Raw genomic sequence first — 143831 nt, 5'->3', positions numbered from 1 at the left:
GACATTCCTGGAGAGATCCTACACACAGATTAGGCAAGCAGAACACCCTGAGGGCCCCTGGGTGCCAAACACCCCAGGAAATGCTCTGAGGAAATACATAGTTTCTAGGAATGATGCCAGAGTAGAGAGGCAGCAGGAAAATTGTGTGTAAGCAACTCCTCCACCGACTGTGTGAGCTCTGGAGACAACGCCGTGGGGTTGCTACGAGGACTAAATAATTAATTCAGTAAAGCACTTAGAACAGTGTCTTGCACGTAGGAAGCACTCAGTAAGAGTTCCCTATTTATTAACAAGTGAACAAGTCAGTGGAGGCCACTGAACAAACTCACAAAAAACATAAAACTATTGCTAACTGATTGCAAATGGGAAGTGTGTTTGCATGTGCAGTCATAGATTTAGTGATTTTATGGCAGAGGCAGGGGACTGATTCATGGTGGGTTTACATGTATTGGGTTTTCTTCTGCACAGTTCCAGAAGTTTTCCTACAAAGGCAAGTTGCCTTTGAAAGGCTTGAGGGGACAAGATCCAGCGGTTATGCAAATCACCTCCGGAGTGTAAATCAAAGAGTTGATTTTGTGAATGGAAATGAATAAGCACAGATGTGGAATCCTTATTCAAAACAAAACAGCAGGTATGTGGGAAGGTCAACATCACTGTTTGGGTGGGGCCTGTGTCCTACCATTTTTGATACCCCAGAGAGTACCGATGTCAGTTTTTAAAAGAAAACCCTATTTTAAAACAACATTGCGCCTATCTTCAGGTACTCACTGTGAATAAACTGTCCAGCCACAAATATTTAAGAATTTTCACTGCAGTTTGATTAATTATAAAAAAAAAAAAAAAAGGTGAGTATTCTCTGGGAAGATCCATTTGGCACAGATTGGTGGCATTGCCTCGATGGGACCAGGGGTGCCCTGGCCTCATTCTCTGATGCGTCGGCTGAGAGAACCAACTTGGTCACTGAGTCAAGAGGTGACTGGACCCCAGAAGACTGACTCACACTCTCCAACTCATTAGAGAACGAGGTAGGAAACCTAGAATGACAATTTACAGCTTACTTTGACCGTGATGCCTCACTCCTGATCTTCACATGGGATTTTCCGTCTGTCTGGAATCACTTCTGTACAACCTCTCCTCCCACCTTTGACTGGCCAACCTTGGACCTGCACGTAATCAACCCCAGAAACGCTTCTCTAACCTTCCTGGGCCGCATCCGGGGAAGTTCCCAGAGCGGGACTCCCTCCCGCATGACAGTTGCGTGGTGCATCCCCACCAACAAGTTCTCCCATCACCAACCGGGTGTTCTTGAAGTCAGTTCCGTTCTGACACTAACCACGCAGGGGAAGTGTCAGGCTCCAGGGGGTAAGGGCTCAGTTTCACGAGACTGCTCCCACTTCAGGGACCAGTCGCAAGTCCCAGGTTGCCGCAACTGGCCGTCTCCAGCAGGCGTTCCCATGAGCCCCTCCTCAGGTTCAATAATTCACTAGAATGGCTCACAGAACTCAAGGAAGTGCTTTACTTACTACTACCGGTTTGTTATAAAGAATTCCAACTCAAGGACAGCCAAATGGAAGAGTGTGTAGGGCAGGGACGGGAAGGGGGGTGTGCAGAGCTTCCAGGCCCCCCCACCACATATATCACCTCCCAGGGCCTTCATATGCTCACCGACTCAGAAGCTCTCTGAACCCAGCTGTTGAGAGGATTTTATGGAGGTATTAAGTAGGCATGGTTGGTTTTATCATTGGCCGTTAGTAATCAGCTTAATCTCCAGCCTTCTCCCCTCCTTCCAGGTCATGGTTGGGGCTGAAAGTCATGTTGGTTTTTCTGTCAAGCAGCCCCCATCCTGAGGCTAGCTAAGGCTCCCCAGTGGGTCTTCTCATTAGCATTCGAAAGACAGTGTGCACTGCAGAGATTCCAAAGGTTTTAGGAGCTGGGTGCCAAGAACCAAATACGTATTTATTATATTCAATTATATTTATTATAATTTATATATATATATATATATATATATCACAATAGCATTTAATGTGTAAAATGTTAATCATTTATTTACTTATCTCTTTCCCTCTAGGAGCAGATAAGGAGAACATAGCTATTATACTCACGTTGGTATCCAGAATACGTGGTGCCAGGCCTGCCACATACCAGGCATTTCTGGGTTCTGAGCAAACATACATGGCAAACCACAGCAAAAAGCTTTCTCGTTGAGCCTAGACCCAGAGCTAAGTGACTCACCCAGGGGATATGTTGACCAGTAGCCCCTGGGCAGATGCATTGATTTCCATTACAAAGGTACACCTGACCCCTGGTCTCAGATCAGGTAACTGCACCTCAAGGAGGCCCTGAAACAACCGTCAAAGGGTTCTGCCCTTGAACTCCCTACTAGGACTGTATTGCCCTCCTTTCCCAGTGGCCCAGGGGACCTCACCTGTACACTGGGTGTTCCTGAAACCTCTCCATGCACACAAGCAAAGGCCAACTCCACTGTGTTTCCTTTCTACAGATAGTGTGTTTCATCCACAGTTCCTGGGTTCTTAACTGTAATCTCAGAGTGACTTCAATACAATTTTTGAGGGATGGTATTTAGCATCAAATCTCCACTCAGTATTTTTTCCCTGTAAAGTTTTTCTTATGTTTTTCTTTTTATTACAAAATAATTATCCCATTATTACATGCTCATTACAGAAGGTTAAAAAAAAAGGCAAAAGGAAAAAATAGCCACCACCTAGAAATAATTATTTTGTAACTTATTGCCTCTTAAAAACAGATGAGCATCTTCCCATATTAATAGGTTTCTAAAATGACAGTGTTCAGGCCTTCACCGTATGCTAATTAATAAGTGTTTTTTTTAAATTTCCAGATCTAATTCAAAGTGTGTTTTTCATGTAGTCATGAAACAATCTGGATATGAAAACTGTTGTGCAATGTGAAAAAATTGTTACAAAGTAATGGTAAGTGAAAAAAGAGTTTACCAAAATTGTACGTGTACTGGAATTGCAATTATTAAAAAAAATTCGTCCTAAGAAAAACATGATTGAAGAACATACATGAAAATGCAGTTTACTATGGCGATAAAATTATATGTGAATTTTTACTTGTCTCTACTGTCCATGGTTTTTGGCAGTGTGAAAAATCACTTTCTAATGAAAAAAAAAATGTGTTACATTCCCATGACAAAGCTGCTCATATCACATGCTCCCAAGGAGTGAGGACTTTCCAACCAAGAATTCTGATCTTGAACTTCACTAAAATGATAACAAAACATAGTAAAGATACTCTATCATTTCTTTCAAAGGAATTTTGTCAAATGAATTTGGAAAAGGTGGGGTGGGAGGAAATGAGTTGGATTAAATCTCTGGGAAGATGCGGCCCGCTTGCGGCCCCAGCGTGAACACAACAGCTGTGAGTTTCTCCTGAGCAGCTGCTCAGCCTGCCGTGGTGACCAAGCTGCCTGCTTTGTCCATGACAGAGTGGGTTCCTGGCACATGGAAAGACTCTTAAGGAAATAGAAGGTTATCCTGCCAATAGAAGTAGCCACTTCTGTCTTATTAATATGAAAAAAATATTTTATGTTTTGGCTTTCTTCCTCAAAAAGCATCTTTCCCAGCGTAAACTTGATCCATTTCAGGCAGCTGTAATAATCCAGCTACCACTTATGCAGTGTGTGAGAAAGATCAACTCAGTGAAATGCAAAGGGGGTGACTTACTTTGTCCACAGGTGATGGAAAATACACTTCTCTCTTTCGGGAAGTACATCGGATGCATTGAATAAAGATATTTTTAAATTCAAAAATTTTTTTGAAAACTGAGACCGTCTTGGGCAAAGAAGGAGGAGGTGGCCACCCTGCCCGTGGAGGAGCCAGGCCCCAAGCAGCCCTGAGCGGCCATGGAGCTGGCCCAGGACCGTCCGCTGATGTCGGCTCCCCGACGGCACCCCTGCTCATCCTTTTGCAGCCAGCCTGTGTGAAATTTCTCCTGATCCTCCGCCAAGCCAAACTAATCAAGAGGCTGACGTCTTCAAGACTGATGCCTCCCCAAGGAGCTTATCCCACTAAGAACAGGAGCAACAGAAACCAGCCCGTGTTTCTCCCAAAGAACCATCATGCGGGATTTGAGAATCCCTAAATTCTGAAGCATCTCTCTGCGTCAGCCCGGCTAAACGCCAGGTGGTGAGTGTGGACTCCCACTGGATCCATGCATAGGAAGAATTTTTAAAAAGCAGACAAGCAACCCTCAGGGGAATTACGTGTGTGGCACCTAAGGAAAAAAAATTAGGAGTTCAGGGAAGGGAGGTGAGAAGATGTTTGAGTGTTTCTCCCCTGGTTTTTCAAAGCAGTCAGATTGCCTAACACTGAAAACTGTGGCCAAAAGAACATAGTCTCGACCTCTCCGTGGTCATTGTAATTTCTTAACATTAGAAGCACCTTCTGAGAACTAATATGTCTTCTGAAGAAATGTTTTTATATCAGTTTAACAATCCATTCAGTTTCACTTCATTTTCTTTTTCTTCTGTTAACTTCACATGAAATGAACATTAATATTTCACACGAGAAGAAAGCACGTCTAGTATGATTCCCTTCTTATAAAATAAAACATGCTCATTTGTGTTTGTAGCTGCCACCCATCGACCCTCCCGTCTGAATGCTTGGCAGCTTGTCAGGAGTTATTCTTACCCAGAGCAATGCTGGCTTTTTGGCGGGGGTGAGATTTGGGCTGATTTTTCTTTTCTTCTTTGTGCTTTTCTTTACTACTTGAACTTTTTATAACAAGGAGGCATCGTTTTCATAAAAAAAAAAAAGCCATTCCTTCAAAGAGAGAAGGCCAACAGAAATCTGTAAACCAGAGACCAGCCTCACTTGTGCACACTTATCAGGGGACCTTAGTGACATTCATGAAAAGTGGGGCCACACCACGACGACCACTTGGGGAGAGCCTAAAGGTAGACTGTGTTCAAGGGTGTTCAAAGCGTTCTGTTAAAATTGAACCTCCATCTGTTGCCTTAATGTGTCCACTTGGGTCTGATTAGTGAATTAACTGTCACCAGGGCCTCACACCCCCAGATGGCGGTATGGAGGGCATCCAAGCAGACCAGGTAACAGTACCCGAGCATTTCCTGGGATCTCTTTGACTGGACAATTCTAGGTGGACTTTCAGGCCACAAAACCTTCTCCAAATGCTGAATTTCCCTTTCTGTCTGCCTTGCTACATGTCTGCATTAATATTCGTTGGTTGTACTTTTGAGTGGCTTATCCTAATTCTATGCACAAAAGCCCACGAGGATGATGGTGGTATCTGTCTGTGGGGTCCATGGAAATGAGACTATATAGTATATAATGTATTTTAGCACAATGTCTGCCCACAGTGTGCTAAACAAATCATTATTATTGTTAGTAATGGCAGTGGTTACGACCGATTTTCCCAGTCCAGTTTTAATTTAACCCCATCTTGCCTCAGTGTTTGCATCTGTAAAATGGGGACAATGTTAACTGCCACACCTTCCTCATTGTGTTCTAAAAATACAACTATTTTTTGCAAATACTCAAGACAGTTGTGAAAAGAAGTATGTTCCAGGGTCTTAAAACACATGAAAAGCCTGACACACCCTGACTAGTACATTCTAGAACCCCAGGGTCCCGGGGAGAGGAGCTCTGGTCTCAGTCCCACTCCTTTTGCCCCCACATTCAGATCTGTTCACAGGACTGGGGCCGCCAGGAAGCCTCCACCTGTCGGGCCTCCACCACTGTACGTCTCTCCCGGAAGAATCTCGGGGGCCTACCCCTGCTGCTTCACGTGGCACTACCCCCCTTTCTTACTTGCTCTGTGAGGTGAGAGTGGCACAGACTCCCTGCCTTTGGAACAGCTCTTTAAAGCCACTTGCCCACTCACAAATCAATTTTGCTGAAATACCCACGCAAACTCTTGCTGGGACATCCATCTCATGAACTGATGCTTACTTTGCTTTCTCTGATCTGGGATTTCTCAGCCTCAGCACATAGACATGTTGGGCTGGATAACTTTCTGCCATGGGGGGAGCCGTCCTGTGCTTACAGGATGATTAGCAGACTCCCTGGTCGCCACTCACTAGATGCCAGCAACACCTCTCCTTCTCCCTGTCACCTCCAGGCGTCCAGACATCGCCACGTGTCCTGAGGAGCAGATCGCTCCCCACTGAGAACCATGCCCCCCATGATTTCACAGTATTGTACGTTTCGATAATGTTATTTCATTGACACAGCTTCCTTTCAGATCCCCCATGTGTCTACACCAGGAGAGATGTTACCTAAATTCATGGCCGTAGACTGTTTTCCCATCTGGCTGAAATCACTGGTAACAGCAGTGTAATTCCTGTGGGAAGATGTGCTCTGGTGGGACCGTGTTTTGGAGGAAGCCCCAGGTTATTCTGGGAGTGAACTGTCAACGGCTCTCGACCACAGGAGAGATGGCCTCAGCGCAGAGGCAAACACACAATTAAGGCCATTCAGGAAAAGTCTTGGACTCCACACTCTGTACTGTTTCTGCTGAGAAATACTTGAGCAGCCACGATTCCTTTCTAGTACCTGTCAAGAATGCTCCAATTCACGGAAAATGAAAGCTCAGTTTCTCAGAAGCAACATAACCAAATCTGGGTCTCTGCTTCCTCCACCACAGTGTTCAGTTTCTCAACCCTGCCACAGCTCACTTGGGAATGTTGTAATTGCTCTGAATATTTTCTGCCAATGAGGAAAAGACCATGTGCATTACTTGTGTGATTAAAAATATGCGATCTGATACTTCAGTATTTCTATATCAAACCAGGTTCCCGGGTACAGAGTGATGTCTCAAGTGCAAAATCCATCCACGTGACCTTTTTCCTACATTGTTTTCACGACACAAACTGGACTACAGTTCCCATTACTTAAAAGTGCATTGCATTTTACATACTTGGCAAATACTTACAGAATTTAATTTCCTGTTCTGACTACCCCTTCTTAAAAGCTGTATCTTCCATTTGAAATGTTGAAATAAAACCTCAATTTGCTGGAGTGAGCAATGGTTCTTCTTTGGATGCAAGCCAAAATGTGGCTTACTGGGTTCTTTGGGTGGGTAATCAGAAGATTAATGCAGTGGAGTTCTACCGTTTGCACTTTTAACTGACTCAAAATCGACTGTTTACGCTTGGCTAAGAAACATAAGGAGAAAAGACCCCCCAAAAAAAGAAAAAAATGAACAGTACAGACAATTCCACGTGCTGCCACACTCAGAAGGTGTAGGCGTGTGCCGGACCGAGCCGGACGGGCTGTGGCTCGGCCATTCTCCGGGCATTCTGATTTCCGGCCTCCACGATGCTGAGTCTATAGTGTTATTTTTATACAGCGCAGCCCTAAAACCACAAATGAGCCACTTCAGCTGGTCCTCAGCCTGAGCAACAGTCATTTGTTTCAGCCCTGGAAGAAAAAGTGATTATATTGGATTTATTGAGGAATATATTGGTCTCCAAAATGGCCATCCATTTTTAGGAATTTTAAGGGTAACATTAATGAAACATTGCTTTTTGCCATGTCCTCTGGACTGGGATTTAACCAGGTGTAAGCAGCGATGCCTCGGTTATTCCCGTTGCAGGCCAGACAGTATCACCCATTGTCTTCCTGGGAGACCTAGAAGGTTTCCTGTGGGACAGTGTGCATGTTCACCCACCCCCTTCTGTGGGGGGGCATCTCTCAGCTGTATCTTTTGACTTCTTCTCCCGCTGGAATCCATGAATAGGACATACGGCCTCCACATACACTACGTGTTGTATTTCCTCTAATATAACAGTTTATTGTAATAGCCAACCGCATATGTAAAATACCCGTGCCCTTTCTTTCTCTCCTCTCCTTGTGACCCCCCATCTCTCAGTCCCCTTTTCACTGTCTCCTTTTTATTTCCTTAATTCAACTTTACTTCAACCCACTGTCTGCCAGGCACCTTGTACATAGGTATTGAGGATACAAGGAGAGCACGTTGCAGCCCATAGAGCAAGTGTGGAGGACAAGATGCAGAAATCCACACAATCCAAGCAAGACCAAAGGTAAACGTTCTAGAATTTTCCACTTTAAAAAAGAGGATTGCTCACAAGTGAAATGAGTTCCAGGATAAAATTTGCCACAGTATGAACTTTCTAAGGAAATCCACGTAAGTTGGATATTTTGTCATTGTGACGTTGGGTATTCTGTCACTGTGACTTGACATAAAGTTCGTGCAGCCACATAGACTTTGCTTTCAGAGATGAGGTGGGTTGTTCCAGCCAGAAGGTATCGTGGAAATTTATAAGACAGAAATAAACGTTATGAGAAAACCCTTTGATTAGAAATATAGGAAATACCTTTCTGAGACAAAAGTTATCTCACTGCTGGTATATTTATACTTGTCACTTACTGTGTGTTCAACGAATGTGTCTTGAATGAGTGAGTGCATATTTCCCTGAGTATGAAACTAAATAGCTGTGTATCTCGCCTTGTCCTTTGATCCTTGGGCCTCATTCTAGCTCAGGCAGGACAGGAATATTAGTAGAATAAAATGCATGAGCTGTCAGACCCAGCTCTCAGACTGCACAGAGAAAGCAGAATATAGACACCGGTCTGTGCTTCCCTCTGAGGAAGAGCCATTGAGACCCTCCCTTGTGTGTGTATATACACATACCTATATTTTTAATGAAAAGCTCTAACCATACCGTTGTGAGTTATCTCTTGTTTCACAACAATAGCAACGCCTGGTTAGAGTTAATAATACTAGTAGCAATCATTTATCAAGCACCTACGTGCCAGACACTGCTGGGAATTTGACACACGCGGCCTCATTGCACTGCCCTCTTCCAGCCCTCTGGAAAAGGTGACTGTACCTGAGCCAGGAAGAAGGACACCCTGGAAGAGCTGGCCTGCTCAGTGCCCCCCAGCTAGGAAGTGGCCCACCTGCTTCCTTGGAGGCTGAGCTCTGAGTTGCGGACCACCTCTCGGAGCCACTCCGTTCAGGAACAGGGACGGTCAACGCAGAGGTGAGTGTCATCTGCTTCTTCAGCCGCAAAATAAAGGCATCACACCCGATGGAGGACAGGTTATGCTGCGGCATGATTTACTCACCCAATTAGTCAGGTTCGGCCAGTTGGCTTTAATTCAGGTTTTTAAAAATACGTCTGAATCCAACGTCCTGACTTCCAATGGGTGCACTGAAGCAAACACGTGGTGTCATTGGAAGCCATCGGTGACAAAGTGAAATGTGATTCAGGACTGTGCTTCATAGAGACACAGGCTGAGCTGGTAGCAATTCCACTTCCTTGGTTCTCGCCTAAGCGCCGTAGTGCCCCTTCATGGTGGGAAGAATGTATAATAACACTTTTCATCCAAGGAGTTGGCAGTTTTATCGGTTTCCATTTTATTTATCCAATATTGTGATTGTTTTAACTAATGATTTATATCATTCTTGTAGGTGTTTTAACTAATGATTTATATCATTCTTGTAGGAAATCTATTACTGGATTTTAAAGATAAAGGACAGAGTAGTACAGTTTATAAAATAAGCAAAACACGTCCCGAATTCCACTGCTTTAACAGTAACCCTTCTACCTAAACAAACAATAGTGATAGCTATTCTGGTTGTCAGGGTCTTTTATATCCTGTCACATATGATTAACTAGTATAACAAGATAGAACTATTTAGTTTTTTTATGCCCTGCCCCCTGCTGTTTTGGTAATATTGGAAGGACCATTGTGCAAGAGAAAACACTGAAGTTAGACGAAGAGAAGCTATCCAGAAGATTCATGGGACAAAGGAAACACACAGTAAAGAAAAACTGTGGTTTGCCAAGCAAATAGACCTTGGTGCACATGACAGCCCATCTGCCCAAAGCTGTCAGGTTACTTCCCCTGATTTAAGGGACAGTGATCCTGTCATGTCAGATGTACTCTGGAATGTGTTTTTCAGGAAAGGAAAGCAGCCCCTGCCTAGACAATGGGTGACTGTCAAGCTGCCAGGGGCCAGCTTGTTCCTAGAATATACCATGGGACCGGCCCCTGAGTCTTGCACCAAGAGATTGGTCCAGATGTGACACAGTGAGGCTTTCATCAGGATGTGGACAGGTCACCTGGAAAGTGCTGGGTGGAATGCAAAGGACGGGAAATTGAGTGCTGGCGTTGGGGGAGGATTCAAAACCTCACCCTCCAACCTCAAGAGTCTCATTTCAGTATTTCAGACAAATTGGTTAGGAGAGAAAGAGGCCAGGATGAAAAACAGAAAGTTCATCGTAACTGTGTTGTGTTTCTAAAATGCAGTGCTACGTATTCATTTCAAGTCTGCAATGCAATTGGAACCAGCTCACTTTGTTTGGTGCCACGCGAGGGTAATTGCTTTGATGTGCCAGAAGGAGTTAACAATACACTGCTGAGATATTTATGCTAAAACTTGGGGTGCATACAGTCCTGAAAGGATGCATAGGGATTCTGAAGAAAAAAATGAAAATAATACACTGTCAGCATGGAGTAAGAGACTGAACTTCACTTTATGTGAAGTTCTAATAAAAAGTCGCCGTGATTATGAAATCTCCCATAGCCTAGCTTTTTAGATGTCCCACTACCATAGTTAGGACACCACTGCTGTAGGTGCCAGAAAGAGAGGGGAACCAGAGCTGCAAATGCCTGATGTGTGCAGTCTCTCATGTACAGGGGATCCTCTAAGTAGGCTTTTCTGCTTGGGCTATTCGGTACCAACTATGAGAGGAACGATTTCCTCTCAAATACGAGGGGGGAAAGTCTGCTTACTGAATGATGTGCCCCTGTGGCAGTGAACGTGCTGTCAGTTTCCACAAAAGCCTCTTTGTGACAGCTGATCACCGTGATGCAGTGAGGTCAATGACAGCAGAAGCTGTGCCCTTCTTTGTTGTCAGACACCATCCTACAACGCAGAGTGCCACCCTGCTCCTGCCTTCCTTTGTATAAGCCTGGTCTGTATTCATTCGCAGGAGTTTCAAGTCGTTTCGTAGCTTGGGAGCTTGGAAGATACATGAGGTATGATTAACAGTAACTCTGATACGTTTCACTTTGAACAGGTTTGCCAAGTTCCCCACCGTTCCCCTAACCATCAGTAACTTAAATATCACCTAACCAATGACAGAAAGCCACAGTTGCAAAAATATATATCCTGTCGGGTGTAAGATTTCTGCCAAGATCAATGAGAAGAGCTGGAAGGTCATATAATTCCCACATGGAGTTTATGAACTAACTGTATATAGTCACCCGCCTTTTCAAGTCTGAAGACACATCAAAAAGGATTCTTCAGTCATTCGTCTACCCTTTTATCCATTCAGCTGACATTGTTCGGGACTTCTGTATGTGTCATCTTGTGCTACCTTGAGTTGAGCAGGTTAAAGAGTGGGTTCAATGTTGAAAATTACATCACCTCTGAAAAAAGTAGCTAGAGTAACACTGTATCCAATCATAATATTGCAGCAATGTTAAATTCCTGAAGACTATCATTATATTGTAACGATGGAGGACAATGCCACGTTCTGAAGAGCTATATGAGCTCAGACAATTATGTCCGTGAACTCGTCCTAGAAAAAGTGCTGCATACCTCATTGCTGAATATCACTATGGTCACCTTTGAAGTTCTCCCCTTGGGAAGCTATGTACTGACTTCAGCGCCTAGTCCACCCTTCAAAGCAATTTTGGAACTCTTTTTCTGGAATGGCAATCAGAGCTGTCGTCGCATTAACCTTGATGTCCTGAATTGTTGGTGAAAAGTTCAAGTCGTCTAACTTTTTCACGCAGCCTTATCAGCACTTCCAAATAGTAAACTTGGTTAAATGTTTGTCCAGTTGGTACAAATTCTTAATGAATAATCCCTCTGATATCAAAAAAGGTTAGTAACATCGTTGCAACTAGTACACAAACTTAATTGTCAGACCCCGTATATTTAGGGATAAAGTGTCATGATGTGTACAATTATCAAATAGTTTGGCAAAATATATATGTATGTGTGTATATATTTATGTATAATGTATATATAATGTGTATATTATGTATGTGTATATATCTATATAAAGAGAGAGCAAATGTTGCAAATTAGTAACAATTGGTTAATCTAGGTGAAGAGAATGGGGTGTTCATTGTACTTATTTTTTACCTTTTCTATAGTTTTAAATTTTTTTACAGTACTAGATTAGAGGAAAATTATCATCTCTGACCTCAAGGAACTTACTATGTAGAGGTCAAATATTTTTTTTCTGATAAAAAGGCAGCGAGGGGAAGATTAGATTAAAGACACAGGGTCAGAAGTCACTCAAAGACTATTGAAACTGTGAAACCAAAGCAGGCAATCTGTGGCGAGGAGGTCCGGGCAGCTCGTGTCAGCCACACACACACATTCCGACTATAAAGGAGGGGTCAAGCTGAGCCCCAGCCTCTTCCCAGGGGTTCCAGCTAGGTTCCCTGTGGCCCCAGAATGGATACACTCAGGATACCAAACACTGTGGGGTGCCATGGAGGCCCCCCAGCCCAGCAGCTGGAGAGGTGGCCTTGCTATAGACTCGGCTCCTCAGGAGACAATAGTGACGCAGGTGTCTGGGGCCAGGCTTCGCCTTCACATTACAGGTGCCTCAGGTCACTGAGTGATAAGTATTTAGTGACACTTGAATGGGTATTTAGTCATGGGGAAAGTAGAGAGGACGTTTCTGAACACAAATCCGAAAGCAGATGGAGCAAACAGCCTGCTTTGTCTTGGGCCAGAAGGGCTTTCCGGAAGGCAATGGAAAATGCACAGACGGAGGCAGCCAGCAGCCAGGCCTGACTGGACAAGGGCTGCAGGGGCTCTTCCCGGCTGCTGTGGACGGCTCGGCCCTCCTGGGAGGCCTGGAGAAGCCTGAGCTTCTTCGATAATGAAGCTGACACAAGAGGAGGTGAGCAGAACAGAGGCGCTAGGGCCTATGGGGGTGGGAGAGGGCTGACAACTGCACGCTGGAGAGCAGGGCTCAGATTCAGGCTCTGAGGACCTTCGGGCCAGGTGTTGACTTGGCTGGGAACCTGAGGTGTAACCCCAGGTCATCCAGGATAGGATGAGAGTCAGGCCCTCTCCCCACGGGCCAAGGGTCACCCGGCAAAGCTATGCTCTTAACACTCCTTCCTGTCCACTACTTCTTGGCACTGTGGGGAGATGGCACAGTCAGCGGTAAATGCTAGCAGTCCCTCCGTCATAAACAAATAACGGCATCAGAAAAGTCAGGAACTGACTGGACAGGAGCAAGAGTGGGCCCTGGAGAAAATCTCAGCAGGAACAGTGGTTCTGTCCCCATCGCCAGCCAATTCCAGATCCAGGACTCAGCCTGAGGGCTGTTCAACCACAAGCCTGCGTCTTTCCTGTGTTGCTGTAAATGGCTCTCTCACCATCAGACCCGGAATGGAACATTTCCTCTCATGCCCCGACTTCATAGTTCTTTGAGTTTTTCGTGCCTTTGGTCTGTGGGTCATCTCAACCAGCAATCCTCGGCCCCCTCCCATCCCCTTTCCCCTCCCCCACCCGCTGCCCTGTTTGCCGTCTTGGCTCCCAATCCCACACTCTCTCTTTTGTGAGACTTGTTTCTCTGCACAGTCACGCTCTTATTTGACTCTATGCCTTGTTAACTCGTGCATCCTTAGGTAAATTGAGTCCCCCCAATTTACTTATTCCCATTTGCTCCTGTTTCTCAGAAAGAATTATTTTTTCTCCCTGACAGGGCTAACTCCTCCATCTGTGCTTTTGAATCCTTCCTGCATCCTCTGGGACTTTGTTCTTTTTATTCCTCTTTTCTCTGGGATTTTTTTTCTCTCTCTCAGGGCTCTTTGTGTCACATCCAGTCTCTCGCCCACACGGTCCTCGCAGAGTGTGAAACCCAAAGCACATGCCCCCTACACAGGAAAAGTGTCCACAGGATGTTGTGGGGACACTAAGATTCCAGGGCTTGTGCCACCTGCTTGCAGGGAAGCCAGCGTGAACCCTGGATATGACTGCCTGGACCAGCGACCAGTGTTCAAGCCAAAGCCAAATTCATGTGTGAGGTAGCGAGACCCAAACTGTGACTTAGGCAGGCATTCCAACCAAATCCTGTCCTGGAAGTGTGGCCCTGAAGTTCCGATGAAGAAGATGGTGGTTGACCTGCGGAATCCGGAACTAGGCTGGGCCAGTTTTCCAGTTCTTTGCCAACCCAGCTGTACATCCCAGTACAGAAGGTGTTAGACACAAATGGCTCGCGGTACTTCTCCAGGCCACCCCACCACTGGAGATAATCTGAGGTGTGTTGTTTCCTTACAACCACAGCAGCCTACAGCACCTTCCTCCAACACTTACCTGCGAGCGCACACTTCCCTCTCCTTGCTCCTGCACCGCCTCACCTTGCTGACCCACCTGGCTGGACGTGTGTTCCCCGCCCCTCCTGTGGGATGTCGGGGGCGTCACAGTCCAGGAGTCTGGCTGCACTCCAGCGCTCCACGTGGCCATGGCATTTCCTCAGCACTCAATATGTCGTCGGAGCTCAGCAAGAGTATTTGCTGTGAGAAGTCTCCTCTCATCTCTGAGTTTCTTTTAATGGCACCACCATTTCTTACCTTCACAACACCGTGTGATTACTTCTTTTCTCTCTAAGGGGGTTTTGATACTCCCATTTCCATTTCTGTGGTGGGTCTCGAATTTGTCACTGCCTTCCCATCCTCACTGTCATTATCATTAGGCTTCTAACTGGACTTTCTGACCTCACGCTCCCCCTTCCAATGTATCCTGTGTGATTCCTCACAGGCAGTTGTTCTTTGGAGTTCTCCCAGTAAAGATTCTTGGCTCGTGGAAGAACTGTTTCGTGGTTCTGAAACACATGGGGGATATTCTGTTTGGCTCTCCATTTCATGGGTCCTGTGCCCGGGTAGAGCAGGCGGGGGACAGGTGCTCCGTCTGTGTCCCCAATCTTCCTGCTGGAGCTCCAGATAAGAGCCCGTCGCCTTCCCAGTTCTCTGCCCTGTGCAGCCAGACGGGTAAATCAAAGCTCTTGGCAAGCACAACCCATTGTTCCTGTAAGGTAGACGGAGAAATGTCCCTGATGTGACAGGTGGGATCTTGGGTTCAAAGAGAATAAATGAATCAGAGATACACATGAGAACAGAACCTGGAGAACCAGCGCTGGGTTCCATAAGCACTGCCGCTGCCCATTTTCATCCTCCGCACCCTTTGTGAGATGTATGCCTTCCAGTGTCCACACACACAAGTACACAAGCACAGTCTGATCGACGGAACAGAATTCTGACGTATCTGTAATTATCTTCAATGATGAAAATAAATTCTTTTCCTTTTTTTCCTCTTTTTTTATACAAAGGTGCTGGTTTTCTTAAGGCCATTAAATGGCTTTTTGTGATGTAGACATTTTCAACATTTAAAAGCAACAATGGTTTTCCCAAAATGATAAACATAAAGCTCTTAGATTACTTCAGAAAGGATTTTAAATGATGTTCTTTTATCCTCCTCTCGGAGTGTGGATGGTGAGATGACAGCTGACATTCTCTGATGGGAACAAAAACCAAGTGAATAACCCATGCGTGGTGAGTCTCCTTGGCCGAGCAGCGAAGGGGGAGGTTGGCTGTTGCTGGTTGAAGTGGTTGGGTACAAGGATCAAGGACAGATTTTAAAACAGCAGAATTGGAAAGGCAAACTGAACTGGAGTGACCTGAAGGGCGGAGCAGCTTCTCACGGAAGAAAAACACAGATACAGAAAGTGAAGAGAGGAGGAAGCAAGGCGAGAGGGACAAACAGCTCTCCAAGCTGGAGTCTTAGAGTTTGGGGGCTGGGGAGGGAAGAGGGGGCGGAAGCAATGCCATGTGAGCTGTGTGAGATTTTGAGAGAAAGAATGGGGAAAGAGCATTTTAAGAAAAATTTGAGTATTATGAAGGTACCCAGTTAGAGAGGTAAAGGCTTCAGTTACTTTCAATTGCTATGTTTGTTCTGAATGGGATTCTGGCCAGAGACAGACCTCAAGACCCACAAGAACTGATGACTTTGTGCAGATTAAATGTACAAGATAAGAGTAAAATTAATTTAGGGAAACCTGCATAGGCCTTCTTCCTTCCCCAGGGAACTTTTAATGTCTAACTTCCAGAGGGAACTTTGTTCCTTGGGTGTGGATAGAAAGAGCCAATTTACCAGAAAATGGCTAGTGCGAAAATTCAGATTCACAGGTCCTTGTAAAAGACATTTTTCTGTGGACTTAAAAGATCATTCTAGCTTTGCAAAGCCTCCTTCTAACCCATACATGCCCAGGACCTTGTCTAGGGGGTCATTTAGATTTCTTAATTCATGCTTTCCTTGGTATCTCTTCCTCATGTGATTTCTAAAAATGTATTAATCGATTCTCCAAAACAACACCACCCCAGCTTTTTTCTGTTTAAGTCATATCTTTCTTAAGCAAGAAATAGTTCACCTATGCAAGAACCGAGAAAGACAGAAGACAGAGAAGCCGTCCCAGGGACCCGATCCGTTCTCTGAAATTTGGGCAGGTTAGTTACTCCGAGCTCAGCGACCACTTTTTAGACCTCAGTTTCCTCAGGTGGGCCGGGCCCCCAAGCTTCTCAAGTATTCATCTTCAGAAGATAAAAGGGTTTAAAGAAAGAAGAGAGGCCTTTCGTGCTCTGCTTGTGTCCGTCTTAAAAGGTACAGGTGGATGTTGGATGTTGGAATGAAGGAGGAATGGATAGAGAAGTGGGTGGACGTTGGCTGGACGTTGGGTGGACATTGGCTGGATGTTGGGTGGATGTTGGGTGGATGTTGGATAGAGTTAGTGGATGCATCTTTCTTTCCACAGCCAGCCCTGGGGTGAGCAGAGGGTGGGAGGTTGGGAAACACTTAGGGACGGAGAGTTCCCCTGGCATTACAGAGGGCGGGCGGGCAGGCGGGCTGAGTACTGGGGTCTGCATGGCAGTAGATCGTGGAGAGACAGTGTTGATGGTTTCTGGGCCGGGCTTGAGAAGCAGCTGTTGAGACTGAGCATTTAGTAGACTCTTGTGCCAGATTTCTAGTTCTGAGTTCTCTGTACCTACGGAGGATATTTGTTCTCGGCAGACACAGAATGTATCTCTTGCCCAGTTGGTTTTTAGTTGCTCCCCAGTGCCCAGGTGACGGATGTTTTTTTCCTGTGGACTTTTTTAGTCCATTGTCAGTGAAGGGGAAAGGCACAGGACTAAAAAGGATGTGTTGTGGCAGTGGTGACAACTGCCAGCCCCAGGAACCCCAGCTGCATACTAGCACCTGGAGCCACCATTTCCGATTGGCCTGGGCTCTGTCCCCTCCAGCCGTCTCTGTGGATGCCCTGCTCTGCAGCCCAGAGGCAGAGCACTGGCCTCTCCATTCCTCCTGCCCCTGCAGGGCCTGGAAAACAGTCTTCAGGGCTCCGGTCTGTGGTGTCGATCACTGCCTTGGCTGGAATGTTGTAGGAATAGATCCTTCTGGAATGAATGAATCTATCAATCCTTCTTCATTCCAGTTACCATCTTAGAAGTCTGGAACTATTATTGAAGGACTGTGACTATAAGAATTTTATAAAATTCATGACAAGTGTCTGTTTCCATAGAGTGATTCATTATAACTTTAAAAGTGAGAAGAGCCTGTGATGGTCTGAATTGTGCTTCCCCCCCCCGAATTCATATGTTGAAACCCTAACCCTCAGTACCTCAGAATGTGACTGTATTTGGAGAGAAGGGCTTTAAACAGGTGATTAAGTGAAGATGAGGTCATTAGGGTGGTTCCTGATCCACTATGATTGGTGACCGCATTAGGAGAGGAGATGAGGGCACAGTCCCACAGAGGGACAACCACGTGAAGACACACGGAGAACAAGGCCGTCTGCAAGCTGAAGAAAAACCAACCTTGATCTTGGGCTTCCAGCCTCCGGGACAGGGAGAAAATAACTTTCTGTTGTTTAATCCCCTTAGTCTGTGGTACTTTATCATGGCAGCCCCCGTATACAGGGCCCAGCACACATCTGCAGGGGCAACGAGGAAAGGGGAACCAGAGAAGTCTTTTGTCCACTCATCCTATGAGCAGTCAGGGATGGGAAGGAGCACACACATCACTAAGAGAAAAGGAAGCAGCTCCGCCCCAGGAAAGTGACCCCTGGGAGACCACCACCTCCGATATTTTGTAGCAGAGGACAAGCCCCCCATGAGGGGAGTAGAGCTGGGGTTAGAAGCCGACTCCACATTTACTCCACACACCACAGAGCTAAAGATAGGTGGGAGCAAAGATGGTAACATCACAAAAAGCAGATGCAAAAATGCAAAATGCTTAAGGATCTGAGCCCTTAAGGAGTTTGCAAAGAAGAAACCAGCCTCTGCAGGGTTTCTAGTGCCTGAGGAGCCCTCCCATTCACCAGTCTGCAAGCATGTGGCCCGGAGTGTGAGGGGCAGGACCCTGGACCCAGAATGGAGGCTGTGGCTTCTGGACCAGCTCCCTTCAAGCTAGCCACATGTTCCTGCTTTCCTCTCAACTCCTGTCATGCTCCGTTTGTGCACCTAGAGAAGGAAGCAATGGAGCTCGCTGATCTCTAAGGTCGCTTTTTGTACTAAAATTCTATGGTTTTGATTCATAATGATGATTCATAGTGAGTCAACAAAGAGAAGTTAAATTATGTTCTGAATATTCTCGTTTAAGAAAACAGGCAAGTCTGGACTCTATTGTATAAATGTTTCCATCGCAGTTACTAGAATTTGAAAACCATTTTGTTATTTAAAGCTGTAAGGTCCAGACACTGGGAATGAATTTTAGTGGGACTTCTCAGCCCCCCGTGATGGCAGCGCAGGGACAAGCTGCCCCTGTCTTGGTAGCATTACTTCCTCAGATTGTGCATTGTTCATTTTCAAGGTCAGAAAGTGCCACAGTCTGAAATAGCACATTATATTTGTGTGTATGATAGCCTTTCAAATTGCCTTTCCTATCTAATTGCAGTTTTCTTTCGGAAGTAGGATTATCCAAGCAAACAACAGTTGGGTATTTATAATGCAGTTCGCGTCTTCCTCCCTAAGGAGTCAGTGGTTTCCGAATGGCAATCATCGACAGCTAATTTTATATATTCCTCTTCACTTTACATTAAAATTGTAATTATTTCAAAATTAAAACAAAGGGACTTGAAGATTGTATCTCTGTCCTTTTCTCTTCACTAAAGATCCATGTGCTTCTTTCTGTTTAAATATTTACCCCTCCAAGGAGATAAGAACAACTGCCCGATGGCAGGAGCTGCCTCCACAGCAAGGACTTGTCTTGACTGAGGACATAGCCCGTCGTTACTCCATTCCACCCACTTTCCCCTCACTCCCCCCAACTTTCCTGGACTTGGGGTTCTTCTTCCATCTGTTTTGTTGGTTCCAGTTTCATATGTTTCATTGATTCCTTTTCATCCTAAGGTGAACATTCTAACTTAAAGGAAAAAGGTAATTTCCTCTCTGTGAACTGTTTGGAACACTTGCACCACTGATTTGGCCCTGCGGTTTCCTGTAGGAAGGTGACACTCTCAGACATCCTGTTGACGGAGGAGATGATGGCTGGAGCTGTCCATCCAGGTCCCCCACACGCTAAGACCCTTCCAGTTCTCTCCCAAGGGAACACCTACACTTATGCTTCCATTTACTCGTTTAGCAAACATTTGTCAGAGGCCTGGTATGTTTAGGTAGACTCCTAGAATGTTGGCGTTCCAAGGAATTTTAAAAATAATCTGGACCAATGCCTTCATTTTGCAGTAAGAAGACCAAAGCTCCTGCAAGGGCTTGGGAGCAGCCAGTGCCTTCCTCGGTGATGGAATGAGTCCCTGAGTCTGCTCAGAGCGGCAGTCACATGGGCCAGAAGGTGAGCAGCCGCGTGTGACACTCACAAGGATTTTCTCTGGGCTCAGCCGGGGCTTGGGGAGAGGACCTTCCCAGAACTCTGTGGGCATCGTGAGGTGTGGCTCTTCTAATGCAGGAAGAGAAGTAAGTTCAAAGTTTCAAGTCCAAAGACATATAACCAGAAATGTGAAGGTTCTTAGTGTTTACAACAGCTATTTCCTTCCTCTAGCTCCAATTCAAGTTCCTTTCCGCCTATCATCAAAAGGAGGAAAGAACTTGCATAATTTAAACATATTATAAAAGTAGGTTCCCTTTTGACTTAGAGAGACAGTACCTCTCTGTCCAGGACAGATAGGAGGGAAATGTCAGTGGGTGGAAATGACAGTGAGCCAGTCTGGAATTCTGGGAGACTGGACGTGCACCCCGGGCTCTGACCTTGGATCCACTGACATTTGCTCACCTTTGTCATGGTTTGTCATCTGTCAAATAAGGAGCTGGGATCGAACGTTCCTTATGGTCCCTGCATGGCTCACCCTGAACTTCTTTTTAGATAAGTTTTACAACCATCATATAATTCTCCAGAGGTGGTCTGGTCCCCCGAGCAGCAGCGTTTTCATCACCTGGGAACTTGTCAGAAAGGTATGTTCTCAGGCCCCACCCAAACCTACTGAATCCGAAACTCTGGGCTGGGGCCCAGAACTCTGAGACTTAACCAGCCCTACAGGTAATTCGGGGTGTACTCTGAAGTTTGAGAACCACTGCTCTAATATAAACCCAAGACGGCATTGGCAGACTGTGGAACAGGGCCCTACCGCTTCACTACTGGGAAGATGATAAAAAGTCAATAGCACTTATTCAAAAATTGCTAGATGCTAGAAAAAAATAGATTAGACACATTAGACTTGGTAAACATACTGCACCCAAATAAGTAGGTTTTTCACAAACAATACATAAATACATAGTTTTCCATTTATTTTAATGTAATTAATTTTTTTTAACCAGATGTCCCTATCTGTTTAAACTTATAATGTACAAAAATCTTTCATAGGTGCAAGCCATATAGTAAGTAACTTATGGAGATTTATGTAAATTTTTCAAAGCCAAGTCACTGAGCTTTTTAGGAGGAATAACTTGTAAAAAGAAACAAATTTAGATATGAACTAGATAGATTATATACTTAGTCACAATGTTGTGAGAGTAAATCCTTTGTATAGGTCTCCATAAGTTACTTGAAAGCTTTTTGTGTATTGTACAGCTAATCAGGCAGAGACCTGCGGTTAACAGTACCATTTTTATATCTCACTGTGATGAAGGGCAAGCTGTGTATTAATGTTTGTTTTCGTGTGTTTGTTTTATTTTTTTTTAACTCTAAGAAATAAGTTCTGCTCAGGGTATGTGACACGGGTCCTACTCTTCATTGCTTTCAGGTGAAAACAGAATGGTGGGTTTTCTTGAATTAAAGGACTTAATGGTAACAACCACATTTTAAAAGAATGAAAGGCGTCAAGTGGTACGACTGCTGCTTTAATTTTCCAGGGGGCAAGAAACGTGTTTGAAATTTGAGCTTTGGGAAGTGGCTGCCTGTGCTGTGGCAGGCGGGCACTCCTACTACATCTCGCCCTTGAAGAGTCATGGTGGTCACCAGGGTGCAGGAGCTTGCCCACGGTTCTCTGAGACGAGGCTCGGTGTGGCAGGTGACTCCAGTTCTCTCCATCAGCACACATTACTGTTCATCGTACCTCGAGTCTGCCTCTGTGCTCACGACTGCCGTTTCTGAGCGAGGGTCTAGTGAACTTCTAGCAAACCCCACTGATTGTGTTCCTCGGGCATCTTCGAGGCAGAAAGGGGTCTACCTGAGCACAAAGGTGAAAGTCACCATGACCACTGCCATCAATTCTGCACTGATGAATGAATGGCCTACATTCCCAGTTGTAGCAATAGCACTAAACTGTAAATGCTGGGATCCACTCAACATTGCAAAATGCTCACGCTCCCGGAGGCGACTGCTCTTGTCAGCGTCACCTGCAGCTTCCCTACTGCCAAATCCAGCGGTCTTCTTACTGGAGAGCAGCTGACCACTTCCTCCTCTGTGCTGAGGGTTCTTCCTTCAGGTTCCAGGACGCTGTGCTCTAGGACCGATTTCTTCCTGCCTCATTCATGTCTCCGTCCCCTTCGCTTGTTCCTCCTCTTGTCCCCCTCTTTGCTGCAGGCCCAGACCGTCCTCAGACCACTTCCCCCCATCTAGCATTGACAGATATGGCAAATAAGGATACAGGCCTCCCACTTGAATTTGAATTTCAGATTAAACAACCAATAATTTTGTAGAAAGAGTGTGTCCTGAATATTGCATGGTGCCAAATATTTACTTGGTTACTAAGTAAATATTGCAGGAAGCATACATATGCTAAAAGTTACTATTTATCTGAATTCAAATTTAATTAGGCGTCCTGTTTCATCTGCCAACCCTAAGATGATCTCATCCAGTTTCATGACTCTCAAGGCCATCTCTATGCTGACTCCTCCCAAAATATTTATCTCCAGTCTAGATCTCTCTCTCCTGAACTTCAGACTCCAGCTACCTACACCCCATTGCCACATGGATAATTAATAGATATCTCAACGATGCGAATCTTGATTCAAAATACTTGCTCCATCACAGGTAATTCTACCACCACCACCAACACACACACACACACACACACACACACACACACACTTGCTCAGCCGAAGCCCTGAGCTCAAACCTGGATCCTCTTTTTTCTCATGCCCCACATCCAATCTGCCAGGAAGTCCTTTGGTCCCAGCGGATCTGCCACCAACATCTCTGCTGGATCACTGCAAACACCTGCGACTCATGCCTCAGCTTCCTCTGGACCCGCATACCAGCCAAAGGGATTCTTTTGAAATATCTGTCATATCATGTCATGAACTTTTGTATAAAGATTTTTATAAAATATAGCTAACATAGAATATTATATTAATTTCAGGTGTGCACCATAGTTATTGAACATTTATATAACCAAAGAAGTGATCACCATGATAAATCCAGCAACCACATGACACCGCACACACTATCACAATATTATTGACTATATTCTCCATGCTGTACGTTACATTCCCATGACTTATTTGTTTTATACCTGAAAATTTGAACTTCTTATTCTCCTTCACCTTTTTTATCACTTTTTAAAAATGTTTTCAATTACAGTTGACATTCAATATTATTTTATATCAATTTCAGGTGTACAGTATAGGGGTTAGACATTTATACAATTTAAGAAGTGATGCCTCTGACTAGTCTAGTACCCACCTTGCACGATACATCGTTATTTCCATATTATTGACTGTATTCCCTATGCTGTACTTTACAGCCCCATGACTGTTTTGTAACTACCAATTTGTATTTCTTAATCCCTTCACCTTTTTCACCCTGCCCACCAATCCCTCTCCCCTCTATCACCCCAACAAATCTAGTACCCATCTGACACTATACATAGTTATTACAATATTATTGACTATATTCCTTATTCTATACCCTGCATCCCCATGACTACTGTGTAACAACCAATTTGTACTTCTTAATCTCTTCACCCACCTCTAACCCTCCTCCCATCTGGCAACCATCAAAATGTTCTCTGTATCTATGTGTTTGTTTCTGTTGCGTTTGTTTATTTTGTTCTTTAGATTCCACTTATAAATGAAATCAGAAGACATTTGTCTTTCTCTGTCTGACTTGCTCCACTCAGCACAGTACCCTCTAGGTCCATCCTTGTCACAGAAGGCAAGATTTCTTTCTTTTTTTAATGGCTGAGAAATATTCCATTGAATATATGTACCTCCTCATCTTTATCCATTCATCCATTCAGGTACATCCAGGTTGCCTTCATATCCTGGCTACTGTAAATAATGCTGCAATGAACATAGGATGCACATGTCGCCTCAATTAGAATTTTGGGTTTCTTCAGATAAACACTGAGAAGTGGAATTACTGGCTCCTTCTTTGTCTCTTGTTCTAGCCTTTGTTTTAAAGTATGTTTTGTCTGGTATAAGTATTGCTACCCCAGCTTTTTGTTTGTTTGTTTGTTTGTTTCCATTTTCATGAAATATCTTTTTCCATCACTTTACTTTCCATCTGTGTGTCTTTTGATCTGAAGTGAGTCTCTTGTAGGCAGCATGTATGGGTCTTGTTTTCTTATCCACTCAGCAACCTTTCTCTTTTGATTGGAGTGCTTAATCTATTTACATTGAAAGTATTTTTTGATAGATATGTTGTTATTGCCATTTTATTATTCCTAATTTTGATTTTTTTTTTCATCTTAAAGAAGTCCCTCTTACATTCCTTGTAATACTGATTTAGTGGTGATAAACTCCTTTAGCTTTTTCTTGTCTGGGAAGCTCGTTATCTGTCCTTTGACTCCCAATGATAGCCTTCCTGGGTAGAGTAATCTTGGTTGTAGGTCCTTGTTTTTCATCACTTTCGATATTTCTTGCCATTTCCTTCTGGCCTGCAAAGTTTCTGTTGAGAAATTAGCTAAGTCTTATGGGAGCTCCCTTGTAGGTAACTAACTGCTTTTCTCTTGATTCTTTTAAGATTCTCTCTTTGTCTTTCACTTTTGGCATTTTAATTATGATGTGTCTTGGCGTGGGCCTCTTTGGGTTCATCTTGTTTGGGACTCTGCGCATCCTGGACTTGTATGTGTATTTCCTTCACCAGGTTAGGGAAGTTTTCATTCATTACTTCTTCAAATAGGTTTTCAATTCCTTGCTCTCTCTCTTCTCCTTCTGGTAGCCCTATAATAAGAATGTTGGTACACTTGATATTGTCCCAGAGGCCCATTAAACTATCCTCATTTTTTTTTCCCTGCTGTTCTGATTGGATGTTTTCTGCTACCTTATCCTCTAAATTGCTAATTCGGTCCTCTGTTTCATCTAATCTGTTGATTCCCTCTAATGTGTTCTTTATTTCAATTATTGTAGTCTTTATTTCTGATGGGTTCTTTTTTATGTTATCTATCTCCATTTTTAGGTTTCCTATCTCCTTGTTGAAGTTCTCCCTGAGATCACTGAGCATCCTTACAACCAGTGTTTTGAATTCTGCATCTGGTAGATCGCTTGTCTCCTTTGTTTACTTCTTTTTCTGGAGCTTTGTTCTGTTCTTATATTTGGACATGTTTCTTTGTCTCCCCATTTTGGCTGCCTCCTTGTATTTGACTGTATGTATTCGGTAGGGTTGATATGTCTCCCAGTCTTGGTAGAGGGGACTTATGTTAGGTGTCCTGTGGGACCCAGTGGCATAGTCTTCCTGGCCACCTGAGGCATGCACTCCAAGTGTGTCCCTTGTGTGTGTCCTCCTGTTATAGTTGAGCCATGGTTGCTGTTTGCACATCAATGGGAGGGATTGACCTTCAGGTTAATAGGTTGTGAGGACTGGCTGTGACTGCAATGGAGGAGATATTGAGCAGGGCTGACTCTCTGGAGCAGGATTCACTTTAACAGGGCTCTGGTGCCTGCCCAGTCTGCCATTTGGGTGTGTTGTACCTGGAGATGGCCGGGTGATGCTCCAAAGCTGGCCACTGAGCACACCAGCCCCAGCACCTCCTGGGAGGGGACTCACTGCAGGCCAAGTTCAGCCATAGCCTGCACCCTGCCAAGGCCACCTGGAATGAGCCACAAAGTAATCTGCAGATGCCGCTGCCCACACTATACTTAGAGGTGCCTTGAGAGGCCAAGCCATGAACCAAGGCCAGCTGTCACCAGTGCTGGGCTCAGGGCTGCTCAGCCAGAGGTACAGCATGTACAAGTACAGGACATGCCGAAGCCAGGTGCCGCTTGTCTGGGTTTTGTGAACCTTGAAGAGATTTTAGGATGAGCCAAAGCAAGGTCATTTAGATGGAAAAGTCACTGGAAATGGCTTGGGTGTGCCCGAAAGTTGAGTGAGGTGGGGTCTCAGGGAATCCGCAGGATGGGGCAAACAAAAGGTGTTAGTCAGGTTGATGGAGACTCAGATATGGCATCTGCCTGCGTCTGCACACAGGGAGGAGGGAGGGCTCAACTAAGAAACCATGGCTCCCACAAGCTCCTCAGTCTGGTAGAAAGCTTCCCCTCTAGCCCTCGCCCTGAAGCTAGATAATTCAGTTTCTCTCCATATGTCCCTGGCATCTTTTGAGCTGCTGCCCCAGTGCTGGATGGAGCTCAGAGTGAGTGAGTCCATCACTGAGTGGGTCAGTGCTCGGGCCCCATAAGAGTATTGCTTGGGATGCCAGTCGCTTTTGTCTCACTCAGCCACGATCTCCACTGGTTTTCACAGCCAAAATTTATGGGGACTTCTCTCCCTGGCACTGAAACCCTGCTCTGGGGTGTCTGGGGTGGGGCTGGGGCCCCAAGCAGGGAAACCTCCACAGCTGAGATATCCCTCCCAATTTTTAATGGTCACATGCGAGTGTGGGACCAGCCCGTTACACATCTCCACCCCTCCTACCAGTCTCGAGGTGGTATCTTCTGCATGTCCTTAGTTACAAGGCTTCAGTTCAGCTAGACATCAGGTGATTCTCAATGATGGTTGTTCTCAATGATGTAGTTAAGTTGTAATTTTGATATGGTTATCAGAGGACACAAGCACAGCGTTTACCTACTTCGCCATCTTGACCGCAACTCCTCAGGCACTTTTCAGCCCACTGCCCTGCAAGGTTCCCCAAGCCACACAGCTTAACAGCCAACGGTCCTTAAACAATCTTGCAAAGCTCCCATGATGCAGCACCCCATGTCCTGTCAGATGCTGTCTCTTCAGGCTGCCCCTCCACCCACTCACTCCTGCAGCCTCTTTGCTCCTCCAATAAGCCAGCACGCCCCTTGGTCCTGGCATTCACTCCTTCCTCCTGGAATGACCTTCATTCAGATATATATCCACATAAATAACTCTGGCACCTCCCTGAAGCTTTGCTCAAATCTCACCCTATCAATGAACTTGCACTGACCACGTAATTCACATTCCAACCCTCTTTCCACCCCTGGTTCTCCAGATACTCCTTCCCAACTCTCCTTTTTGTTTTTCCATAAATATCAACTTCTATTTTATTTATTTATTTACTATTCTTATTTATTACGATTATCATTTGTTTTCAGGCTCTTACCACTAGAAAACTCCACAACCCCAGGAATCTTGGTTTGGTTCCCTGAGGTACCCCAGGTTCCAAGAAAGGAGCAGTACACACATGTTGAATGAATGCAGATTGGGCAAACGGAGATGATTGCAGGAAACACAAATTCTGGTTAAGTCGTGCTCCTCCAGGGCACTGTTCCCAAGTGGAACAGAAGAGAAGTCATTTGTGGAACTTCAGTTGGCATTTGACTCCTTCCTTCCCACCCCCTTGGTCTCTCACAGTTAAAGGCAATCAGGTTAAATGCAGTTAAGACGCAGGTGCCCTGTGCCTCCTGTTGGGTGGAGTCCCAGGGAGGTGTGACATCTCACCATAGAGCCACCTCAGCAGTTTCCAGAGATAAGCCTTCCTGAGGCCAATCATTAACTTCTTGGCCTGCAAAGAGCTATTTGTTCTTGGGTGTTTTGTCTCCACATCCATCTCTAAGGACCACTGAACCACAGGGGGCCACAGGACACTGATGGAATGTGCGTAAAGGGGTCTCACTGCAACTCGGGCTATAAGCAAAATCTCTTGGTTATCAATAGTTCTTTTCCTGTGTGAAGTTGTCAAGTTTAGTTCTGGAGGATCTTAACATTGCAAGTTTTGGGGGCTTAAGTTAGGATTAGTCCCTGAAACCTCCCATCTCCGGCCTTAGGACCCACTGTACTTAGCAAGCATTTGGTCCTAGGCAGGGTGACATGTGCCAAGGGCACAGGCTTTGGGCTAAATGATTGGACCAAGGCCCAGCTCTTCTTCCCTTGTGAGAAGTTCTCAACCTCTCTGAGCCTGTTTTTGCCTCTGTAAAATAGGGATGCTATGTCAAAAGGGTGTGGTGAAACACACATGAAATATGATGTAATGTACTTAACATAATGCCCTGAATATAGTGAGTACACAATAAATTGTAGATATTTCATTCTTTGGGAAGTGACAAGTTTGGCTGCTGGTTCCTCAGAAAACAACTAGTACCAATAATAAGGTTTCCCAAGAAAGGTGCAACTCATTTTCCATAGGGTATTGGTTCACTTTAATGAATGTTTAGAAGTCAGGCAGGAGTTTACATGTGAAACATCTCTGCCCTGGCCAGGAACTTGACTGTTCTGACAGTGGTAATGTAGGAACAGCCTGTAATCTTAAAGCAACACTAGCCAATGTACCTTTTTGTCCAAGTTATGTGCATGCAAGACACAACCTCTTCCCAGACACAAACTGGATTATGTAATTGGTGTGGGGCAATATTTATCTGTCTTCCAAGGATTGGTGTAAAGTAGTAGAGGCATGATCAAACATACTGGGTTTGTTATAAAGAATCCTAAGTTACAGGATCCATCCTTCTAATCAAGGAAGGAATCAAAACAGACCCATGTGGCGGCAAAAAAAACCCCACCAATAATTACAAAGAGTCAACAAATGCGAACTATTATAGTTTATACCGATCATGTTTGGCCATGCGGTTTTCCTCTGATATTTTTCCTGAAGCCCTTTTTATAAACCAAAGCTGGGTCTATTTCTGAGTACCCTGAACAAGGAAAAGTTTACTTTAAAATTAAGCTAGGGGAGCTTAAAACCTGTTGTTTCTGAGAGGAGAGCTAGCGTGTTGTCTTGGATGACAGAGTAATTGGGTGAATAGTGTTCCTTTTTTTACTTTTATTATTGAAATAGTATGCAAATCCTAAGTGTACATATCAGTGAATTTCCCCAAAGTGAATGCACCCATGTAATGACCACAAAAACAAGAATATTCCCAGTACCGTACTGAACCTTCCGACTCGCTGCATCCCCGCGTCTCCAAAGGTAACCACACAGACATATAACCTATCTTGACTTGTAACACATAGACTAGTTTTCTCAGGTTTTGAACTTATCAATGGGATGGTCGAGTAGTAATCTTATAGTGTCTGGCTTCTTTGTATCAAAATTATATTGGTGATATTTTTTTCATGTTGTTGCTTTGAGTTCCATTCATTTCTATTGCTGAATAGTATCTTATAGCATGAATATACCACAGTTTCTTTATGTGTTCTTTTGTTCGTGACCATCAGGTTGTTTGCAGTTGTGTGCTGTGACACATGATGCTGCCATCAAGATTATTGAATCCTGTGCATGCCTTCCTATTGGGCGTATGGTTACGTGTGGAGTTGCTGGGTCACAGGGTATGCCTGTTTTCAACATCATCAGAACACACTTTCCAGAGCAGTTGCATCTCTTTTCCCTCCCTCCAGGGGTGTTAGTGTCGCTGTGCTGTATTCTTGCCAACAGCTGGTGTATTTTCTCTTTTGTATGTTTGTCGTTATGATGAATGTGTACTAGTGAGTTTGGTCGTCTTTTCAAATGAGTCTCGGTGATTAGGACATTCTCTTTTGGGAAGTGTGTGTTAAAATTGTTCACATTTTTCTATAGGATTGACTTTTTCTTACTGATTCGAATGATATTTTAATACATTCTGGATAAGGGATCTTTGTCATTGGTGTAACAAATATCTTCTCACTCTCTGTAGCTTTCCTTTTGACTGTCTTAATGTTGTCTTTCAATGAACAGAACTTCATTTTAGGATAATTCAGTTTCTCAGTCTTTTCCTTTATGGTAAATGTTTTGTGACTCTTTCACTATTAAAGAAAACTTTTACTATTCCAAAGTCCAACTTTAGATGGTTTCCTATTTTGTCTTCAAGATGCCTTATTATTTTCTTTCACATTTAAATCTACAATGCACCTAAGGATGACTTCTATGTGTGGCATGAGGAATGAGTCAAGTTTTATTTTTTCTGTGTGACTCTCCATTTGACTCAGCACTATTTTAGCTTTTTTACTGATTATTCTTTTCTCAACTTCCCTATGGTGCCACCATCATCATAAATCAAGAACCCATAAATTCATAGATCTATTTTTGGACTTTACATTCTGTTTCATTGGTCTATTTTCTATTCTTGGGCTGTTTTAATCAATGTAGCTTTATAAAACATACCCATAGCTCTCAGATCTGAAAGAGTCGGTTCTCCCTCCTTGTACTTCTGGCTCTTTGCATTTCCATGTGAGTGTTAGAATCAGCTTACACATCTGATTTCATTAAAAGCTTAGATCTTGATGAAGAGCTAAGTTTAGGGAAAAGCTTAGTTTTCATCAAAAGCTTAGTTTAGGGAAAATTTACATTTTTACATAAATATTTGAATTTGTGTCCATGATGTATGCATTCATTTATTTTAATCTTTAATTTCTCTTAATAGAGCTTTATAGCTTCTTGTATAAAGGTCTTATACACATCTCTCATTAGATTCAGTCTCAAGTGATTGAGTTTTTATAATGCTATTGTAACTGTTTTCATTTTTCTAATTCTTCATTATTGTGTATGTTTTGACTACCCAAAGCAATGTGACAAACCATCCCAAACATAGTGTTGTGAAATAACAGCCCTTTTCTTATGCCCGTGGCCTCTGTGGGGAAACAAGCTAGACAAGGTACAGTAAGACTGTCTGCTCTGCTCCAAGATGCCCAGGGCCTCTGCTGAGAAGACTTGGGCAGCTGGGCTGGCTCAAATGACTGGGAGGACCCTCTGGAAGTTCCCTTGCTCATAGGTTGGGTACCATTCTGGACTGACTCACAGGTGAGGCTCCTCTGGGACCGTTTACGGAAGCCCTTCATGTAACCTCTCATGTGCCTCGGCTTGTCACAGCTTAGCAGCTGGGTGCTGGGAGGAGGACCACTGAGAGTGACCTTGCAGAGCCTAAGCATTTGCAATGACCCAGGAAGAAGCTGCTCAGCTTTTTCTGACAGAACTTGGGAGACAGGCAGCATCACTGCTCTCATGCTCCATCAGTTACAGTTGAGTCATGAGGCTACCAGATTGAAGGCAGGGGGAGGAAACCCCATTCGTGATGGGGGAGCGCTAAGTCCCCCTGCGGAAGTGTCTGTGGTATGGCAGAGATTGCCATGGACGTCTTTGGGAAATGCAGGCTGTCACATGGTATGGAGATGCCACTCAGGTTATCAGTTTGACCTTGTAAAGCTCACGAATTCTAATAAATTAGCTACAGATTCTTTTGGAATGTTTTTTATACGAACACATGTTTACAAATAATGGGAATTCTACTTCTTTTTTTCCAATCCTTACACTTTTTATTTCTTTTTCAGTAATTGGTTTCTTTGTTGTCTCATTAGTGATTCTATTACACTGTTGAGTTTGCTCTCCCTCCATTCTTAAGATACAGTTGTTTTGGAAAATATTCTATAAAAATATACAGACAGTACAAAGATTACAAAGAAAAGTGGGAGGGGAGGAGTAGTGCCCAGTGATGGGGTGGGGACAGGGAAGGGTACGTTTTCTTCCTAACTTGAAATGTTGAGGCCCTTTATCCCCCCCCCTTTTTTTCCTGGAGGCCCAACCATGTAACTGTTTGAAAAAGTGTATTTCACAATGTAGCCAAACCTTGGTTTTTAAGACATCCACTAAGAGGGTTCTCTTAGAAACAACTCAGATCCTTCTTTTCATTTCAGAAAAAAAAAAAAAAAAAAAAATTGATTTTAAAAGCCCCTGGGAAATTCCCCCTCCAGCTCCCTGTTGGCCAGCTCAGTGTAGAGTCATCAGAAGTGCCAGCTCCCATGTGGTGAGCACTTGAAGTCTGGAGATCTATCTGGAAGAGATGTGCGCAGGTGACGGGACACCAGCTCATGGAAAATGTGATGTGATAGGCCACATATTCCAATAAAGGCACTCTGGGGGTGTGAGCATGTCAAGACCAGCTCACATTGCCTCAAGTGACCAATGTTGCTGTGTATATCCTGGCCCTCCATGAGTGCAGGGGCCACGTTCTGTGACTGCTAAGTGTGGGAGTGTGGCCACCACATCTCTTAGTCCCAAGAACTCGTGAGCTCCTATCGGCAGTGCTCATGACGCAGGCACCCAGAGCGCAGACAGTGGGGACATGGAATCAGTGATAAAGCCAAGGAAACATGCTCCCTGATTCAATAGAACAATCTTCTTAGAAGGATTTGGAGAATGCTGAGCCAAGGTGCGGCAACTAGAGAAAATATTCCAAAGGCCCCGCGTCTCCATGGATCGTCCAGGAAAACATATTGGGTGGGAATGCAGCAAGGCTCCCAAGAAAACACAGCAGTAACAAGCTCAGGGACCAGATGTTGCCAGTTTCTGTGTCAGTGTGGTCGATGGCCCTGCCACAGCCCAGTGGGGGCCCTGGGGACTCACAGTTGCCTCAAGTGACCAATGTTGCTCAGCGGGAAGCAAGGCAATGACAGGAACAGCCCAGGAGTCATGCAAGGGGTCAGAACCTCACCTCTGTCTCTCTTCTTTCTTTGAGGTGTCTTGGTTTCTCTTCTGCTTGGCCGTGTCAGTAGTCACCTGCTCGCCTTGCTCCTCTGGCAAAGGTTCCCACTCAGCCAGCTGCTACAGGTCTGCCTCTGGTTATTGGCGACGTCCTTTGTCCTGGGCCACCCAGGTCCTTTGGGAAATGTCTGGCTGGCATAGCTGTGTTCTGCAGCTTCAAGTTGGAGAAAGGCCCACGTCCCCCACACAGGGGTGCCCTGTGTGGGGGACATGGGAGAGTGGGTGAGGCAAGGGATGCTTACGTCTTCCTCTGTCCCACACCCCTTCCTGCAGATAAAGCAAAGGAGAACGTGCTCCCTCTGGGGACAGGCTGCCCCCCAACTACTCAGCTGGCATCCTAACCCACATCGCTTTTCTCCCAAATCCCAAACTCTTTCTATGTCAGCACACTGAAAATGTAAAAAACAAAAAAAACAAACCCCCCAAAACACCAATAATATAAACGGAGCCTCTTTAACATGGAGTCAGACTGACACGCCACAGGAACTGCCTCGTACGTCTTATGCCTCAAACCTTTGGAATGTTAAAACAGGGCAAAATAACCTTTGGATCGGGCCTAGAGCAACGTTGTGTCCCCAAGAACTGTTTGCAAAGATAACAAGAAAGTAGTTATTATGACTACTGACTGACAACTACTAGACTGAAACTTAAGAACATCGTTTAGAATTAGCGTCACTATGTTAGCTTATCAGCACCAATAGAAATGCCTTCCTTCTATGGCCGTTAGTGAGCTCCTTCCTTTTCTCATCTGTACCCCCTGCCTTTGTCTCCTAACAGGAACACTATTTGGGCTTCTGCCTGAATCGGTGCATCGCAAACAGCGATTCTTTGTTTGACCCCAAATAAATGCTTGTTGCCTCTCTCTTTGACCATTTATTTTTAGGTGAATAAAAACGATGGGAGACGTTTAATAAATGGTATGAAAGGATGGCAATTTGCTAATCAACGTAAACGTCTTACACACCACACACACAAGAGGGATTCAAAATAAGAGGTTAAACACAGAATCACAGGACAATGAGTGGGGAAAGAGAATTGAGTGTTGAAGCAGTTGAGATCTTGAAAGAAACAGAATGACAAATTAAAATTTATATGCAAACGATAAATTCCAAGATCAAGGCATACATGGTCAATGCGTAAGAATAGGTTTCACACAAAATACCTACAAATGACACGAACAGGCAAAAACGAATACTTTGAAAGAGCTTGAACTTCACATGTGATGTACAAAAGTTAAATTTGGTATTATTTACAATTGTGAAACTCACAAAACATTTTCAAGGTATTAGCAGGTGATAGTGAAGCGGTGATGAGCCACATGTATCAGCACATTCAGTGCGACTTTATTTCAGGATGTCGCCCAAAAAGAGAAAACCGTATTTGTCGTAATGGTGATGTAGTATGCAGGTTAAAACTACGGCCTGAGTTAGGCACACCTGAGTGGAAATTCTGCCTGTGCTATTGACCAGCTATGTAGCCTTGAGAAAGTGATTTGCCCCAGCTACGCTTCAAAGTGCTCATACATAAGATGGGGAAAAAAGTAGTCTCTGATACAAAGTGCTCAGTGCTCGACACATGGAAGTGAATGAAACTGAGAAACGATCCATAGTAGGTGGATGCAGGAAGCAGGTCATACCCACCAGGAGAACAGATATGAACATTATTGTGTACTAAGTAGGTACACTATTTTGGAAACCATTAAGAAGATAATTATGAAAATTCTAGTAAGGAAATCTGTTTAGGATGTATGAAATAAAAATATAACGGAATTTTCTACACTACTAAGATTATAGCTAAAAAATATGCATGCATATGAGCCAAGACTGGAAAAGAACACACTAAATGAAAAACGGGAGGTGATTTTATGGATAGTTAAAACTTTTTCTTTTTTTTTTAAATTTTTTCATAAATATATTTATAACATATGAAAACCAGGATAAAGAGGATGCCTGAGAGGAACTTCTTTGAGTTGCTAGAGTAGAAACTGAAAGTTTCACCTGCCTGTAGCAAAAGGTGATTCAGGTGATCATGTATATTCATTCAGTTAGCATTTACAGAGCCCGGTGACATGTCAGACCTTAGAAAAAAAAGAGCCTGTCCTCACAAGTTAGTAGGTAATAAATACACAAAACAACCAATTCAGTGCCTTTGTGGTCAGGGCACTGATATCTATCAGCTGGAGCCACTCTTCATATTGAAGGAGTGGGGGACTTCCTGGAGGAGGTGGTAAGCAAGTTTCAAAGGCTGGGCGAGGGAAGTCAGCTGATGAGAGGTGAAAGAGGGAAGTCCTTGGCGAGTATGGAAGGAGGCACGAGATGAGACTGGAGACCGAGGTGGGACCAGGTCACAGCGTCTAGCATGTTACCCAAAGGAATTTGAGTTTTATGCAGAAATTAAAAGTTGAAGGTTTTCTTGCAGTCAACTAAGAGAAAAGTGATGGGGCCTGGACTAAACCAGCAGCAGTGGCAATGAGAGGAGAGGGCTGTTCATAAGTGTCTTTGAGAAGAAAATTAACAGATGGTGTGAGGAGAAAGAGATGCAAGAAGAACAGGGGAGAATCAGAGATATCTTTGAAGTCAACATTCGCCAAAACAGGGAACCAGAAACTCGTGAAACAGGACTCCAGAGCACGGGCAAGGTTGGGGCCAAGAGGTCAGTTTTGGGGATGCTTTTAGGATCTCTCTGTGAAGACATTCATCACGTTGCTGGGTAAATGCGTCTGAGGTTTAGGAAAGAGATGCCAACCGGAAATACAGATCTGGAAGTCATCTGTATTTCAATGACTGGGATGAGGAGAGAAGAAAAAAATGATCATTTTTTGAGGTTCTATACTATTTCAGGGGCTTCACATACTGCCCCAAATAAACATCTCGACCATGAATTTTATGTCTGAGATAGCTGAGGCTCCAAAAACTTACACAAAGTATCAGGACTCTCTGCCACCTCTTGCAAATCAGTCATGAAGCGAAGATTTCTTGAACTAGACTTGGCTTTGGCTTGAAACCAAAATGAGTGATCATGAAGAAAAAATGTCATATGCGTTTTGCCAACTTTGGTCTGATGGTTGCCAAATTCCAAGATTAATTTTCTTTGGGTGAAACTGCCTATGTATAAACTCAAAGGCACGGAGTACAGATGAACTTTTAATAACCACACTTAGAATAATGAGTGTGTGTTTAAGCAGACATTCTCTTTTTAACATTTTTATGCCCATAGACTTTCTTTCAGACTTGCTTTTTCATCTGAAAGCCTGGGGAATACAGTGGAAAGAATTCTAAGATAGGAATCATTACAAAGTGAGGCTTTCCTTCAGCTGTTTCGTGTTCACTGTGTAATCTAGGACAAGCGGACCCTCTGAAAAATTAGAGATTTGGACTAGAACAAGTACTTTGCAAACTTCACATGTGTATGAATCTCCTGGGATGTTGTTAAAATGCAGTTTCTGAGTCAGTAGGTCCAGAACCACACTTTAATTAGATCACCCTCTAAGTGCCATAAGCTTAAATGCTTGCCAAACGGAGAAAAGTATTATGTCAACGATTGGTACAATTTTTATTTTCAAGAATGAAAATGCTCTAGTGTTCTGTTTATAAAAATAATCCACGCTTATTAAAATGCTAAAATCCACAATAGTATGGTGTGCAACGGCTGAAAATCATCCAGACTTAAATACCACTCCAAATACATGATCTCTTTTCACTTAGTTAAGAGGGCTACGCGAGCTAACTTGCAGTATTCTTTTGTGTTACCTTGTCTTTTAAAATTAGATCCTGAAGCTGGTAACTTTTCAATTTGCTGCCCATTGATTTGAGTTCAGTTCTTCCTATTGTGGGAGATTGGCTCCTGTGTCATATGATTTCCAGATGCTCATTGCCTGAGTACAGGAGGAGGAAATGAATGACTTTCTAGGGTCACCCCTGCCAGGCTGAAGTGACCTGAAGATATGGAGAAGAGAGAGGAGCTAAGTGACTACTGAGAACAATTTTTAAAAGGCTTAAAACATGAATGTCTGGGGAATGACTTAGGTCACAACATTTATCAAGGAGGGAATCTTATCTAGTTCCTCTGTACTTTCCTGGCAGACAGTTAATGTTAAAGCTATCTGAGTGTACTTAAAATGATTGCAGTAATAACACTGTAGACTTAAGAGCTTGTTGGTCATAAAGACATATATATGATACATTTTTAAGGCTCAATTAGAGTTGGTTGAAATATACAACTATTAAATGTAAGATTATAGATTCCAAATACCAATTTGACTTTATTATTTACATGTTTTTTTGTTGTTTTGTTTTTTTTGTCTTCTTGAATCAGCCACAATTCCTATTGTGCACCAATTCACTGTCACCTGGAAGAGATGAGAGAGCCTTTGCATGGCAGCCTCCTTACCTTGCACATTACACGGTTTTGAATGTTTGATAAGTGGCCAGGCAAAGACATGGCATCTCTTCCTTTCCACTTGCATTTGCGTGTGAGGTTGCATCTTTTTTGTTGTTGCTTAGTGGCTGTTTGTGTATCCTTTTTTTGAGTTACCAGTTTATGCCTCTTACCTCCTTTTAAATCTCTCCGACTACCAGCATTCATTTCTTACAGTTTCACTGGTGAATATATACTCTCACCCCTTTTACAGCTTGCTGTGAGCTAAGAAACGATGTGAACAGACTCCCTCACTTCCTTGTCCCAATTGTTAGGACCCTCTGTGAACCTTGTACAGACTTCAGTAATTACCCCCCTTACACTGCATCTTAACTGTCACAGGTCTCTCCCAAGGCTGAGCACCTTGGGGCAATGTCCATGTCTTATTCAAGTTTTTCTACCTTCAGCAACTAGCACAGATTCTCAGTAGGTATTTGTTGAACTGAATTGTTAGATGGTGACCCTGAGATATTCACAAATCCTTGTTTAAATAGAAATAGGTAACTAAAGATAGCTAAAATTAAGATAGACTCTAAATAGACTCTATTGAATAAAGTGCATAGGATTTAATCCATGAATGTCATACTTCCACTTTAAATTTTTAGAAGTAGTCATTTTCCTCTCCCATATTTCTCAGCTCCATTTCTGGGATAATTAAGGCTGTGAGCAACATCTGAATAAGCAAAGTGTTACTGTAGCAATAAGTGTGATAATAATTATGATCACAATGGAATAAAGGCATATTAAAGTATGAGATTGGGATAAGACTTGCAATTGTCAAAATTTTTAATTTCACATTGTTTCTTCTGAGATCATTAACTGTCCTTGTCATCAAGACAGCACAAATTTGTGCAACTTGTAGGTTTTGAAATAAACTTCCATTCAGAATTCAAATGTGAAAAACAATGAGTCTAACTCTATTGAGAAGCACTCTGAAATACCTTTGCAGGTTTCCACAATCTTTGAAACAAATGGATTTTAAACATAATTTGAAAAGTTATGAGAGGACTCAAACACTGCATTGGCTGCAAGAAACTTCTATAAACATTTTTATAAGCATTTCCATATGGTCAGATTATTTTCACATGGATATTAAAACAAGCCGTTGCCACCAATGGGTTTTCTGTGCAGACCTTTTTTACTCTCTCAGATGATGTTCTTTCTCATCCCCAGGTGTGCTTTACCTTCCCCTTCCCATCACTGTGGAAATGCCACACACCCTAGAGGGCCCAGCCCAAACCTGTTTCATGAATTCTGAATGCCTTCCCCCCCATCACAGCCCAAACCAGCTCTTTACCACCGTCTCTGTTCACCTGGCACACTGTTTTGTTGTTGTTTCTTATAGTTTTTAGCACGTTTGTAGTTCTTAATTCTGCAGTGTGTTCAACTTATTTGTGAACATTTTATTTTCCCCTGTAGATTGCAAATATCTTAAGAACGGGGGTGAACACAGAAGACATATGTAAATCCTCAAATATTATTTGTGACAATGGTTCTAATAGGGAACATTTGAAGCGCATACATCTTCACGATTTGGAGACTGAAATAATTTTTTAAGGAATGTTGGAGACCTGGCATATCTGGAGTTTCAACAGCCTGTCTTTTTTCAAAGTTGTGAAGACACTCTTATTTTACAAAGGTCCGCTCAGCCCGTCCCTAACGCATCGCAGGGTGTGTGCCACGTGCATGCGTGCGTGTGCGCGGTGGCAATCAACGCTGGTGGCCACTTTGCGCGGAGAAAGTACATCGACCTCCAGCCTCCTTTCTCGCGTTCCTCACATCTCACGTCTCCGAGTTCTCAGTGTTGTTTTGTCGAAGGTGCCTGGCGACTCCTCCGAGCGGAATGCAACCTCCATCCAGCACAGCGTTACCAGTGAGAGGTGAGGGGGGTGTCGGAGCGCGGGTATTTTACAGGACACATTGATTGTATACTTGCTGAATCGAATAGGAGCCCGTTTAGGACAATTTCCAGGCTGCCGTCTGTCCGAGCTGAGCTTGCAGGAGCCATTTGGGCCCAGGGATGCAACAGGATTTGAGAGACGCGGAAGGAGAAGAAAGGCCACCTAGCGGGCTTTGTCTCAGATTCTGGCAGGTTCTGCAGCCAGATTTCAAACGTGAAGCCGACGAAGCCCTTCCTTACACTAATTGGAAGGGTCTGGGAGTGACTCATATTACACCAGCTCCAATCTTCCCTCCCCGTAACCGCTAAATTGTAGCTTTAAAAGGAAGTGACATGGGGTGGGGGAGAGACGTCAGCTGAGGACCACTTTTTTTTTTTTTTTCCCCTCCGAAGGGTCCACCCCATGGGTGGAGTCTCGCCTTTCTTCCCAGCGTTGGCTGCCCTACAGCTCCTATAAACTAGTGGTGATCCCTGCACCCCAGCCTGCACCCTTTCAGTTTCTGATTTGCAAGTCCCTGTGTCCAGGGCCGCCGGGAAGGAGGTCTGTGCGGCTCGTGTGCTATTTCCAGGCGACTTCACCTCTGGGCGTGGCGGATTTCTGTCCCTCTTTCTGTCACGATTATTCTCTCCTTGGTTGGATTTCATGAAATCCTCTGGAAGGGGTAGGTACAGACAGACGAGCACTGGGGGGCGGAGAAGGAAGCGAGGCAGCAGTGGGGACGCGGTGGGCAGCCCCGGAAGGCGAGGGGCTTCGCTGCTACCAAAGGACCTTCCTTTGTGCGCAGCTGGGTCAGCCTTCCTGTCCCTGCGGTGATTGCGAGCCGCTGTTCGGGGCTGCTTTTCCCCCGGCACCCCAGGCCCCCTGGGGTTAAATCATTTTTTTTTTTCTGCACTAGATGAAGCTGGGAGAAGGTTCCTGTTACATATCGGTCTCTTTTGTGTCATGTAACATGTTCTTCCCTCTCTGGCGTTTCTATGGCAACCACAAAAATACTACACAAAATGCAGCCCCCCCATAAAGAGATTGATCTGTTTTTCCTTCCGAGTTGGTTGCTTTCGCGCCGGTTATCCCCTTGGCTGGCTAAAATCCAGCGTGGCTTTGTGCTACCCCTCCTCACTTTCATTTTGGTTTTTCCCTGTCACAGGAGGCCTGGGGGAGGGGAGTTGTCAAGGAAACAGGCGTTTGTAATCACCGCTTTATTTACTTAATTTTCAGCCCATGAATTTCTCCATCGTATCTAGGAATTATAAAAGGAATGGTTTGATGTTTATGTCAGTCTGCGGTGTCTGGTCTTTTTTAGAAAACCTGAACAGTTTTCAAGACGGGATAGTAATGCTGCGATCAGACTAGGTGGGCGAGCTGGCACTTCTTTGTAGGAGGTAAGAAAAGTTTCAGAGGGTGTTTAAGCATCAGCACTGTCTGCTCGGGTTTACCGAAAAGTCTGCGTGTTTAACGAGGGAGGGGGTCTTTGCTCTAGTCTGAACGGATTTAGCACTAACTCTAAGTTCAACAAGTGTGAGGTGGGAACAAATGCTGCGTGCCAGCAGGACTCTGCCTTTTGTGCGCTGTTTGGATCACCCACACTGTCCACTCTGCTTAACGTGAGGGTGTATGGACCTCGTTTCAAAACTGGGAAAGGGTTAACCCATCTGTGATTGTTAGCCATGCATGTTCAGTGGGAAAGAAAGTATTGTGAGATGTGGGAGGAAGTGTGTGTGTGTGTGTGTGTGTGTGTGTGTGTGTACGCGCCTCTGGTGGACGTAGGTGTGTGTGTAGGTGGCAGGGACAACAGAGGCAAGTCAAGAGTCCCAAGTAAATCTAGCGAATCTTCTTAACATCCTCAATGAGGAGAAAAAGAACTGATTTTTCAGGAAAAATATGAAACGTGACAGAACGGTATCATCTATCTAGTAATAAGCAAAGTTAAACATAATTAGAATCGAGTGACACATACGTTAGGAAGACACAGTCCAAATGGGCCTATTCACAGCTGGAGTCACACTGACGCCTCTGTCCAATGCACCTGAGGGAATGTTTGGTAATGGACGGCATTCCTTTAATGGGCCTCCCAAATCCCCAGGTTAGCCCCCTATAAGGCAGGTCAGTAGTAATCTCATCCTCGATTCCTAAAGTTATCTGTAGTTTTGGATAAAGATTTATGAAAGTCGCTCAGTCCTCCCTTTGCTTTCCCAGGATTAAAGCCAAAAGCATTGCTTAGAAATCTCACAGTAACCACTCCTGTGGTAGCAGGAAGAAGGGGTTCTGTTTGCCAAGGTCCTTATCTTAACACGCTTTATCTGTGACTTATACAACTTATTAGAGTGCAAGAGGTCTTCAGTGTTTCAGGTACGAAAGTTATCTGAAAATAGGGGCTAAATAGAGTGGCACAAAACTGACTAGAACTAAATGGAGTTAAGTCGAGAGAATGAGTTAAAGGGCGTAAACTGTAGAAAAGTATCATGAAAAAGAATGTGGCTTGTTTTGAAAAGCACATGTTAGCACAACAACAATTGGGTGGTAGGTTTTTGATGTTTGCAAAGAGTCATGCAAAGCAGGGGTGCTAGTTTTTCTAGCATGAAAATGTTCCTCAAAAATGTAGATTTATCACATGACCCTGCACTTTGAATGTGTAACTCAAAGTCTGTGATATGGGCACTCCTGGGTTTCTGGACCTGGGAAGTGCACAACCAAAAACTTTATGGGACAGAGTTCTTAGGAACAGAAGCAAGAATCTTTTAGAAACACAGCCAAAAATGAATGTACTGTCCTATGGTCAGACCCTGAGTAGAGGTTAAAAACATAATTTGCAGCCTTGACTTGGGAGAGGTTGGTGGAGCTACAGATGCAAAGCAAGCTGAGGGATCTCATGAAAGAGGCTGAACGGAGGTGATGCCCAGGGAATCACTTCTGAACTTGGAGTCAGTCTCCATTGCGTTAGGATCCCACTGTCTGCAAGGCTCTGAACTGAGTGCTGTCAAGTTCGTGAAGAAAACAGAAGCTGTAGTCTGTGCTCTCAAGTTTAACTCCACCAACCAGGGCTGACAACATGTGTAGGTGAGCACATAGCTGGGGAGGAGGAGGCAAGGCGAGAAGGAGGTGAGAAAGCAGGAGGCAGTTAGTCTCAGAGGAATAGTGTGAGGAGGATGCTGTTGAAGGTTTGAAGGGGAGGAGACAGACAATTCAAGGGGAAGAAGGCATAGGTTTCCCAGACGACAGGGATGGATGGTAAGACGTGGGTCACGGTTCAAGGTTCTTCTCTCAAGCATCTGTCTTTAGTGTGGAAGTAGGACTGGTCTACTCTATGCTGGTGGAAAGAGCTAGTAGATGATAAATTCAGGGACAGAATTTTGTTTAAATCAGAAGAAAGATTGGTAGAAGAAAGACAATGTGAATGGGAGGCAGAATCCTTCCCAATCCAATTATTCTTGAGTTGAAGCTCAAGGAGGGAAGGCCAGACTTAAATCAGACTTTAAACAAGGAAGAAATTTAGGAGAGAGAATTCCACAGGCGCCCACAGCATCATTCTAAGAAACCTACCATTGCCATTGCATTAAATTGTGGGGTGCTTAGATGAGCGCTTGGCCAACTTATTACATTTTGTGAGATTGGCTGTGTTCTGAAAAGGAGGACTATGGGTTTGGAAAGATGCTGCGTTCACAGCTCTGAAAGGTTTCTGACGCCTGAATGCTTAGAAACGTATGTGATCAAGCCTGCTTAATAATCATCTAATATTACCCAGAGCTTGGGCAACTCTCATTCAGTCATCTTGCCCAAGACAGAAACAGTGTGGAAAGCAAGTTTTGGAACTCTGAAATTGGCTTCGTGTATGGACCAGGGAGTGGATCACTAAGGCCACGGGAAAGAGGAAGCTTAGCTCATGAACTCGTTCTTTTCACAATATTTATTGTGCATCTATGATCTGCCAAGTGCTATGGATACAACTGTGAGCAAAACCAGATACAGTATAAATAGCTGCTACTTTTAAATAACCAAAGGGTTTTTACGGGAGATACTGTGACTGGCTGATATCCATTTTCTTCTAATGACTGAGTCAGAGGAAATGTCTTAAAATGAGAGCAATTTTTGGTGAACATTATCATAGAACAATCTATCTAACCTACCTTGCTTTGTTTTTGAAGACACACTCTTGCTCCGGAAAGATTTTCTACCTGTTTTCGTTTTCGTCTTCACTTTGTGACTCCAATCTGGTTTGCTCTACTTCTTCCTCTGACCCTAAGTCCTACCTTTCAGTCACCATTCACTCACTCACTCATTCATTCATACATACATACGTTCATCATCCATTCACCCATTTATTCATTCACTCAACAGATGATATTGCGTATCATGTGTCAGACAATATTATGCAAATAGCAATAAATAGGAAGTAATTTCTTCCCTAAAGAAACTCTAGAACTAGCAGGAGGACAGATGTAGAAACAGCCCGTTAAATCATGGGGTATTATTTTTGATAGAGGCTTTTTTTTTTTTGTCTAATCGCATTGGATGCTTCTCTTATTGTTGGACAGTGTTGTACATAGATTGCACTGGGCAGAGATGGGGAGAGTGGTTAGCAGTTGACTGTTGTCCGTCTTGTAATTTTCTTGTATCTTCCACATTGGTTGAGCTTAGGGCTGCTGTCAGGAGACAGTTAGTGATTAACTGAATAGGAGAAGTGGGATTTCTAACCCTGGAGACACAGATGAACAGAGTCCAGGAGGCTGGTACGTTCTGTTTCTGAAAAGTACAAGCTGAGCAAGATAACCTCTCATAGTGAGTTACTTAGGGACCCCTGTGGGACTATAACTCCCTCCAGATGGACTCAACGTATAGCATATTTAAAAGAGAAACTCTCACCTGCATCAAAATTACATGCCCGTTGGTTTCCTAGATATCCTCTTGTCATGTAGCGCTGGATTTCCCATAACACCTTGCAAGTCTGTGTCTCATGCCGACAAAACCAAGTAGCTTTCAACCCCTTAAATCTTAACTACCCAAAGTAAAGAATGTTACTAATAAAACCTCGCTGCCGTACTTGCTGTTTGTGTTTGCTGAGGCCATGAAGCTCCTCTTAGTAGGATTGTTTTGTCCCACATAATTTCTACCTTCAGTATGGAAATTATATGGGCGCCGGGAACACCGCCCTCCTCTGCTCCCCTGACCTTCTGGGGAAAACTTCTGGCAAGTTCCCCTTTCTTCTTCTTCTTTGTTATTTTGATCTCAGAGGAGATCAGCTTCTCCCTTAGCCGTGAAGCTGTTCCAGATAAATATGGTTGGCACGGCTGTCTCCCTCTTAATGTGGGCCGTACATAACAGCTGTGACACAGTCATTGCTCTGTGGGCTCCTACAAGAGAAGAGGCATATTCTGGACTTCATGGTAGTTTGAAGCTGGACACTAAAATTCCTTAGTTTTAAAAGTCCTTAGTTTTATTCCCAGGTGGTTATTCCTTAGTCTGGGTGATGACAGGTAACCCGCAAATGCCATCAGGGACGCTGAACTGACTGGCTAACCTGTAGGACACATGAGAATGAGAATAGCCCACCTTTCCTGAGGGCTTCCTATGTGCCAGTCTATTACACAGACTTCACATTTATTAATTCACTTCATCCTAAGAACAAACAGAGCAGGTAAAAACTATTAGGTTGCTGCAAAAGTAATTGCGGTCTTTGCAATTACTTTTAACCTTTTAAACTGCAATTACTTTTGCACCAACCTAATAGAATCACTTCCATTTTACAGATAAAGAAAGCAAAGATTAGAGAGTGTTAAGGTAGTCAGCTAGTATCATAATAAGTAACAGAGCTGAGATTTGAAACTAGACCATTGCCTTGCAGAGCCCTGGCTCCGAACCACTGTGTCTGCCACGTCTCTAGTGTCATAGTGACCCCTCTGTTCCCAGGTGGGCATAGGGCCTAGGATAGAGCAGACATGCAGTAAAAATTTCTGGAGTAGCGAACAACTATCTACCACGTAGATTCTCCCCCTTGCATGCCTCTCCTCCCGTTTTCATAACCTGCAGAAATACTGGAAGACAGACTCGTATTGTAGAACTTGGGGGAAGAACTAGTAGCAGTGCTGACAGGACAAGCTACTCTGGTTTTCAGGGAGCCTTGAGGTGATGTGGTGGGGGAAGGGAAAGGGCCCTGTGACAAAACATCTGAGTGACAGTGCAGCGCATACATCAAATTAAACATGAACTGTTCTCAAAACCAGGGTGCCGCCAAGGGTTGAACTTCGCTGGGAAGTCACTCTTACGGATATTGCTCTCCGTGGTTCCCAGGGCTGGGGGTGGAGAGTCAGGCTTTCTTTACTGCTGTGGCTCATCAACACTTCTATGGCCAAGTTTAAAGGCAGAGGGTGTTATCCGAAAAGACACTGCCAGTACTTATCTTAGACAAACTTTGCCATGAGAAGGGGAGAGGTGAATTGACCCAGGAGGGAAATTTGGTGTTTTCCCCGTCTCCATCAGCTTTCTGAGAGCTGCCACCTCTCTGTAGGCAGAGGTTAACCCAGGCTGATGAAATTTTAAAGAGGCTGCTCACACCAAGTGCTCTCCCCAGGCAGGAGGCTGCAGCCATGCCCACACAATCAATGCAATCATCTAAAACTTCCTAGATCCGGGACTGAGGAATTCTGCTCACTCCTCCTCTGCCCTCTGGGTCCTGTTGTGGGCGAGGGTAGGCTGAAAGGAGAGGTGGCCAGCAGCTTCCTTCCCCAGATGTGAATGCCCCTTCGCACTTATCTCCAGAATGAACCCCTGGCCTCTGTTGTCCTGACATTTTTCCTGCAGGCCCACTGATCCCTCATAAAACAGCTGCTTTTTCTAGAAGCTATTAGTACATTACATGGCAATCCTGTCTTTACGGTTCTATCCTCATGACTGCCCCTGGGCACTTGTTGATGGCAGGGGGTTTCTAATTGCACTGTTTCTGGCACAGAGCCAAGCACCTGGCACTGGATGGGTGTTTTGTCTAGAGAAAAAGTGTCGGGACTCAGATTTGCCTGAGCTGATGGCCTCCCAGCCAGGTCCTTCCAGGTTGACATTCCTTTAGGGCAAGTTCTCAATCTCATCACTGTTGACATTTTGGGACAAAGAATTCTTTGATTGTGGGGGCGTCCTGTGCATTGTAGGATATTTAGCAGCATCCCTGGGCCTCTACTTTCTAGATGCCAGGTGTAACACCCCCCACCCCCCCGTTGTGACAGCCAAAAAATGTTCCAGACATTGCCAAATGTCCCCTGGAGGGGCAAAACCCTTTGCCATCGAGAACCACTGCTCTAGGAAATTCCCTCTGACCCTCAGAAATCTGGTTCGTCCACTCCTCAATCCAAGTAAACCTATCTCTCAGGAATAACTTGTGCTCACCGTGCTTACAAAGACCAGTCTAAACCAAACAGGCAATTCATCCATTTAAATTAATAAGTAGATAGGAATTGAAAACGAATAATACAGTAAGCGAAGAGCAGATTGGCACCAGAAGGATTCAAATACTTTGCACCCTCTCTTCTGCTGGCAGATCTGCCTTGAGAGTCACAGTGCAGCCCGAGGTGGCTGGGGTGGGGGCTGGGGCGGGCCGGGGGTCTGCTAGCAGCCAGCCCACTCCCCAGAGCTCTACCCCTCTGCCTGGCTGAGCCCCGCGGGCCTACATTCTCTGCGGAACCACCCCTCCCTCTGGTGGAAGGGATTAACCTATCTAAAGAAAGGATGCTGAGAGCCTAGCATACCTGACTTCACTGACCTCTGCTGGGATTTGCTGATTAATTCCCAGTTTCCCAGGCCTTCACCTGAACCCAGGCGCTCCACACCCAGGTCTCACTACTTACTTATTTGCCACTTAGCACGCACCCTCCCTCCCTGTCTCCAGCTACTTTCACTTAGGAGAGGGCCTCTTTCACTTCCCGTCCTGGAACCAGCCGACCTGCACCAGCTTCAGATAAGACCCGGCCACACTGCTGGTACACACACTAGGTGTTCAGTCATGTCCTGTCCCCACCTTTTGTCTGCCCTTCTCTCTTCCTTCCAGGATTAGAACATGGGCGTGAGTGGGGCAGGTCTGCTGTTGTAAATTCCCTTGAAATTCCAGAATCCTCTTAAACAGTTTTTCTTCCCAAATCCTTGTATCCTGCCTACTGTTGGCCAAACACCGGGAGTACAGAGATGCGCCAGACAGGTTTGCTGAGGGGACAAGACAGAAACCCGAACTGACCATTTTAAGCGTTTGGGGAGGAGAAGCATAGAAAGCAGAACTGATAACCGCCCTGCCCTGTCTGGGGCTTCAGGAATGTTTTCTAGAGAAGAGCATAACCCTAAGCGAGGTCTGCAAAGCAGGACTGGTGCTGGGGTGCCCCGTGGCACGGGAGGGCAGAATGTGAGTCAGGAGGTGATGCGAGATGAGAGGATTGGGGCCCGGTGGGCAAGGGGCTTGCCTAGCCAGGTGGGGTTAGAGCATTCCTGAAGCGCTATCTGGGCCGTTGTAGCCGGAGGCAGGCAGACCCCAGCCAGGCTGGTGCCGGCATCCAGGAGACAGAGGGTGCTTCTGGCTGGGAGGAGGACGCTGAGGAGGGACCTGTCTGAGAGCTATAGGAAGTGGAGACACAGAATTTGGTCTCTGGTTGTACAGAGGGCCCCTTTGACCCTCTGTGATAGTAAATACAGAGGGAAATAAAAAACTTTTTTCTATAATGTTCTTCCCTAAGGTTCGCTTATAATGTGCTTTGTCCTGTAGTCATTTATGTCCTTTATTCTAGGCGGCACCCTCTATTTAGCACTTACGCCTGTGTTGTGAATCTCATTGCATCCTTACTCCAGCCAGTGGGGTGTGAATGACCTTCTCTAATCTGACTTGAAACTGAGGCAGAGATTGGTTAGCCAGCTTCCCTAAAGTCACAGAGCTGGGACCACCTGCCCATGGAGCAGACTGTGACTTGTGGTCTGTAAAGAATTAGAAAAGCATCGTCTGTTCTTGTATGATGCATTCTTTACCACAATTTCCTTGGGTCTTCTTTTAGGGTGAAAGGATTTTTCCATAGCTGCAAATTGTGCAGATTCTACGCTTTAACCCCACCCCCAATCATGCAGAAATTTAAGAAGTTACTTAAGACCAAACGATATAGTGAAGGTCTCATGGTGTCACCAAAATCCTCATTCGGCCTCCATTTCTAGAGGAATAACAGGGTTAAAATTTAAGTAGGGGAAAGAGGGAGAGAGGAGCACAGAGATATTTTAAATGTGCCTGGTGATTCTAATTATTTATATTGGTTCCAATTTTAGCCATATTGGGACTTCCTTCTCCCCTTCTCCCACTCCTTCTGTCTTCTCAAGTGACTGAACTGTGATTTCTCTTTAAGACAGTCAACAGCTTCACTCTGGTTTTACCCGCCCCCCCCCCCCCAAGAAGATGTACCTTTTCTGGAATGTGTATGTGCTGTGTTTGCAAGGCTGGCATCCGGCTGTGTCCTATGGGCGCTGGGCAGGCCTTGAGCGCAGCTCCCCTGCCCGCCTCTCCCAGCGGGGAGAGTCTTAGCCTGGCGTTAATGGGTCCTACCTTTGTCACAGGCCACAGGAACATTCCATTCAGGAAAATCGGGAGACTGCCTGGCCTCCTTCTCTAGATACTCTGCTGGCCATATAGACTCAGGGCCTTTTGGGGACCCCGAGAAGCAGCACCACAGAAGAGAGGACCAGGGCTGGGTCACAAAACCTGGGTTTGGACCCCAAACATGGCCACCTGCTTACTTTCCGTGGGACCTTGGGCTCCTTGAGACCTGCGGACTGTCTCATGGTCTGGACTCTCCCTGTCACTGGGAAGTAGCCTGGCACATCCTGCATCCTCATTTTCTGACCTGGTCAGGGAGGAGTCCAGGGTAGATGCAGATTTCTTCTACCACCACATCCTGGGGCCATTTTGGCCATGTGACAGCGAGTGTGCAGAGCTGCAGGGTAAACCTGACCTAGCTCACTCCAGCATCAGTTTGCCAAAAGATCTGAGGGAAAAGAATTTTTAAAAATAAACATGGATATGCCATAATGTAACACAAAATGTACATGAACTTGTAAGACGAACAGCAGACTTCCCATGCGTGGTGGTTTGGATGGCTTTAGGCTATAGCTCCAGACCCTTCAGAGTCAGTTGCTTCTGCTGAAAGGAGTATTTCTGTGGAAATTTTTGAAAAGCAAACTGAGCTGGATGATCCATCTCTGAGGGACTCTGGGAAGGAAGAGTAGCTTTCTCCTCCTGCCCTTTCATTGCCTTTCTCACTATCTCTAAACAGAGAGCCCTGGGGGTGGGGTGGGCTGGGGCAGGGCACTCGTACGCGTCATCCCTGGGAATCTGCCAGCCTCGTCCTCTTGTTCTTCTCGGTCTCTCTGCTCCTGGTGGTATAATTGATGGCGGGCTGCTTGGGTCTCCCTCTGGTCCCCCACCTTTGGGGGCCTTCCCACCCTCCTACTGGAACAGTCCCTTCTCTGGATAAGCCCAGGGCTGCTTCTGTTCTTTGTGGTCTCTCTCCTCCCATTACCTTGACCATCCTTGGAGAGGAAGTACTTTAACTCTTACTGCTTGCTGATAGCTTTTATCTTATCACTATTGTATGATAAGTTATCCTCCTAGTATCATAAAGGCTTCTTTCACTTGCGTTATCTTTTGACATCTGATCCAGTGAGGCATGTGTACTTTGCCACAGCAAAGGCTCACGAGCTCTCCTAAAGGAACCCATCACTTTCAGGGTCTCCCACTCTCCAGGGGGCCTGAAGAATAACCTAACCTAAACTGCGCGTGTGAAATACGAAACTTGGATAGAGCTTGTTGTAACTGATGGAAAGAGGAGAACCAACTGCCTCATTACCCCAACAAACCACTTTTCTTTTCCCTTTACAATAAAATGTTGGAGGAGAAAAATGCGAGCTGTGGACTTTGCCCCGGCACAAGCAAAGCAAGTTTTAGGTGATCTGTTAGAGAATAATAAGGAAGAAGGGTGGGCCTATTTATTTATGTGTGTGTGTGTGTGTGTGTGTGTGTGTGTGTGTGTCTATGCCCTTTTTAAAACCAAGTCGTTAAACAGGGATATGAAGTGTCACTTGACCAAATAATTCATATTAATCATTTGAAAATGGAAATAGTGCTGTCACACCATTGAGGTGCTATGGGTCTGCACATAAGAAGTGCTACTATATGTTCTAGTAAAATTCAGGTGAGGACAGTCGTGTGACACAGGGCAGTGAGCTTGACAGTATGGGGGCAGCCTGTTGGAAGTGGAGAAAAGGTGTTCTCTGACCACGGGGGGTTATTATCTAATAAACCAACACGTCTGCTAAAACATGTCCTATTTAAGATATGGCAAAATATCTAGTTGGGGACAGACTCAACCATGTGGAACGCAACCCCAAATCTGAAGTATAAAGTGAGAAAAATTATTGTCAAAAGCCTATGTACTTCATTAGCCTTAATCTGATTTTACCCTGAACCCACTTACACAGCTTACCTAACACTGAAAGTACTGGCTTAACAAGCTTGGTTATCTGTTTCCTGGATAAATTGTGGAAATGTAACAATTGATAGCAAGGTAGGAAAAGAAAGCATAGTCAACTTAAATAAATTATTAGTGGTTGAGACTCTCCCTGACGCACAGTGGAACCACAGTCCTGAACAGCCAATGTACTTCATTTACAAAGGCAGCAAAGTCCAGACCACACTAGAACGATTGCTGTGAAAAACAAAAGTTTTGTCGATTTTATCTTTTGACAATTTAAGTTATAAATTGTACCTTTCCAGAAAATTCTTTCATAAAAAAGTTGTCCTCCGGCTGACACAGGTGAGGAAGGAGATTGCTGTAGGTAGAGTCAAGATGGCCTGTTTTCTGTCCCCTCCTTCCGGGAAGCTGAGCCCTGGGCTGGCCTCCAAGCACTGGAGTCTTTCGGAGCATCTGTTCCCTATTTCGTTGCTGATGAAAGGAGTGGGGAGGTTAATCAAAGGAAGTATGCGTGAGCGACAAAGGATCAGACTGTGGAAGGGCTGAGTGACTTGCCACAAACACTTGGGCCTTTGATTCAGTCACGGGACGCAGCCAGGGCTGTGAAGGGAAGACGTGGCTGGGTGAGCAGGGATCCCACAGCTCACCCACTTGATCCAGGCCTCAGTGGCGAGTCCCAGCCCTGTTCTCAGCCTTGCCTGTCCATGGGACTCACCTACGTTGGACCAGCAAAAAAGTGACTGGACAACAAGAAAACCACAGCCAGGACGAGGCGGTGGGGATGAGGAAGATGATGGCGATGGTGACGGCCTCGTTTAAGATGATCATGGACCAGGCAGGGTTCTAGAAACAACGAATCCTCACCCAACCCCACGAAGTAGGAGCTCTTAGTATCTCCATTTGACAGATGAGAAAACTGAGGTTAAGTAATTTGCCGAGGATCGCAGAGCCCATACAGGCAGAGCAGCTCTTTGGCTCGAGTCCCTGTACCCTCTGCAGCCTGTAGATACTCAGTAGTCTGGGTGCCGTGTGCTTACACTGTAGCAGGAAGCTCAGGTCGGCTTCCTTAGACCAAAGGAAAAAAGATGAAACCAGCTGCAGGAAATCCCTGTACCCCTGATTTTGTTTTGTTTTGTTTTTCCCAACATCTCCTGGATTTTACGTTAATGGTATAGTGGAAAGTTACAGTAGAAAGTCTGGAAGGTTCCATTATCTCTGGCCGACTATTATTCCTAGAAGAGAGGTATTGTTAAGTCACTGAATTTTTCCACATCAAATGTAGGTTGGTAACTTCATGTTATTAGTTGGATTTATGGAAAGTGAAATATCCCAGCTACCCGTGTGAACTATTGGCTTTGTGGATGGTGACCTGAGTGGGGGTGGGTGCAGCATAGCAGCTGTGTCCCACGGGCAAGTTACTAAGACGCCATAAGCTGGGCGTTTCTCTAGAACAGGGTAGTGGATGTGACAGGCCATTGAAGTAGTTCATAGTATGACGGTTTATTAATCGCCGGCCATGTCCAAACTGGACACTGTGGGTACCAGATGAAAAACACGTTATCTCCTAAGGAATTCAGCCTTGTGGAAAGGCAGACATATACACCAAGGGAAATGCCATTTGTTGATGTTATGTGGCCTCGGGACTGTGCTGAATGAGTCTCTTACATCGTTTCCTCATGCAGTATGTAATCTTAACCATGCAATGGTCAAGTTCGGTAATAGTGAACTTAGCAGTGATAAGGAGGGGACAGGGAAAGATGCATCTCACCGTTTGGGGGGAGGGGCAGCAGGCTGGTACAGGCCAGGGCAGGGTTTCCAAAGATGGACACACATTTGGAAAGTCACACACATTTAGGAGGGCATCAGACAGATGGGACAGAAGACGCAGGGGCTCAGCAGCGTGAAAGTAAACTATGCAGGAAACGACAAGAGCTGGTTGTGAGGAAAGTTCACTGAAGTGTACCCTTCTCCTCCAAGAAGCTGTCCTGACCTCACTGCCCTGCCCTGGTGGCACTAGGTGCCCTCACCTCGCTTTTTATTCTAAAAACACACTGCACATTCCAGGAGCGTAGCCGTTAGCCTTTGACTTTATACTTGAAGTTTTCTGATCGTTCTTGCCTACAGTGTAGCAAGCTCCTTGGGGCCATTCGGTGTCTCCACTCACCAGGATGGTACCCCAATAAATGTTTGTTGAAGGAATGAAAGCCATCCTCTGAGGAAGGGGCTAAGAGAAATGGACACAGGGGGCGTGATTGTCCTTTGAAATGCTAACAATTCAACTGAAGCCTGAATTGCATCATAGCAACAAGCTGCCAGATCAGATGATGCTTTTGTTAAAGAGACTAAGTCTCCTTCCCTAGATGAGTTTTCTGTGTGGTAAAGCAATTTGCAGTTCAGTATGTGTCCCAAACATGTACAATGCCAGGTGACTGCGAATGTCTTACACTGGATCTGGACAGGTCAGAGAGACGTGCCTGTCCTTGGCTCAGGGTGTCGCACAGAAGTAGCACTGTGGAGCCAGCTGCTGACAGGTTTTTTTTAAACTGACCCATTTACTTTCCAGAAATTATTAAATGTCTTTCTGGAAATTATTAAATGTCTTCCTGAGTTGGACAGATTTGCAGAGCTACCACTGGGTGGGTCAATGCATCAATGAGTGAGGGTGGCTTCATAGGCGTGGGAACTGGACAGTCACTCAGGACCCTGCACTTGGTCTGAGCCGCTGCTCTCGCTGTCTTGAAATTCTTAATCATTTTTGCACAAGGGGCCCCACATTCTCATTTTGGACCGGGCCCTGAAAATTATGTAGTCCAGGCACTGAGCCTGGAAAAGTGTCATGAGTGCTCGTGGATGCCAGCTGGTGTGGTAACACCACAGTCCTGCCCTCACTCTGGACGGCTTTTCAAAAAGCAGGGCTGTGTGAGACAGGATGGGTATATAAAATAAGGCCATGACCACCAGCAGTTCCAAGTGTGGGCGCCCCTGCCAGCCAGTGTCATGTCCGCTCATCTCAGTAAATGGAGGACGCTGTTTTGCTAGTAAAGCTCGTGGTTAAATTGCTCCCCCGTCCTTAACCTCCAGCCGTGTAATTTTTCAACCAACTCTTACTAAAACCTAGTCTGAAGAATGACTCAGTGTGGATGGTATTTCCATGGTTGTTTTGGGAAATAAGAACCATCTCCTAACCTATAAAGATGGCAAAGTCCAAGACTGAAGTTGCCTCCAAGCAGAGGCACTCCTTGTCTGGGGATTCTGAGACTGTTGTTCTCCTGTGTCACTTTAAGTGTGTGTGTGTGTGTGTGTCTGTGTGTGTGTGTTCTCTGTATTTCAGTTGCCTTTTTCAATCAAGGCATAAGTAAAAAATGTATGTTTCACCTTTTCCACCAAGAACATCAATTTTATATTCAGAGAAGATAACTTTTTAAAAAACAAAATTCTAAAAATGGTAGTTGGGCACTTTCAGATATTTGGAGAATCTGCTAACTCTTTTTGCAGGGAATTTATTTTCAAATGGCAAAGGCTAGAATGATGCAAAGATGGAATTGCTGCCATTTTGAATTATTTCAGGTATTCCAGCCAAGACACATCACTTTTTAAGGAATGGAACAAACTTACAATTTTCATCTCTGGACTGCCATTCTCAGTCTTGGAGATTTCATGGGGGAAATTGAAAAAGTATCGTAAGTCTGGAGATGAGTAAAATTCCGTTCCCAGACACTGGGAAGTGTAAATGCTAGAACCTTTACTCTGGTGTGCAGGACTTGGTCCCAGTGTTTCAATTTAGGAACTCGTAGCTCTCGTGTGTACACCAAAGCTAAGTCATGCTGAGTTGACAACCTAATTTATTTCATTGGTGCCATTATTGGGTGAGTCAATTGGGAAAATGCCAGAGCAAGCCTGTTTTATTTAAGGGAAAACTTGACAGAATGTGCATAGCATTGCTGTGTACATGACACGGAAGCTGGGGGTTGAGAGACCAGCTGGATTCATAGCCAATGGGACAACAAAATCGGCTTGTTTTTGCTTCCGCTATAAAATAGAAGATGGAACTACCACTCCTTTCCATCTTCTACGAGTATTTCACATCTCTCTCTCATTCATTCTTGCCCACATTCCTTTTGAATTTCCATGAAGAAAACTGAGTTGACTCCTAATATTCAAAAATCCTGCTTATCTTATTTTTTTGACTGTTGGGATTTCAACATTCATGTAATTTTTTGACAGCTTTATCAAGATGTGTTTTGCATATTATAAAATGCAGCCATTTTAAATGTGTGGTTCAATGAGTTTTGGTAAATTTGTACAATTGTGCAACAATCACCAAAATCCAGGGTAGAACCCTTCCGTCAGCCCAGCCAGTTCCCTCATTCTGTGCACTTGGTCTTTAGTTGGACCTCTAGCCCCAGGCTGGATCCGTGTTCTGTCTTCTGTCTATGTAGTTTTGCCTTTTCTGCGAACTGAATATCAGTGGAATAACTCTGTGTAGGGTTTTGTGTCTGGCTTCTTTCATTTAGCACAGTCGTTTTGAGGTGTGTTGCATGAGTCAGTAGTTTGCTTCTTGGTTTTGCTGGGCAGTATTCCATTGTACAGGTAAGCTGCATCTTGTTTACTGGTTCACCAGGTGTTGGATATTTGGTTGGTTTTAAGCGTTCATCTTTTTTGAGTTTGGCTACTTTTATTCCTAACCCAGAGTACATATCAGAAGTAAGTCCCATTTTCCTTGCTCCGTTATCTCTCTCCCCAGAATCCCACATGGGGGACAGGAATATCCATAGTAAGGGCTTTGAGAAAGAGAGCAGACAGCTGCCCCCACCCATCACTGACCACGGTGGTTCTGTGAGAATCGTGCAACAAATGTTTTGCATTTGATGCTGTAGGTTGATCAGAAAGCAGCTCTGACTTTGGGAAAAGAGAAGATCTCCCGGCCCTAAAACTGGAGCACAGGGGACATAAATCCGTGACGTGTCTTATTGGTTCATTTGTCTTCCACCCAGAAAATGTGAAAATTTTCATGTTGCCAAACTGATGAACCCATTTCTTTTCCTTCAATTATTTATCTCCCCACTGATTTCATTAACTAAATGAAGCTTTTGGCAATTCGCCAAATTTCATTCACAAACTCTTTCTGTAAGTGTCTGTTGTATGTAGGCCCGTGCTGGCTCCTAGGGGACAAAAGCCACCAGCCACCGTCCCTACCTCACGGAGCTGTGCTCCAGGGAACTGTGTCACTTCTGCTCTGCTTGGCCATTGAAGGGCAGCTGACTCTATAGCTCCAGGACCATTCCTTTTGCACATTTGAGCCCTGAAATTTCATCCGCATTTCTTCCCGGTGAGTCTGCTATAGGAAACATGGTCTATTGCTTCCTTTCATGGGAAGCACTGAGAGGGGAACATACGCACAGTAGTCAATCTCAGGTATTCAAAGCAGCCTTACGTGAAGGAGAAAAACCTTTGACCCACTGGAAATTCTCTCTGGATCTTAAGCACAAAGCCTAATTATCCTAGATGGTGGCAATAGCAGCTTGGGCATGCATGCCAGGGGCTGATTTCGCTTTGCTCTTTGGGGCTGTCTGGAATAACATCCTTACAGCCTTTGCCCACAGGCTATACTTAGGATCCAAGGGAAGGTCCCATCCTTCCTTTATTTATGGCCCAGTTTCATGGGGATCACACCAGTTGAGAAGGACCCACCCTACCTCCCTGCAGCGGGCACCAGTGTCACACCAGTAGACCTTGGCACTGATATCTTGCTCTACCCCCTGGGGAGGGTGCCTTTTTTCCTGCAGGCTGACACTCCCCCAACTCTCCTTTCCATTATAAGGACTCATTCATTCCTTTGTGTAAACAATGCCAGGGCACGTGTGTTGGCAACACACATGGACTGAAAGCTGACTGTGTTTATGTTTTGTCTTCTCAGGGGCCAGGAGCTTCTTTTGTTTTTTACAACAACTTCATGAGAAATAATTCACCTACCATAAAGTTCACCCATTTTAAGTATAAAATTCAGTAGTCTATTCAAAGTTGTGTAACCATCACCACTGTCTACTTTTAGATCATTTTCCTCACCTCACAAAGAAACCCCACCCCCACGGGCAGTCACTCCCCATCTGCAGCCCCCCAGCGCTGGATGGCCACTAGTCTACTTTGTATAGATGTGCTCATTTGGGACATTTCATCTAAACAGAACCATACAACATATGGGCCTCGGTGGCTGGTTTCTTTTCCTTCGTGTAATGTTTTTGAGGGTCGTTCATATTGTAGCATATATCATAATTCATTCTTTTTTGGTGGCTGCATAATATTCCATTGTGTGCCTACACCACATGCTATTTATTCATTAGTTAATGGACGTTGGGACTGTTAACTACCTTTTAGCTATTATGAGTAATGCTGCTATGAACTTTCATGAACAAGGTTGTGTGTGAGCTTCTGTTTTTGTTTCTTTGGGGTCATTAATTCCTGGGTTATGTGGAAACCGTGTTTAACAAGTGAGGAGCCAGAGCTGGGTGTTTTGCATTCACTTGCCAAAATCTTCTCTGAGGCTAAGGAAGCAATGACACTTTGCATAGGTGTCTTGGACTTTCAAATCCAAGACCCCTTGCTATTCAGACCGACATCAAAATGTTACTATTGAGTTCATGCAGGAGAATTTTATATGTGAGACACCAAAGTAAAGGAATGAAGTAGTTTTCAGAAGAGCTGTTGGTTCAGCTCACGTAGTGGTGATTACATTGGTTCTATCACACGGTACGAAGGTTGTGTCCCATCCAACCTAGTTTGTCTTTGGGTTAGAAGTGCTGTGTGTACAGGGGTAGCTGGCTCTGTACCACCCTCAGAACAGTGAAAAACGGTTTGTTGGGTGTGTTCAGCATGTTGTGCCTTTTTCTTAACAGTTTCAGAATACTAGCATTTTGGGGCCCAAGTAGTATATTTCCAGAGCTCTCCGCTCTGCTGGGATTTGTTTTCTTAGAAACTAGGAAGCCCCATGAAGAGCGTTATCTGAAACCAAAAAGCATTTGCTTTTGGTAGTGGTCCTATTTTGGTTCTCTGATTTGAGTTAGTATTAACTGATCTTTAAAAATTAAATTACTGTAGATTAAAGCTTAGATCAAGAATTAAAGGAGTGAGTCTCCCAGTAGCATACCATTCGCTAAACTATACCTCTTTCCATGGGAAGGAGCAGTTGCAATTGTAGCTTGAGGTTTTGCAAGAATGTATTTTTTTGTGTGTGTACCATATTCCCTGATACTTAGTTCTTACTGTGTATAGAGGATTAACAGAGATGTAAAGAACATAACCATGAAAAAAGATAACTAATGAATTGTATATACATATAAGTCACTTTAATTATCGTTTAGTACTTCAAATCAATTGTCTTACTTTTTGCCCTCAATAGTTTTGTGAGGGAGGTTAATGGGAATGCTAGATGAGGGAACAGAGACTCAGGAAAGGTACAGGACCAAACAGATTAGTCACCAAACTAAATGAGTCATAGATCTTCCTTGAGCCTCCATTTCCTTATGTGTAAAATCACAGTGGTACCTCATGTAATACAGTGGTACCTTGGTTTTCGAACGTTTCCATTGATGAACATTTCAGTGTACGAACGCCGTAAATTTTATGGATCTATGGTATCATTAGATAGTAAAATTCATGCTAAATTTGCAGTTTTAGGGATTGATTTTAAAGGTCTGAAACGGGTTAATCCATTTTGCATTACTTTCTATGCGGAACCCGTACCTCGGTTTTCGAACGTTTCAGAACTCAGTTTTCTGGAATGGATTATGTTAAAAAACTGAGGTACTATTGTAAATCAGAGAGCATTGTCAATTTCAAATAGTATATGTCAACATACTTAAGTAATACATGCAGTATAAAAGTTTGAGCTCTTTTTTTAACTTAAATTTATTACCCAAGTGGTAAATATTCTTGGTAAAATAATTAGAAAATACAGAGAAGCATAAAGAAAAAAATTATTTCCTGTTGTCTCTCTAACTTGCTACATGCTCCTGGAGTGTTAAATGTCTGAGCCTGAAAAGCAATTTATTAATATCTAGTAAAGCTGGAGGTGTGCCTGTCAGAATGACGCAGCAATTCCAGTCCCTGTGTTCCTTGATGCATTGTCTATAATAGAGAGAAAATGGGAACTACCCTGAATGTCCATGTCCATCAATGTGGTAATTAACGTTTGGGGTTAATACAAAAGAATACACTTCTGCAACTGAAATGACTCAAACACGTACACATCATTTCAAAAACATAGTGTCGAGTGTAGAAAGGGAATTACAAAAGTATTCAAATATTATTTAGGTACATCATTAGGACCCAAAATGATGTGTTGTCTGTGAATTCACATACACACAGTAAAAGAAGAAAAACAGAGAAGGACACACCATATTTCCTCAAATTGGGGAAGTGGCTTCAATATCTATACTACTTTATTTCTTAAAAAATGAAGCAAACATGACTAGATGTCAATCTGGGAAAATATTTTTTTATGTTTGTATCGTTGAAATATTTCAGAAATTTAAAAAATGTTTGATGACTCACCATCCAGAATACTTCCTAAGCACAGAGACACATTTTTTTCTTTTGTCAAAGTTGTTATTGTATATTGTAAACATCTGTTTGTTACTCAGTATACTTCCTTGCTGTTGGTCTTCTGGCCCTCCTAAGTCTCTCTCTTCCAATTTAAATACTTACTCAGAGAAGAATTTTTAGAGGAAGAAGCAAAATTGCCAGTCTCCCTATATATTTTATAATTATTTTCTGTTTATTCATTTGTAACTATTCATGATTATTTCTAATTCCTTTATGATATATTTGGCCTCTGACACTGAAGGAGCTCATAACCTAAAAGCAGGGGCAAAATTAAAGTCTGGTTCAGTCAAGATATAAAGAATCCATTGAATTTACAAAGAAATTCTTCAAAGTTTGGGAATTCACAAGGTGGAACTTTTATTTAATATTACCAAAACAGCAATCAAGCACGTGGGTTGGAAAGAGATTCTCCCGTTGCGGTTGTTAGAACTGAGTCACTGGCTGCTGTCCTCAAGTCCTCGTTTCCAGTGTCCCCCGACTCCCTTCAGGTCCTGTGTCTTAGGCCTTCGTGGAAAATAGCCCCAGGCCTCCTGAGGCTTTGCGACCTCTCATTCCTGTAGGTGTTCAGTCCCTGGATCTTGAGATGCATCAGTTAAGAAGACAACTAAACCTGCCTTCCAGGCCCTAAACTAATGGTAATGCGTTGCTTTAAAAAATCTGAACTATTTCCCCCCCACCCCTGCTGCTTTTTTTTTTTTTTCTCCTGCAGAAACCACCCTCTATGTAGATTTTTACATCAGAGCTAGTGATACCCTTATGAGTGTCGGGCGTACTTCTCCCATGTTTGAGTGGAAAAAGTAAGGCCCAGGAAGTGGCTTCCGCACCCCTCTTGCTTTCCCTCAATCCCGCCCAGCACAGTGACCTGAGTGTCCCCTAAGGCACAGCTCCCTGACTTCCTGCGGCTGGTTCAGCGGGATGGCCCATCTGTGATATACCAAGCATTTCACTGCCTCTGAGAGAGAAGACGGTGGGTGTTGGGTGGGAGGCCCAAGAGAACTAGGCAAAGGGAAGAAGGAGCACAGCTCTGGTAATGTGCTTTGTCCCTCAGCACCGGGGTGACGGGCCTTGTCACCTGCCTCGCTAGACGCCAGGTTTTCTTTTATAAAATGAGCAGTTAGCGTATTGATCCCTATGGTTCATTTCTTCCCTGTTTATTGGTATTTAATGTATAAAATTGTTCTATGAATTAATGGAGTAGGGAAGGATCTTTTAGTAAATGTCTTGCATACAGTCGGTTAAATATTTGGAAATAAATCAATTTAAATCCTCACGGAACATCATAGCCCAAAATAAATCATCGGATCACATCATTAAAAATAAAATTAATTATGGAGAAAATAGATGAAATAAATGAATGTTTACCAGTTTTCTGCAGGCCAAGAAGGAAGGGTGCAAAGCATAACCTTTATAAACGAAATTACAGTTCTTTGTAATGATTCAAAACTCCAATAAGCTAAAAATAAAAGCAAACCAACTGCAAAAATTGGTCACCCTAAATGGAATAGGAAAGATGCTCTCCTTTTTAGTATATGAAGAGCTCATACGATTCAATAGGCAAGAGATAAGTGGGTGATAGATAAAAAGATAAGTCTTTATAGATAAATAAATATAGATAGATATCGATAAATATAGACAGATAAAAAGATAAGTAAAAAGCAATAATTCAATAAATGTTAAAAAATATCCAGCTTTGCTTATCACCCCCAAAAATGCAAATTAAAATAATGCGCTACAACTTTTAATGTATGAAGAGTTAGTCTGGTTTTTATTTTTTTTAATGAGAATTCTTATTGCTGACATACGTGATGAAATGGGTATTTTTGAATATTGCTGGTAATAATATAATGCAAGAGTTACAAACTCTATGAAAAGCAATTTGGCAATATTTACCAGATGCCTTAAAAGATTTGTTCCTTGAACCCAGAAATCCTTAGCTAGGAATTTATTCTAAAGAAATAGCCTAAGATTTGAGCTTTATGCCTCAAATTGTTAAGCATTGCATTATTTACTACTGAAAAGGCAAAAAGAAGCCTAAATATACAACGAGACAATAATTATGATATGTCCAGTATAACCAGTAGAATATCTATATTGTGATATGAACATTGAAAATAACTTCACGAAAGGTTAAGAAAAGGACATGTAAAATTGATTTAGCGTACAATCTCAACTGTATTTGAAAATAAAAAAACCTCGGCAATGGCTTTTCTAGCAAAGGGGGGGAAAGCCCATCCACCAAAGCCTTCACCAAAGATTGAAAAAAATAAGCCACAATGTCAGTGGCTGTTACAGGTGCTAAATTTTCTAGATTTTAGAACTTTACAAGTTTTATATAATGAATGTGAAATACTGTTATGATGGGGGAGGGAAATTATCTTTAAAAATACCTATGACTTTGGCTAAGTGACTTACTTACACAGTGAGTATAATTTCCTTTACTTTCACCAGATTTGTATTTTAATAGAAGATTATTTAAAAGAAAAAAAGTCAACTCTGTTCCCCAACCAACATCTGATCTTCCCTACTGGGGTTTAAGTAGGTAATTTGCTTTAATTTTAGTTATTTTCATGTCAATTTGATGTACCGACTCGTGTATTTTCATGTCAGTTTGATGGCAAGTTACTTGCCCAAGGTCACACAGTCAGTGTTGGTAGAAGAGGTTATTTTACACACTGTGACGGTTTGCAGAGCAATTGTGTGGGTTTATCTGCATGGCTTTTTGCAGGAAGAAAAAACTTGTTAGGTCATCTGCCATGTGCTTAATGTAGTAGGAAAGAAACCTGGGATTTTCTCGGTTCATGCTGTCACTTTTGTAGATTGTTTTTGGCAATTCAATTATTGGTCTGGAAATGAAACATATTAGGTCATCTAGAGATTCAGATTGAGTCAACATGTATTGAGCACCTGTTTATCCTGTAAGAAGCGGAAGGGGTGGGGGTTCATCTTGGGCCTGAAATTTTACTAAGTGCTTTGGTTTAATGGGCATGGTAGTGATTCATAAAACACAGAGACATGCGCTGCAAGGATCCCCTGGGCTTACTTTCGGAAGTCTAATGCAGTGGTGTAAATAAAGCTGCAACAATACGTATCAATCAATGAATTTTTAACTTAATGGATGAATGGGTAGCTTCGTGGACAGACAACCTAAGGAATGAATGAAGTTCCCAATGAATTAATGAATATTTGCATGAGTCCAAGAATACCTGTCCTGGAGTCTGCGCAACAGAAATTGAAGAGAACGTCATTGCTTTAACCAAGCGTCCTCTTCCTGAGCTTTGTGACTAAAGTAGGAAAAGAAAGGGAACGAGCGAAGGCCCTGCTTCATGTTTTAGCACTGCTGTTATTAATGAAACTTTTCAAGGAATAGCCAGTCCCTATGACCCCAAAAGCATTATTCATCTCAGTACTTCAGTATTCTGTGGTCATATTTCAGACCTCGAGAAACAAGGATACTGTAAGTCCAATTATTTGGGGCACTCACAGCCAGCAATTCTGTCTTCAATAAATGATTCATGTCAGGAAAGCATTTAAGTGCATTTGTTTTCTAATAAGTCTCTCTTCAGGTCCATTATGTATGAATCAAGTCAGGGAAATTGCCTGAGCTCGTTGGCATCCCTTTATGAAAATCAAAGAAATGAAAGATTTAGAGTCTAACCTTATTGATCTCCCACCTTCTCCGTACTCCTTACCATAAAGTATGGATTGGCAACAACAAGGTGTCTGAGAACTCAAGGGTCACGGATGCTTAACGAACAGTGGAGAGGATGGAAAGGGACCCACCAGAGAGAAAAGAGCCCAGTAACTGGTGTCTGAGACACAGGAGAAGAAGACAGGCCACTGCTGATTTCCCCCCAAATTCACGCCTCTGAGCAGACCCTCAGTGAACCACCCCACTTACAGGAAGCTCCACTGATCATGATGGAGCCATCAGAGCGCTGCCTCCAAGCTCTACTCCTGGGTAAATACCCCAGGCTTCTAATGCCATGTTAGCACCCATGAATGAGCCTGGATAATGGCTGCATTTCCCATTTTTCTGAGCCATAAAATTGGGAGCGGTCACAGATGCCTCAGCATCTTCCCAGTAGAGTCCTTGCACACCGCTTACCTCACCAAACTCTCCCAGCAGCCTCTGGGGTCAGTGTATCTGTCAGATTCTCCTACTGACAGACGAGGAAGCTGACTTCTAGAGGCCAAGTGACCAAGCTAGCACGGTCATACGGACGGTGGAGTCAAAGCCAGATTCCTGACTCAATCCTGGGGCGTCCCCTCTGCAGCTCTTCTTTGACCACTAGTAGAATCATGATTTCTAGGTTCCCAAGGAGGTCCCTAGTGCCACTGACACACGCCCGTGCAAAACAAGTTCTCTATGAGTTTAACCGCCCTTGCGCGTATTTACACCAGGTCAGCTATTGTGTGGAACAGCTCCCATGCCCACGTGGTTTTGTTATGTGCCCCACAAGCTTTGGTTACTATCACTTCACATCTTCTTGGCTTTATGAGATAAGCTCTCTCTGATGCTCGAAGCTGGTGGTTTGGCCATTTGACTGAGGCTGTGACCCTGTAATTGTCAAGAGTCACACTCCTAATGGAGTAGTTGACCCAGACGACGTGGGCCAGGCCAGAATGAGTGAAGAGAACCTGACTGGAAGACATGTAGAATGTGCATGACTGTCTCTCTTTGGTGGTTCGGTACTAATCCCCACAGTTTCCTGGTCGCATTCCCAGATCACGTGGGGTTGTTCAGCCATACAGTAGCCTGCTTAGCGGTCAGAGCTCCTAAATCCCAAGAGGATTCGTGTTGTACCCCTTCCCCCAATGGGTATCGAAAATGAAAATATTAAATGATAAAATAAGTTTAAGGAAATTTTCAACAAAGTTTTGAATTTTGCCTTCAGTCTTAATTTTAAAGGCTTTTAATTAATATTTGTTTTTGGTATATTTTGAAATATTAAAGGTCAGATTTTATGAAAAAAATTGAGATGCTGTGATTTCCTGGTGATCTAAGCACATGTCTGTCTGCAAGCCTAAGCCAGCCCCACCTCACCCTACTCAGAAGTCTGCACACCCCGAAGTGCTTCCTTGGGGATGCAGACATACCTTTTGGTCGTCTCTCTCTTTGTGTACATCCGCCATGTTGCCAGAGGTGTGTCCTCAGCTCCCTATTGGAAGGCTGAGGTCAGGGAAGTACTGGTGTATTCACGGGGCACCAAAGTGACGAGGGTCTAGGTTTTGTCAATACCGGTTTTTATTTCTCTTCCACAAGGTGAAAGCAAGGCCTGCATCGTATATCTAACTCATTTCTTCAATACGAGTTATATAAGGGAACAAAAAGGTATTACCCATCATTATGAAGAGAGCCTCAGAACCAACGACTTTGAACCACCTTCCTTTAGGGATGGAATGGGGTCATCATCATTTAAGTAAAACTTGGAGGTGGACTTAGGTGGTCTTACAAGTCACTTCAGCTCAGGGTCATCCTAGATTGTGTGGATGTCAGAAAAAAAATGTCCAAATGAGAAAAATAATATCAGAACAAACAAAAGAAACTGATCATTAGAGCCACTAGCTGAAAGGTTAGTATGAAAAGATGATAGTTGTTTTGGGGGGCCGTGGGTGCAGCAACTGCAGAGACATCCACAGGCAGCTGGGGGTGTGGGCAGAGTTAGAGTTCCTCCATGCAGGGATAGCTAGGCCATTTCTTTCTGTGGGTGTGTGCGTTTAATTGTCAACATTCCTGGGAGGTAGGCATTATCACCTCCATTAAATAGATGCAGAAACTGACGCAGAGAGATGGTACGTTACTTGCCCAAGTCACACAGTTAATAAATGGGGAGTTAAACCTAGCATCTGCCTGCAGCATCGCCCAGTGGCTTTGTCACGGTCTGTGTGGGAAGGAGAGAAGTGGGCACTGGTAAGACCACCATCCTGACCATGTTGCCTTGGTGACGATAAGACTAGAGTAGGAGGTAGTTTATATGCTGAATAGCGCTGTCTTTTATTGTCTTTGGTGCCAGCAGAGGAAGCATCTACCTCACGCCTGCTTCTATTATCCAGAGCTGGTCTCAGGTCACTTCCCCACTTGGCTGGACCTGAGGGTACAGCCACCCCTTCTATTCCTCAGCTTCCTTGTGTTTCCAACCTTCCCAGGTATATGAGGTATGATCAAACAATATGGTGAATGTTTTAAAAAAAATCAATTACAGTAAAAGACAATTGCCATTAATCTTCCTCAAAATACTCCCCCTCACTTCAAACACACTTATCCCGTCATTATTGCCACCTTCTGAAGCAGTTCTGGAAGTCCTCTTTCGTGAGTACCTTTAGTTGCGCTGTCATGGCTGCCTCCATGTCCTGAATCATTTTGACTTTGGGGAAGAGCCAGAAGTCGCATGGTACTAGATCCAAGTGAATAAGGCGGATGAAGACACACTGTAATGTTTTTGACAGAAATTGCTGTACCAGAAGGGATGTGTGACGGAGCCTTTCCATTGTGATCACAAAATACAGTGAATGCTGCTGCCAAGTGCCATCCAATGGAAAGGTGGGATCTTCAGTATGGGAAGTGGTGCGTCAAACCTTAGTGACGGTGTGTGACAAGTTTCAGCTTGTTTGGTGCAGTCAGTTGGGTGTGAGCTACAGTTGAGAGAAGGTGTGTTTTAAAGTGTGCCATAAATCATCCTCCATCATGACAACACATCACTTCTGGTACAGCAATTTCTGTCAAATAAAAACATAACGGTGTGTCCTCACCCACCTTATTCACTGGATCAGGCACCGTGCGACTTCTGGCTCTTCCCCAAAGGCAAAATGATTCAGGACATAGAGGCAGCCATGACAGCACAACTAAAGACACTCATGAAAGAGGACTTCCAGAACTGCTTCAGAAGGTGGCAACAATGATGAGATAAGTGTGTTCGAAGCGAGGGGGGAGTATTTTGAGGAGGATTCATGGTAATGTGTCTTTTACTGTATTACATTTTTTAAAATATAAACACTCTCCATATTGTTTGATCATACCGTGTACTCCTTAACTGAGAGTCACTGCCACGTGGCAACGACACTGGTGAAGAAGACCAAAACAATTTCAATTCTTTTTTTTTTTTTTTAATTTAACAATTTCAATTCAACATCCATCCTGCTCTCCTTCCATGTTTAAAAAGCTTTCATTATTGACTGGAATATATTCATTTAAAGCAGAAATGTGGATGCTTCCCCATTTGGAAAATTAATTTTCCTCGTATCATTTCAGTTGTTGGTTTCATGATACTGGGTTTTTATCAGGACTTAATAAAAAATTTTTTGGAAATTTCCCCCAATTGAACATAATTTGAAAATATATTTCCACCAAGTTTCTTGTAAAATAGTTCACATACTCCTGGTTGTTGGAAATGGCGCTAGCCAGGTGACTCCCCTCCATCTGTATAAACACTGTGAGGTCAGAACCGTCTGGACCCAGTGACTGTGGGAGAGCTGGATTGGGCTTTGGAGATGGCGGGCAGTCTACCTGGAAGGAAGGCATGACTCGGGTCTCTAGAGGACCCACTGGCAGAAGGACAGTAGCTCAAGAACTCAGTCAGAAATGGGACCGTGAATTAAAATATGGAATGGTCCTATAAAGGCCCAAGTTCATGCGAAGTCTAATTAACACAGCTTCCTGCCTCACAACCAGCATAATAGTGGTCAAGAGCATGAGCTTGGGTGTCAGACATTTATCTACTCATATTTGATGTTTACATTTACTTTGTCTAGCTAAACCTCAGTTTCCCCATCTATAAAATGGGGATAACAGTACCTTCCATAGTGTGTTTTGGGACAGTTAATGAAATAATGTATGGAAAACATTCAGTATACTGATCCTGCTGCACTGGTTACTATTCAGAAAATCCGGTGTTTGTAGGTATTTCAATCTTATAGATGATAAAACCACAAAGGCCTCAGAGAATACCTAATTTAACTTCCTTCCATCTTTGTTTTTTCTCATGACAGAAAAAGTTATCTTGTTGTCCATCTGTATTTACCTCTGAGTCTTGGTTTCCTTGCATTGGACATAAAAGCCCTTTAGAATTTTGTTTTCTCTTATTAGCTACTCAGAACCAACTATTAAACATAAACTTAGACTCCTTAGTTTTCTCTCAACTTAAGTTTTTATCATCCTAAAATTAGACTTTGGAGAGAGACTGAAGGTTATTTATTAAAGGACATAATGAAAATGTTGAGTATGATTTATGACTTTTTCGGAGTTTGGTTTATTTTAATGGACATCATGTACTGTACAGGCATATTGGAAAAAGGACTGTTCCATAAAATTTTTAAATAAGCTAATTTTAAATAGGTGTCTACCAAACCATTAGACAATGATGATTTTTTAATCGAGGAAAATTTTAGTAAGAGATGGTCCCAGAGACACTTAAATTCAGTCTAGAACACTTTCTCTCCTGTTTTGTTTTGGGCCTTGGGCCAACCTAGCCCAGGAATCCAAAAAGGAGATTAATCCTTGTTTGTCAGGACTAAGCGCTTAGTGGCTGCCTCACGCTTCTACTAGGTAGTTGCTGCCCTTATCCAGGAAAGAAATTCCAAACCTAAAGAAAGGTTTAAAGAGCGCTCGTTTCGGCAGCACATATACTAAAAGGAAGGTTTAAAGAGTTTATTCTGTGCCAACGGTTTGGGGGCTAGTCCTGGAAGCAAAATCTCAACGGATTGAGAAAATGCTCCGGAGAATGGCAGTTCTGCGTGGTTTTTTTTTGTGTGGTTTTTTTAATGCATTAGAATCAAAGGAGGGGATGGAAGGAAGGTTACATGAAACACGTTAGTGGTAGGTTAAGGGGGCTGGAAAAAGTAAAACGTGAAAATCTCTAGGATTGGATAAAAAGTAAAATAGAGAGACACATACTTCTTTTCCATGGGTGGGTACAGAATACTTAACATTTCACGTACCTGGTTTATAGAGGTATGCATGTAAAAAGTAACAATGAGAAATGTTGGGATTGTCTCCCTGTACCGGGGTCTGGAGAAGAGATCATTTTGATGTTTTCTGTATGTTACTGTAGAGGCACGAAAACATGGACAGGGCTTGTTTAAGGTAGAGATTCATATATCATGGGCGTCAGAATGGGACTTCCCACCATAACTCGCTCAGTTAAGATTTTTTTTTTTTTTAAGATCAAACATCCTGTGTGCTTACTCTTAGTTACTGAGCTGGTCAGACTTGCCAAGTACCCCCTTTTTGTTCACACCTTCTTGGGGATTTTTGCTAAATTCCTCTAAATAACCTAACATAGAACCTGAGGTCTGACGTTCCCTGACCAGCACCCCATCTCACTCGCTTCACCTGGGATTGCATCCCCGCCCCTTTCCTCCGGGCACCATTGTCTCTGGGCATTCTCGGCCTACACACCCAAAGTACTGGTCTTGAGACAATTCACCGTCTAGCCCCACTTTTCGTCATGCTACTCTCTTGGCCAGTCCCTGCAGTTTTTGTTTTCTTCATCTGATGAACCTCACCCACTTGCGATCCTTCTCTGTGGATGGGAGCTGAGGAAAAGAATGGAGCTGGAGTGGAGCTTCCCCTTCCTCACGACTGAGGGAGATGCCGTGGAAATAATGGAAAAGCCTGGCTTGTGAGGGCATCAGTTTTCTAGATGGGAATTAGAAGGTGTTCGATTTGTAAAGGATCTTGGAGCCCACCTACTCAATTTCTTCCGAAGGGAGATGATGCTGAAATGGTAGTAAGGCCAAGGCCAGATTTCAGGTTGGCTGACTTATCTCACATGTGTGTGCACGTGTGTGTGTGTGTGTGTGTGTGTGTGTGCACAAAGATAACGGCTCTTAGCGTTTTGGTAAGGCTTTCTTTTCTTCCAGTACTTTCTCTATACTTGATTTTAGAGTTGTGATTTATATTTATACATGTGTATGTATGTATACGTATGTATGTATGTATACGATTTTGTGTCCTTTATCTCAGTATCTTAATGAAAATTTGTCCATTTTACTACAAACCTATTATAGTGCTACTTTATCTATTCTGTTGTGTTTCCTAGAATTCACTTTATAGTTTCCTCATGTCAAAAATATAACCTGTTTCTAATTTTGGGTGCTTATAAATAATACTTGTTGAATATCTGTGTGCAAGGAGAATTTTCTGAAAGCTAAATTTGTCTTTAAGAGAGATTGTCAGAAGTTGGTTTTCTAGATCATGTTGTATGTCTTTCTATGATGTCAGATCGCTTTCTAAGAAGCTGTGGTGCTTGTTCTTGCATGAGAATGATTTCCGTTGTACTTCATCTCTGTCAGAATGGACCTTTCCCATTTTCAGTTTGGAATGTAAAAAATAGTAGTATTTTTAATTTGCATTTCTTTTATCTCTTTTCTCTTTTGTGAAGTGTTGTGGTGTTGGGCTTAAAAGAACCTAAATAAGGGGTTGTTTAGATTTCAGTGATGATACTGAATTGGTCATGGGTGTTATTTAAGTAATTCCACTTGGATTGATTTCTTTGGAAGAACGTTTTTGCTTCTTCTAAAACCCTGATCTAGTTTAGTGCTTGTAATGTAAATGTAGAAAACCAACCAACCAACCAACCAACCAACCAACCAACCAACCCTTTAAAAAAGTAAGCTAGCAGAAGAGTTCTTTTCCTCCCATTTCAGGTTTAGTCTCTCTCGCTGAGTGTGACTGAAGTGTGTGCTTATTTAATAGTTTCAGAATGCTGACAAAGGCAGAGTATGTAAGTCTTAACTAACATTCTCCTGTTTGTTGCCTAATGTAATGCTTTACATCGAAGGTCTATGTGTATATTTAGAGAAGGATGCAGTTTGAATTGTCTCGTGGGGAGATTGCGAGTTTTCTTTTATTTGCTTATGTTTCCACTGACAGAGGCTAGAGAGCATATGATGCCATCTGCTTTACCGTACAGACTCCCTTCAAGAGTCCCGCAGACCAAAAGCTCCACTGGGGTGTGCACATCCGTACAATGTGAGAAATGCTGTGTGGGAAATACAGTGCTACTGGAAGCATTCCGCTGGCTTGTATTTTCACTTATTCTGAGGTCCACTTGTTCATCTCCATGCTTTGAAAAGATTATTACATGGTTAAGAAAGTACAGTATATGTGAATGTCTGTGAATGCATCATTTCCTATTTGGAAATGTCACTAGCAGGAAAGTATAGGTTAGAATTAAAACAGGGTGAGGAAAGTATAGGTTAGAATTAAAACGGGGAGGAAAGTTTTGACACACTTGAAGGTACATTAAAGAAAATGTCAGGATCTAGACATGTAATGAGAAGGAAAACAGTCAATTTATATCTCATTGGCTTTCCCCAAAACGTATTCTATCTTAGCTGCTCCCCCTTCTCCTCTTTATTTTGTTGCATGATAGAAAAAGTCCCCCGTTGTTTGGGCACTCCCTGTGTTCTAGCCGTGGTATTAAGTGTTTCAAATGCTTACTCTTCTTGATCGTCATGCAACCTGATTTTGAAGGTATTGTTCTGATTGCACAGACGAGGAAATGGAGGGATATGAAAGTTTAGTAACGTCCATGGCTATGAGGTGGCCGAGCCTGGATTCCTAGCCAGAGCTCCAGACTTCCGTCAGCCATTCCTTATCTTCCATCAGCTTTGCTTTATCTCCCCTCACAAACCACTATGCTTGGATTCAAGGTGGCCTCAGGGTGCCTTCACACTTGAGAATTTCTCCTGTCTGTTGCTGACGGCTGGCTGCATTATCACTTTTCTGCTCACTTGCCAGGGCGTGCCAACCCGATTTCTCATCAAGTTTGCAAGCAGTGTACTCTCTCCATCAGAGATGTGCAGGTATCCTCACCCCCACCCCTGTCACATGCGCTCTATCATCTGACACCCCCCCCCAACCACAAGGGAGGCTGGGAATGGTCCATCCAGTTCTGTGACCAGGAAGGGGAAGATCTCATTCTCATTATAGAAACAAATAATAAAACACAAAGAAGATCAAAGAAACCACCCTAATTCTCCCACCAAAAAGTAGCCACTATTAATAGAGAGCTCTGACTATACAAAAAGGTGTACATGTGGTTACATCAGTGCACACGTGATTATCTTCCAAGTCCTAATCCTGCTTCTTTGTTAACATGTCTCACTTGATCTATTCTAATATTCCTCAGAGGCCTGCACTAGCCTTGTTAACATGGTTATTCAACGTCCCTTATGGGTATAATCCCTACGTGTCTCCGATCCTTGTATGAACAACTTATTTTTACATCAAAGTGGTGCACAGAGAGACTCCTTCCACTGAATAATTAGCCTCCTTCAATATGAATGACGATTACCTATTGTTTCAAACAGCTATGAACCAATTTAAGGTAGGTTGATAGGCAGCAGTGAGCCCTGGGCTGGCAAAGACCTTGTCAATTAATTAGTTAGATTTAAAATCTACTACACTCAGTAACCTGGGAAATAAAGGTAATTTGGAGTAAATTATTCTCCTTGGACCTATTATGATTCCTCGTGATGCTTGCTTTTTGTCTATGTTTACAGTGCAGGTTCTGTGTTCAGGTGATATATATTAACCTCATGGATCAGATTCTACCTTTTGAAAAACTCAGATAATGTGTCCAAATTGGGTTCTCTGGCATTTTCCTGTTTTCTGTGATTTGAGGAAGTGTGTGCAGAATCAAACCAACCAAGGCTTGCCTGTAATCCCCTAAAGACTAGTCTGTGACTCTTCCATAAACATCACCAATGTTGTGTTAGACCCTGGTTCACGCAGTACTGGCAAGGGTGTTCGTAGAGGGCACAGTGGTCCTTGATCTTTTTTGCAAGGAAGAAAATCTTACCTTTTCTTTATAATGCCCTACTAACTGGAAACTGAGGAAGGCAGCATTTAATCCCCTGCATTTCCAATGTCTGTTGACCTCCATTTCTTGGCGTTAAATCAGCATAGCAAAGGATTTGTCAAATATTTTACAAACACTAGATCCCAGATGCCTACTGAAGAATCAAATTTCTTCTGGCCAGATTGCCTGGAAGCTTTTAGTGTCTAATCCAGGGACAATGAAAAAGTCCATGAATATTCATCATCATAGTGTAACTGTTGCCACAGGGTAAACTGGGGTACATCCTTCTATTTCTGTGGCTTCCTCACGGGTATTGAGGGTGAGCTGCCAGCATAATGCCTATTCCTTAGAGACAGACTGGAGGTGTTGAAACTGGGTGTGTTGTAAAGAGTTTTACAACTCGGAGATTTCTGTGGGAAATGCATCTGGGAAAGGTCAGCGATGTGATGCTTCAGCCCCTGAGGAACCCTGGCTTTGAGCCAGAGATCAGGGCTTCTGGCGAGAATGGACGTCTCACCTGAGATGAGCAAACGCCAGAGAAATCAGGCCAAAAGTTGCTTTCCATTTCCCTCCTGTCAGAAATGTATAGAAATCAGGCAAGAATACTGTGTACCTTCCAGATAGTCCAAGCAAGTGTACGCGTTTTAGAAGAACACACCTTGTGACTGTCGGTAGGCCTGAGACTATACTCAAGGCCAACCTAGGTGGCACAGAAGCAAGTCCCACTTCCCCACAATGCACACCGTTTGTGATTCTGGACTTCACCGAAGGCTGCTCTGCTGCGGAGAGACCTGAGCCCAAGAGAACCGCCCACCTCACACCCCAGGAGCAAAGCAGCCCACACAGCTGCAGGGAAAGAGCTCCGAGTTAAGACTGAGTATTAAGACCAGTTATCGATGTGACAACCTTCAGCAAATCACCCAACCTATGGGTCATCTCAGTTTCTTAGTCTGAAAAATGGGATGATAATAATACTCATCTCATGGGATTCCTTTGAGGCTTACTATGTGGTAAATATGTGAAACTATTATCCAGATTTTGGGGATATTATTAATAAAGATCGTAACAAAGTTGCGATCTCTCAACTATCACTGTTAGAAAGTTTGAGCTCTTCTGGGTGCTTTTGTGATGATATGTTGCTTCCCGGAGAAACAAGTATGTTGTGTGCATCGTCCTCTCAGCCTGATTTCTTTTTCTGTCAGAGTATTCGGACCTCCTGCCTTCATGCTTTTCCTCGAAGCCTTTATTTGCCAAACTGTAGTCATTTTGTTGTTCCATTTTGGGCTGGAGCCAGACTTCAGGATGTGTCTGGCTGCTATGTGTGCTTTGAGTTTCTTTCTGATTTTAGAACCTGTGCGTGTGCGTGCGCGCATGGGTCAGGGTGTGGTGGTGGCGGCTCTCTCACCTTCATAGTTGGTTATGTGTGTTTACTGGGATCTCACAGTTCATCCCTTGTCTACCTTCATTAAGTCATTCCACAAACATTGTTTTTAAAACATTAAGCCCCAAACTGTTCCAAGTGTTGAGGAGACACTGATGACCTTCCAGATAATCGTGACAGTCCAGTGGGGGAAGGTGAACGATTGAACACGTAGCAGATGGTTCTAAGTGGCACACTTGGGAGGCAGAGCCCTCCCAGAGTCACCTCCTGGGCTTGCCCAGGGCTGGTTGGAGGTCGGGAAGTCTCACCAGAAGAAGTGACGGTGGAGCTGAAATCTGGAGGATGAGATAGAGGGAGGTGAGGGGCACTGGTGGGGACAGCACTAGCAGCAGGAGGGCGACTCAGAAACATGGGCTCTCCAGTGAGCACCCCCTCCCCCCCCAGGAGCTGGCTAAGCGGGGAGCACAGGGACTCAGCCAGCTGGGCCACTTCTTGGTAACGGAAGCTGTGGAACCCTGGCCAAGTTGCTTCACCTCTCAGGGTCTCAATTCCTCCCGTGTAACAATAGTACTTCCCTCCCAGGGTGTTAAGACAATTAAAAGCACTATTTTCAAAGGGCTGAAACTGTGGCTGATACTAAGTAAACACTATATAAATGTTTGCTAAATAGGGATAAATCAACCGATGTACGTGTTTAATCTCAAGAGTGTAGTCTTTCTTTTAAGAGTTTTTCTTTGACTATAAAAGCATGCAGAATTTTTCCTAACATTTAGCATTGTTTTGTGTTTTAGACGCGTTCCTGAGTCTCGGATCATTTTTCCCTCTGGAAATATTCTACGGTGGGTCTTTATTGTTTTGAATAAAAGCAACCACTCATCATGGACCTCATCGGGTTGCTGAAGTCTCAGTTCCTGTGCCATCTCGTCTTCTGTTACGTATTTATCGCCTCGGGGCTCATAATAAACACCATTCAGCTGTTCACGCTCATTCTCTGGCCAATTAACAAGCAGCTCTTCAGGAAGGTCAACTGCCGCCTGTCTTACTGCATCTCCAGCCGTAAGGAATTTGCTTATTATTCTCTCTACATCTTCACTGAGGGGGGGTGTGGGAATTGGGGCTTTTCTATGGGCCCCCTGGGCTTGCAGTGTGTACTAAGCTACATATATATTTTGTTTGTTTGTTTCTGTTTGTTGGATTTGGGTTTGAAGTGTCCCTTTTGTCCTCACTCTTAAAAAATTGTTTTTAGAATGAGTAATGCCAATAGCACAAAATTCAACAGGCATAGAGCATATCCTATGTAAAGTAAATATGCATTCAGTCTGTTTCTTCAGTTTTCCTCCTCAGAAGCAATCTGTTAATGCTTTCTTAGTTATCCTTATAATAGCTTATATATGGAAATAGCTTATATAGGAAAATATGTGTATTGTGGCTCTTACGTGTGTACATGGATGCAGGTGAGTCTGTGATATATAGAGATACAGAACGCATACACATATTTCGAAAACTAAATGGCTATGTAATATATTGTTCTCTTTCTTTTCTTAAATGTTTTTTATTTTGAGATGATTGTAGACTCATATGCAGTTGTGAGAAATAATACAGAGATACCATATACCCTTCAGCCAGTTTCCCCCAGTGGTGACCTCTTGCATAACACAGTATAATATCCCAACAAGAAAATTAACATTGACACAATCCACCAACCTTATTCAGATTTCCCCAGTTTTGTATACACTTGTGCGTGTGTGTATGAGAGAGAGAGAGAGAGAGAGAGATTATACTAGGCTATTTTAAGCATGACTAATTCAACTGGCCTGGGTTTCAAAACATAAAATGGAAGTCGACGAATGAGAATAATGAGATATCTAGGGATGAGTTTTATTGGTGACTGATCTTAAATCTATGACTATTCTCAACAGTAGAAAATGCAGTCGTCATTAGCAATTATATATATGGGTGTGTATATACCTATTTTAAAATATGAGCTCTTTCAAATTAAGCAATTAAAAAAATCTGTCCTCCTTTAGATTATGCCAAGAGTCCAGAATTATTGCTATCTTTCTGAAACCCTTTAAATGAAGCAATCAAATTTGAATTTGAATCAAAACTAGACAAGCTGTATACCGTTGTCCAAATGGATTACTACTAATACAATCTGTTATTTTTTTAAACCTCAAAATACTAACTTGTGAGAAAAAAAAAGATAGAAACATCCGTATTCTTGATTTCTTTCACCAACTCAGACCTTGCAAATACTGGGGGTGCCAAAAAAATGTACACATTTCAAGAGACGTTATCTATGTATTACTTTTCGAAGTTGAATTGAATTACGGTAAGAATGTGTAGTATGATGTTTGCTCAAAAGATGGCGTTAATCAAATGAATGCTAGTGTCATTCATTGTATTACAATTTTAATACAGTGTTTTCCTTTCTAAAAATGTGTATACATTTTTTTGGCGCCCTCTGTATGTCTGCTACTCTTTCTGACATGGTTTGAGTGCTAGACCTACTTTGTCTTGTATTAGAGTGCTTTATATAAATACATCTTGAGAATATTAATGAGATTATAAAGCCAAGGTATAATTGCAAAAACGTATCTTTAGTGCATGTGCCTGCCTATGACCTGTTGGGCTCAGCCACCCATTCAACACAACAGTCTGTAATGCAAGTTTCCTTGCCCCACGTTTACTCTAATATGGCCTCTGGTACTTAGGCGCCTACCGTGGTGTTGAATAGACAATTTGTCAGAGCAGGGCAGAGGCGTCCAGACGGTCTGCACCGGAATCGCAGCTGAAGGGAGAAGGCAGAAGAGTTTGCATAAGCAAGGGAAGGAGATGTTTGTCTCTTACCTCATAATTTTAAAATGTCTTCTTATACTCTAGCAATAGGTGTCTATTTAAACAAAATGTAAATGTCACAAAGCTGTGCTCGTTGTACTTTTCATTCAAACCTGCGTTTGTGTGATGTGCACACAGCTCTGAAGAATCCAAAATCTGTCAGTTTGCAGTTAGAAATGATCTATAGTTGCACAGTCACAACCCCTATCCACGTTTGAAACAGATGGTTAAAAATCTGGTTTCTCATTTGGAGTCAGGACGTAAGGGATAGGATTCAGGATGGCCATGCCTAAGATACCTTATTTTGCTTTGGGGAGGTAGTGAAGGGGGGGTACCAAGGTGATGGCGGGACCAAATCAGTGTTCTCCTAGGCCACCTGCTTCTGGTGGAAATGAAGATGGGTAATAAATTCAGAGAGCAAGGTGGACTTTTATCCATCACAAATTAATTAAATTATTTAGAATATTCCCAAATGAACCTCAAGAACAAACCATCCAAGACCACCGGCAAATCCCCGCGCAGAGTGCAATGAAGGGCTGGCAGGCTGATTTCACTGAAAGGCCCGGAAGCTCACCTGTCCTGGTACATCCCCTCCAGGTACATCCCACAGCACCCTGTGCCTCGTGCCCCAGAGGGACGCTTCTACGGGCTGTTGGCTGAGCACAAGCAGAGCCATTGCCTAGCCATCTGAAGAGGGAGAGGAAGGCTTCTTCTCTCTAGAGGAGCAGCCCTGGCTCCTGGGAACAGAGCACGTGGTAGCAGGGAGGGTGATGCATCCTGGGCTTGGCTCATGGGCACCTCATTGTAAGGAGTCCGTCAAATCAGGAAGCTCACCGCCCTTTCCCCAATTCTGCATTTCTAGAATCCTTGCCTATGTTAGGAAGCAGAACTGTGCTGCTCCCCTCACTCTTCACTTATTCTCTATAGTCGATAGATGTCCTTATGCCCTGAGTGTTTCACAACAACAGTGAAAGACAGACTGGATAGGAAGTGGGCGTCCATCACCACAGGCGACAGTTCGTGGCTGCTCCGCAGCTCAGACTCAGCTGGCCATGCCCCCTGTTTGCCTTTGCTCTCCTCCTGTTTCCTCAAACTTAAGACAAAAACTGTTCGTGTGTTCATGGGCTTCAGTTGTGTCTTCTGGCATACACATCACTCTAAAGCTTAGAAAATCAGTAGCCTCCGTCATCTGCAGCTGATTTTTTGAGAAAAAAAAAAAGTAAATAAAAACAAAAGGCTGGCTAAATTGTTTCCTAGAGACTTGGGTCCCCTCCATTACCTTTTAACTAATAGATCTGTGTCATCATCCTTTTTTCTTTAAATGTTTGATAAGAGGCTGGTGTTGTACCAGGTAAGCCCAAAGCAGTCACCGGCCCTGGCATGTTGATGCTCATGTCAAAAAGGCCACCCCAGTGTAAATGACAAATTGACACAAAGTGAAGCAAAGATGGTGCGGTTACCAGCATGACACACACAGCAGAGGGTTTTAGGTTAAGGCAAGGACCCACGTCATGAATGACAATTTGGAAGTATATTTCATCTCGGTGGCTGGGCTTTGGAGGGTTGTTCTGTTTTATTTTGGCCTAGATTTGTAGGCAGGAGAGGCTGAGACGGGCTGGCTCAGCGCATGAAGGACGAAGGGGAGACTAGAACAGCTTCTGCAAGGTGAGAAGGAAGGCAGTTACAAGCAGTGGGGTGAGGGTAGCATGCTATTACCTTTCCAAGGTGTGCCTTTTAGTCTCTAGGGAAAGGTGGCCAAGACTGGCGGCTACTTCTTCTTCCCTTCTGACACTGTGGGTTTAAAAAAAACAAAAACACACACACACAAAAAACACAGAAAGATTAGCAGAACCTATGATTGGCAGAGTTTTTAAAAGGGAGTGTGGGAAGGACTACAGATGACCTTAATATTCTGGAAAGGACTGGTGACACAAAGCAAAGTGGAGACACCGTTCCCACGCTCGGCACTCCCCCACCCCCACCCCCGTCCCGGTGTCTGGCTTCCAAATTCTGCACTGTTGCTAACTCTGTGCATTTCAGCCTGCCACTTAACTTTCCTGGACTGTGACGCTCATGGTTTTCAATGGCTATCTGAGGCACACTTGCTCATTTCACTAATGGACAAGGCTTGTTCCTGGTGCAGTTTGACTGGTTAGGCTTTAATACAAGGTCATCTCCCAAAGTGCTAATTTGACTGTTTTTATGTATTTCTTTCCTTCTTTTGTCTCTCACTTGAAATTGAAAATCGCTACTCCCACCCCAGCCCATCCAGAAGCAGGATAAGAATTTAAAAAATAATAATAATCCCTGATCTGAGTGCCAGATGCTCAGGCACATATTAGTTTCCTTTTTTTTTGAGATTGGTTAGTGTAGGTGTGGCAGGTGCAGGCAAGGGCTGGGGAGAGCCCTGTTAGGAGTCAATGGGACAAGGGCCAGGAGTCCTGGAGGGGGAGGGGAAGAGGAGGGGCGCAGAGCACCAGTTGTTCCTAGTGTAGACCACCGTCCCTACCCACCCAGAGTTGGTCCCCCGACAATGGTCAGTCCCCTCAATCGAGGGTCAGCACCAGAGTGCCTTAGGTGGAGATGGACAGGAAGGGGCCCTCCTGTCGGAAGAGAGAAGGGAATGTTCAGATGAGCAAACACTACAGCAGTCTCCTAAGAGCTGTCCTGGATGTCCCCCGACTTCTTCTGTGGGCTGCCTTCCAAAGGGAAGTCGCTTATTGATCCAATTGTCATGAGGTAGCTCAGAGGCTCACGGCTCCCCTCGACTCAGTCTCTTCAAAAGCAGTTCTTCTCGTTCACCCCGCCCCTACAGAGGACAGAGGGGTGCAGAGCTGGTGTGTGCTGTGGGGGTCCACGGGAGGTGGGAGCAGCTCTCCTGAGGTTCCCATTTCTGAGCAGGACAAGGAGAAGCAGGGGTTCGAAGCATCGCTGTGTGCTGTTATGAGCTGAGGCCACAACCAGGGGTCCCCTATTCAATGAAAATACAAAGCAGGTCTAGGGCGTCACTAATAAGAAAGTGATCCATCAAAGAGGGGTTTGCGGTGGCATTTTCCACCATGACCTTGGGGAAAACCATTCATCCTATTACCTTGGCAGCTGTTTGATCTGTCTCTCTTCCTGGCGTGATTAATGGCAGGGCTGCTTTTTGTCATTTCAATCCAAGCTGATCCTTCATTCTTTTCAGTCCTGAACAGGGATGACTCCACTTGTCATGACAGTGGTCACCTCCGAGATGTCAGACAGGGCTTTTGTCAGATTGTCCCCAATCTAACAAAGTCCTGACCTTTCACATTGCTGTCTTGGGTCCTGCTAAAATGTGGAGTTGGGTGAGACCCACTGGCTACCTCTGTCAGGGAGACACAGCCCAGGGTCTGGACATTCATTCTCTTCAAAGGCCTCCAGATTCACCCTCGTCAGTTCCCATGTAGCAGTCACCTCCCGGAGGAAAGGACTGGTGACACAGAACAAAGGGCAAACACAGATAACTGGCTGTAGATTGACATAAGCAGAAACACCTGAAGTTGGTAGTTTCTCCTTCACTACAGCTGTGTGACCAGGTGGTGGCTTTGGCCAGTAGTGTCACATTGACAGGGATCTGAAAGACTGTAATAAGTTCCTCAGGACACCCGATGGCTAGCTTTGCCTGTAGGTTAAGGTTCTAACCCAAAGGTGAAGCCTTGCCCCTGGACAGAGCAATGTCCCTCTTGGGACAACATGTCTTCTCGCTTCTGTCACCTGCTAGTACCTTTGACTTCTGAAGCGTGTCTCTCTCCACACCCTGCAGCTTTAACAAGCAAACACTTCCCCTGGAGTTACATGCTTTGCTGGCTTGACCCGGGAGGTGCCACAGCTTCCCCCAGAGATGTTTAGTTGGGAGCTTTCAGGAAATGGCAGAGCATAGCCCTTCTTTTTTCATAGTTCTGCAGACTGTACTCCTTGGGGACCTCAGATAGTGACAACAGAATCCATAACTGGGTCCATGACACTAGAAGGCCACACTGAATGAAGCAACTCACCTTGCTCTAAGTCGTTTTGTTGTTTTGTTTAGTTTTGGGGTTTTTTGTGTGATTTAGTCCATAACCGTTGAACACCTACTGTGTGCCAGCTCATGAGTTTGGTGCTGGGGAAACAGTGGTGAGAAAGGCAGGTACTGCCCTGCCTCCACGGGCCTTGAGGTCTGGTTTCCTAAAGAGCTCGTGTTCATCTGTTACAAGAGCATCTTTACCGAGTCCTCCTGCCACGTGCTGTGACTGTCATTATTAACAGACCAGACCTGTCTCGTTTGTCCCATGCGTGGGTAAATGGACCTTGTTCCATTTCCTCCTCACTTAGTAAGGCCTTTTGGATAGCACAAAAAAACAAAACAAAACAAAAAGAACTACTAGCTTAGCAACTGAGCATTCCAGATGGAACGTAGCAGAAGCAATCCAGAAATTGGTTTAGGTTACATCTCATTTAAAATCCCTGATAGAGTCAAAGAACTTGAGTGTCTGAATTTAAATGATACCAGAATGATGGACAGGAGAAAAATAAGAGAATAACTGCAAGCTGAGAGGAAAAGCAGGTTCCTCAGTTCTGCCCCTTTACTCTATAAACTTTTACCCATTAATGCTTAATGAGCACTTACCGTTCCAGGCACTGTTTCGAGTGCTTAGGCACAGAGAGGTTAAGTGACTTGCCCAGGGTCACACAGGAAGCAGAGCGCTGAGATTGGGGCCAGGAAGTCTGAGTGGAGCTTCTCTCTGCAGCACATTGTGGTTGAGGGACCAGGCTCCTGAGATGGGGCCAAGTGTCCAACTGGCAGCTGTAGTCAGTGACATGCTCCAGGGCAATAGAGAAAGGAAAAGAGAAGTATGATATAATAAGTTGCCACTTTCATTTCTAACTGTAATCACTGCAGTTTGGTCGTGGTGATGATGTATCAGGCCTTACAGTAAACCTTTTATGTCCGCTAACTTGGTTAAGCACATAACTACTCTGAACAGGCGGTTTCCATTGTGTGAATCAGTTAACTGAGGCTCAGAGAAGTCGGGTGACTTGTCGAAGGTCACACAGTTAGCAAGTGTGAGAGCTGAGATCCCCGAGTCCATTTTTTTCTATTATATTGAAACAAATGTGTATACTATGCGATGAGAGTTTTTATTTTAACAACCATGGCCAATGCCAAGCAAACAGCTGCTAGAATGTGAATTCACTGTCCCAGCCCCGGGTGACCCTGCAGGATGCCTGTCGCTACTCGGCAGGGAGTGTTCCTTAACCAACACGCCTTTGCATTCAATCTGGGGGCCGAGCCAGCAAGTGGAGCTCGGGGATGAAGGGTTGCAGGGCTGTCCTCAGAGGGACGCCACCTAGTGGAGAAAGCGCGCGGACACTACCCATCGTAGGGCAGTGAGAGTAGCAGAGAAAGGCACTGCCCACCCTGTGAAGGGGCGGAGCCATGCTCCACGGAGCAACGTCACAGCCAGGTGTCAGATAATAAGGGGAAATTGTGATATGTTGGCAAGAGGTGGAACAGGTGATCCGGTCTGAGGACGAAGCATATTCTGGCATCATGAGGGACTAAACTGGTTTGTTCAGGTGGCCAGACGTCAAAGGGAGCCGATCTACCAAATGCTGTCACAGTCGGGGCTGAACCACAAATGGATGAGGCCGCTGCAGCCCCACCCCAGGCCTGAGGACAGGGAGGGCAGTGCTGCGAGGGAAGCCCAGCTCTCACTAGATGGACTCCGCGTGTGCGTCCTGGGGAATTCCAGGCATCGGGAACATCACTTTACTTCAAGATTTATTTTTGTCCTCCACTGAACAGCATTGTTCAAAATGTGCCTTGACAAATTGTTAATTTGGTTGTTTGAAAAATCTATTCACACGTAATCTTTTAAAGAAAGATACCCAGCAGGGTCGTTGTTTCCTTGAACTGTATAACACCCTAAGCACAATATTAATTCAAATAGCACGATGCAACACTGTACAATATAATACCGACTTTATAAATGGAGACTGGAAGTACATTTATCAGAGTGCTATTTCAGGAATTAGAACTAGAGATGATTCTTTAAAATTACCTTTATATTTTCTGAATGTCTTACATTTCATACAATGAGCATATATTTTATAAACTGGAAAAAAAAACAAAGACAAAATAAAAACCCAAACACCAAAAAGAACTAACTAGAGATGGCTTATAGAAAGGGAGTCCAAAAGGGAAATAAAACAGTGAGTGAGCCCTTTGTGTGATAAAGGGCGGCAAAGTCACTTAAACCCCCCACCCCCTTTTTTCTTTTTCTTCTTTTGGTGAAAGCCTCTGCCAGGCTGGGGCTGGTGAGAGTCCTGGGGACCTGGGGTGATGAGCTGTTTCAGGCCTCGGAGTTATAGGCTGAATGGTGTCCTCCTCCCCATAAAAGATGGAAGTCGTAACCCCCAGCGCCTGTGAATGTGGCTTTATTTAGAAACAGGGTTTTTGCAGATCATCAAATTAAGATGAGCTCATTTGGGGACAGGGGGGACCCCTAATGCAATATGACTGTGTCTTTATAAAAGGGGAAATTTGGACACAGAGACAGACAAGCTTAGAGGAAAATGATGTGAAGACACACGGAGAACACCAGAAGCTGGGAGACAGGCCCGGAGCTGATTCTCCCTCATGGCCTCAGAAAGAGCCAGCCCTGCCCACACTTTGATCTTGGGCTTCCGGCCTCTAGAACTGTGAGACCATATTTCTGTTTTTAAGGCCTGCAGTTTGTGGTACTTTGTTACGGCAGCCCCAGAAAACCAGTGTACTCTGCTTTCTGAGTCTTTTTACGTCCAGTGTGGCAGTGAAGTACAAAGGAACACCCATCGCTGACACGACACGTGTTTACTTCTCCCTGGTCCCCTTGCCTGCTCTGTCTCCCAGCCCCGGCACTGTTTACTGGTAATCCAAGGAATGAGGGATTATACAGATGGAAGGCCTTGCTTTTACTCGTGGACCAAGCCTCTTCCTATCTCTGGACGTCAGGGAACTCAAATGAGTGAAGTGGGGCTGGTGACCCTGGCTGGGGAAGAAGGTGACAAACATATAGAAATGTCACCTGGAGGCAGAGGACACAGTGACCGGGGCAGGGCTGGCCTGTGGGCGGCTTTCCTGATGAATGGAGACAGAGGCTTGTACGAGTCTTTCATCCTGTCCCTTGTATTTTCAACTGACATTTATTTTTATCTCTTTAAGTACACGATCCAAGCCCAGAAGTGCTTTGGCTCACCACCAAAGCTGCCTACCCAGGAAAACTAGAATGAAGCTGTCCTCAGACCTCGAGACAGGTCTCAGAGGTGCTACGAGGAAGAAACTTGGGCGTCGTGGTGTTCAGGAATTGTCTGCACACGATGCAGCACTCAGGTCTCCATCACAGGCTCTCTGGCCACACAGGGTGACTTTCTTCCTGAGCCTGCTTTGCATACGAAGTAGTAGGAAGTGAAGCCTCTCGCAGAGGCAGACTGTGCCTGCCTTCACCTGGGTTTTTATTCATCTGAGCTGAGAGCCGAGATGTCTGCCCAGCTCCATTCAAAGCCAACATCTTCCCCTCATAAACAGTTTCCCACTCCTGCCCAGGTCCCACAGAAACGATTTTATTTAGAACTGGGCTTTAATTTTGCCGGCCTCTTCCACACAAGGCCTGTTACAAAATCAGCCCTTTGTGCCAACATCTTGTTGTGTATTTAGGGGCAACGAAAGTATTGGGACTGAGATCTGATTACATCCTTGGGTGATTAGTTCCATTCGTCAAGACACGTCACAGCTTTGTGGTCAATATTCCTGTGACCGGAAGCATATTAACCTCCAAACGGTCTCACCTTATGTAGCTGATTCAGTAAAGGGAGAATAAGTGAGGACACTGGACTTTCTAAAAGTTTTTTTAAAGAGTAATACAGCTCTCGTATAGCATGCCTTGTTTATTTTGAGCAATAATCCATTTTTATATCTTAAATACGTGTATATGCATACAAATGTAAATGTTTTGATCATAAATGGAAGGCTATGTAGGTGATCCTTTGTATAAGAAATGACCTTATATTTTAACTAGGGAGCTTAAGCACTCCAAATTTTGAATAGATGTATTAAAGAAACGACATCTTTAGGAAGACAAGTGTTATACTGAATTGTCTGTGTGGGTGCTTGCCTTACAGCAAGGTGTCTTAGCTGTTGATATGGTTTATAAATAAATTAATTCTTAGCCAAGGTGCCCATTTGTTTTTGCAAGCGTTAAATTTCACTTGTGACTTAAGTTACGGCTTTCGAGTTAGGTTATAAGTTTGACTGTGGTGTCTTGTAACTTCTCAAGACACTTGTGTGTGGTCTTCGAAGTGAGTGGGTGTCCCGAGGAGGTAAAAAGAGAAGCCATTAGGTATAGGAAGAAAACCTTCTCACTTGTCTTTCTCTTATTATATAGATGGATAAGAGAAAAGAAAGTTTATATATTTCATAATTATATAAAACAAATTTTCATGTGTGTAAATTTTGCATGTGCTAATGGTGTATATACATATATTTTTATTTATTTAAACAATCAAAAGCATTTGAAGAACACTGCTTTAGCCTAGGGTTTGGGCATTAGGATACTGAAGATAGAATTTAAATAGGAAAGTTTGAATCAAGGGTGGACTAGACTTCAGAGAACCAAGCTCCAAAGCAAAGGGAATACGAATGGCAGAAGAATTTCCATACTTTCCTATTTCCATTTATCTTGGGTCCAAATGGGATATGAGGTGTTTTCGAACATGGTAACACATTCCTTCTCGGATCCCATCCCAGGTCTCCAGAAAGAGGGGAGATAGTAGATTAAAAGGATTCCCCACCTCCACATTTTGTTTTAAAGAAAAATATCTTAGAAATGTTTTGGTGTTTTATATAATGTTTTCAAATACCCACCACCCTACCCTCCCAGCTCAGATTCTGTGGCTCCATGCTCGGAGAGCCCCGAGTGGAGAGAGTCTTCTTCTCCCGCATGCTTGGGTCCCTACAGCTCCCGTGCAGCCCTTTTGGGTGGAGTTGACAGGGGTGTCCTGAATCTGGACGGTGGACAGGCACCTGCTCTGGTGTTCCCATATCCAGACTGTGTCTGGAGCCTGGAGTCCTGGCTTCCACTGGACTAACCACCTTGGTTGACCGGGCTTTGTTTTTTCAATTGTAAAACACGGGAAATACATTTCAATACGTCAGGTGTTCTTGTTGTTACTCTGTACTTTGTCAGCCAAGCGTGGGACAGATGGGGCCGAGCATGCTTCACAAGGAGCTCCGGTAACCTGGAACAGGTGAGGGGGACGTGCTGCAGAAACCTGGGAGGACACACCTGGGGACTGGGCGGGGTGGGGTGGGGGGGCAGAGAAACACCATAGCTGTGCCGTACTTGAGGGACATCACGTGGATGAGGAGCTAGATGTATCTCAGAACCTCAGATGGAAGGAGTGGGGCATCTGGAGAAAGTTACCAAAAACATGTGCACAGACCCCAAATGACAGGAGCTGTCCAGGGACAAGGCTGAGCCTGTCCTGTGAACTCCGGGAAGGCTGGAACGGGCCACGCGGGAACGTTTGCGAAGCGGTCTTCAAATAACCCATCTGCATGAGGCGTTGTTCAGCCGACCTTTAAATCCCTTCCAGCCTTACGAATCGGGGTCAGGAAAGGTCACGGGGTTGGTAGGGCCACAGGGTGCCTGCCGCCCTGGGTGCTGGGGACAGTGTGTCAAAGGCTCCATAATGAGCTAACCCTCAGGGTGTAACAAAAGAATACTGGGGTGTGTTTCAGAAAAAGAGAGTGGAGAATAGATAAAGAGATGATAGTGGCATAAGGTGTGCTTACCGACGAATGGAAGGAGGCTGGCATGGCGTCGGTTAGACAGGCAGAGGGAGGGACCTAACAAATGGTGTTCAAAACAACAGATGTCAGAACTTGCGGCAAGAAGAATAACATTTGACCTGGTCAGAAAGTTAGGAAACAGGAGTTAGGAGCTAGGCATCCTTGGTGAGCACCTTGCCTGCTAATGTTCTTAGACTGAGGAGATGGGCGTGGGGGAGGGGAGAGGGCTCAGTGCGCTGCTAAGACCTGTCCCCCAACTGCCTCTTCCTCCTGTGTGATTCCTGTTTGCCCCAGAGGGACTTGAGGGTGACCAGCCTCCCCAGTGTGCCTTAGAATGGTGGGGTCCCCAGGATGTGGGTCTTCCAGTTCTAAAATCGGGACAGCCCTAGGCAAAGTGACAAATTGGTCACTGTAATTTTGGTCCAAATGCAGATACCCAGGCCTAACCTGTCTCCATAAGTAGGAAAATGAGGCGTCGTTCATTTTCTGCTCATTGTGGGTGATCATAAGTAAGCCAAGATCCCACATGTTGGGGTAACGCATGCTCCCAGGTGTTAATTTTATACTTAGCCTGCCTTTTATCTCAGAATTCACCCCTTCATGTTTCAAAAGGATCATCTTTTGACAGACTCTTCGATGTGACATTTTAGTTTGTCCTCTGAGCAGACACCACAGCTGAACACCCTGTATTTGTGTGGTCTTCGTGTGCCTTCACCTAGTAGTTCTTTCTCGGTGGAAAGAAGGAGCTGTATGAAATCACCAATAATTTGGTGGTTTTTTTAAGTGAGGTGTTTGTTTTAGAGGGTGAATATGCCTGGCTGCCATTGCATTTGGAGGTCATTTTCATGCGTCATGCATAATCATTTAGGCCGCGGCCTGACCAGATTGGAGAATTACTGACAGAGTGTGAATGCAAAGCTGTCTTTCATGTCATTTGCCTCAAAATAATGTGGGTGTAAGGCTTGTGATTGTTTTGTTGGAGTTGAAAGAAGGGATCCTCGTATTCAGGGAGTGAAGTGACGCCTTCCTGTTCAGCACTTCCCTGAAAGACCTGATGTCCTGTGACGGTTCGGCCTTGGCCTTCACCATTGATAAGGCCCGTGCCTGCTCCTTCCCCTCAGACTCGAGAGCTGTGTCACCCCTCCCTGTGCTTCCCTGGTGTCTGTCCCTGTCGAGGACCTACCTCGCTGCCCTCAGGAACGTGACTTCCTGGGGGACAGCGATGTTTGGTGAGGACTCATCCTCTTGGAGCCATTGATCAGCACAGCATCCTCTCCCTCCAAGGGCGGAATGAACGAGTGAGGCTGCCGCCCTGGGCCGGGCGCGAGCCTTGTGCCACGCGGCCTGTCCAGCAGGGCCCTGAAGAAGACCATTTTATGTAACCTACAGTGTATGGGTGATTGAAAGACCCAGATGGCCTGATGGCATTTCACTGTTTCCAAGTCGTAATTATTTAATGAGCCCAAACCTGTTTATGGATTACTAGTTTAGTTCCAGTCATGGGACCAAGATGACACATGGGAGGGAAACATAGGCTGTAACTCATCCTAAGTCACATGGGAGAGACCTAAGTATTGTAGGATTCAGAGGGGGGAAGTTATTATAGTCTAGACTAGTCCAGGAAGGCTTCAGAGAGGGAGTGACGTCAGCCAGACCTCAGAGAATAGGCCGTCCTGGGCAACAGACAGACGGGAGGGGACTCTCGGCGGAAGCCCAGCCAGCTTAAGTGCAAGTCAGGACTTTCTTAGCTCACGACACCAAGCCACAGGGAGGGTGGTGAGGGCCAGCATCCACTGCCCCTGGAGCTAGGGTGCTGGCACTCACTTCTTTTATCACTTCGCTTCTCTGAGCCAGTGGGTTTTCCTCACCAAGGACGGCTGCCAGCAGCTTCCAACTCTGCTTTGCATCACTTCTGCTATCAGGAGGGAAAAGGGGTCTCCCCCCGGCCCCCACCGCCCGGCTCCCGTGCCTGGCCCAGTCCAAGCCCCGAGCCTGTCTCTATAGCCAGGAGTGTCCCCAGAGCCAGCTGCTAAAACGTCAGCAACTTTCCTAGTCAGTTATGAAACACAGCCATTATAAACTTGTAGTATGTTATATACTCAAACCTCATCACTTACTAGCTAGTTTACTGCACTTTACTATGATCTCTGTCCAGAGGTTATTTAGGTCGATTGTGCAGGCACCTTTGGAATGCTGTGTAACTCTGCGTTCAGTGATTGCAAATTGGCAGCTTCACGTTGACCGCCGTGGGGGTATTTATACCGTGGAAATCGGCAAAGCTATAAATCAGGGTGATTTTTCTCTCCCCTTGGAGAGCTGGTTTTAACCATTTTCCTGCACACCGCTAAATGCACTGTCACTGTGGATAGAGGGGTGTACTGGAGTGACCTTGTCCTGGTCACATAACCCTGAGTGTGTGGTCAGACTCAGCTGGTCAGACAGACACTAGCCACACAGAGGGCATCCAGCAATAGACGACTGGACAGGGGGACTTTGCAGGCGTCAGCATAGCACAGGCTCTGGGACAAGAAGAGCTGGGAGGGGTAACCAAGATGACTAAGAGACCCGTCCCCAAACCCAGCCACAGTCTAGTGGGAGAGAGACCTGTGTACCAGTGGAACCAGGGAGCGTGGGGTCACGGGGGAGCGGGCAGTGTTGACGCAGCCTGACTGTGGGGGTCGTTCCAACAGGGCCAGTGCAGTCCTGGCCAGAGTGCAGCCCGGGCAGGCTGGGAGCAAGGCTTCTGGCGGGACGCTCACCCTATTCCAGGGCCGTGAGTCGTTTCTCACTAGAAGTCTTCACAGGCCCAGCTGAGTAGCTGTTCTCCCATTCAGTCACTGTCACCAGGATAATTAGGATGCCCAGAGATATGTGATTATTCATGCACAATTTGTATCGTAGTCACCCACTTCTATAAGCCAAAAGGAGACTTTATTCCCACATCCATCTAGAGGCAGGACTAATGAGAGAAAATGCCAGTTGCAATCCAGCACCTGCATGTTGGGTTAGTATATGCATGGCTGGGCCTCCAGGTAGATGCCAGCCAAGGCTCTGTCCTGGACTTGGATGGTGTTTGGTGCCTTTCGATAAGCTTTTCACTGAGGACTCCACCCCCGCCCTCCCCCAGCGCCTCCTCCACCAGACACTGGGTGCGTCTGTGACAAGCACACTCAAACAATGGAATACCATATGATTCAGCTCAGTAAACATTTATTGAGCGCCTACTGTTATCACGTCCCAGGCATTGTGCTCTCGGTGCTGGGCACCCAGAGGTGAGTGGGACCCCGCTTCTGACCTCAGGTACTGGCGCCCCCACATCTCCTACCCTCAGCCGCATGCCTTGGCTCCCCAGGGAATGACCGCGTTCTCCGGGGGTGCCCCTCTCCGGTGCTCCCTCTGCTCCCTCCCTGGCCAGGTCTCCTCGTCTCACAGCTTTACTCCAACAGCCCTGACACATCTCCTTGCTTCCGCTGGTAGTTTATTTCCACCCAAGCCCACGACCCCAACGTGAGGTCAGAACTCTTCGCAACAGGCGTCACCAAGTTGTATTTGGGTCAGATCAGGAGGGATGCGAACTCTTGGCAGCCTCACAAATTTGGCTTTAGCTGAATGTCGTTTTTTTGTTTGTTTAGTCCCTGTCAACAGGACACAGCGCAATAGAAAGGCAAGCGTGTCTGAACCAGACGGCTTCCCAGCTCTGGGGCAGGAGAGGTTGACAGCCCTCTGTGAGGGGACACGTGCAAAAACATTTTACCTGTGGACAGAGAGTCACTGGGTTTTTGTCTGCTCCATCCTCTTGGATATGTATATTGAGTAGCAATGCTGTAGTGATAATACAGGAATGGCACATACACCTAAAAAGGAGAAATTGCAGTGGATTGGTGACTATATGTTGGGGCTTTTAGCATTGAGACACCAATAGGAACCTCGGGAATTGTGGGGTTTTGTTTTTTCTTTGAGGTGGGGGAAATCCTCCTACTGGGTGGTTCGAGCCAACAGACCTCCCTGCTACGGGCATCTCAGTATTTCACGTGTGTGCTTGACTCCCGGACATAATGACTTAGGGTGTCTGAGGATCAAAAAGAGCTTATTATGGGTTTAAAATATGGTTTTGCCTAGACTGTGTGTGAGACACACAGGCCTCAGAAAGGCGTCTACCCTGAAGAATGACGATAATTCTGCGTGATCCCAGCAGCTGGCCGAGGCCGTGCCGCCATCACAGTGTGGCTGTGTACTCTGCAGGTTCCGGAGCATGCGAAATAGCAGAGAAGGAACGAGTCGTGACCTCCAGGAGCTTGTGCAAACATCTCCGCTCATAGATGTACGAGCTCCAAGTCTGTGAAGACATTTACAGACTACGCGACAGATTAGAAATGCAGTGCTCTGGAGAACATAGGCCTGGGATCCCAAATTAAATAGGATAATTGGTGTATCGTGCCAAATTGTGAGGATTTGTTTAATGGTATTAAAATTGTACTCAGGGCTGTAGAAATGAGCAGTGTCTGGATATTCCCTTTGGGGGGTTTAAATCAATATTGAAAATATTAATAAAGGCCATGGTTGTAGCCTCACTAAAGGAACGATTGTTAGTATCAAGCTGGATGTGAACGGGTTTATTGAATCTGTGGTGGGCAGGCCCTGTTGCCTTTATCTCAGTCCTATCCAAGAAAAGCTAACAGAACGGGTATGGGAGCCGGCAAGGCAGAGTTTTGAAAGACTGCTATTTGAAAGGTGATAATGATATAGTTTGCAATATTGGACTTTCGCAGAAGATCTGATGTCTGTGTGCAGACACAGCACATGACAGCTGGCCTGAGAATTAAGTACGTCTTCAGCAGCTCCTCTGAAGCATGGTTAGTCAGAAATGGGCTGGTGGCCTTTTGTCATTGCATAAATGTAGCGTCAACCCAATAAGTGATTGTCCCCAAGTTCAGCTCCCCTCGGTCAGAGGCACCCGTGACCACAGGGCCCCAGCTGGCCGGGCTGGGTTGGTTTCTGACTCCACAGGACTGCTCAGAAACCACAGGTTGTTCCCCTGGGACTCCATCTATTCTTACCTCAGCCTGTCTCCAGGCTTCTGCCCGTGTCCTTGGGTCCCAGCTCTCGTCTTGGGATTTGAACATGCCCTCGCCCTGTTCAGTCTCCTGGTGTCTCTTTGCTTCAACATATCGTGTCTGGTCTTCAACCCTTCATTTGCATCTGTGCTTCCATTGACTTCGTTCATTCACTCAACAGAGGCTTGGCCTCCAACCCCCCGGGAGCTTCTAGGTTCTGACGAGGAGTCTTGCTACCCAAGTGGCTCCAAAGCCAGCTTTAATGCTGGGGCTCTGCCCTGCCCTGTCTGCTTCTAGGCTACTTCTGGGTCTCTCCTGGCCTGTGCTTTCAGACACCACATGCTCTTCGGTTCCAAGCTCCTCCCCGAGTCTAAGACTGGGTGAAGACTATTGGGATTAGTAACAAAGGAAACAAAAATCCCCTCCTCTCTCTGCCTTTGGTGGAATCGTTAACATATTTTGTATATAGTTAAACTTGTGAAAACGTTTTCTAGTGTCTGGGCTATACTTTCCTCATCAATGAGTGGTGATGAAACCCTTTTATCCTGCCCATGGCACATACTGTATCACAACCTATTAGAGAAATTGATGTGAGCTCGTGGACTAATCCAAGCGCAGTGCAGGAGGAAGTAGCCCGTCATCACCTCTGGGGCACCTTTCTGCTCCGCGGTTCTCCAGCGGGAGGGAGTTCAGGTCACTCATCAGAGTCCCACAGTGATGAAGAATGCATCTCATTCTGGGATCGGTCTGACCTCTTATCCCCAAGCGTCAAGCTGATTTATGGCAACACAACTTTTCCATTTGGTTTGCATTTCTGTTCCCTCGACGACGCCAGCTTCGCCTGTTGGATGAGTGCGTTTCTCCCGGTAATTGGCACCTGAGGTCACGGTGATATTTGCAGTGTGTATTCACCCACTTTGCTTATGTCCCCAGTGTGGTTCTGAGTACAGTGTTTCATCTGATTATTACCTCTTTCCTGTTGGGCTGTTACATATTTCATCCTGACTTCTGTTGGAATTGTACATTATGCATTGATAGAATTCTCATTAATTTTTGTGCCTTATGTAAATACTTGGAAAATAATTCTTTATTTAAATCAATCGGCACCAAATAGTTTCTTTTTGAGCATATATAATTATTTTCCATTTCTTCTAATTTTTTTCCCTGTATCTATGAATCTTGAAAATCTAAGTGATGAATGATAGTTACTTTTTCAACCAAGTTGTTCATTGCAAGCGTTTGGTTTTTTGGTTTTGTTGTTGTTGTGATTTTAAGGGAATTCAAATTTGACCTACGGAGATAGGAGTTGTACACCTTATTGGATTTTGTTTTAAGTTTTGTGAGTGTTGTGGGGAATTAAAAAAACAACCTTCAAAATTGCAGATGTTGACTATCTGGTGTGTGTGTGTGTGTGTGTGTGTGTGTGTGTGTGTGTGTGTGTTGGGGGAGGGGGAGGCATTGAGCTGTTAGGAACAAAGGAGTGCAAGCTAGGGAAAAATGGGAAGCACTGCCAAAGCCATGTAGATGATAAACATACTGTGCAATTGTGAAGCCGATTCCACACAGGAGCATCTAGAAAGATTTGTGTCTGGATATTGAGTAGCTGACTTTTTAGTACTGCTGTATTTGTTTGTTTGGTAGCTAATGTTCATATGGGAAAGGAAGGCCAGCGTGTAAAATGTATACTTGGTTTACAGAAAATCTATTTTGAAACTCGCTCGGATAGTTTCTTAGTGGAACTAGAACTCAGCCTACCTTGGTTCTGTACACCTGAAACTAATAACAAAAAAAATAAAGAAAAAGAAAAACAATGAACAAGACTAATAGGATTGTGAGTGGGGGAAATACTAAAGCCCAGAGAATGACTATTGATTTCTCCTTTAGTTTTCCTTCTTCTGCCTCGTCCACGAATCCAAACGCTAGAAACCCTCACGGCAGCTCCACATGACTCTAAATCCCAGCCTCTGGTCTTCAGCTCCTGCTCAAGCCGCAGGCAGGGGTTGCTACTCCTGCCTGGGGCTCGCCTATCACCTCCCATTCACCTTGGTGCTCAGGATTCATCACTGTCCCCTCACCAGCTCTCGAAGGGCTTTCCTTGCTCTGCCAATGAGTCACCATCTTTGCTCTCAGTGACTGTCCGTCTCCCTTGCCCCACATTCATCCCCCAGTCCTTCCCCACCCCCCCTTATACTGTTCTACCCCCCCCTTTTTTTTTTTTGCAAGACGAATATCACTTTCTAATCTACTAATTTGTTTAATTTTTGATGCTGGTGGCTTACTGTCATCTGTCATCTGTCTCCATACCCCCGCATGCTCCCACCTCACTTATTTCAGGAATCTCTGTCTAGAGTTCATCCCTGTGTCCCAGCCGTGCAGAGCGGTGCTTTGCACCTAGCAGCACCCGTAAATATTTGTGGAAAGAATGAATTCATTACATTATACTTGTTTTATCTTCCTACTGAATGTGTTTACCCGGATTTATGGCAGCTTCATAGCATGGCCTGGTGCCCTGAATGACAGCTGGTACCAAAAAGACAGACCATATGACCCGATCCGTGTTAGGCAGGGTCCTGGTACTCACTGGAGAGCAGATGGATGGACACAAACCAGTGCCCTGGGAGCAAGAGGCTCCCATCTCCTCACAGACTGATTCCATTGCCACTTTTAAGCAGCAAAGAGCATTTTAGCAATTTTGCCTCCAGAGATTTCTAGAATCACTAATTGATTGCCCAGGCTTCTTTGCAGTCACAGCCTCCAAAGATCTTGTGGAAACACCAGGCTCTTGTTTCACATCTGCACTGGAAATTGTGCCTAGATAATAGCTTTGTATTTTCTAGGAACCCAGCAATTCCTTGGACTATTTCACTGAGTAAATAGAAGGACTGGCTTTCAGCCTCTTTTCTCTCTTGTTCGGACTCGCTAATTTCTCTTGTTCTGTCTTTGAATCACTGTTTTTTTTTCCTCTGTCCTCTCCACTCTGTCCAGCCCATCAACAGAGTTTCTTATTTTGGTTATTGCTTTTTTAGTTCCAAAATTGCCATTTGGCTCTTCTTCCTATCTTCTGTTTATTTGCTGAGACTTTCCACTTTCCATTTACTTGTAGTGTTTGTTTATAATTACTTGAAGCATTTTGATGGTGGCCACTTTAAAATTCTTGTTAGATTATTCCAACATCTGTGTCATCTCAGTGTTGGCCTGTGGCACTGATCTTTTCTTATGAAATTTGAGACTTTCCTGGTTCTTGGTCCATACAGTGATTTTCACTTACATCCTGGACATTTTGGGTATTGTGTTATGAGACTCTGAATCCTATTTAAACCTGTTTTAGCAGGTTTCCTGTGACGTTGCAGTAGCAGGAGGAAGGACTAGAAGGGCGGGTTCCCCAACATAAGGGCAGGTGCCTCATTACTGCTGGGCCAAGGTGGGTGCCTCCATACTCCCCATCAGGCCTCCACTGACACCGCTCTGGCTGGGAGGGGGAAGGGTGCTGTGTCACATGGGGTGTGGGACTCATTACCACTGGAGGACAATGACAGCTCCAGCTCCCCAGCCTTGTTGGACACCACCCAGCATGTGGGGAGTTGGAGGTAGATGCCGCATGACAGCCTGAAAGTGCCTCCCCACTGGGCCTTTGCTGATGGTCAGGGTGGGGCCAGGGTTTCTTCCATGATGTTTGGCTGGAGTAGGGCAGTTAATGTCTAAAAGCTTCCTGTCTGGTAGAACTGCCCTTTCTCTGTCCTTTACCTGGAGAGAGCAGGCTTTTCTGCCTCTGTCTGCACTCATCGGCGTTTCCGAGTTGCCAGCGTCTACAGCACCCTGTCCAGGATATATGAAGAAACATATCTGGAAAGACCAGCATGTCTTTCCAGATCCTGAGGTTGCCCTGCCTTCCTCCCTCCATCTTTCAGAGTCTTCTTATGTTCCTTCTATGTACCGGGGGTGCCAAAAAAATGTATACACATCTATGCTCAAGCAGTAGTTCGCCGTCATCAGAAATGTCTGGGCGCTGATGGGAACCACCTTGAGCACCTCTTGTCATTGCAGAAGTCAAACATGACTCATATTCATCTTTTGTTATCGGTATATGTTGAGTATTACAATTTTAATACTTTTTTCCTTTCTTAAAATGTGTATACATGTTTTGGCACCCTCTGTATATTGTCCTGTAGTTAGCAATACAGGAAGAAGTGTGTCTCTCTATCTTGTCCCAGAACTGGGAGTCTGGAAGGACTGTTGTGATGTCCTGTTTTAGAAGAAATAAGTTTGAAAAGGAGACCAGAAAAGAATAGAAGGTTTTTGTGTGAGCATATTTTTTGTTGTAATTTCAACTCTTACAATGGCTTTTTTCCTCTAATCTATTTCTCAAAATTGATTTACTTTCAACGCGTTTCATTTTTTTGTCCTCTGCCAATAGGACATTTCATGCTGTCTTTTTTTCTACCCCCGTGAAAGGGCGATTGATTCTGGCTTTAAAACCAGGAATTTTTCTAGTTCCTCTTCCATGCAAGTTGGGGACATCTTGAGTAGAAATGAGCTGGATGCGGTTTTAAATGCCTGGTGAGATGTGCTTCAGAGCCTCTGCCCTCCCTGTCTGGAGAGTGATGCTGTTTCGGGTTTTGACCTTAAAGCATCCCCCTTGGTCATTGTTGGTAGTGCCTGAGTTATTGCCCCAAACTGATGCAGGAAAAGAATGCTCTGAGCTCTGCATTCCTAACAGAGGTGTTTCCTAACAGAGGTGACAGGAGGCTTGGCTGCCCTTTCCTCCTCTCTGGTTCTGGCCACTTGGCCCCACTGCCTGGGTTTGTCTGACCAAGCCTGAAGAGAAGCTTGGCACGGCCCCCTGAGGACAGTGGGACATCCGAGTACGTGCCCACTGTGTGTGGTGGGGCAGCCTGCAGGGAGGCGGGTAGGCCAGGGCGGAAGGACCAGCTGTGCAGTGAATGGTGATGCTTGTTGACCCCGGCAAGTTGGCATCTAGTGCTTCTCACACTTTCCTGATAACACAGTGTATCCACAAACAGCCTCAGGCTCCCTCAGTCACCAGTGGTGAGGCTGAGGCCCAGCCCAGCTTTCATTTCTCTCCTTTTGGTTTCTCATCAATAGTGCATAGAGGCCGTCATACAAGAGTATTGTTAAACTTGATAATCTTTCAAATTTGGGGTGATTCTGTTTTCTTTAAAAAAAAAAAAAAGAAAACTGAAACTATTCCTGTATCAGGTAGTGCAATAGTGGGGAAAGAAAGGAATGAAAAGTCATCAAATCTTAACTTCACTGCAAATACCTATGTGTTTAATTCTGGACATAAAAAGTCCTACCTCTTTGATCAGCCATGTCAGAGTATATGTCTACTCTGCTTGATACCACAGCACATACATTCTTTGAATTTGAAAGAAGAGTTTGTTAACAGCCGCTGATGACGAACAACTGCAGACGAGTTTTGATTGACATTTTGCTTGCTTTTTTAGATTTAATTAGCATTTGTAAAATTTGGGAGAGTTAAACTTAATCATGAGATAATGAGAACTGCATGCTGTTTCTAGATAATTGTCTTTGACTGCAGGTAAATATAGCAGGAAAGGGAGGCTTTTGGTGGGGGGATTAATAGTGATTAAGGTGTTTACTTTCAAGGCTGGAGCCTGTTATAAAGTTGAATAATAAATATTCATATGAATGAGTTAATATTCATATTAAATATGAATGTTGATTATTTATATTAATGAATAGATATCCATATTAAAATATGAATATTAAATTCAATAAAATAACAAGTAGTGGTGCTGCACCAACTGAAGGGCATTTTGAGAATGCAATGGTTGAAACTTCTATCCAGACCCACTTAGAGCCCATTTTTTCAAATTTCAAACATGTTTAAAATATAGTCTACATTTATATAAAAGGATAGAAAAAATGTTAATAAAACACACAATCCCCTTTGTACACATTTATTGATATGAAGATGAAATGCATTTAACTCCTGAATACACAAGAGAAAATTTAAAATTTGTTAAACATATCTTCCAACCTATATATTTAGAATTGAGAAGGTAAAGTCAACTCAGGAGTTTGACTTGTTTTCCAAACATTTAACAACCTAGAATCAAAATTAAACATAAGTATCTTCTAGCTTTGAGGTTGTAGCCACTTTTATGATCATTATTACTATTTATTTATGTTAATGATATGCAAGTCTTTGCATAGCTGCAGAAAGAGTCCCTGATTAAATGCTTTCAGGGTAAATTTAGATCAAAAGAAGGGTAAGATAAAAATACAACAAACAACTCTACCTGGGACAGGGAGACAGATGGGTATCCGAGCTGAATGGGTAGACCGGGGTAACTCTGCTATTGGACTTCAAACCAATGGGCCTCATGAATTCCAGACAAAGAGAACTATGCCAGCAAAATTCCACAAACTCTTATTATTCATTCATTATTCATTTAACAAATATTTATTGAGTGTATATTATATGCCAGGCACTCTGCTGGGTGCTGTCTTCATAAGAAGGAGTAAGAAGAGTTTATAGTGTAGCAATCCAATGGAAGAGAGAGAGAAAGCATAAATAGACAGTTATAATGCAATGTGTGTTCCAGTTCCTAAATGCTGTGTAACAAATTACCCCAAAATCTAGCGGCTTAAAACAACCACTGCACTATGCCTATGGATTCTGTGGGTCATGGATCTGAACAGGTCCCTGTGGGAATGGCTAGACTCTGTTCCAGGATGTCTGGTTCTCAGTGGAAAGACTTTAGAGCTGGAGGCTGGAATCAAATGCAGGCATCTTTACTCACCAGTCAGCCAGTTTACATTGGCTGTTGTCTGGGGCCTCAGCTGGGGCTGTCAGCTGGCACACCCTACCCATGTCATCTGGGCTTCCTCGTAGCATGGCAGCCTCAGGGTAGTAGGATCTCTTAGTGGGCCGTGCAAGGCATGTCCTAGCTCCTGGGGCAAAGGTGTTCTTTCTGCCTTTTATGACCTCGCCTTGAAAGTCATACGTTACTTCCACCACATTCTGTTGGTTACCCACAAGTGAGCAGCCCTCAGAATCAAGGGGAGGGAAATCTGATTCTACCTCTTAGTGGGGCGTTGGCTACGTTCCAGAAGAGCAGGGGGGATGGGAGATGTGGTCACAGCTGTCTTTGGAAAATATAATCTGTTGCAGGATGGTAATTTTAAATATATCTTTGATCATCTTCCTTGCAAAAATATGGACCCGAACTCCTCTAACTGTGGAATATGGGCCGGACTTAGCGATTCTCTTCTAGTAAGTGAAGCTGCGGAAATGTTGCTGGGCAACTTCTGAGGTGAGGCTGTAGAAAGTATAGCTTCTGCCTGGCTCCCTGACACCTTCCCCCCATCCCACCCTATGCTCCCCTCCCCCTCTCTCCCCTCAACCAACCCTCTCCTCTCCTCTGTCATTCTGGGGAAAGCCAGCCAACCATCATGAGGACATTCAGACTGCCCTGCGAGAGGACCATGAGAAGATCTGCCTCCAACAGCTGGCACTGACTGGCCAGCCACATGAGTGCTCACCATGGAGGAAAACCCTCCAGCCCCAGTCAAGCCCCAGCTGACACCTTGACTCCAACCTCCTATGAGAACCCAAACCAGAACCTCCTGGTCACGTTAGTCCTGAATTCCTAACCCCAGAAACTGTCAGAGATTATAAATGTTTCTTGATGTTCTGAGCCACTAAATTTGGGGGCACACTTGTTACAAAGCAATAGGTAACTAATGCATGTAGTACAAGCAGTGTGTGTTGGGTGTATTAGGAGAGCCACCTCGTCCAGACTTGCTAGGCCAGGAAGGCTTCCTGGAGGAGAAAACTCATGTGCTGGGTCTGCAGAGGATCCGTCTGGGAACGGCAGACATGTGAACCTAGATATGCCATGTGAGAACACTGGAAATATGGGAAGAATTGTGGATGAATAGTGACCACGGCTGACAGATTGTCTGTCAGATGGGACCTTCCTCTTGTACGGTTCAGAGAATGAATAGACCTAATGCATTTAAAAAGCTGAGAACAGGGCCTGGCCCAAGTTGGATGCAGAAATTCACCTCCCCCTCTCCCCTAAGGCAGCCTCAGCATCACCCTGGAGGTGTTAAAAATGCAGATCCAGACCTCTCCCCGCACTCAGACCTAAGCATCTCTATTGTAATCCCATCTCTAGATGGTGCAAATGCTCATTCAAGTTTGAGAAGCACCGCTACAGAGGACAGAGGCTGGGTACTCACTATCAAGGCCTCTCAGCACATCATAGGTAGAGGTCCTGGCAGAGATATTTAGATGACAGCCTTGGAAACCAGAGTGACTAAGAAAAGAAACAGAAAACCATCTTTTCTGGTTGGTACAAATGACTTTCTTACTTCTCTGTTCTATTTTTAACCTGAAGAGCTCTTTGAATAAAAATAAGACTTAAAAAAAAAAGTAGATTAGTTCCTGTAATTTCCTTTTCTTTTGGTACTTTGATGTCTCCCTTGGGACTGTAGCGCTCATTAATCTAGTCCACGGAAAATTTGTCATTTTTCATTAATGACTTCTTAACCTTCAACTTATCTGATTAGGTGCAGAATTAAGTCTCCCTTGAAAAACCTCCAATGCCCACTTCCCTCCCAGCTCATTTTCTCCAGGAAGGACCAGGAAGGTCAATATTGCAGAGGAAGCTGAGTTGATCAATGAGACAAGATTTCCCTTGTAACACCGCTCGATTTCTGGTGACTTCCTCAGCTCAGCTCTTACCTTGGCCACAGGCGAGAGAGCGCAGAGAGGTCCATTCAGGAAGCAGCAGTTCTGTTTGTGCTCATGGAAAGGTCGTCCAGCCAGCTCAGCCTTGCGCTCACCCATCCCCAAGGCTGGAATGTGTTGTTTCAGTGGGAGGAGTTCCCTGAGCTGTGGCAGGGACCATTGTTCTGAACCGAGATGGTAGAAGATCTCTATGTATATGACTGTGGCTAGATCAGAAAGGAGGGCCAAACAGAACACCTTCTCAGAGCCTAGAGCCATGTGATGACGACACCCCAATGGCTGAGGAACACATGGCTCCTCCTTTGAATGCGAACATGTCATTTGTTTGTCCCTGGTTCTCTACAAAGGGGAAAGGAGGGACTGCTGGTGTTTGCATGCAGTCAGCATAATAAACGTGATTATGGAAGAGGACAAGAGGCTCAGCTAATTCTCTCAAGTGTTCCTGAAAAATCTGAAGTTGAGATTATGCGGCACCGTGTGTGTCACAGATTATAAACGCAGTGACACACACTTTTTTCCTCTCTTTATGCAGCCCAGCTCTCCTTAGACACTGGGCAGAGATGGAAGGAGAGGCGGAGAATGATAATTAGGACTTGACTACAGTTCTTTGGGGATGAAACGGCATTTCATATATAATAAAACTCTTTGAATCAGACAGCCCACTCCATTACTACTAACTGGCCTATAAATTCCTTACTGTAGCACTTGACACATAGAGTTTAATTAAAAATATTAATAACACTTATCGAATGCCTTCTACGTGAGTAGTAAATATATCGATGTTAATACTCACAGGAGTAACTTATTCTACCGTGCTTTCCTCGTAGAAGTGATGCACGTTACACTTCCCTCTCTGGCGTCTGATTAAAGGACTAGTACAGAGTTTCTAAAGTTCTCCCTTTTTCCTTCTTTCCTCCGTCCCCTCTAGACCCAGATTCACTCCAGTTCAAAGCTGGGGTCCCTCTCAACCTTCCTTACAACCTTTTCCTCTGCCTTTATCTCCATCTCCAAGTCACTCCGGTGTCGCTCAAAGGACTTTGAGGCTCTGAGAGATTTTACGGGTCAAGCTGGTGTTCCCGGAGGCCAAAAGGCAATATTCTCTCTGCAGGATTTCACACAGTGTAGTGCGGCATAACCCCGGGCGCCTTCTCCAGCGGAGGTGATGAATGTGGTCAATGGCTGCCATTCGCTTGCCCTCCGCCAACCACTGTCTTCAGACAAGGGCTGGTGTGTCCACTGTACCAGTCGGTTCTCCAAATATATATATTTATCTCCACATCTACAAAGAGCCTTCATAGGAACACCTTGGTTAAATAACGGTGCTATAATATGGCCAAGTTAACACATAAAACTAACCATCACACCAGCCGTGGCTGGAACCAAGCCAAGGGGCCCACATGTGGTTGGAGCCCTTACCTTTGGCCTCCTCGGCCCTGTGTTTCCAGCAGTGAAAGAGCTATGGGAGGGGTCAGCAAGGTCAGACGCTCAGAGGAAATGGCCAGCAGAGTCTGCAGTCTTATAAAGAGGTGTCTGTATGTTTCTGCAAGTCTGATGCATGATGTGGTAATGTGTTACTTATGCAGAAGAGACTAAGAGGCCAATTCATGGTTTTTGTAATTGCTCTATAATTACCAAACTGGGATCTTTTTAAAAACCTGCATTGTTAGGAACATCGTATCCAGATGTTCTGTATATTAGGCCTGCGAGAAAATGTTTAGAATGTAAATAATCTGTTGCAAAGGCTTACTGCATCATGGATTGCAAACACTAAGCCTTGGACTTTGTAGGATGAGTCAGTATTACCAATCGGTAATCACTATTGCCAATAATTCTGGAATGCGTTGGTTTGAGGATTTTCTAGAGTTTAAAATATAGAATCTTGGATAACGTAAACACGGAATTTTACCCTTAACAAGCATTATAATCTTGTATTCTGTGAATACAAGAAATAACGCATGAGTCGGTGGGTGCCTCCTTCCTGGGCGGCCGTGAGCCTGGTGCTAATGGAGCAGCTCAGGCCCTGGGCGTCTTCGGAGTTGGAGAAGGGAGCGATTGCTGTGGAAGATTTGCCACGGGGGGGGGGGGGGCACTAGGTTTAGGCCTTGAATTTTTTTTTCACCAAGATGACTGAAATTTTAAGAAACCGAGATAAGCAGGTGCTTACTTCATCAGCAATCGCTCTGTGTTCCATGGAGAACTCCAGTCCCTTCCCTTCCCTGTGGTCAGGAGTTACATGCTGAGGCCACTCTGGGAAAACCCTCATTAGCTCATTAGATGTTCTGAGAATTCGGGTGGTGAGTACATCAGTTTGTCTCATTTTTTCCCAAATGAGCAATTTCCTAAAACACTCATTAGCATCACCTAATAGTATGTTATTGAATTGGGGTTCCATGGAATGGAGATTGGGAAAGTGGTTTTGTGGGTGCACATAAAGTCTGCATGACTGACCAGCTGTGATTCGTTTTCTGGAAGAGGTGTGTGAAACCCAGGCCTGTTGGTGTAAAGTCCATTATTCCACAGATGCCCCTTCCTCGCTCTGACTCTCCCTCTCCCATTTCAAGCCATTTTGCAGTTCCAAGCTCAGCCTCCAGTTTTCCCACTCTCCCATCGTAGGTCATCCTTCCAATCATGTCAGGCGAGCTCCATGCCTGGGGAAGCCCGCCAGTGGTCCCATTGCGTCCGTGTGTAGCACAGAGCTTTCCCCTGACTCCCTTCCTACTTCTCCCACCTCCCACCTCGCCTCACTCTGTCTTTTTTTAAATTAATACCCTTCGTGTTTTAGGAGCAGTTTTAGGTTTACAGGAAAATTGTGCCGAAAGTACAGAGTTCCTATATAACCCCGCCCCCTCCTCTCCGCCCACCCCCCCCACAGTTTCCCCTGTATTGTCATCCTGCATCGTGCTGTATGTTTGTTACAGTTGATGAGCCAGTGTTGAGACACTGATGTTCCCTCCAGTCCAGTTTACAGTCGGGTTTGCTCTTTGCACGGCTCATTCCACGGTCTTGAGAAAGGCAGAATATCACGTATCTACATTGACAGGTTCATACGGAATGGTTTCACTGCCCTGGAAACCCCGTCCCTCCCCTAGTCACGCTTCCCTTCCGCCCACCCCTGCCCTCAGCCCCTGGCACGTCCTAAACACACGGTCACATTTTAGATACAGCCCCTCTGAATGACATCAGTTTGCTAAGGCCACCCTGTTTTCTTTATAATGTCTGTGAAGTAGGAATGTTTTTCTGTGAGTCCCCAAATGAAGTAAATGATGCTGGATCTGCCGGCAGTTTCTGGGTGTGGGCCGGGATCGTGTCTCGTGAAGCCGAAGAATGGAAACACGGACCAGGGAGAGGCAAAAAGTTTTAAAAAGAGGATAGTTTATTAGAGGCAGGAGAAAAGGTGGCAGCCACTGAGCGGGTGGGGGGTCCTGAATGGGGGTGACTGAGGCAAACGCTCTTACTTTTATACCTTCCCCTGCCCGCTTGGGGAAGGGGCTGGAGCCTTCTAATGGAATTCATCCATCAGGTTTGTCCTGTTTGCCCATCCTGAAGGGATTAATGAACCCATTCCTACCTATCAGATCTGCTCCTTTGTCCAGCCAGAAGGGATTTGAGATAACCTATTAACCTCAAGGCATATTCTCATGTCCCTGTCCTGGAGTGAAGGAGACATTCCAGGGCCTGGAGTTTCAGGATATGGCTGCTTTTTGTGTATTCCACCAGGGACCCCCCTCTCCACCTAGGGACACGCTAACTAACCTGTCTCATCTGTGCGTCATAGAATCTAAGCGCCATTGATTGTAAGGTGCATCATTAGGTGACATGTTTCTAAGAAAGAGAAAGAAATGCTGCAATTAAACTAAGACGCACCATGGATAATAAGATTGGCCCAGTTTTGCGTGTTAAAATAAGAAGAAGCTCACATCTCAGAACTGCTAAGATGTCACACAGAGCCAGGCCTGCCCAAGTACCTTTTGTGCTTCATTGACACAAAAGCAAATACATGAAAGAACTGCACCGAGGTTCCTGTCTGGCCTCTAGGGCAGCAATGAGGAGAGTGAGGGGGTTGAGGCTGGTAGGCGAGGAGGGGTGATGGAGATAGGAAGGCAGCAGAAAGCTGAGGGAGGGAGCGTGGGGCTGTGCCCCCAGGAGACCTGAGTCCTGGAAGCCTCAGTGTCTGTATCTGTACAGGATAATACTCATCCTGCTGGTGACTATGGAGCTGAATAAATGAGCAGTGTGTGACCAGCATGGCTCACTGCCTGCATACAGTATATATTGGTTCTCCCTCCTTCCCTCCTTCCTTGACTCCCCCCCCCACCCCGTTACCTCATCATCCATCCCACTTGAATCCTTGCACTGTCCCTCCCCCAGCCTGAATGAGGGCCACCTCACCCTCATTCTCATCCCACCACCAGGTACACAAGCTCTGGATGCCAGAGCTCCTGCACCACCGGGGCCACCATATTAATTAGTCTTCACAGCCAGAACTGCCTGGGGATTAGCCAGGACACTTCACAGATGCCAAAGCCTCTGCATTCTTGGCTTTGGTGTTCCCAGGCTGCCAAGCAATTAGAGTTCATAACCAGTGTGCACACTCACTGATTAGATGAAGCTCAGACAGACCCCAGTAAAGTGGTTCTCAGGGGCCTTTGAAAGACTAGCACGTAATTGAAGCACAGGTTTATTATGTAACAACTGCTAAGGTTCTAAGAGACGTGTGCTCTGCATATTCATGAGGCCAGCAGGCTGGAGAGCTGTGCCACCAACTGCCAGGAATTCCAGGTGGCAGCAGCTGGGCCAGTAATCCTGCTCCCGTGAATCTGCACGACCTTGGGAAAGCCACGGACTTCCATGTTGTCATCTGTAGAATGGGGAGTAAATGCCCGTCTTGTCAGATGGCTGTCAGGGTTGCACCAGGTGATGTTGATGAGACCCCAGGACCTGCCGATGGCTGATGGCTGTAAGTTTCCAGCCCTTCTGGAACTGCCTTCCTAGCGCCACATGGGGGCCTGTTGCCATGACAACTGCTGGGCTGATAAGGATTCAGACTGCCAGATTTAGCAAATAAAAATTCAGGACTCCCAGTTAAATTTGAATTTCACATAAACGAATAAATTTTTGGCATGACTGTCCCAGAAAGTGCATGGTGCATCCTTTAGTATAACTATGTCTTTCATTTAGCATTGCATGAGACGTACTTACGCGAACGAATAATTTGTAGTTTATCCGGTAGTCAAATTTCACTGGGCACTTGGTATTGTATCTGGCAATAGGGACAGTATACGACCTTCTTGACACCACTAGTGAGAAGTCTCACTTGGACCAACTGATTTAAGATAATTTCTGAACGATCTGGTGACCTTGTTTAGTCCAAGTCTGAAAGAAGAATAAACAATGTACACATTCCCCTCCACTATTAAAAGTTGCCCTAGCAAAGAAGTTGCTCTTTTAGAAAAGACAAAGTTAAGTATCCTGGAGGCTGGCTGCTAGGTTGAGACGGAAGCAATGTGTCGTGTGAAGAAAAGGTTTTTTAAAAAACAATTTCAGGGTAGTTTCTCCTTCACACTTCGGGCCCTAAAAATTACTTGGGGAATTGTGTCTATTTTAGCATCTTAATGTTTTTATCCTTTTCAAAATCACAGTATATGTATTTTTCTGTGAGTAATGAATTTGAATTATGAAAATAAGCAAATTGTATTTCAATGAGAGGAAGGTGAGAGAAGACATTAAATAGATGAAAATTTAGAATAGGTATTTATCTTAAGTAGGTTTTAAACTTTGCTTTAAATGTTCCTAAAGGGATTAGTAATTTCTTAAGGTAAATTTTAGAATTAAAAAATAACTTAATGAAAGGCCTTGAGGACGCTACCAGCCTTAACTGATTTTTGACGTGATCTGGATCTTTGGAATGTTCTCTTAGCTAAAGCTCACGCTGTCCCCCAGGTTGTAGAATGCAAATACTTACTGATATTTGTGCAAGCCCTGTCCTGCAGGCTGTAGGCAGCACAACAACAAGATGGGCAATTTACTGGGACTAAAGGAAAAGGCTGACAATTCCACCCTTACATCAAGAGTTTATTAAGGGAGCTTATTTAAGGAGCATCTTGAGTGGCAGGAAACGGACGTGGATGTCCTTCAAACCATGTGGCAGGTGCTAAGGGGGTTATATAGAACAGGGCAGGATGGATGGGGTACTGGGCATGACCCATCCCAGATAAGGGGAAAATGCCTTACATGCCTACAGGGCAGAGGTCTGTTCCAGGAGCCAGCAGGCCTGGGGCATAGAGGAGGGGTCACTCACAATCTCTGAGGGGATTTACTGGAGGCAATATCTGTTCTGGCCTGATCTAGCGGGATCTAGCTCGAGGGTCCAGCAGCAGTCAGGCAGTGGTCACATCCTGGAAGTCTCTCCTCCACACTCTACCCCTCGTGACTGGCTCTTACAACCTCACACCCCCCCCTTCCTCGGGGTGCCCAGAATGGTCAGCGAGGGGCTTCATTAGCAGGGAGGTAGCTCCCACAGTTGCCAGTTTATGTCATTGGAGACAGTTCACAGCAATAATACAGACACATGCAAGAAAAGAGACAAAAGAAGCAATCCAAGTATTAGTGACAATTTTTCCCACCCTGTTCCCCAGGACCCTGTTGCCGTAAGACTGTCCAAACCTGCAGAGAATTCTTACAAACATTTTTTGAGCCAAACAGAGGATATGCCTGGAAGCATGATGGGATGGGAATTCACATCCAGGCTGTCTGACTGCAAAGTACATTGTTACCAATGGGAGATTTAGAAGAGAGAAAAATTACTTTTGATGGAGGGGAGAGGAGAGGGGCATCAAGAAAAACTTCACAGATGTGACTTCATTTGAGCTGAGACTTGGAAGACAGATAAGGTTGGTACAGAAAGGAAGGGCCTTTGGGGCCAAGGAAACAGCTTGAGCAGGAGGCTAAAGCTTGGAGTAGGTACAGTGAGTTCTAGGTAATTCCAGGAACAGCATGGAGTTCAACTTGACCTTGGCTCGAGGTGTGTGGTGGAAAAAGTGGAAAAGCGTCGACCAGACAGTAGGGCCTGGTTAAGGAGTCCCAGGTCCTCTGCAGGTGGTGAGGGGCCAGTGACAGTGTTGACAGGGTTACGCTGGCGTCAGACACAGACCGGATGAGAGGAGCAGGTAACACTAGAGGCAGAGAGACCAGGGAGAAAGTCACCTAGGGGTGACAAAGGGAGCATTGAAAATGGAAAAGAGGATGGATAACAGTAGACGCGGACAAGGTAGGACTGACAGGACCAGGGCAATGGACCGTGGGTGGCAGGGGAGACCTAAGTGTGTGAGCAGATGACCCGTGAGTTTGCTGTGAGTGAAATTCTTGGCAACATGTCAGTGGCTGTTTGTGGAGACACTCCCGGAGATAGCAGGGAGGTGAGTGGAGGTCCCGTAGGTAGGTAGTGCCTTCAGGAGTTACCACATTCCAGAGCCGGATCATCTGTTTTGTAGGCTGAGACACTTGATTTGTTGTTATTTTAATCAGGCTCCAATGAACTCGTATTAAGCTACCTTACGAAACACAGAGGAAAGATGGAATGCAGTTGGTCCGGCTCAGCAGAGACGGTAAGATGGAGGGAGCACAAGTGTTGACTGACCGACACGTTTTTGCTCTGAAGCTGGTGTACATGTGGGTTCAGGTCGCATTCAGGGAGCCGATGAGGACACTGTCCAGCTCAGCAAAGGCCACTGGGTGGATGCGGGGTGCGGCACCCCCAGTGACTGGGTATGCAGTGGGAGATGTGTATCCGCCATGGAGGCAGAACACGGGGTCACTGTCAGCCTTCGCTCTGGGAGGTGACGTGGCCATTCGTCCTGAATGACCAATGTGCTTTCCAGTCGATGCATTTTTCTCTACAAATGTGTCCCTTTCTTTAGATGAAGTAGGTTTCTGAGTCTGGCCTGGAGATCATTTTTCCTCTCTAAGGTGACATCTGCAAATGTCTGTACTGTCTTTGGTATCTGTGTTTACATTTTGCTTTGAGAAGACTACGTTGGGTACCCTACTTCCAGGTTGAACGTGTGTCCCACCCACAGGCGTACAGTGAGCACCCAGCTTCAGAAGTGTAACTTCCATTCAAGGATGCAGGGAAAGGCCCTCCATCTTCGAGTAGAGCACGTGGGCCTGAGGCTTCACAAGGGATCGCATCTTTGTGTGTCTGGGAAGGGGAACGTGCAGCGTACGACCACAGCTTCTTACTTCTTGGCTTCAGAGCCTTTTTTTCCTTAAAGCAACTTGGCAAGTAATTCTGGAAGGACTACTCTGAGACCTTAGCGAGGGTAGTAGAAGTTTAAGCTTCCAGAAACCTCTGGAAAGTTGAGTAACACCACTTTTCATCATAGCTCAAGAGTGGAAAGGAGCCCCAAAGCATACATACCCGTGTCACTAAGCCGGAGGCACATGCAAGAGCAGTTCAGAAGGCAAGCACGCATCAGAAATTGGGGTCTGGGGTAGCTTTCCAAAGGAGGGGGCTTTTTCTTGTGTCTCAAGGGGCACTGGGATTTGGATCAGGCAGGAAAGAGAGGTGTCGGTCAGTGTGCGATGGGTCCCAGGGAGGAGAGGATGGGGTACATGGCCGTTGGGTGGCTGCTCTCTGCCAGACACGTTGCAGCGTGTTAGTAAGTCCTCACCTGACGTGGACATTGCTGATCTCAGTTCTGTGAGAGGGCACGGACGTCCCTCCCCTGTGAGGCCCACACCTGGCACAGAAAACGCTTAGTTCTTGCTCACTTGATTAGAGTCAGAAACACGGCCCCAAGCCAGTAGCTATGGAAGAGCTTTTATTTACCATCGGCCAGGGCACTGATGTTTGCGCTCCACCACAGTCCACATGTGGGATTATCTTCACTTCACACCTCAGGGGACTGAGGGGAGACAACAGCTCCCCAAGGTCACTGTGCTGAGAAGCCTTGAGGGTTGGAGTCCAACCTCTGTGGCGGGGCTAAGGTATGGGGGACCTTACTGGGTGGCCGTGGGAACAATGGAAACAAGAATTTCTTACTTGTCCATCATCAAGCAAAGGGAGAGGAAAGGAGTGAATACTTTTACACTCTGGGAACTGTAGGCCTTTAATCTCTTAATGAGTGGCATTGAAACATAGAGTGTTTTCAAATTGTGTTAAACCTTCATCGCTCTCAGAAATTTAAAAAATGGAAATCCATATATGGCCTTGCTCTGCATTTTACACGTGGATGCTTTCCTGAGATTCTCTTCTTTGTCTCCCTCCTGTTGCCCCTCAGGGCAGTGATGCCGATTTGAACCTGGAGTCATCCTCCATGGAAGACGGAACTTGTTTCCTTTCGCTTTTTATTATGAAACTCTTAAAAATATATAAGAGCAGAGAGAATAGCATAAGGATTCTATTCACAGCACCACGATTTGTATTCACAGCACCACGATTTAACTTTAAATATTTTATCATACCGACAGTTACTGAATTATTATAATTGCTGAAAATTCACAGTGAGTCCAGACATTGTTTGTCATGAAATATCATCTCAAATTATTATGAGGTGTGTTTTGTAAAGAATAAGAACGTCTTAAAAACATAATCACAATATCATTATCAAAATTATTGTATTTTGCCATGTATAATGCACACTTTTTTAACCCAAATTTGTGAGGGAAAAAAAATAAAGATGCGCATTATACATGGGTAGCGCTAATTCGCTATTATATAAATGTTTTAAATTCCTTTATTTATGCTTATGAGTTAAAAGTGTAAAAATAAATAAATAAATAAGTGCTAAAATTCCTTTGTAATACAAAACACAAGTACCTGAATATAAACAAATAAAAATTTGATTTAAAAAATTGAAACAAAAGGGTTTTTTTTCCCCTGAAAGTTTGGGCCAAAAATGTGGGTGTACATTATACACGGCAAAATACGGTAATCTTTTGATAGTGTCGTGTTGTGTGATACCATCTAGATTCGAGGTTCTCCAACTGGTTCCAAACATTTTTTTCACCCTTGGTGTGTTTAAATCAGGATTTAAATAGGGTCCAGACAGACCCCCCACTCACAGAGCTCTTTTTTTTCTCTGCCTTTGTCCTGGAGAAAGTGCCACATTCTGGGGTGAGCTTCACCTGCTCTGCCTGCCTCCCTGGGCAGCGAGCTGAGGCCAGACAGGAGCGCTCCATGGATGCAAGTTCATCCCCGTCCCCAGGAGCATTTCACGGTGCTGCTGCTCTGTCTCATGGGCAGTGGGCCTCCCGATGGACACGCGGTGGGAGGTGGTCTCTAGAGAACAAAGCCCGGGTGCTGATGGTTCCTGGTACTCCGAGCTCCTGCTGCTTGCAGGCCCAGGGAAGTCTGATTTCTCGTCTTGCCAAGCGCCCGGCTGAGGTGGAAATGGGCCAGTAAACTTTCACTGGTGACTGAGTGGGAAAGTGTTATGCGGGAGAAGATCCGCAGGGCTTGGGAGAGAAGTAGCCCTGGCGGGGGCCAGAATTACAGGGGGCAGTCAAAGGCTGGAGCTGGGCGAGGCCAGGGAGGGAAGAGACGTCCATTGCCGCCCCCTCTGAGCCAGGACTGCTGGTCCCCGCACTAGGGAAATGTGTCCAAACCCGAGAGCCGGCTTCCTCCGTGTACCCCCACTTCCTCCCAAGCTGCCAGCTCACTTAACTGCAAGTCCACCCCCACTGCCCAGGGCAGAAATCGTGGGACCGCCCCTTCTCTTCTCCTGTCTGCTCAGGCTTCAGCAGAGCCCTGACCCCAGCTCCTCGTCTGCCCTGAGCCTGCTGCACTTGACACAACACACAGGCAGCCTCTCAGAGTGCCTTCCTGGCTCTAAGCCCTGGAAATACCGTGCCCAGGGCGGGTCCCTTACCTGGTAGAGGTTACATTCTGGCAGGTCATGTTACTGAGGGCACATCATGCTTCGTGCTGACCTTCCAGTGCCTTCTGGAGAGGCCATCCATCTCGGGCCCTCTGTGGAAGGTCCGCCTGGCCCCCGGTGTCCCCTGCTGTCCCCTTCTGTTGCCCTCCCAGCACTTACGGCCATCAGCCATGCTATATGTTTATGGGGGTAGCTGCTTATTGCTTGTCCCCCCGACTAGAATTCCTTTGCTCCCACATCTAAGCAGGCTCTGCGTCAGTATTCGGTGGGTGAATAAGAACATTGATACACCTGGGACGGGCTAATCAGACGGCACAGGTATCGTGGCTCCATGAGCTGCTTTCTTGGAAGGGAGTGTTGAAAAGCCAAAATGTCAGGACAACCAGAGTGGTAGGGTGGGGAGGGGGCACTAAGCCCTTCCTTTCCCTCCTCCCACCTGAGTATTCTGAGGGAAGGTGGGAGCATAGTGCTTCTCCTGGCTACTATACTCTGCCGTCAAGACAGTCGTATTTCTGAATGTTTTGCCTCCTTCTGACATCTTGACCCAATCATTGGAAGCAGAGTGGTGACTCCACTTTATAAAAAGCAGCTTTCCCACTCCTGACATTAGTCGCCCAGGTTCATACTGTAAATGCTTGTAGCATGTGTACCACCTGCTCTCAGTGCACCTCTGTCTCTGAATCAATTACCTGCTTCCCCTCTCCTGTTTGCTCGGGTGTGAGTGGTAAGGAGACAGCATCTCCACCCCGTTCCAAGCATCCATTTTCATGGCCCTTCATCACCCAGACCTGTCATCTATCTCAAGGCTTGGGCGGCAGGTTACACCATAGCAGCATCAGTTCTTAAGACCTGAGCTCCAAGAACATACCAGGTCAGGTCCATTCCTTTTGCACCCCGCCAAGGGGTATAGAAAACAGGCTGTTTGAAGGCTGGGAGGAGGACAGTGATGGAGGATGCCATCTCATACCAAATCCACCTCCATCAGAGACGTGCTGGAGGTCTTCTCAAACTTTTTGTCTTTCTCAACCTCTCTAAGGAACCTTTTTAGACATTGTTTCCCTGATTGTCCCCATGACATTACAATAGCACGTATATGCTGTGTATTTGTCCATAGGCTCCTTGCCTCAGCGCCATTCAAAGACCTGGGTGTGTGAGCAGGAAAAGCTTGGAGGACTCCAGGGTGGGGATTGAAATGTTGCAGGTACACCTGGGCTCCCAGTTGAGTGTCACAGAAAGAAGGCGCTGAAACCTTGTTGCGGCCAAAAGGCACATGTTGGTGAATTAACTAGAAATAGTTCAGAATAAAATACAAACAAGTGCCCACGTGTGCAGAGCACACTGAGTTAGGAGGTGAGGTAGACAGTGTGTGGCCTTGGATCTAAGATTTTGTGGAGATAGGTGTGTATCGCACCTGGAAGGATGGGTGCGGCATGGTCAGGAAGGCAGACGTGGGGAAAGGAGAGGAAGTGAGAAGCATGGTCTATGTGCATGGCTGGGCACGGGGGACCCAGCTCTAGCCGGGTGTGGAGCTGGCTGGGGTGCCGCGAGTGGGGACGAGGCACTAGCTGGCTCCACAATAGATCCCGGAGGCGGATGGGGACCAGCAGGCAGCTGGCCTCCGTCAGGAACCCCAGGCTCTGCATCAAGCACTTCAACACTGGAGATGCGTTTGGTTAACCCCACGCCCTTTTGCAGCGTCTCCGTGGCTCACGAGGGGTCAGCCCTGGCTTCTGTGTGTGCTCGATACATGCTGGGGGCCAGAACTGGGACAAAACCTTTCTGTTTACTCAGCTCCCACTAATTGTTCAATTTTGTGTTTTTATTCCAATTTCTGTACAGGGCCCAGAGTGCTGGGTAGGCACCTGTAACTTGATGAATGACCTGCAGGTGTAGGGTGCAGTACAGGTGCACAGGCCAGGGGACAGGTGCACAGGCCAGGGGACAGGTGCACAGGCCAGGGGAGAGGTGCACAGGCCAGGGGGCAGGTGCACAGGCCAGGGGACAGGTGCACAGGCCAGGGGACAGGTGCACAGGCCAGGGGAGAGGTGCACAGGCCAGGGGGCAGGTGCACAGGCCAGGGGACAGGTGCACAGGCCAGGGGACAGGTGCACAGGCCAGGGGACAGACACACTCCTGCACATGTGGTACTGGAGGGAGACAGTGTCATTCACACACAAGAAATTTCAGAGCTTCATTTTGGGAGTTTTTTGAGGATGAGAGGTTGAATTATCAGTGAAAGTTAAATTATAAAACGCTATTATAAATACATAATTACATATACTTATGTTAGAGATTACACGTAATTATATATGTAATTGTATAATTATTAAAATTAGATAAACTTAATTATAAAAACCACTTTTCCTTCAGCACGTGTCTCCCATCTCCAAAGATGTGGGAGACACTGACGGTTGACACGTGTTTGCACAATGAGCTCTGATCAGTCCCCGAGATTTCTAGGCCTATCCTGCGGAAACTTTGCCTCCTAATCTTACTAAAGTTCGCGGCCCTTCTACCGAAAGGGGCTGCAGATAGGAGCGAAAGCAGCAGTCCTGTTGGTCTGTGAGGGAGCAGGAACTCAGAGGACGGGTCTGGTGCAGAAGTGGGGATCCTGAGCACCTCCATTTGCCGGGGCCATGGAGAGACCTTGGCTGTGGTTTGAAATGAGCGCAAGGACTCCTGGGGTCCAGGCCGGAATGGACCAGGTGTTGCAGCTGCTCAGCATCGTCTGTGTCTGGGTAGGTGTAGGGCTGCCGGCTCTGGACACTCGGCCAGGTGTATCTCTCTTTTCTCTCCTGCCTGTTTTTCTCTGCTCCTTCATTATTTCTTGTGTGGTTGTTGCTATGTTAGTAGTAGTAGCAGTCGTGTCAGGAGAAGGAAGCCCTGGTTTTATACCAGGCGTGTGTTAAACGCTTTACATACTTGGGTCTCTTTACTGTACAGAAGAGGAACTGGCCACAGGTCTACCTTGGATCTTCCTCTTATCCTCCCCCTCCCTCCTAACATACAATCATGGCTTTTAGTGTCTGCAACCTTGAGGAGCCCTCGTGGCCTTGAGTATCCCCTGTCTGGATTCAACTCCTCGCACACCGGCCGGCCGGCTAACCTCCGCTGTTACTGGCTTGTTAGGCAAAAGCCCGAGTGCTGTTTCTGGCTGTGCGTTTTTTAATGTGCATTAATTTGGATACCCACACAAGAAGGTAGATGTTTTGGGGCAAAAGCTGGTCCTTGCTCTCCTGTATGTACCTTGGTGGTATTTACTATTGACTCCTGGCCTCGTGGTGATAGCTGGTAGGACTGCAATCTGAAAGCCTCGACAAGGGATGTCCCCTAAATAAAGAGTGGGAGGACCCTGCTTTCTCCGTGGCCTCCTCACCTGCCTACAGTTCCCAACAGGACGGCTTGCACAGATGCCCTTTGATACCCTTCTCAGTTAAATTGGAGGCTCCAAAGAGTGGCCTTTGAAGGAAAATGGTGCCACCATTTCCATGGAGGCAGAGGGTCAAGCACTTCTGTGATCTGCCACCACCCCGGGCAGATGGTGAGTGGGCAGCACTAATGGGTGGTAAATGGATGGAGCTTCTGAAGGACCTCACAGAACCCCAAGGGCATGAGGGCTGAGGGCTGAGAGCACCGCCACCTCCCTGAGCCCTGAGCAGTCTGAAGCCCTGACATTCCACACGTGGTGGTATGAAGTGCATCTACCTGGAGTGACAGGTGTCCCACCTCACATGGAGCAGCCCCGTTAGGAACATGCTCGTCAATATAAAAGGTGGCTGCCTAGCAGTCGGCTGTGAAGCTGTCAGAGGAAGCCTGAGCCGGGCCCTGGCCTGTCACCTTGAGACCAGCCCCACAGGAAAGTAGATGAAATCTGAGTTCACGGAGGTGTCGGTGAGTTGCGAGCAGCTATTTACATACTGTGTTTCCCCGAAAACAAGACTGGATCTTATATCAATTTTTTCTCCAAAAGACGCATTAGGGCTTATGTTCAGGGGATGGCATCCTGAAAAATCATGCTAGGGCTTATTTTCCAGTTAGGTCTTATTTTTGAGAAAACATAGTAAGAACATTCAGTAAAACATCAGCCAGTAGGTCCTTCAACTTGAGGCCAAAGGTGTTTGAGTACCTACTGTGTATTGGGTATTGGGGCACGGATGCGGAGCTACAAAGATGAAGGAGCCTTGGGTGCTGCCACCTGGAGGATACCACGGGTACAGAGGCCCTCCATGCTCTGTAGGAACGTGTGGACTACGCACTCGGCCCCGACCATCACGGACCTCACGGAGTTAGCCCAGGCAGCAGGAAAGAGACCCTTTCCCGCACTGTGGATTCAAGCATGGATTGGGAGAACCTTTCTGGAAGGAAATTTGGAAATATCCATAAAATGTAAAAATATGCATACTCTTCAATCCGTAATTGCACTTTTTGGTATAACTATGTTGGAGAAATACTTTCACAAATACTAAAAAGAATAACATGCATTTTCAAAGATGTTTAATACAGTATTATTTGTAGCAGTAAGAACAAGGAGCCAATGCTAATCAATGGCAGAATGTCTGTATAAATTATGGTGTGTCCACTGCTGTGCAGTGACTGTTACCCTTTATGAAATTGACATTCTGGCTATATTTGACCTAAAAAAATGAGAGTTTCCTCTATTGAACAAAGAATGAAAGATATCCCTATTCATCCGTTTCTTCATAATTAAAATGGGGATAATAATAGTATCTCATATTCTCATCGGGTTAATAATGGGACTTCATGCAATATCAGGTGGAAAGCTCTTGGAATAGAGCCCACCCCTGGCCAGAACCCAATCAATATTTGCCAATATAATTATATATATGTACTAACATGGAAAGATCCAAAATATGCTGTTTGGAGAGTTTACAAACATCAATAAAACGTGAGCCCGTTTGTGGGGGGGAAATGTGTGTGCATGTGTGTGCTTGTCCTGTGTGTAAATGCCGAGAAGCAGGACTACCTTCCAAACTGTTACCGTGTTTCTCTGAAAGTAAGACCGGGTCTTATATTAATTTTTGCTCCAAAAGATGCATTAGGGCTTGTGTTCAGGGGATGTCATCCTGAAAAATCATGCTAGGGCTTATTTTCTGGTTAGGTCTTATTTTCGGGGAAACACAGGATGAATGGTTAACCCTGGAAACGGCGTGTGATTGGGGGTGGGGAGGAGGAAGGGCCTCCCGAGGGTCCAGCTAGAGAAGCAGAGCCACTGGCAGATACCCCTGTAAAGGGACTGGTCCTTATGCATTTGTGGCGGCTGGTCAGGCCGTCTCTGCAGCTCGTGCTGGAGCTTGAAGCCCCCGGGCAGGCAGGCAGGACGGGGTGATGTATGTAACATAGGGGTGATCAAAAGATTAGGTCCCCCAAACATATCTGCAGCCCCGCAAGGACAGACCGAACCCCCTGCCAGTTCTTACTGCACCTGGCATTCATTGATGGTGGGGCCCCGTCGTCACAGGCAGACACGCACACCTGGCCCAGGTGTCAGGAAAGCTGGCAGGGACGAAAGGAGCAGCAGTCGCAGGCCCAACTGCTCTGGCTCCACAGTGAGGAGGTGAATCAGCAACAATATGTGTGACCTACCACATGGTGCTGCTTCCCTGACACCTGCCAAAGCTCCCAAGAATGTCCCTTCTGGGCCCCCTTAACTGGAAACAAACAAGGAAGGGGAGTCTGGGAAATGTAGTGCAGCTCAGCCTAATCGGCACATTGTAAGCCAGCAAAGGGAATTTCACATTTTCCTCTGTATATTCTTTGGTGGCAAAAAAAAAAAAAAAGTAAAAACACAGGAAGGAAAACTCTTCAACACCATGACATTTAGTGTTCAGTTGTGTAACTAACAGCCTATTGGGATGAGTGAGAAATCAGGCCTTTCTCCACCGTCACCACCTGGTCCCAGCCACCATCACCTCTCACTGGGCAACTGCAGTCGCCTCCTAACTGGCCTTCCTGCCTCCACCTGGCTTCCCGATCTGGCACCACTTCAGCCAGACTGATCTTTTCAGAATGAAAATTATGCTGCTGTGTGCCTATTTAAAAATGCTCCAGGGACTTTTCCATTATGAAATCATAAATCATAACTCCTTCCTGTGGTGCAGAAGTCACTGTGACATTCTGCCTGTCTCTGTCCCCACCCCCCTCAGTGGCCACAGAGCCTGTGTGCTGTAAGTTTCCCAGACGTACAATAGTAATAAACGGCTGACTGCTTATTGGTTTCCTGTCCAACTTCATGGCTGGTGTCCTGACAACACAGTCTGCTTCGGTACACACAGCGTCTCTGAAAGCTTTTCCTGTCCCTCTGTTACAGACAAGAGCTCTGAGACTTCGGAGACATTGAGAAACAGGCTGAAAGTCTCACGACCAGTGAGTGACACCAGTAGGACTGCAGCCTGGATGTCTGAGCCCCAAATCCACGAGCATGAAACTCAGCTCTCACCCATCCTAGGAGCAAGTGTTTCCTGTCCCGTCACACCAGGCACCGGGAGGGGAGGGGCCTGACCCTATGTCGGCTGTTACTCCCCAGTCCCTTGCTTCATGCCTGCACACGTTAGGTCACCAGGGTGTGCTAGAGCATAAAGGTGCTGGCACCGTGCTGGGTCCTGGAGTTAAGGCTGGGGTGAGCGAGACCAAGCAGCACAGTCCTTGCCTGCTGGGGCCTGCTGTCTGTAACGGGGGTCACACCCTCAGGCTGCATCACACGCTGTGATAAGTGCTATGAAGGGCCTTGGGGAACCTGTGACTCAGTGCACGGCCTGACCTTGGGAGGGGAGGAGCAAGGCACAGAGAGGCATTCAGGAGACCTTTGCAGAACGACAGCGGGATGTGAGTCCCAGGGAACAAGTCAGCGTCATCTCACTGTTCCCGTGGAGCTCTGCTTTGGGACTTTTCCGGGCTTCATGGCCACAGTGGAATAGGCTGTCCTGCCCACTATCTCTTGGAAGAAATCAGGGCAGCAGTAGAAGTATCTGTCTACCCAGTGGGAGCAAACTGTCCCTCTGTCCCTGCCGGCAGGGCTGCCCTGCTAGCCCTTCTGAACACTGATCTTTGTTCCTTGACCCACCACTCTAGGCCCCACCAATATCACTGTCTGTGGGACAGCTGACTGGGGACTTGGCATTTTCTCAACTCAGGAATTGGCCAGCACTTTTCGTTGTCAAGTAAGGGGAGTGTTTGGGTTTGTTTGTAATGATACTGGTAGACACGGAATGCCTGGATTTGGTGGGAACTTATTGTGTGACATGTACCTTCATTCTCACAGAACCCTAGGAAGCAACCCCATTCTAATGATTAGGACACTGAGCCACTGTGCAGTTCATTTGTCCGAAGTCCCACAGTGCTCACTGCTTAGAAACTAGACTGCAATGCCTTCTAGAGAGTTTCTGATGTTCCGTTTCAAAAGCATCCATCTCCACCCTCAAGGAGAAAGGTTTCCGAAAGCAGCCATTCAAACCTTTAAGACATGCAGCTTGGTCAGGGTCAGGATCATGCGTGCGTGCATGCGTGCGTGTGTGTGTGTGTGTGTGTGTGTGTGTGTGTGTGTGTAGGGGGTGATGAGTGAGTGAGTCCTCTGCTGAATGTGTACCCCACTAACCAGTGATAAAAATAGGGTACGGCCTTCACAGAGGACTTGCACACCCACCCATTCAGCTGCCGAACACCTTTAACAGTTCATTTCAAACTGCTAGATAGCTATAGTTGTACTCACCAACGTTCAACTGTTTTTCTGGACAATTTCCACATAGAGACTTTTCCTGAGGCTACCAGATTTGGGAATTGTTCACTGGATAAAGTCATATTGGTCATGGTGCCTGAAGAAGAAAAAGAGACTTTTCTATTTTTCACAAGCTCCTAGAACAACTGGTTTAATACTTTCCCATAGGCCAGCGGGGTGACTGCTCTGACTGACCCCCACCCTTCAGGTGCCAGGATTTCTGCGTCCTCACGCCGAAGCTCTCACACCTCGTGCACTCAAGTGTCTCAGGTGCGAGAGAAAAATTGGGTATTTAGTGTTCTTTGATGGGGTTTATAAGTATCCCAATTAGTCATTCCGCAGGATGTTAAGAATTCTGTATATCATCTCACACTGCTGTAAACACAGGGCATGAATTCTTGATGGATTCAGGCTTTCTGATTTATTTTTCCCCAAGGTACTTGATCAAGGAATGCAAGTCATTTGTCTTGTCAAAGCTTTCCATCCTTCCCTGCAGACGGTTGTGGAGTCTTTCTTGTTTTTCCCTCCGTGTCTAGACCCTTTCAGGGACTGGGGTCTGGGCTGGAGTGATTGAAAACGTTACCCCTAGAATAGTTGCCATCTGCCCCCCAGCCAGGCAGGCAGAAGCCTTGCTCCCAGCCCATCAAGCGGAGCCAGCCCTGGGTCACAAAGGACGCAGGAAATAAACGCCTGTCTGTTGTGCTTTGTTCCAGAGCTGGTAATGCTGCTGGAGTGGTGGTCGGGCACCGAGTGTATCATCCACACGGACCCCCAGGCCTACCCCCAGTTTGGGAAAGAAAACGCCATCGTGGTTCTGAACCACAAGTTTGAGATCGACTTTCTCTGCGGTTGGAGCCTGGCCGAGCGCTTTGGGGTTTTGGGGGTAAGTCAGACGCCCGTTTACCCTCCTGACACATTTCTCTGGTTCTCACCGTAACTTGCCTTTGGCTCTCAGTCATCCAGAACTTGCAGACGCATTGAGAGTTTCTACTTGATGGAGTGTTTTGAACCAGCTGCGTTTGCTTCTGGTGTGGACTGAAGACGAACATCTCACGAGCCGTCGTAATATCTACTCAGCTGTTCCTATGGGCTCGGCACTTTACATGCAGTTGGTTTGTTTGATCCTTACAGAAAAGCTTAGGAGTAAGTGAGACACGCCCTTCCTTTTCAAAAGCTACTTCGAATCATGTGCTCAGGACCACACAGCTGTGGAGCAGCTTTGGGCTTGAACTTGTCTTGTTTGCCGCCTCTTATCCTTCATGCCTGTGCGCTGCGGCTTTCCTGGCTCACAGGCATCATTCACCTCTGAGTTTTCAATTTTGGGCTCAAGGAAGTTGAATCCCTAAGCGAGAGAGTTTGAGCTGCAGAATTTAGAATAAATAGGAAATTCCGGTTTTCTTTAACTAGTTTGACTTCTTGCATGCCCTTGGGTCTGGGTCTCTTCAGGTGACTTTTGTCCCCTTCAACACGTTGCGCTGTATAATGGCTGAGCCTTGTCCGATAGCTGAATCGAGTCATTGGGGGACCCGGTATTCCAACAGGAGTCACAGCCTGGTGTGGCCCTGGCTACGAAAGGCTGTGACAGTTTGCACCAGAACGCAGGTTACTCTCCCCCGCAGACAGGTGGGGGGCTGGTCACATCACACTTGTATTTGGTGGCCCATGGAGACAAAATCAGTGTAGACGACTGAAGACCAGGGAGAGTAGATGGGACAAGAGTCCATGGGCCACATTCCCCGGGACGGTCCCTGGGTATCCAGGACCTGGAGTGCCTGCCAAGCCTCAGAGTCCACAGCGGAGCTTTTGGGGTCTGTTTGGCTCTGCTTGTTTGGGAAGATCCTTGGCCAAGGCGGATGCAATAGCCTCAGGACACATTTTGTATATACTTTTAAACGTTTGTGTATTTTTAAAGTGGGGGCAAAAGGAGAGAGAAGGAAATGATGTAAGAAACACATCCCATTAATGTCATTAAGACAAATGGCGTTGCTGTACCATTAAATGGCCAAAAGGCAGCTAAGGTCTTCAGCAGTTTTTCAAGAGATGGAAACAGTGTGTTAAATCACTGTTGCTGCATTAAGGCTTCTAGAAAACGGGGTTGCTATTGAGTGAATGCACTGAAAGGATTTCTAGGAAAGGACAGGCCCTCCTGCCAACAGTTTTCTCTTTTGTTTTCCTATTTATTCTTCCAGTACTGACTAGATATCTTCATGTGTGAGCGCGTGCACATGTGTGTGTGTGTGTGTGTGTGTGTGTGTTCAAATATATTTTCAGGAACAAACTGAAAGTTCTAGTATCTACCTTTCTCTGTTTTAGACAGCTCGGGAGAGATCTTGACTATGGTTTTGTGGTTTCATTATCTCTGAGAGGAGAGAGAAAATATATAGTCCTAACCCCATGTGGGTGCAAACGATTAATGACAGGCCTGCGCCTGTGTCTTCACACCCTGAAGACGTGTTGTGCTGCCTCGGGGCTCGATTTCTGGAACACCGGCTACTCCAAGTGTGGTTTAGAGGCAGCTGGTGGCTTTGCAGGCTCCGCTTGTGGCTTGGTGGTGTTCATGCCAAGCCTGGGAAAGCCTGTGTACTTTGGGGTGGGGGTCCCTGTGGTATAACAGTGACACTGGGGGACTTGTAGGCCGTCCCCTGATACCCTGGTAGCTCTAGGGACAGCAGCTCTCCGTGCGCCATTCACCTTATTTATGCTGTTTCTAATCCTTAGGACATCCTGTTAGTTATGTTTTATAAATGCTCAGAACCTCTGGTTGGGTAACGAATTTGCCCCAGGAGAGTACCTGGTACGCAGCCTGATTTCAACTTCTGCTCTTTCCCCTGGGGCGGGGAGAGGAAATGCTACGGGGCCCCAGGCCTTCGGGATCTGCTCCAGAAATGGCCCTGCAGCTTGCCCAAGATCAGGGCCACCTGTGGGCAGGCCCCAGGCTTCCCGTCGCTCCTGGCTGGTGGTCGGTGCAAGGCTCATTCTGAGGGGATGGATTCTTTCATCAGGTCAGGGGTGGGGCCGGCAGGAACTAACAAGGCAGCGGTACAACAACCCAGAGTCAGCAGCCACAGGGGCACAAATAGCAGAAAAGGGTGGAGCCTACATGTGTTCAGAGGAGAATCACGTGTGAGAGGACTCAACACTGAAAGCGACCCAGGAGTGAGAGGAGACCCAGGACTGAGAGGGGACCCAGGATGGGAGAGGGGACCCAGGACTGGAGAGACCCCGGGACGAGCAGGAAACCCAGGACTGAGAGCTAGAAGCTTTCACGAGTGTAACAATCTCAGCACTATTTAGGGTTTTCACTGAGGACTTTGAAATCCATGTCACTTTACACCCTGAGCACAGGGTGCCGTGCAGGTGCACTGAACGTGATCACACAGAACCCCGGTTCCCCAACCTGAAATGGTCTTTTCATCCCAACCTGGATTTCTCAAATGAATACTGTGCTGGAAGCATTCTGTTTCTTCCTCTTAAAACTCAAACGATGGAGGCTGCACATACAGGGTGTGAGCAGGCCTCCTGTACCTGGAGTTTCAGGAGACCCCACCCAGCAGTGAGACAGGCAGAGGGATGCATCTCCGATTCTTGCTGCTCTTTGAGGAGCCCTGCAAACCTCCAAAACCATGGGAAGGGTGGAAAGGGCCAGTGGGTGACCACATTGCTCTCTCCACCAAGCACTGGGAAACAACCAGAACTGGGGCTGTGCAAATTCAGGTGAAGCCCCTGCCGCCTGGAGAGGCTGAGGCAGGGGGTGGTGACCTTGGCGGAGTCTGGGCAGCTCAGGGGGAAGCTTCCAGGCCATGTTCTCCTGGGAGACAATTTGCCATCTTTCTGTGTCTCCTGGAGCAGCTGAGGTCCAGTGGGAAGACATGGTTCCTGATGAGCTGCCTGGCCTCTTTCCAAAGTCACCCATTCATTTCTATGACCTTTGAAAAAAACGAAATGCCATCTTGTTACATTCATTGTTCAGCAGTACCTTTTGTCTTAAATGACCTTCCCCCCAAAAAATCACCTGATTCATCTCTTTTCTTAAAATAACACATGATGTTGAGATGCTTCTGGAGTCAGAGGAGTCAGAGATGCTTCTGGAGTTAGAGAAGGGACAGAAGGAAGGTTCTTGATGGCATTCTTTCATCTTCCCATGTAACCGCTCAAGAGAAAGTGAGTTTAAATTGAAGCAAGTGAAATTTTCAGACATCCTGGAGAAAGGGGTATTATATAAAGCATCTGAGCCCTGTGTGGTCATTCTGGTGTCCTGTCCCTGGACGCTGTGGTTCCTCTGCGAGCTGGCATTTCGTGGCGTGGGCTCTGGTTATGACCTTTGACAAATACCCTGACTACTGTCTGGGTGTGAGAGTTACCTGAGGAGAGTTGAGAGCGTGTGTCACCAAAGAGCCAAACAAACCAGGATGTGCAATGCAAAAAGTCAAGGCTTCTGAAGCTTCAGGTCCATGTTTACTTATCTTTTGGCCATCGCAACATGTGCATGTGGCCCCCGTAAGGTTACGTAAGGTCACGTTTGTCTGGGCTTTGAGTAGCGCCAGGCGCTGGCGAGCATTCCTTACGTAGCAGCTGTTCTTATGATACTCATCTGCTGGGTAGGTGTGGCTGGGTGAACCCACAGGCCAACTGGGATGCTTTCTTCAGATCTTTACAGAAGCCACAGAGATTCCTTATCTATGGCAGCATGACAAGGCCCCAAATGAAGTGGCTTGAAACAACAAGCAAGTCTTATCTTGGTTTGTGTGGTCGTGGGTTCTGGCAAGCATCTCGAAGTTGCAGTCAGGCTGCTGGCTGGGGGAGGAGGGAGCTCTGCCCCCGTGTTCACTCATGTGTTTGTTTCCAGGCCTGATCTCTCCCCAGGGCCTCTTCTCAGGGTTTCCCCTGGTCCTGGCACCTGGCTTCCCCCAGGGAGAGTAGTGCAAGAGAGAGGGGAAGAAGCACCCAGGGCTGAAACCACAGCCTTTTTATAACCGAAACTTGAAAATGTATTCTGTTGGTTGGAAGGGACTCAATGAGCCCAGCCCTCATTCCAGGGAAGCAGGTGGGCTGCCCAGAGTGTCATTACCAGGAGGTAAGGGTCCCTGGGGCCAGTGTAGAGGCTGCCTGCCACCCACAGCATGACGTTTAGTCTCGGACACTCATATTTTCCATTTAGTAAATATTATTAAGGAGATACGTTCCCGCTCAACCAGAAAACGGATTGAATTTTCATTGCTTGTCTTTGTATAGGGAGAGGTAGAAAGAAGAAAGTGGAATCATTGCTCAGAAGGAGAAGGCACTCTGTTTGATGTCACTAAACTCTGTGCTGCCTTCTGAATATGAGGACTGAGGATGATAACGATCGCTACGTCTTCAGATATTTATCCAACAAAAATGCACTGTGTGTACTTTCTGTAGAACACATTGTCCTGGGTATTATAGAGATACAAAGACGGATTGCAAGACAGTCCTTGCCGTCAAGGACTTTATAATAAAGAAGGGGCATACTGCCTGCCACAGCAGGGCTCGAAGAGGGCAACAGTAGAGGTAGGATGTTTGCAGGGGGTGGCAGGGTGCGGGCAGACAGAGGGGATACCCAGTCAGCCCCTGCAGTGGCACCTAGGGGTTCCTTGTCATCTCGGTATCCTTTCTTTTACTGGGGTGGTTTCAGGGAAGACCTGGGGTAGAATATTGGGGGGCAAATTTTGGTGTTTGGGGTAGCTCTGTTTACCAATCTGTGGGGAAGAATTTCAATATTTTAACAAACTGGTACATTTTGGGGCTTACCTGCACACTGACTGTTAGCCCTCAGGGTAGAAGCTGCCAGAAGGTAAGGACATGGAATGAGGCCTTGAAGAATAGGAATAATTTTAGGAGGGGACGAGGGATTGAGGGATCTGATAAGGACTAGAAGGTATAATTATGAGGCAAGGGGCAGAGATGGGAAGTGTCAGGTAGGGACCGAAAGGGAGACTGTGAGTGCCATGCCCATCGGTGAGGGTGTGGCCAGTCGCCAGGGTCCCTGGCTGTGCCAACACGTTCTTCCCCATCTGGGCCTGGCCAGGCGAACACATTCCCCCAAAACACAGTCTCAGTTCACTGGCCTCCAGCTCTGTCTCAGGTTGCTGCAGGGTGACTTTGGACTTATTGAACCAAATCAGACACAGTGATCTGGCCATCCATGCTGCCATGTCGCTGTCCTCGCCTGGGCAGAGGTGGTGGCCTGCATGCTGGCTGTGGGTCAGACAACCAGCAGATGTCCCAAGACCCTAGAAAATCACTCAGGAGCTGACACGAGAACTGAAGCCAAACTGTTGGTATTGGGATTTAATTTTACCAGGATGCTTCTGGTCACTCATGTTAAATATGGTTCTTTCTGTGAAAATGCACACGCAGCTGAAAACCAACATTTCTTGAAGTTGGGTTATAAAAGGATCACGTTTCTAACTAAAATTTTTCTGCAGGAAAAATGCGCAGACTGGTTTATAAAGGCTACGTGCGTGTTATTTCCTATAAACCTCCGTCAATTGTAACATTCCCCAAAACTGTAGGTTTCTTATGCTTTGTTTTGAACATCTAAAACTTAGCAAAAAAGTAAATGCTCTGGAAGATGAACCTATGTCTCCTATGCTCAGCTATCAGGAACAATTATTTCTTTCTTGCTCTGATTCTAGAACATAAGCGTGGCAGGGAGAGATAGATGTGAAGGCAAAAAAGACAGTGGCTTTGGTGTGGACTTGAACCCCGGCTCCTCTGTTTACCAGCTTTGTGACCTTGGGGAGTTTTATGTGACTTTTCTGAATTTCAGTTAACAATTCCCATTTCGTGCTGTTTTAAGGGTTTAATGAATATATAAGGTATATGAATACATGTCCTGATTTAATGAACATAGATAGAATGCCTAATGCAGATTAGGCATGCAATAATTATTCGTTTCCTGGTCCCTATCTAGTTTCACTTCATTTATGTTTTCTTATAGTAGAATGAGGTGTGAAGGTTAGACAAGAGCTTGAATGTTTTACTCGATGGGATTGAACCCGCCGTTCTAGCCCTGGGTCCCCATGCAACTGAAACCACCCATCATTTTTATGCAATAGAAACAAACCATGGCTGTACCGCCTTTATCCCAGTTGCTTCATACGTGCTTGTCGAGTTCTCTTTGGCTAAAGAGCAACGAGAAATTTCTAGATGTGAAGAAGGGTTTTTTGGTTTTTTCCCCCTTTGCGACAGATACACCTGCAGCCATGCTTAGGGCCGCTTCCTAGCACCCTCAGTGCTGGAATCACGTGGGCATTTAGGAAACGCACTCTGCCACTTTCCGCCCTCACCCTCACTTGGTGAAACGAGCAGCTGTGTCCACAGTACTCCAGGCACCACCCATTACACTGAGAGTGGGCACAGGCACCTCTTTTTGCCTCTAAATGTTCACCAGTTGGGCCAGACATGCTGGGATCTGGGTTGTCTGGATAAGGATTATACAGAGACTGGTAACAAGGTGAAGTCCCTTCCTGTCCAGGTAGCCAGGGAGCCACGGGCCAAGGAAAGAAGTCAGCAGCTCGCAGGAAGTACAGATGCACCTTGAGTCCATAACTGCATATCTTCGTGGAAATGTGGGCATGTGCTTTATTTTTAAAACTGCAGTCTTGAGTTAGACATACCAAGGTCTGCTTTCTGATTGAATAGACTTCTCCGGCAATGTCTTTAGCAAGCGAAGTCGGATCACAGCCGCCGATGACAAATCCAGGCTTCCTAACAGCAGCAGTGCAGCTGGCTTCCTCCCTGCTCTTCCTACCGCCGCCCTCAGCAAACTGCCAGTGCTGCTGACCGCTTCTGCCTTGTCATGCCCTCCTCTGCCCCCATGTGCCCACTGCCTTCAGTGTTTATCAAGCGCCCACTGGTGAGAAGGTGCCGGGCACTGGAACGCGCTCCCTGTCACCCCACCCCACCCCTGGAGCCTTCTGCTCTGTCTCACTAGGCCTGGGCCACCCCGGGAAGGACTCAGGCTGGCCATTCAGATCAGAGGCTGGGGAGGGGCCACAACATCTGTGCCCAGGGACGGGGAGCAGGTCCTGTGCAGGGACCTCCACTCTCATCTGTTTCGTCCTGGAGCCCTGATCCACGGATTCGAGTCAGGTGTTGTAAATCCTTCCGTCTGAGCAGCTGCTGTTTGTCCCCACATGCCCCTCCTTTCCTGCATCTGTACACAGGTCAAACCAAGAACAGTGTCGGGCTGGGTCGGGGGGAGTAGTGGGCGGGTGGGTGGTGCTGTCAGGAGCCAAACCGCTCCCAAGCATTCTGCTTGACTTCCGTACATGACGTATGTGTATTTCCCGTCTGCGAGAGTCGAATTCTCAGAGCATTTTGTTGCATGTTTGTTTTCTGCATTTCCCCTGGGGCTGTGACTAATTGTGGAACAGTGTTCATTTTGTTTCAGACTCTCTTGAGAGTTTCCTGGTAGTGTAAAGTCTCCAGCATTTTCCTCTTTAGCATCGGAGGAGGGAGAAAGCAAAAGAAAAAATGCAACGTAAGCAGAATGAGGCCACATTTCTGTTACCCTAGTTGGCACAAAATAAGTCTCTTGCCTTTACACACACACACACACACACACACACACACACACACACACACACCCCTGGTTCATTATGTTGAGCTCCAGCCTTATCTCCCGCATTTTACTATAGCTAGGGACTTACATTTCAGAGACAAGCGCTAGTCTCATCCTTTCCTTTCTTGCATCCAGCTCGTGTCAGAGAGCGTGTCTGTTCAACAACTTGTTCACAGAGCTTAGTGGCAGAAGTATCAGAAATTGCTGGCTTTCTCTTCTTTTATTCCCACTAGGTTTTAGCATCTCAAGCCCTAGAATAATCATATCCATCTTTGTGTTCCCAGCACCTGGCACGTGTCTGGCACGAAGGTGGTATGTAATGAATTTGCAAGGACAGAATGGTTTTGAGGTTAAATTCACGTATCACACATCAAGAGCCTGAGCTGTGATTGACTTGCTGGTCCTCTGTAGTGACCTGGCTAGATGGCGTGGTGGTCTCCACCAAACAGGTGCTTCTGCAACTGTGCCTCCAGCTCACAGTCAAGAAAAAATTCAAACATTAAAGTGTGGATGTCTCAGCCTGCTCATTTTTAAAGTCTCACCTGTTTTCAAAGTTTCACTGAAGAATTCCCATTCAGATATTTTCTGTATTTAGAAATAAATTACCTTGGGTGAACCCAAGTGACTAACTGGTGACTATTGCTATGCCTTCTGGAATTATATGTTGGCAATGACAATTGCCCTGAAGTTGGCACCTCCAGTCAACTGGTCATACCCTGTGCAGAGACCATTGTGACTGTTCATGCAGACATCTTGACCAGGAGCATCTGGCTGACTAGTCTCAGCCCCTATTTCTGTTCTCTGCTGTCCCTGTGGAGTGGTCACGCAAAGGTGACCGAACAAGGAGCCTTATTGGTTCCAACCATTTTAAAACCTGGCATCAACCCTTAATATTTGTATCTTATCAGTCGGCAGGTGGCTGGCCATGTTAGAGAAATCCTTACCTACAAAGTCCTGACTCCGCTCATTTTTTTCACACACAGGCGAGAACCACACAATCTTGGGGTTGCCGTGCATGGGCTCTCGGGGTGTCCTTAAAGCAGTTTTTTTCTAGCTCTGTGTGGTCTCTGCACAGGGGTTGACCAGTTGGCTGGAGGTGTCACCTTTGGGGCTTATTATAGTCTGTTGTTACTACTCTATATGCTGAAGCCTGGCTTAGGCGATGAGTTGAATTCAGGAACATTCAACCATGGCACTTACTTTGTGTGACAATAATAGCTGCAGATCATTGAACAACTGTGTGGCAGGTTTTCAACTCTCTGCTACTGTCAATGTCTCCGTATGTTTTTAAATCTTCACAGCAACACTTTGAGGTTAGTATTATTTTCCTCGTAACACAGCCGCAAAAACTGAGGCCAGGAAGGGTAAGTATCTTAGTCAGAGTCCCACAGCTGGGCCAGGATAGGGCCTAGTGGACCAGGACTGACTCCGAAGCTTTTCACCAAATCCTACCGTCCCTGCTGAGGACAGGAAATCGAGTAAAATGTCTCTGATTTGGAAGGTAAAAGTTTCTATCTTAATATTTTTAAAATGTCTTATAGCAAGTAACATAATCAACATGAAGGCTTGGGCCTAATGATAACACCAGAGTGTTACGGTTGAAAGATGTGTTCATGCGACAAAAAACAGAAATGTGTCCTTTGTTCCTTTTGACCATCAAAAGCACATCGGCTGTTTTTGATCCAGAGCCTCACTGATGTTCCAGAAGGAACACATGCTGATGGCAACCGCTGCTTAAAAGTGACTGGGAGAGGGACACTGCAAAGTAGTTTTCAGATAGAAAACAGAAAAATCTAATCAAATAAAATAAACCACTCCTAATCTGACCATCCAGATACAGCTGTTATTTTTCTGTTTTACTCTTTTTCATCAGGCTATAGACTCAGCTTTGGTTCCAGATCTTTAAAAATGCAGTGTTATAAATAAGCATGTCCTCAGCCATTAAATATTCATAGAAAACAAATTTTAGTGGCTGTAAATCAAGGGTTGACAAACTTTGTCTATAACAGGTCAGACAGCACGTATTTCAGGCTTTGTGAACTATTTGGTATCATGTCTGGCACAACTACTGAACTCAGCGGTTGCAGCATGAAAGCAGTCATAGGCAATGTGTACACGAAAGACTCACGGTGTGATAAAACTTTATTTAAACACGGGTGGTGAGCAGATGTGCCTCAAGGGCCCTTGTTTGCTGCCCCTGCTCTGTAGTATTGCCTTGTGCACTGGACAGTGTGTCACACATACTGTAATTCATCACACCTGCTACCGTGGGCCTTGTCAGTGGTTTTCAGTGATCTAACGCAGTAAACGGTGATGGACACGTAGACCTCGAGGTCACCTCCTCCTTGCATCTACACTTAGAGTACGTATCACGGAGTTGCCATTTCCTGTTAGCAGGTCATCAAAGGCCAACCACTAAGACCCACTTGGCTTGTGTGGGATGGAGCGATTAATAGGACATACCCCCGAGAGAACTCTGCCCCTCCAGACAGTGAGACTGACGGCACTGGGCCACTCACCCCCAGACCCAACGGCTGCGACTCAGAGCATATGGTCCTCTCTTGGCCTTGGAGCAGATTATTATCATTTATATGTTTCATATTGCCACAAATCATTTTCAGAATAAGTTCAGGTATATGTCATTTTTAAAAATAGTCTTAATCTATCAAGAAGATACGTTTAGTTCATTAGTAAAGAATTTTTGTTGTTTTCATCTTAAAGGCTGTAAGCTGAGAGGTGACAGAAGTGAAGGAAGCAGGGTACATGGAGCATATCCCGTCTGACAGAGGAGGAGGGCTGAGGGGCTGAAGAGGGGGTCTCCCACAGGCAGAAGCCCCCAGTGGACACAGTGGATGGGCTTTTAAATGGCTCCTGTAGGGAGAGTGGTGATTTGCAAGGCAGTGTGTTTTCCTGCTTTGAGTGGCAGGCATTTCCTTCTCGTTTAGGGCAGAGACAGCAGGAGTCAGGGCCATTGCTCACCCTCTCAGGACTTCAGGGTAACCCCATGTTAAAAGAGAGAAGCTGAAGATAGCAGGGATTGCTCACAGCATTTCTTCAGGCCCCAGCCAGCTCACGGCATACAGATACCTGCTTCCGGTGGCTTCAGCCAAGACGTTCCTTACCTCAAAGGACTGCCCGCTGCAGCCAGGTGCCTCCTGCCTGGGTGCCCCGCTCACCTCAGCATTTCTAGGCTGTTGTCTCAGGGTTGCAACATGACTGTCAAAGCCATGACATTCTCAGCAACCGTGTGCATGGCATGAAAACCAGCCAGTTCTCCTGGCCATCTCACTTATTCTCAGGGTTTAAACTCTCCCCAGAAACTCCAGAACATATGTACCTCCCAGAAGAACTCTGAGTCACCTTGACCAGAACTGGATCATATGCCCACACTGAGCTAAAGCGTTCAGGGGGACGCTGGGCTAGCCTGGCATTACTCGTGGTCACCCCTGCAGCCTGAGCATGTGGCCTTTGAAACAAAATGGAGAGTCTGACAAAAGAGGAAGGGGCAGTGGCTGTTGGGTGGGGGGCCCGGCGTCTGGTCCCGGGATGTTCATTAACGTCTACCGTGGACTTTGGCCTTCAACAGACAACCTGGCTTAATGTCTCAGCTTCCCCAGCTGTTAGCTATGTGATGCTGGGCAAGGTACTTAGCATCTCAGAACCTCAGTTTGATCACTGGTACAATGGGCTACCTAGTCCTATTGGTTTAGAATTAACCAGGATTTATATAAAGTGTATAGTCTGTGCCTGGCACATGGGACACTCTCACCCCACACACGGCGAGTTCTGTGACCCACGGGGATTTTATGGCTTGGTTTTGTTCAAGAGAATTGCATGTTGGATTTGTGGGAAAAACCAAAACAAAACCTGTGAAGACATGGAGATACTGGACATGAAAGATATCTGTGCTTCTCCTTCCCCCAGGGGGAAGATGCTTGTTGTTTTTTGAAGGTAAAGGCAGCAAGTGGCTGTTCTGCCTTTCTGGGGTCTGCAGTGGGTCAGGGATACGGCCTGTTGCCGGAGCTTCGTAACTGTCATGGATGTGACGGGAAGAGAGGAGACAGGGCCATGCAGAAGCATCGCTCTCCTCACCTCCAGGCCTGTAGGTTCAGGGGCATGACCACACACTTGTCACCAGGAACACGGCTAAGGCCACCCTGACTGTCCACATCACCGCCTCAGCCATCTGTGCTGTTGACCGATGATGGTTATTTCAAGGAGCATCTTGGTGAATCCCAAAATTAAGGGTGAAAAATATAGACCCTAAATCCACTAGATAAAAAGCTATTTTTGTGCCTCCCCTGGCCCCTCTACCCATTGGACCCCTGGTCTGACACAGTGGGTTAGGGGCTCGTGCCCAGCAGCCCAGCTGGTGGGCCAAATCCTTGGGTCGTGAGCCAGCCTCGGGCAGATGCCCAACAGCTTTAGAGAGGAGCTGGCAAGGGGTGGATGGAGAGCTCCCAGCATGACCTGGTGATCTGGGTTTAACTCACAGCTCCATCATTTCCTGGCTGCAGGACCCAGAGAACCCTCTGGTCCTGTTTCCTAGTCTGTGAAAGGAGAGCATGTTTGCCCTGCAGAGCCAGCTGCTCTGGCTGAGGACTGAGTGAGTCATGGAAAGAATTGGGTAAACAACTGCATGATGGGCTTAGCGATCAGGAACAATGCTCACCTGGAGACCCCGGGCTGATGAACACCCAAGACCTTCCATTTCCTGACTGTGCCTGGTGCCTGCCCAGACATGAACCATTCCCCACTGAGCGCCAGCCCCCCTTCCTCCCCGCCTCACACGGGGCAGCGGCAGCACAACCTTGACCTCTAGGTAACTGGTGGGGAGGCTCCAGGGTCATTGTCTTCTTGATTTACTGCGTTCTGGACTGTCCCCTTAGGCCTTTGGACCAATGTTCACTCCTTTTTCTAGTGAGATCTCCAGCAGCTGCCAGAGAGGCCCCCCTGCCCTGTCACAGGCATCTGGGACCTTCCTCTGTTTCAGGGCTCCAAAGTGCTGGCCAAGAAGGAGCTGGCCTACGTGCCCATCATTGGCTGGATGTGGTACTTCACGGAGATGGTCTTCTGCACGCGCAAGTGGGAACAGGACCGCAAGACTGTCTCCAAGAGCCTGCTCCACCTCCGGGATTACCCCGAGAAGTACTTTGTACGTGAGGCCCCAGAGCAGCTGCCACCCGTGCCCAGCAGCCCCAGGCACCCACCTCAGCAGCCTGACCCGCCACACACCTGCCCGGCCACCCGCCCCACTGCACACACCGCCTCTCATGCAGAAAGGAATCCCCAGGATGCTCTCGTCACACTCACACTCAGGACGCTTGTCTCTCACACACACTCACACTCAGGACGCTCGTCTCTCACACACACTCACACTCAGCACACACTCACACTCAGGACGCTTGTCTCTCACACACACTCACACTCAGGACGCTTGTCTCACACACACTCACACTCAGGACGCTCGTCTCTCACACACACTCACACAGGACACTCGTCTCTGACACACACTCACACTCAGGACGCTTGTCTCTCACACACACTCAGACTCAGGATGCTCGTCTCTCACACACACTCACACTCAGGATGCTCATTTCTCACACACACTCACACTCAGGACGCTCGTCTCTCACACACACTCACACTCAGGATGCTCATTTCTCACACACACTCACACTCAGGATGCTCATTTCTCACACACACACTCAGGACGCTCGACTCTCACATACACACTCATACTCAGGATGCTCGTTTCTCTCAGGACGTTCGTCTCACAGACTCACACTCAGGATGCTCGTCTCTCATGCATACACACTCAGGATGCTGCACACACACACACACACACACACACACACACACAGCACCCAGAGGTCCTACCCTGGGCCGTGAGCGGAGGGATACTGGCCTTGGCCCACCCCAGGGCACGTGCAGCTGCCAGGCCACCCCCACTCAGGCCTTGCCCAAAGCCTCCTGTGGGACCATGCGGGCCTGAGGTATATGACGGGGGCGGGGGAGACGGCGTGTGACTGTGACCCTGTGTGACCACAGGGCCATATGTGACCGCCACCGTGTCTTCCAGTTCCTGATTCACTGCGAGGGCACTCGGTTCACGGAGAAAAAGCACCAGATCAGCATGCAGGTGGCCCAGGCCAAGGGGCTACCCAGCCTCAAGTACCACCTGCTGCCACGCACTAAGGGCTTCGCCATCACCGTGAGGAGTTTGAGAAATGTAGGTAAGGATGACCCCGCTTCCCCAGCCTCCCCACTGCAGCCCGGAAGCTGACCTGCACCCCTCACATGCACAGCTTTGTCATTCGCAGTGCTACCCCGCGGACCCTCACAGTCTGGGGAGGGAACTGGGGACAAGGATGGCATGTGCACTCCTGGTTAGCCAGGGTCCAGGCACCTGGAGTCGGAGGTGTGGCTGCTGCCTGCACACGCAAGCACACACACATTCTCTCTCATCTCTATCTCGCTGAGCGAACACTGCCCTCCAATGCTCAGCTCTGGTACTGCAAGGCTGTGGGGCCCTGGGGAATCCTGGCTGCTCACCTGGGTTCAGCTCAGCGTAGCCCACACCAGGTTAGCCCACGTTGTTGTTTTGTTTTGTTTGGCATTTCTTGCACATATGTTGGCACCAGCTGCCTCCAGATGATGAACTCTGTGACTTTGTCACCTGTGGCAGCTGGCCCTGAGTTTGGAGCCCTAAGTCACTGTAGGTGAGAACAATAAATATCAACAACAACTATTTCCGGTCTCTTGAAGAGGAGGTCTATCTCCTCTTCAATCCTGTCCCTTCAGTCTAGAAACATGTTTCTTTCTTCTTCGCCTTGCAGCCAGCCCCCTCCAAAGCCCCATGCCCCTTGCCTTCGAAGGGGCTGGAAGGGCCAAGCTGGGGCCGTGGGCAGCATGGCCTTTCTCACGTCCCCCTGGTGCCAGGCTGTGTGTGGGGACAGTCTGGCATTATCCTGGCGGGAAAGACGGCACCCATGACCGCACGGCCCTGCCCTTTGGCCTGGCCTCACGTCTCCTCTGCGAGGCCCCCAGCTCCTCCCCGGGTCTGCTCAGGGATGTGGGTCAGGTGGTGTGGTATGGACGCCAAGCAGACTCCTGTGGTGTGGCCCACGCTGGTGCAATCAAATCAGATTCTTGATTTTTTTCTCAGCTGTGTTTCACGTGACTGAGCTCTGTTCCACAAGAATTTCTATCGCAGTGCACAGCTACCTGCACACAGAGCGGTTATGCTGCCATAGCTCGGACTGGTCCTTAGCAAGTATGCTTTGGATTGATTTAGCTTACTACTGATACTTGTTTCAATGTTGGCGTTTTTCATACATCTGGATGGGACATTCCAGTATTGTTTTAACCTGCTTTGACCTCAGTGATAATTGTTTTCCATTACTAAGTTATAGTGTGCTTTTCTCATTACGAGATGTTCTATGTGTTCCATGGAGAACATTTGGACATTACAGAAAAGCATGAAGAAGAAACCAGTCATGCCATCATGCTGAGATAACAAGCTAGCTCGTTGATGATTGTCTTCCAATGTGTGTATCTACAGAACGAAATTGGGTTCACACGCTATATACTGCTTTGTATTTGTTTTATTTTTTTTATAGTTTCAGCTGTATATGACTGTACACTCAATTTCAGAAATAATGAAAACCCAACATTGCTGGGAGTCCTAAATGGAAAGAAATACCACGCAGATTTATATGTTAGGTAAGTTGGCTACGTTTCCTTTCCAGAAAAGAGAACATCCACCTCCACATAAATAAATCACAAATGGCCTACGGCCCTTCTTCCAGGAAAGTCCATCCTAGATTTTCTTGTGTGCAGGCTGTACTGGATTGAACTTGTTCACAGTCCGTATTTATATTATGAACTCAGGAGACTCACACCATGATTGTAAATAATCAGGTGAGTCCTTTGCTCTCAGCTGTTCCTGGTCTTCTCACCAACTCATTCTAACCGCAGCGCTCAGGTGGAAGGCCATATTTTATAGCCGTTTTGAGACAGAGCGTCAAGGGATTATCTTCTTGGAGGATGGGTCTGCTACATACAAATGCACAGAGATAAGTGCGTATGTAATTTAAATGGAGGTCTAGAAGCAAACGGAGAACATTTTAGCAGTGTCTCACTTGGGTGTTATAGTCCAGGAGATTGATTTTATTGAAAACACTTCACAAGGTATTAGAAAAACCAGTTCTTTTCGCCTGTTTATGGACTTACAGAAAGGGTCTGACCCTCGCCGTCTGCCTCGTTACCGAGATTAGTGGGGAACAATTGAGAGGCATGGTGGACAGTAAAGCCATGCGGGTTTGTGCCTTAAAACCACATGTGACGGGGCTCAGGGACGGCACTGGTCTTCCCGGAAGGCCAGCCACGGCCACATGACACGCCCACTGTCACAGCACTAGCCAGTGTCCTGTAACATTCTGATTGTTTCTTAAAGACCTTACAGATGCTAAATTGTAACACAGCACAAGGAAAAGTCAGTGCCTGGTCATCACCACCACACTGTAGAACGAACTTAAAGCTTCCTGGCAAGGTGTTGGCGACTGACAGCCTGAGTTAAATAGCTTTCCACCTTGAAACAACTGTGGCTACCCCTTAAAAATGGGAAAGCGGCATCATAATGCCTACTGTGTTCTTTGCTAACGCTGCAGTTGACAATCTGCTTTATCACTCGGTTGTGTGGCCTACAAGGGCAGGAAAAGCACCTGCCTTCCCAAGGAGGCCTTCTCCCGGAAGCAAAGGGAGGTTTTGTCCCCCGACTTCGTGTTGAAGGAGCCCCACTCGGTGGCCAGCTGGGCCTGAGGTGTTTGGGGAAAGCCGAGCAGTCAGTATGCAGGATTATTTGACCTCCACAGGCCACTGCTCAGGTAACTGCACCTCCCGAGTCATAGGTGGGAATCAGGGAGGAGACGGCCAGCTGTACCCAGCTCGCCCACTGAAGCCAGTCCACTCTGATGGCCTCGGAGGAAGACTACTCACGCCAGTCTCCTTGGTGTGGTGGCTGCCCACTAAACAGGATAGTTTTTCACGTTTTATGTCAGCCCTTCCAGCACCAGTCTGGGCCACCCTGGGATGTCTCACTTACTGCTGGTGGGCAAAGTGAGCCACTGAGCCAGGGCAGGGCCTCCTGGTTTCTCCCACCAGGGAGGGTCATTAGTTCCCCTCCTTTTATTTGGCAAAAGCCTTGCAGAAAGTCTGCTTCAACACTGCCCGAGAGGCCAAAGGAATCATCTGCTGGAAGATACTTTGCATTAAGTCGTTACCTGGATGAGCAAAGCATGAGCATATTACCACCTGTACTTAGATTCATATTTGCCTGGCTCATGTGGAAACTGGGGCAGTGTTGCCCTCTACTGCAGAGGCAAATATCAGGTGTCCGGAGCCCCTCCACGAGGTGGGAGGGAGGATGGAAAGAGGCAGGTGTCCTCTCGGCCATTCCTTCATGGGCCATGACTGCATTCTGGCCTGTATTTGCCCAATACGGGTATGGATTCCCCCCTTTCTAGCAGATGGATTACGCTTTTCACTTCCTCATGACCTGGGCTACCTACACTGAGGCTGAAAGATGGCAAGCATGGTGATTTTGAAACCACGTTCGGGGTGCCTGGGTTGGCCCCCTCCTGCTAGCTGTTCTCTCTGTTTTGCAGGCGGATTCCTCTAGAAGAAGTCCCAGAGGATGAGGACAAGTGTTCAGCCTGGCTCCACAAGCTTTACCAGGAAAAGGTGAGTGCAGCGGGCGGTTCTGCGGGATCCGAGCAGCCATGTCGAGGCACACCGCGGGGCCTTCGGGAGGTGACGGTGGTGGCCAGCCTTTTCCTGCTGGGTGAGACCTCATACTCAGTGTCATGCAGGGCGTCCGGCGGGGTCTCTGCTCCCGCTCCCCACACAAGAACGCAGGACATGGTGAGGCCAAAAAGGAACACCCACGGAGCCATAGGTAGGGGAGTCATGCCACTATAGTCTCACTGGAGGCTGAGTTCACTGGACGTGCGACCTGCTGTCCGTTTTGTCTGCAACCCACCGACGACTCTCCTCCACTCTCCTCCACTCTCCTCGGCTCTCCTTCGTAGCCGCAGCAGTTATATTAGTGGCCAACAGCTCAATGGCTACAGCTGACGGCCCATCAGCCACAGCTGACGGCCATCTACTACCCGAGCCAGCACCCCTCCACGTGAGGCCGAGAGCCTGTAAACTACTTTCTGGGGCTCTGCCCCCACACTCAGCTACGACCAGCCCTGGAGCTGATGCTCTACGTGGCAACAGGGAAAAGAATATAGCAAACCAGTTTTTAAAGGGCCCCACCGAAAGAATGGAACTATGTTACAGGAGTAGTGGACAGAAAAGGAAGGAAGGCCCGACAGTCCTTGGGAAGTTTCCTGCCTCTGGTCCGAAGGCAGAAATGTTTTGGATGGTCTCCCCTTAGCAATACACATGACCTTGGTGGCTTCTGGGTCCACGATCTGGGCTGTCTGGGCTGAAAACATGGCGGGCATTAGCAGAAGAAGCCACACACGGTCCGCCGTGGCTGGCTCTGCTGTGCTGCAGTGCCTCCCCGCTCCGGCCTGTGGTCCAGCTCCACGCCCCCCCCCCACACTTTGTCTTCCCTTCCTCTGAGCAGGGCCTTTTCTTTCATTGGTTTCTCTCCTTCAAGACAAGCGCAGAGCAGAGGGAGTCTAATTATTAATGCCCCGATAACTGCTTGGTCTTACAAACGGAGAACAATTTAGCTTCCACCTGGTGAGGAGGCGTGTTTATAAGCAGGTGTCACCACACAGTAAATGCTTACTTCTGATCATCACACATTTTAAGCCCGAACCAGCTCATTAGCTAGAATCACATACATTTGGTAGGATTCTGATTTCCTTTTGCCAAGTTCCATAAATACAGACTGGCTGGCATTTGTTGTCTTTTCTCCCCGTTCCTCAAGAGAAGACAATCACAGAATTTTATGGGCCCTCCGTTGACTACCAAGTAAGAATATTAATCCTGCTTTGAGAATGTCAGGAATATGGTCCAAATTACCAGCATCAGATTAAGTTGAGACGCTCTTACGACGAATCTGCTGTTTCTGGAACAAAGGTCCTGAGATTCTCTCAGCAGGAAGTCACTCCTGTGTTCCTAAGGGAATTATTTTCTGGTTATGCCTTTAAAACGCTGCTCCCAGGTGGGTGGTGGGCATAGCTCTCCCGTCTCCTCTTATAAGTAGTAAGTGGGGACTAGTGTACCTGTCACCTGAACATGGGATGGTGTGGCCACCTGCGCCTCCAACTCAGAGATCCTTCTCAGTGGGTCTGTGGTGAGACCTAGAAATGTGTATTTCTAGGCCGCTGCTCCTGACACAGGGGGTCTGAAGACCCAGCGTTTGGAGATGTACTCACTACCCGACGCTTTTTCACAAAATTCCAAGGAATGGAATCCTGGGGGGGCCCCGTGTTGCTGGACTACAGGCCGGAGCGGGGAGGCACTGCAGCACAGCACAGCCAGCCAAGTTCTGTGCTGATTCATGCCTGGGCCCTGACAGAGAACCCCAAATGATGTACCTTCCTTCCCTCTGGTTTCCTGCGCGAGGCAGCCTTTTCCGTGTGCTGCTTTCTGCTTGCATCATTGAGGCAGTATAAAAAAATGTCACCATTAGCAAATAAGAAAAATGCGCTCAGAAAAGGCCTAAGAAATTATGAACCCTTTTTGTAAAGAGCCACACAAACAAATCTACAACAAATGAGGCCCCCAGACCCCGTCAAAGCAAAGGGGATTTTTCTCATTAGCCCTGTCTCCTGTGTTCAGGCAGGAGAGCTGTGGTCACTGTGCAAACGGAGCCCCTGGGCTTTTAGCAGAGGCAGGGCCACCATCCCGTCCCCTTGTAAAGTCTCTCCGGACGTTTTCCTCACACTGTTTGCGTTCAAACGACAGTGTTCAGCTTGGAAGGCATTCCCAAAACAGTCCCAAGCTCTTACACTACGGACGAGGAAACTGAGGTCCAGACAATGACGGGATGTGCCCACATCATCCAGCTCCTTCATCAGAGCTGGACGTGTGCTGGAGGCCAGGACCTTTCTCTCCTCAGGGGCTGGCGTGACAGCCCGGTTCCGTGACAGACCCATGAGGCCAGCCTGTTCCCTAGAGGGATAACCCCTGACCAGTAAGTGGAAGTGGCCCTCAGTGCCTCTGAGAGGAAATGGGAAGAAGTGTCAAGGAACGATCGTGCCCTGGCATTTCCAGGTGGTTCCTGTTCTCCCAGCAGCCTAGGTGGGTCTGGGGCGAATGCCAAACGTCTTGGTAGCCACCAAGCTTGTCGAAGTGGCGTTGTCTCAGGTGTGTGGTGTCGAAAGGCAACTCTGTGGACTTTGAGCTTGAGATTTTAGGGCAGCAGTTCTGACTTCCATTTCACGGACAAGTGATGTTTCTGCAAAATGTGGGAAGGGGCCGGGGGTGCCAGCAGGGGTGTGTGACGCTTATAACACTGAGTGGTCAAAAAAGCATATTATTCTGTACACCCTGACTGGAAAAGAAGCAAAGTATGATACACTTTAGCTATTTCTATCTCAAGTTGTTAAAGGAAAAAAATTCAGCACTTGAAGTGTACAGTAGTTCCTCGGTTTTCAAACATCTCCGTTGACAGAATTTCAGTTTACAAACGCCAAAGATTTTATGGATCTATCCTATGGTATCATTAGATAGTAAAATTCATGCTAAATTTGCAGTTTTAGGGGTTGATTTTAAAGGTCTGGAATGGATTAATCCATTTTGCATTACTTTCTATGGGGAAACCATGCCTTGGGTTTTTGAACGTTTCAGAACTCGGTCTTCTGGAACGGATTGCGTTAAAAAAACCGATACCACTGTATACGGAAGCCGGTTTCCCAGAAGACACTGCTCCTTTGAGAAGTGGGATGTTAATAGGTTAAGATGGGTCGCAAACTGGGGGCTGGTGTGGCCCAGAGTTTTGTTGGGTGTGCACACTGTCGGCCCCCAGGTGTTTTTACCATAGCTGCAGATATGAAGAAATGGGGACACTCCCCATGGTTGTGACTCTGAACCATCCAGCCCTCGTCCTCTCAGGGCTGTGACCTGCCCTGGCCTGGCTGCCAGTTTCTGCCTTCAGTGCCCTCGCCCCAGCCAGGCAGCACTCAGGTGTGGCTTCCGGGGTCCTGCTAGGTCACTCACCAGCAGGAACGGCCTGAAGACACTGCTCCATGGGTCCCACTGGGTGCACCTGGGATGGGGCCCTGATGAAAAGCCTGGGCCTGGAGTTTCCCTGCTCACCTGTGCACCCCAGGTGCCTCCTGTTGGGACTGAGAGTAAAGGCCCTGCAAACCCTTCAGCAACACGCACACCCTGGGAGATTTAGATGGGGACCAGCAGGCTTTTTTCAGGTGGGCTATCAGATGAGAATCATTCCAACAAGTCAGGGCAGGAGCCTGCTGACGTTTCTGGCTGTCTCGATAGTCACAATAGTCAGTTGATCCCGCAGGCCCAGAGGGCAGTGCTGCTGGTACTGGCGGGGCTGGGCGTCCAGTGCTCACGCTCCCTGGCCCCCTGCCCCTGAGCAGCACCCCACAGCCTGGCAGCTGGGGCTGGGCACCACCAGGACCCAGTGGGAACCCGGGTGAGGCCCCCAAGGTGTGGTGGTGCTGGTGTCATGGGTTGGGCGCGGGAAGGCCAGCTCACAGCTGCCCGGTCCTCCTCCGAGGCTGCAGCCTCTACCCTCTCCTGAGGGCATTCCTTGAATGCCAGGCTCAGCACAGCGTCTCATTTCCTCCCCCCACTGACCCATGTGGACAGCATTACCTCCTGCCCTACAGACCAGGCACCTGCCCAGGCAGGAAGGTAGTGAGGAACAGACTGAGACACAACTGGGCTGGTTTGACCAAAGCTGGAGCTCCGACACGTAGGCTCAGTGACAGCCGCAGTGGTCCTGCCTGTCCACGGGTCCCCACAGGAAGGCGACAGCCGACTGCAGTCTTGTGAAGGCTCACCTTCTGTGGGATGCTGCAGGCCCCGTGGCGGCCCCCAGGGGCCTCTGAGCTGCCCTCAGAAGCAGGGACTCAGGAGGGGCCCGGGTCGTGTCTGAGTGCTCGGTCCTGCTCTGTCCCCAGGACGCCTTCCAGGAGGAGTACTACAGGACGGGCACCTTCCCGGAGACGCCCATGGTGCCCCCACGCCGGCCCTGGACGCTCCTGAACTGGGTGTTCTGGGCCTCGCTGCTGCTGTACCCTTTCTTCCAGTTCCTCGTCAACATGGTCAGCAGTGGGTCTTCCCTCACACTGGCCAGTTTCGTCCTCGTCTTCTTTGTGGGTAAGTGGAGGGCAAGAGACAGGTGAGGGGCACTGGCCAGGGAGGGGTGCAGGCCGAGTGGGGACAGCTCAGCACGGCTGTCACGCCCTCTGGAGGGCAGGACAGCCTGCAGGTTGCCAGAGAAAACTAGGTGGCAGGACCAGTGTTCACACACATGGAGATGGCAGGCCGGGGAGGTCACACCTGGGTGCCCAGCCTCTCGCCAGTGCTGGGCGCCCCCTACTCCCCGGGGGTGGCAATGCAGCTGCTACTTACATCCTCCCGTGATGGGACCCCAGGACCCCCACGGCCCAGCGTCTGCAGACAGCTCTGCTCATCACAATCACTTCCTCTGTGATGAGGAAAACCACTTCCTGGGCCCAGCAGGCACTGACGAAGGCTCTGCCATGCAATGCAGGCCTCGGCCTCCGGGAAAGCATGCGCTCCCTGGTGCCACGTGCACTGACGTCATCGAGTGGAGGCGTTCAGTGCCTGAGCAGTGACAGTTCTCCTACTGCCTCTTTGACCAGCAGTTTCAAACTGCTGCCCTTTGTTCGTCCCGCCACACCTCCCTGACACTGCTACTTGTGGGGCAGCCAGGAGTCACTGCGCTTGCTTCCTGCCCTACAAATAGGGGAACCTGTGTTCCTGGACCCTGAGGGAAATGTGGGGGCTTCCCTGTAACAGGGAGCCCCGCTGCCAGCCCCTCAGAAATGGCCCCATCTCCCCGCGTCTGGAGAGGAAGGCACTCTCCCCAGGGGACACAGGGTCCCCAGGAGCTTGGGAGGAACTGACTGCTCTGTCTCCCCAACCCCCCAGACCAAGGGCTCATCAGCCATGAGCCTGAACCTTATTACACTTTGCCCTGCATCTGTTTCTTGTTCTTCCCCAGCCTGTGGGCAGTGGAGTCCGTGTTCTAGCACCTCTTATTTCTCTGTAACATATATTCACCATCTCCCCTGCATGGACGTTCTCATGCCAGGACAGGGGTTCCTGTCGCAGTCTCTTCAGAGTTGGGCCCAGGCTGAGTCTGCTCTTTGCCCTGACCCACAGGACGCGTGGGCCTCGTCCTGGCTGGACTCACCCACCCCAGTCGCTCTAACAGTTCACAGACCAGAGCTCACGCTCTGTAAACATGTCTTGGAGATGTCAGCCATTACCCAGCTGTCCATTCTTAGACGCATGTTATAAAGGGACTGTTTGCCAGGCCGTGTTCAGTGCTGGGCACAGCGAGGTGATTAAGACGTGGCCCCTGCACCCGGGGAGCTCGCGTGTGCCCTCTCCAGGGAGCGCTGGACCCGGCTGCTGGCCTTCCTGGGGGGTAAACTGGGCTCTCCCGCGGCTTCTGTCCTTTCTCTGTTTGCACCAAATCGTGCTTTCGGGGGGAAAGGCTTCCTGGAGGCAGGGACGTGGCTTGTTCTGCCCTAATACTTGTTCCAAAGGCGACACGGGGATGTGCGGGGCACCAAGTGGGCACCTGAACGCTTGCATTCTCCAGGCGCCCGGTGTGTTCTTTATTAAGTTTTACTGAAGGGTGCCCTGTGCATCCCACCTGCAGTCACAAAAGACTGCTCTTTGCCTCAGGGATCACACAGGAAGCAGAGTTCTGTATGCCCTGCGTATGGCTGGCATGGCTTAGCAAACCGTTCACCTCCAGTGTCGGAGGATTAAGTCCTGCCAACAGAAGAGCCTTGTTGTTTGTTTTAATGCCACTCAGTCCAGTGAGACCTGATGCCCACACTCACGGCTAACGGGGAGGCGGAGATTATGCAAAGGCCCCCGGGTCTGCCAGCTCTCGACAGACGTGCAGACAGCTGCCTTCCTAGGGTTCTTGTCGGCACCTCCCTGGAGTCCCCACGGGTTCCTGACACCCTGCTTTCCTGTGTCTGCAGCCTCCATGGGCGTTCGATGGATGATTGGTGTGACGGAGATTGACAAGGGGTCTGCCTACGGCAACGTGGACAGCAAGCAGAAACAGAACGACTGACCCAGGACACGTGCCGTCCAAAGGGGACCTTGGGGAACTGGTGGACGTTGCCTGTCATCCTTGCTGGGACCCAGTGACCAAGCTGGGTGAGCCCCTGCTGGGAACGCCGGGAGTTTGGGCTCAATGCCCAGACGGGGAGGAAGATAGCTTCAATATTTTCTTCCCTATGCTTTAGTGGGTTTCAGTTCTCCTCTCATGTGAGTGTGTGTGTGTGTGTGTGTGTGTGTGCGCGCGCGCGAGGAAGGACACACAGAAGTGAGAATGATGTGCTGCTGAGTGCGAGCCCTGTCCCGTGATCATTCAGAGGGTGTGAGGCGCAGGGGGCGGGCAGGGATGGGGAACGAGGGGGAGTGTCCCCTTTCATCCTTTGGTGCTGTTTTCTGTAACCCTGATTGCCAGAGACAGAGTGAAAGGAGCGGTAGGTAAAATGAATAAATTATGCCTCCAAAAAATACTTGTTTGGCTCCTCTGCGGTGCTGACACAGATGGCCCCCCGCTTCCATCCCACCCTCCAGCGTGTCTGGTGCTCTGAGCCCCGTGATCCGGACGCTGCACTCAAGGGGGTGGGGGGTGGGGGGGGAGGACTCGGCCTGGCAGGGGCAGCTCCTGGGGGGGGATATGCCACCCTGATGACCACTCCTGGCAGCAGACACGATGCAGAGCCCGTGAGCATTTGTTTAAGGAAAACGCAGGTGCTGAGTGCGTCTGTGGGACCCAGCGACAAGGCCTCTTGGAAGGCTGCTTTGGTTTCCCCAGTCTCTCTGCAGTGGAGTCTGCCTGGCCTGAGTCTTGAAGGGATGCCCAACTCCCTGAAGAAACTGATCTTAAACATAAACATGAAGGCTGGCCATTCTGTCGTGATCTGAGAGACGATTTTTCATCCCCTGTTCATCTCAGTAGCAAGCGGAAACTGGGTCCCCCACATAATGCAGGCTCACTTTATAAAAACACCAGGCAGGCTCAGAGTGGAGCCAACAGCGGGGTACGAGGAGCCCCTGGGCTTCGGCT

At 46.3% G+C, this 143831-nt stretch overlaps 1 protein-coding gene across 6 annotated transcripts; it reads left to right on the top strand.

Moving 5' to 3' along the window:
• Nucleotides 1-38408: 38408 nt before the first annotated feature.
• On the top strand, nt 38409-143270 carry AGPAT4 (1-acylglycerol-3-phosphate O-acyltransferase 4). 6 transcript variants are annotated; one of them, XM_074333788.1, is made up of 10 exons: nt 38409-38601; nt 39923-40001; nt 73670-73934; nt 118668-118837; nt 131535-131696; nt 132624-132777; nt 134164-134266; nt 136210-136285; nt 140659-140857; nt 142729-143219. In XM_074333788.1, exons 3-10 carry the CDS (start codon nt 73757-73759, stop codon nt 142821-142823), a joined length of 1137 nt encoding a protein of 378 aa, XP_074189889.1. In that variant the 5' UTR covers nt 38409-38601; nt 39923-40001; nt 73670-73756; the 3' UTR covers nt 142824-143219. The 6 variants fall into 6 exon arrangements, with proteins under 6 accessions (XP_074189889.1, XP_019605382.1, XP_019605367.1 ...); XM_019749808.2 differs by lacking the exon at nt 38409-38601 and adding an exon at nt 39036-39283 and having other exon boundaries at nt 142729-143270; XM_074333787.1 differs by lacking the exon at nt 38409-38601 and adding an exon at nt 39036-39283 and having other exon boundaries at nt 39838-40001.
• The last annotated feature ends 561 nt before the right edge of the window (nt 143271-143831 follow it).

This window comes from Rhinolophus sinicus, linkage group LG05 (genome assembly GCF_036562045.2).
Source record: "Rhinolophus sinicus isolate RSC01 linkage group LG05, ASM3656204v1, whole genome shotgun sequence".
NCBI lineage: Eukaryota > Metazoa > Chordata > Mammalia > Chiroptera > Rhinolophidae > Rhinolophus > Rhinolophus sinicus.
This window is presented reverse-complemented; position numbering and strand designations above follow the sequence as displayed.

Coding starts and splice junctions, on each gene's coding strand:
- AGPAT4 (XM_019749823.2), top strand. CDS start 73,757: ATGGACCTCATCGGGTTGCTGAAGTCTCAGTTCCTGTGCCATCTCGTC. Junction 118,838..131,534: donor AGCGCTTTGGGGTTTTGGGG/GTAAGTCAGACG, acceptor CCTCTGTTTCAG/GGCTCCAAAGTGCTGGCCAA. Junction 136,286..140,658: donor ACAAGCTTTACCAGGAAAAG/GTGAGTGCAGCG, acceptor CTCTGTCCCCAG/GACGCCTTCCAGGAGGAGTA.